This window comes from Bos indicus x Bos taurus, chromosome 28 (genome assembly GCF_003369695.1).
Source record: "Bos indicus x Bos taurus breed Angus x Brahman F1 hybrid chromosome 28, Bos_hybrid_MaternalHap_v2.0, whole genome shotgun sequence".
Classification (NCBI taxonomy): Eukaryota; Metazoa; Chordata; class Mammalia; order Artiodactyla; family Bovidae; genus Bos; species Bos indicus x Bos taurus.
This window is the reverse complement of record NC_040103.1, coordinates 27,302,688-27,424,036: the sequence shown is the minus strand read 5'-3', so window position 1 is coordinate 27,424,036 and position 121,349 is coordinate 27,302,688. Positions and strand designations below refer to the sequence as shown.

The following is a 121,349-nucleotide window of genomic DNA, read 5'->3' as shown; positions in this document are numbered from 1 at the left end:
TGCTGCTGCTAAGTCACTTCAGTCGTGTTCGACTCTTGGCGACCCCATGGACTGCAGCCTACCAGGCTCCTCTGTCCGTGGAATTTTCCAGGCAAGAGTACTGGAGTGGGGTACCATTGCCTAGGTCTGTCTGATTCTAAAACTGTTGAGTCCCCTGACCCCACAGCGGTGGGTCAGCGCTGGGTGCTCTCAGGGCCACGGGGAGGTGGCAGCCTTGTTTCATGGTGAGACCATGTTTCATTAAGCAGACCTACCATGTGCCAGGCTCTGCAGTGGGGCCTGTGATGTGTTAGGATCAGAAATATATTTGATCTGGTCCGTGGTTCCTGATAGGGCTTCCCTGGTGGCTCAGACGGTAAAGCATCTGCCTGCAGTGCGGGAGACCCAGGTTCGATCCCTGGGTTGGGAAGATCCCCTGGAGAAGGAAATGGCAACCCATTCCAGTACTGTTGCCTGGAAAATTCCATGGACTGAGAGGCTCCTCAGAGCCTGGTAGGCTACAGTCCATGGGGTCGCAAAGAGTCAGACACGACTGAGCGACTTCACTTACTGGTTCACTTACTGTTCCTGAGGTGGTGATGGACAGGGAGGCCTGGCGTGCTGCGATTCACGGGGTCGCAGAGTCTGACACGACTGAGCGACTGATCTGATCTGATCTGATAGACTGTTTCTAAAACCCATAGAATTTCCTGAGTGATGGGTGTGATAGGAAGGTTTTTTGTTATTCAAGCCTATTTAAGCCACACCTGAATTTATGCTAATGAGGTGGGTTTGGTGGGCCCCAGATAGCTTCTGGTTGAGGGCTGGTGGAACCCACCCAGGGGATTAGAAGGTTATAACTTTCAGCTCCATGCCCTGCCTCCAGGGAGGGCGGAGGAGCTGGTGATGACCTAACCACCCATGACCAATGAGTTAATTAACCATGCCTACATAATTAACCTCCATAAAACCCCTAAATGATGGGGTTCAGAGAGCATCTGGGTTGACAAACATATCCACCTTCAGGGAGGGTGGCACACCCCAACTCCATGGGGGCAGAAACTTGGGACCTGGTACCTTGGTCATTTTGTACCCTTTATATAAAATAAACCAGTGATAGTAAGTTTTCCCTGAATTCTGTAGGCCGTCCTAGCAAATTATTCAAACTGGAGGGAGTGTGTGGGAACCCCTGATTTTGTCACCAAGTTGGACAAAAGTCTGGGCACCCTGTACTCTATACCTATGACCGGAGTCTGAAGTTGAAGTAGGGGCAGCCTTGTGGGACCCTTCAGTGTGTAGGACCTGTGGCTCCAGAGAGTGTCAGAATTGAATTGTTGGGTCCCCAGCTGGTGTCCAGAGAGTTGGAGAATTTGTTGGAGTATACATGTGAAAAAGAAACCCACTGCATCTGTTGTCAGAAGTGTTGAGAGAGTAAAAACAGTGCGAAGACCCAAAGGTGGAAAGGGCTGGGGTCTTGTTTTAGAGGAGCTTGCACTCTCCCCGGGGGACAGGCCAGAAGGGGCAGAGGACATAAGAAGCCCTGCAATCTACAGCCGACTTGAGAGCAGACCGATTTCAGGACCAAGGAGGGGATGGGAACAAGTGGGCAGGTCATGGTGATTGGTCTGGCTGGATGTTGTGGACTGGCTGTGGAGGCCCCTTTTGATAGGTGGTGCTAGAGGTAAAGAACCTGCCTGCCAATGCAGGAGACTCGGGTTCGATTCCTGGGTCGGGAAGATCCCCTGGAGGAGGGCGTGGCAACTCATTCCAGTATTCTTGCCTAGAGAATTGCATGGACAGAGGAGCCTGGTGGACTACAGTCCATAGGGTCGCAAAGAGTCGGACATGACTGACGTGACTGAGCAGGCATGCACGGGAATGGAAGCAACACTTTCCTGCCTGAGGGCCATCTACTCTGTGTCCGGGGTGGAGATGAATTGAGGCTTTTCAACTGGGCGGAGTTGATGCCTGTTTGCAGGCAGTCAGAGAATGTCAGGGAAATATTTGTAAATGGTACAGTGCTGCACAGCTACCGGGCATCACCATTGTTCTGAAATGCACATGAAGAAGAAAGAGAAGCGAGGAGAGAAAGGAGGAAGAGAGGGAGAATAAGAAAGAGAAGGAGGAGAGCAAGGGAAGAGAAGGGAGAGAGAGAGGAAGAAAGAGGAAAGAACAAATGAAAATTCAAAACATCCCAAGCACTCTTCACTGGGTTGATATTTTGTAATTCTCCGAGTAAAGCATCCTGCCACACCTTGGCTTGGAAATACTCTGAAAGTTCTGACAATTGAACAGAAGCTATCTCAGTATTACAAAGGGACTTGCTCCTGGCCCCGGGGAGCTGCAACGGTAGGACAAGGACTGGCTGGGGAGGCCTCCTGGTGTGGTGGACGAACTGGAGCCTTATGAACCTGGGCTTAGGCTTAGACGCTGTCTAGGTATGCCTAGGAAGTCAAGCCTCGTTTCCCTACTCATATCAGCCCAAGCTAATAGCCTTCTATGAGGCCTGGGGCAGGGGATTGGGGGGTTCAAAAGTAATATTGATAGCTCTCAAGGACGCTCTGGCTGCCTTCCCCCACCCCCAACAACCATCTCCTTTGAGGCTGGTACTCTAGTTAGCTTCTTTTACATATGAGGACCAACTCCAATATTCTTGGGCTTCCTTTGTGGCTCAGCTGGTAAAAGAATCCGCCTGCAATGCAGGAGACCTGGGTTTGATCCCTGGGTTGGGAAGATCCCCTGGAGAAGGGAAAGGCTACCCACTCCAGTATTCTGGCTTGGAGAATTCCATGGACTTATAGTCCATGGGGTTGAAAAGAGTCAGACACGACTGAGTGACTTTCACCTTCAGGTGTGAGGAACCTGGGGTGTTGAGAGAGACCTTTTCAGAGACACATAGCTGATAAACCACAGGGCCAAGATTCAAATTGTCGCCCTTCTGCCTCCTGAGCTCGGTCAGGGGTTCCATCCAAGATGGTTGGGAGTGGGGGCGGGGGAGGCTCACATAAACTCCTCCCTGCTCCAAAGCCTGCAAACCTGTAGGCAATTAAGCAATAAGAGCCTGCCTGCCGGAAGGCGGGCCACCACTGGAGGCGGAAGCCTCATCGGGCTGATGCTGCCATCTTGTGGCCCTTCCCTGTCACGGCTGTTCTCACGAGCTGGGCTGCCTCAGCGCATTTCCTGCTTTCTAGGATTTCCTGGGCCCCCAAGCAGGGCATGTGGCTCCTGGGAGATAAAGAATTATCCATAATTGCTGACCATAACTCTGTGCGCCCACATCACTAGTTCAAGTTCTAACCGTCTCTCTGACTCGAGCCACCCCTCCTTTGCTTTGCCTAACTGCTCCCACTGAGGAATGTTCTGGACCTGCTGGGGACTCCAGCCCTGACCCATCTATCTTCCCTCCATGCATTGGGCATCTTCCTTCCTCTTGGAGCCAGCTTAGATTACATGGCTCATCATCTCAGTAACATCTTGACAATACTCTCAATTCTCACACCCCTCGACTCCCAGTGGCACTCCCTACGCCCAAGTGGATGAGCCTTCCTGCAGAAAGTCCCCAGCAGGCCAGTGGCTCCACTCTGAATTCAAGTTACAATCTGGGCTGGGCATCCAGGATTCTGGTAGTCCCACGGCAGTCCTAGCTCCTCCTGTCCATAGAAACGGCTGCCATCTTCCTTCTCCATTCATCTCAAACATCTGAACACATCCCACCCTGAGACGGCCTTGCCTCCTGCCACCTACCTGGCAGAGAAAACAGAAACCAACAGGGAGGAACTTCCTCATTTCTCAGTACCAAATATGCCCCCCTTCTGCTCCTATTTTTCTTTTTCCAGTTACAACAGGAAAGTTCTCTCTGTCCTAGGTCTGCCCTCTATGGCCCCAGATCCTAAACCCTCCCCTCCCACCAGCTCAGGAGCCTTTCAGGATCCATCAACCCTTCTTTTTCTTACACCTTTAGTCTAACACTCCTTAATGCATTCTTACCACTGCTTAGTTTCCTTGTTTGACGTTTTCTGATGGAAGTATAACCTACAAATTGTAAGTGTAGGGTTTAAGAATGACCACACAATGGATGTATTTATGCCATCAGCACCTGGATCAAGAAATTTCAGAACATTAGTAAGTGACACAGGCTGAAACCTGGGATCCTTTGCTGCAGTGCTTGCACCTGGACAAATGTCTTCTGGTAGCCTCGAGCAACAGAATACCAAGAAACTACAAGGGGCTAAAAAGGTAACTGCATGCATGCACAATTGGGGCAAATTAAGAGCAACAAGACACAAAAAGGCCAAAACCCAACTGCCGCTTCTGAGGTGCCCAGAGCAAAAGCAGGGTACTGAGCATGATCCCTGCACACAGCACCTCCAAGGAGCTGGGCAGAACACCTAAGCCACCCCTCGGGCCCCACATATTGATAAACCCCTGCCCTCATCCCACTGAAGGAACCAGCCTGCCCTCCATGGACAATGAGCAAGGGTGCCTGTTACTTGTTCTCACTCCTTGATGCTCGCATGAGACCCAGTAAAGCCTCACTGGAATTCCTCACCTGGTCTCATCAATTGCTATTGTTTAAAGAGTCTGGCTTCCCTGGTAACTCAGCTGGTAAAGAATCCACCTGCAATGCAGGAGACCCCAGTTCGATTCCTGCATTGGGAAGATCCCCTAGAGAAGGGATAGGCTACCCACTCCATTATTCTTGGGCTTCCCTTGTGGCTCAGCTGGTAAAGAATCTGCCTGCAATGCAGGAGACCTGGGTTTGACCCCTAGGTTGGGAAGATCCCCTGGAGGAGGGCATGGCAACCCACTCCAGTATTCTTCCTTGGAGAATCCCCATGACAGAGGAGCCTGGTGGGCTGCAGCCCATGGGACCGCAAAGAGTCGGACACAACTGAGTGACTAAGCAGCTGTGCACAGAGTCCAAAGGTCTCAAAGAGTAGACACAGCTTAGCGACTAAACACCACCACCAACGAAGAGTCTAAGAACACAGGTCAGGAACACTGGCACCCCAGAAGCTCCTGTGTTCCAGTTACTATGGCTGCAAAATGAATGACCCCAAAATGTAGTTATAAAACAACTATTTATTATATTACAGATTCTGGGGGTCAGGAATTTGGTTTAAGCAATTGGCTCAAGATCACTTGGAAAGCAGATGATGGAGTCTGGTTTCAGACCTAGGACAGGCAGACCCCTGAACTTGTCCCCTTAAAGCCACAGCTGAGATGGGGCTATGGGTAAAATTAACTTCTATTTCCTGAGCCTCCTCAGTGCCACCCCTGATCCTTGGCACCTCCCAGTTGGTGGCTTTTATGCCTCCCACACCCTAGATGCGGGCAGCACTGTCACTCCCTTATGGGAGTCAAAGTAGCAGAGGCAGGTGAGCAGGAACCTAGGGAGCACAGACCACATGGGGACACGGAGCCACATCACGTGAGGGCCTGGGAGCATTTGGTTGGGGAGAAGTGGTTCCAGGGTGGACCATGAGGGCTGTTTTCAAATGTTTGAGAAGTTTTTAGGGACTAGAAGACTTCAGACTTATTCTTCTTAGTTCCTGAGGATAAGATCAGCACCTTACAGTGAAAGTGAGTCAGCACTCAAATGCCAGCCTTTATTACTGTTAGTAAGTGATGAGTTCCCCAACTCTGAAAGTATTCAAGCAGAAACTGGTCAAGCCCATGTGTAGGCCATTGTGAAGGGAATGCTGGCATCGGGTGAGGGTAGATTATCGAATGGTCAAGAACCCCAGCTCTGCCATCCTAGATGTCTGTGAAATGGATCCCAATGCAATGCACCCCTGCAGTCCACAGGGACTGCCTCTGCCCAGTGTAACCCCCTTGGGTAGTCACGGTATTTACTGGTGTGAGTGCAGGGCATCGGTGCCTGAGTTCCTGGTCATGGGGCATTGCTGGGACCTGAGGGCTGGCAGCTTAGCCCTGCCCTTCCTGGGGAGAGGAGCAGCTGAGGCCGCCATCCAGTGGAGGGATGCAGGAGGGGGGCTGGGACAGGGGCCACTGTCCCTCTGACACAACCTGAGGAAAACAGCGCCCAGGCAGGGCCTCTGGCAGTCTGCAGAGAGGACCAGGGGCTCAGGAGCATGTCCTGGGTGCCCCCTCAGCCTGGCTTCTGCCCGGTCCTGGTGTACCCACTATACGAATTTGCTTTTCATTCTGTTGAGCTGTTTGAGGGCTGAGTCCAGGTCTGATTCACCGCTGTGTACTCCCTGTGCTGTGTCAGTCTACGGATCAGATCAATAAACATTGATTGAATTTCCAAATATCCAGACCTTCTCCTTGAGGAGGCTTCTTGGGCTGAAGAACTGGGATGGGCAGATTCAAATCCCCTGCAGTGTGGCCTGGGCTAGGCTGGCCCTTCACCACTGCAGGAATAGCAGACTCGCTGGTTCCCCCTCCCACAGACTCTCCCCTGCCTCCCTCTCCCAGGTTAGGATCCTTAAGGGGACACCAGCCCACCCACACCCCTCACACTCATACACACACACACACACATACAGGGCCCTGAGGCCACCCCAGCACCTCTGGCAGACAGCAGCCTTCACATCTGGCCCATCACCTGCTAAAAGGACATCAGCACCTTCTCTTTGTAAGAAGTTTCATTAAAAAAAAAAAAAAAAGTTGCTGCCGACTTTTGCCTAAAAGCATCTTCCACAAAATGCATAATTGAGAAACTGATTCAGAGACACCAACCCTAGCGTTCTAAAACATAAAGTCTTTGTAGAACCTCCAGGCTGAGTTGGAGCTTCTGTGGTCCCCTTGCCCATCTGTCTCCCCTCGGCATGGCTCTGGGGGCAGTGTGTGCTGCCCGGACCTGGTACCCAGCGGTGATGGCCCCTGTGCCCAGTGAGATGTGCAGCAGCATGGGGCCACTCCCTGCCCCACCACTTGTGTTTTGAAATATCAGGTCCTGGCGGTTCCTAATCTCGAGCGCCTCCTGTCCTTGTAACGATGGTCGAGGGCAGGGATCATGGTTAGAAACGGCAACCTGTCGGGAACGGTCACTAGACCACTCCCGCATCCATTTGGAGAAGGCTGGGGTTTTGGTGTGAGATTCGTGTACCTGGTGCAGGAGGAGGCAACTGGTTTGATGGCAGCTTTTTGGATGAAGTGACAAGGGTGGAGGTTGAGAGGAAAGAAGATATCCGCAAGTCGGAAGCTGGGAGTGGTTGGCAGAGGCAGTAGAGAGGGGAGGGCAAGGGGGAGGTGCAGAGAGCTGGCGGCACAGCCCCCAGTGGCCTGTAGAGGGCGCTCCCAAGGACTTAGTTAAACGTGGTTGGAGTTCCAAGATGGATGGGTTGAGCCTTAGCAATCAAAATGAATATGTCTTAATAACTGCAAGGGAGAGAAAAGTTAGGGACCTCCGTGGAGACATCGTTAAGGGAGTTTGCTATCCAGCGGGAAAGATGGTGTCAACAAAATGAATATCTGAGCAGTTATTGGAAAAATAAAACTAGTTCATGTTTATACCTTGAGGGGTTGAGATTCTTGGATCAAACCCATTATATTTAAATATTTACATGTACAAATATATGTGTGCATATGCATAGATCTTCCTGAGGGGATATATAAGAAAAGTAACAATTGCCTCTATGGGGGGAGGACTGAGAATGGGGAGGGTGGCAGGGGAGGGGTGAGGCAGGAGGAGGTGGGGTATCTACTTTTCACCTATTATTTTGTACCTTAATTTTTAAACCATAGGCATTACAGCGTTTTGAATTAAAATGGGCAAAGTTTCAAAAATTTGCCAAACAGAAATGGATGGAGGCTTCCCGAGTCTGATCTTAAGCTGTCAGCTGGGGTTGGAATGGACTTTCTCTCCTTCTGGCCCCCAGTGAAGGAAGGGGCAACTGGTGAAAGCTGAACCCAGAAACCCTTCCAGGGCAACAGCAGGTGGCCTGAAGATCGTGCCTGTGCCAGGTTGGCTGGCATGTGCCTTGTCACCTTGCCGCTCTGCTCTAGAGCATCTCACTGGGGCCACTCGGTTACTAGGGCAGAACTGGCCCATCTTCTGCCTGCTCCTGGTTTTCCATCATCCCCCCGGGACAGTGATAGAGGAGGGCCCAGGGGGTGGGGCTGTCACCTCTCTTCCCCCAATTATAGAACCACACCAGCCAGAGAAAACTTAGAGAGCAGCAGGTCTAAGGCTGCCATTTCACGGATGGGGAGACTGAGGCTTGGGAAGGAAAAGTGACCCCACAACATCAGGACCAGAATCCAGGTCCCCTGCCTCCCAGGCTGGAACTCTTTGCACCCCACCAAAGGGCAGGTGGCCATCAAGGCCTTCCTGCTTAGGTGATGGGATACACTTAGGGGTTTTAAATGGGTGACTCCTGGGGGGACTGCAGATAACCTACCTGCCTATGGGGGCTACTTCCCACCCTCTCCCTGGGCTGCTACCCACCTCAGGCTATACCCTCTTTCCCCTTGTACACACTCACAGACACACACACAAATATGATGGCTCTAAGTACTCCTGGACGTCAGGAGAGGATGACAGTCTAGTCGTAGGTCTATGCGTGTGTATGTGTATGTGCCTTGTTTATCCCGCCTTCCCTACTAGGCCATAAGCCCCTGGAGGACCCAGCCCACAGGTGCTCCCAACCCCCAGGGGGACAGCCAGGCCATCCTTGGCACACACCTCAGAGCCACAGGTCCCTGCAAGTCAGAGCTGTCAGGACCCTTCAGGGCATGAAAGGTTTAGAAAAGGGTCCCATAATAGATAATAAATAAAGACCTACTGTATAGCACAGGGAACTCCACTCAATACTCTATAAGGGCCTGTACAGGACAAGATTCTGAAAAAGAATGGATATATGTATAACTTATTCACTTTGCTGTATGCCTGAAACTAACACAACATTGTAAATCAACTATGCTGCAATAAAAACTTTAAATATAAACATAAAAAGTATCCCATGGCCAAATACATGTAGTACACCCTATATTATGAGACCAGCATCTTCACACCGGCCTTCTCAGAGCCTTTAATGTGCTATGACTCTCTACCACGAAGCCAGAGGGTGCTCTCATCCCAGAATTCAGAGATCACAGAATTCATCTGCAGAATAGGCAATGAGTGCTGGAAAATGCTGGGACCAGACTCAACTCACACAGGGAGACCTGAAGTCTACAGGGCAGAGGGGTTCAGGGCTGCTGTGGTTGTATGGCACCTTTGTGCAAATTAGAAAAAAAAATCCCTTGAGACATTTTCATCTATGAGTGAGTCAGTGAGTGAAGTTGCTCAGTCGTGTCCGACTCTTTGCGACCCCATGGACTGTAGCCCACAAGGCTCCTCCATCCATGGAATCCTCCAGACAAGAATTCTGGAGTGGACTGCCATTTCCTTCTCCAGGGGATCTTCCCAACCCAGGGATCGAACCCAGGTCTCCCGCATTGCAGGCAGGCGCTTTAACCTCTGAGCCACCAGGGAAGCCCATTTTTTTTTTCATCTATAGGAAAACTAATACCAACATATTGATGTTATTAGAACAATGCCCTTTACTGCCCTCTGCTGGAAATATCTCATAGTATAATAAATACATAAATCTTCAATCTGAGTGGGAAAGGCACCACCTTCCCCCTTAGATATGGCTTTCTTGTTCAGTATGTAAGCTGCCCAACCATCATGGCAGCCATGGGTCCAAAGTCACATAAGCCCAGCCTGCCCATCATTCCCTTTCTGCTGGCAGGATTTTGTCTCAGGTGAGTGCTCTCAACTGACCTCGGCCCAGTTGGAAAACACGCGTCTGAATGCCTCACAGGCAGACAAGGACACTGAGGGCTTCACCTCTGTTATTCCTCCCACTCATCACCTAGCCCACGACAGGCTCACAAGACTGACCCTGAGCACATCCCACAAATGCTTACACACTGAGAGCACTGGCTGGGGAGCAGGGGCTGCGATCAGAGTCAGCATGGCCTCCAGCTTGCTGCGTGACCACGGGGAAGCTCTCAGTCCTCTCTGGGCCGCTTTTCCCTTGTATAAAATTAGGCAGTTGCACTTGATCATTTCCAGGAGCTCAGAGAGCTCTGGCAATGACCCCTTGACCCCAAACTCATGGAATTTTGAGAAAAGCAGGAAGATCATTCCCAACTGCTGACAGAAAGGCAGTCAAAAAGACAGCAGACTACAACCTGAATTTTTTATTAGACTAGGAAATATAATTTATTTCATAAAAATTAATTTTGTTACAATAGGAATGCTAAATGTTATTTACAGGTTGTAGTACAGAATAAACAGAGGTGGGACTGGGGCCAGCCCGGCAGCCCTCGGGCATATAACCATGTCCACTGCCCAGGCGGGTGGTACAGCCCTTGGCCCGCAGGAGAGCTGCTCCCTGCACCCAGGCTCCTGGTCACCTCTCCCCAGAGGGCCTGTTACGGGAACTGGCTCAGCTGCCTGGTTGCTGGGGGAAGGAGACCAGAGGGCCCTGGAGCATCCAGGAGAGGGGAGGGCCCCTCTGGAGCCCAGAACCCTGCGAGAGAAGGCAGAGGAGAGGCACGTAGAAGAGACACCGACTGACCCTGTGTACTCAGAGGGCAACCTCCAGGCGGCCCAGTGGACTCGAGTAGGGCACACACGCACACACGGGTGGGGGCACGTTCCCGGAGAGGCACGCTGATGTGCCCACAGATAGAAGCACATGCATACACGCACAGATGTGCCAGCACACCCCAGAGACAAGAGACGTCAACACAGCACGTAGGCCCTGCAGCGGCACTTAATCTGTGGCTCTCAAGGTACTCGGGCTGCGTGGGGCTGCCTCTCAGGCCTGAATAAGCCGAGAGACCTCCATGCCACCCCGAGGCGGGCAGTCTGCAGACACAGTCACAGTAGCCCAAGCAGATTGATGGTGCCAGCAAATCCTTTCCAGGCTTTTCTTACAAAGCTGGACAGTTTGAGCCCTCCCAGGAGGCTTTAGCCAATTGGTTCTGTGCTCCAGGCCCTGGTACACAATTTCTGGAAATCAGGTCAGAAATGGCACCTGGGTGGCTGGCCTGGCCTCATCCAACAAGAGCTCTGGTCCTGGGGCTAAGGAAGCAGGTTTCTCAGGGTAGGGCAGGGAGGAGGGGCAGGGAGAGAGGAGAGGAAGGGAGGAGAGGAGGGAAGGGAGGGAGGAGGGGCAGGGAGGAGGTACAGGCAAGAGAGGAGGGAAGGGAGGGAAGAGGGGCAGGGAGGAGAGGAGGGAAGGGAGGGAGGAGGGGCAGGGAGGAGGGCCATGGCAGACCACAGTCAACTTCAACCCACCAGGATTCACCTCAGAAGCCTAGAATGATGTATCAGAGACCAAAGGGCCTCAGACAGCAGTTGTGGAGCCTTCTGGGTCTAAAAAGGAAAAGAGGCCTTGAGAAGGCAGTCAGATGCCTTAAGTCACAGAGAGGCCTCATAGCAAAGCTGGAGCTTGAATGCTGGTCCTTGGACTCCAGACTGCCCTCATGTGACCACACAGGCCCACACAGCTCAGACTAGGAGTGGGCAGGGAGACTGAGCCCGAGGTGGACAGCCCCTTCGGCAGGGAAGGCTCGCTGCTTTTGTTGAGGCAACGTCCACACAGGCACTGGGATAAAAGTAAAAGGCTGTGGTCTCAGCCTCAGGGGCTTGAGCCTGATGCAGGCCTGGCCCCTTGAGCAGCCTTGATAAAAAGGAACCTCTCTCAAACCCAGCAGGCCCTCGATGGCCGGCCGGCAGCCTGATCCCCAGGGCGCTGGGGGGTGGTAAAAATCTCACTGTCCCCACATGCCCCCGAGTACATGGCTGGGATGCCAGGCTTAGGACACTGGCTGGGACTACAGCCCCCTAACCTGCTTTTCTCCCAGGAGATCAGACTTTCAAAGGCCAGGATATGCCCAGGCTGGTGCCAGCAGCTGCTCCTGGACCTGCTGGGGCAAGCCCTGGGGTGAGTGCCCAGAGCTGGCACTTGCTTTGGCCTGGGTGCCAAGGAGGAGAGGCCTTTGATGTGGCCTCTGTGCCAGCTCAAGAGTCTGGTTCCACCTATCACCAGACGGCTGGAAAGGGACCTTGATGGCCCCTCGGAACCTCCTGGAACAGGCAGGCTGGAGAGGGGGTGCCACACCCCCCCCACCCCGCTGGTCAAAGCTTCTTTCAGACTCTCCCAGACAGCAGAAGGTGTGAGAAGAGGGTTGCAGGGAAGTGCCTGGGGAGATCAGAGCTGGGAAAATGGCCCTCCACCCCTCCTCCTCCACTCCGGGCAGGTGTGCAAAGTACAGCCAGACCAGCCGCCTCCCTGCCTCCCACGCCACCCACAGGGCTGGCTGCTCACATGTTCCTCAAAGCCACACCAACCCCAGGAGCTCAGGCTTCTGAAGCAGGAGAGCCTGTCCTATCCTCCCCTTCTGTTTTACAGAAGGGGAAATGGAAGGGAATCTGCTAGGGAAGGGCAGATCCTGGATTCCTGGGCATTAAGAGAAGGCCCACCTGCTCCAGCCCACCTGGTCTAGAGGCTGGGGTGTCCCAGCTGGCCCCGCCTTGGGGTAGGGGAAGAGAGGTGTCCACAGGGGATTCTCATCCCTGACTCCTTTCTCTGTGAGGACCCTCTCTGGGCCATGCCCCCTCTCCAGGAGCCCCCAGATCATAGTACTCCCTGGCTGGGCTGGCCCACCCACATTTTCCATCCCAGGTCCTTTTAATCTGGATTCCTGGGAACCTGGAGGAGCCATGGGGGCACCTGCCTGGGGCTGTGAGAGGGAGGCAGGACCCCACCCCACACCAGACCTCAGGCCTCCTTGGCTTTACTGATTCAGCATCTGTTTAAGATTTCAGAAACACGGGACCACGGCTCAGACCTCATCTGACCCTGTAGAAGTACGGAAGCTGAGGGCTTGTTAGAATTTAGTCTAAGATGGAATCATTAGCAGCAAAGGGTTTCCTATTCAGTCTCTCTCTCCCTGATTCTCTCTCTCTCTTACACACATACACACGCACAGGCTGCTGGCCAGAATCAGAAGCACGCCCACACCCACACTCAAGAAAAGCGTTTTCTATTTTTGTGTGTTATTTTTTCATTTTCTTTTTTTTCTTAAAAAGAACTTATCCAAATATCTGGATAATAAATCATTTGCGTTTCCTAAGAAACTGGGTTTTCTTTTCCCTTGTGGTTTTGGTGTTTTTCTTTTTTTTTTTTTTTTGAGCCTTACTAGTGGTTGGAAGCTTTCTTTCTTTCCTTTTCCTTTTCACGTATGGACAGGAGAAAGCAGTTTCTCTGAATTGTACTTGACTCTTCAAAGAGGAAAACGGTGTGAATGGAGATGGAGGAGGGAGAATCAATGACTGAGGAAGAGAATAAAGAACACAACTAAAACAGATGCCCCGAGACTTCCCGGGGCTGAGGCTGGGAGGGCCACCTCCTTGCTCCCCTAGCTGCCTCCAGAGGGCCTGGCCCCTCCCGCTTCCTGCACAGAGGTCTGAGGTCAGGAGAGACAGCATGGGGTGGAGAAGGACCGCTGAGTCCTCCCAACAACGAAGTCCATGGATCTCCTAAGGCTGGTTGTGGTCTGCAGGTGGGGCAAGGAGCGGGGGAGGAGGAGGAGAGGCGACTCTGGCTGTGAGCTCGGGGGCAGAGGAGGCCCAATGGCCCCCCAGGAGGCTTCCCCGGGCCTGCCTGTGCCCGCCTCCTGCTGGTCCCTCCCAGCCCGCAGGTGCAGGTCAGCTCAGCACTCCCCGTCGGTGGCCATGGCCACCAGCATCTCGCTCTTGCCCATCTCCTCCAAGGCACTCGCCAGGCTGTTGAGGTCCCCGTCGTCCTGCTGCAGAGCTTCCCAAAGGTCCAGGATCACACCCGTGGGGCTTGCTTTGGTGGCAAAGTAGTTCAGGTACCTGACGGAGGGAAGGAGAAGAACCCTGGGCTCCCCAGACGCTCAGCCCCTCCCAGGGCCGGTGGGTTGAGGGGCTCCTGGGAGGACCTCCCCAGAGCACCGGGACTGTGGGCTCTGGACCCCGATAATCCTGGGTCTGAGTCCCAGCCCCTCTGCTTGCAGGCTGTATGGCCCCAGGCCATACACTGCTCCTCTTTGAGCCCCAGTGAGGATGATTATTGCCATTATATTTATCCAGCATTTTAAGCTCTCCAGAAGAGTTCTGACACCAGGATGGATTCTGTCACCCAGCAAGCATTTCCAGAACACCTGATGTCCTGGGCACAAGGCTGCTGCTGCTGATCACACCTGGCTGGTATCCTGGCTCCACCTGTTCTCACGGGCTGGCATCTGAGCATGATGCTCTTCAAGGAACTACTATCAGGCTGCCTGCCCCGTGGGGACACCGGGAGGGGGGCGGCTGTGGTCCCAGCCTGGTAGACCATCCCCACACTCACCGGTCCATGGACAGCTTCTGTGCCAATAGCCGCCAGTCATTGCCACGTGAGTTGGGGGCATCTAGGCTGTTGCATATCTTCTGGCGGATGGACAGGGGTATCTTGAAGGCGTAGGGTCCCAGTTGGGTGGTGACCACACTGCTGGGGGCAGAGCAGAGGGCGTCTAGGGAGCCAGCAGGCGTCTGGAAGGACAGGGAGCAAGGGTGAGATGGGCAGAGGGCTCCCTGTGTGCGATGCCACTGGGCATCTGTCCCTCCAGCCTCCCTGCCCAGGGACTGTGAGCTCGGGTAGACTCTGGCATCTCTCTGTGCTCTGGGTGGGTTCCAGCTGCTCAAAGGCCCCTGGAAGGTGAGCTCTCCAGGACCGCGGTGGCACACCCTTCCCCAGCCTCAGGGCACATGTTAATGCATGGCCCCAGCCAATTCTCATGCTGTCTCGTGATTACAAAGCCACGAGGGCCTCAGCCACAGTCTCACCCACGTGGACCCACTTTTACACAAGCAAAAATGAAGTCTAGAAAGGGGAAGTGACTATCCATGGTCACGTGGTGAGTCAGTGACAGGGCTGGGTCTAGACTGCATCCAGCACCCTCTCCACTGCACTGCAGGGAGGCCCGGCACTGTCCCCCGGGTGCCTCGGGTTTTATAAACCTCAGTCTGGGTTATAGTGCTGGAGAACTGCAATCTGGGTTATCATGGAGATACAAGAGCCACGATCCCTGCCCGCCATTAAATCTTTTTTCTCATCTCCCAGGTGGGGATCCTCGTATCTGTCTCCCTGGTGGTTGTGAAGATCTGGTGAGATTTGGTACAGGTCAGGCCCAGGCTTGCACTCAGTAAGTCACAGCTGTTGGCCAAGAGTGAGCACATTCCAGCTCAGACATGGGAGGTGAGGGGTTTCCCAGGTGGTGCCAGTGGTAAAGAACCCACCTGCCAATGCAGGAGACATAAGAGATGCGGGTTCAATCCCTGGGCTGGGAAGATCCCCTGGAGGAGGGCATGACAACCCACTCCAGTATTCTTGCCTGGAGAATCCCATAGACCGAGGAGCCTGGCAGGCTACAGTCCATGGGGTCACAAAGAGTCAGACACGACTGAAGCGACTGAGCACGCACGTTGGCCAAAAATGAGCACGTCCCAGCTCAGACATGGGAGGTGAGGGCACAGTTCTGTGGGAGGTGGCCCTTCCCCCAGATGAGGGGGAGCCTCGGGTCTGCGCCCTGCAGCGCCCAGCCCCACGGGGTGTCCGAGCTCTGGCCCTCACCTCTGCCAGCGTGGTATGCAGCTGGAATATCTGGCCCTCCCCCTCCACCTGCCGCACGCAGATCTTGCAGGTGAGCTCCGTGGAGGCCAGGCTGTGCCTCTCCAGCGTGAAGGTGCAGTGCAGGGCCTTCTGGCTGCCACTCCAAATGTGACAGAAGGGGATCTCCTGGGGGAGGCAGCCAGGGTTAAGGAGGTGAGGCCAGCTGGCCCTGCCCTCAGGGAATGGAGGCGTGGGCAGGGAAGGGGGCCAGCTCAGGGAAGGCTAGGACCTTCCCATCCAGGTAGGCAGAGAAGAGGAGCTGGGCAAGGGCCCTCCAACTGAGAAAGGGAGCATACAGGCAAGAAGGCACGAGTCTGAGTATATGACTCTGTGTGTGTGTGTGTGTGTGTGTGTGTGTGTGTGTGTGTGTGTGTGTGTGTGTGTGTGTGAAGGCACGAGTCTGAGTATATGACTGTGTGTGTGTGTGTGTGTGTGTGTGTGAAGGCACGAGTCTGAGTATATGACTGTGTGTGTGTGTGTGTGTGTGTGTGTGTGTGTGTGTACTTATGTGTGTATGACTCTGTGGGACTGGGAAGCCTTGTGGATTCAATAGTTTCACACAGATGGGCATGGGCAGAGGGATGTGACCATCAGAGATTAGTCTGGACAATCTGGCAGGCATGAATGCTCTTAGAGATGGTACGACCTCTTTAAAGATAATGTATACAGATAGTGTGTGTGGGAGTGTATGACCGGGGTACCAGGGGAGAAAGAGAGAGACACAAGGGTGGGTGTGGGGACCAAGGCTGCGGACAGAGAGGGAAGGTGGGGAGATGGGATAGGTCATCTCTGGGCAGCCCCCGCCCCAGCCCCACCCCTCCCCCTCCTTTGGCCCAGCCCTCACCTGGTACTTGGCCAGCAGCTTGCTCCTCCAGTGGGCATGGGGGATGTCGTGGAGGGAGAGGCGCAGGTTATGGTAACTGTCCTTAAACAGCAAGGGTTTTGGCTCCTCCACTAGGTAGCCACCCAGGGTCCGTTCCAGCTCGAGTACCTCCTGTGGGCCAGGGAGCAATGAGAAAGGGGAGCCCATCACATTGGGCCAACAGGCTCTTTCTCGCTGCAGGTTTGAGACTTGGGGACACATGCGGACAGAGGGAACCAGGCTGTAACATTGAGAGCAGGGTCCATCTGAGGCACAGGACTGGACATTTGGTAAGTGCTCAAAGAAAACTTACTGAGTGGGTGGATGTATGGGTGGATAGACAGAAAAATGGATTAATAAATGGACAGATAGTGGGACAAGTGGATGGATGAATGGATTTATAGGTGACCAAATAGACACATGGATGGCTCAATAGACGGACTGACAAATGGATGGGTGGATAGATACAGACAGACAAAATGATGTTTAGATGAAAACACAAATGGATGGGTGTGTAAACAGAAGGTCAGATGGAAGAAAAGATAAATGGATGGGTGAGTGATGGCTGGATGACTGCATGGATGGACAGAGACTGAATAAACAAAGAATGACATCAAACCAACATGGGCCACTTCCCCCTTGATCTCCATCCTATTCTCTGACCATAACTGGATGTTAGCCAGTGCCCTAGTACCAAGAGATCCAGGCCCTCTAACCCATTATGGGCCTCCTGGAATTTCAGGTCAGCCTGGTCTCAGGAGGACACTCTCTCCCACGAGGCCTTTGCACCTGTGTTGCATCAGTCCGCAACTTGGAGTCTGAGACAAGTCACATGAGACCGGGAAGCTAAGGAGCTGGAAGAGCCCACAGACCAGGGGTGGAAGAAAGCCACAGGAAGGGAGGAGGCTTCACAGAGCCGGGAGACGGAAAGATGGAAAAGGAAGAGGGGTTGAAACAGGGCCAAGCGTCTGTGCTCTCCCACTGTTTGTCAGGATGAGACAGAAGTCCTGGGAGCCGGCGGGAGCGTGAGCAGAGAATGGACAGGGTCTTAGAGGCTCAGGAAACAGGGAGGTACCAACACCTGCTGTTATCAGGTTGCAGGTGCTAAAATCCTTCTCTCTCTACCTGCCCTGAACCCCTCCTCATCTGCCATGGCCCCCCCTCACTCAGGGGCACTATCCACAGTTCTGCACACACTAGGAGCTTGGTTGTCAGTCCTGACCCTTCCTTACTTCCCCTTACTCTTTCCATTGGTCACTGCTTCTGTCCATTCTACTAAAAACTAAACAGAGTTTAGCCCCCTTGCCTGCCTGTTGTCCGGGGTCCAGCTCAAGGTCTGGCTGCAGCCTCCCAGTCGTTTGTCTATCCATCCCCACAGCGTAGCTTTCAAGAGAGCCCCTGTGAATAGGTGTCCACCAGGTCTCTGCCCCCACCCACTGGCTGGCTTCCAAATTCCTTGGCATGACCCCAAGGCTGTCGGGAGGCCGAGCCCTGCCATCTCTCGAGCCCCGCCTCTCACACCCCAGCACGCTTTGGCACACAGACCACCACACTTGCCTCTGCATAAACGTCTCCGTCTCCCGGAATGCCCTTCTCCCTTCTCTGCCTGGAGCTCCCACCTGTCCTTGGGAGCTTAGGGCTAAGGTCAGCTCTGAGAAGGCCCCAACGACCAAGCCCCGCCAGCCCGCATCCCCAGGCTGATGCTCCCGCAGCCCTGCATCAGTGATCCTCAGGTCTGGCTCCACCTCTAGCCCACAGCTTGGTGAGGGCAGAACTGTGCCCGACTCATCTCTGTATCGCCAGGCTCTGATGCCATTTCAATGTTTGAGGAATGAAGGAATGACTGGATGAGGCTGAGGGTGGTGGAGGGTGCCTGGCAGGTGCCATGATCCCGGGGAGGGAGTACTGGAAGGTACCATGCATGGGCTGGCTGTGGGCGAGGCACCCGCAGTGTGTGGGCCTGTGCTGGCGTCCATGGTCTGGCCTTACCTTCAGTGCTACAGGCGTGTCCTCTAGGCAGTAGACTCTGAGGCTGTACTCCAGCGAGGTGCAGAGGGCCGGGGCAAAGATGGCCAGCTGGAGCCGCTTGACTGCCGAGCGGGAGTAAGACTCACCCGTGAACACGTAGGTGCCCAGCTGGTCCAGCAGGATGTGGCAGGACCTGGCCTCCAGCTGGCAGTAGCAAGGGGTATTCAGGGTCTCCTCATCCAGGGTCACCACTTCCTGTAGGGTCACGGAGAGGGGGCGGTGAAGTGGCGGGTCAGCCAAGGCCCTGGAGGGGGTCCATCCAGGTTGGGCCAGGATGAAAGGGGCTTTCAGATCCCAAGGTCCCCCAGCCTTGCCTCCTCACCTCCCAGTGGCCCTGGTGGGCCTGGGTCTTGAGCTGGAAAATCCAGTTGCCGGCACTGACTTCTGCGCAGTGGGGCACCGTGAGGATGACGGGGCGGCATAGCAGGAGGCCCGTGGGCCCGCAGGTCACTGCGGGGCTCAATACTGTCTGGGTCCCTTCTGAAAGCGGGCTGGGGCAAGGTGGAGGGGAGAGGGAGGCAGTGAGGAAGTGGGGCTGGGCTCCCCCCGCCCTGGCTGCTGGGGTGAGAGAAGGCAGTTCTGTACCCCTGGGGCTCCCAGAGTTAAGGAAAAATGGCACAGGCCTTGAAATCGTTTCTATATTTTTGCTATTACATCACAACATTCTCGTAGCCAAATCTTTGCTCCCATTTTCAAAGGTTCTGCACTCTGCAGATGCTGTGCATAGGTACTGCTAAAAAGCCCTCTGGAAAACTGGTACCCATCCACACTCCCACCAACGCGCCATGGGAAGGCTGTGTTCCCACACTCTTGCCAGCATGAAGGTACTATGGCATTTGAAAATATCTTTGCAAATTCATGAGCAGGGAAACTTCCGGTGCCTCATAGCTCTTTCTTTTACTATTTCTTTGATTTCAAATTAAGTCAAACATTTTCTCATAACCTACTGGCCACTGTGTGACTGCGTGCATGGATCTGTATGTATGACAGTGTGTGTGTGAATCACTCGTTCATATCCTTTGCCCATTTTTGTACTGAGATATTCAGTTTTTCTTACTGGTCTCCCAAACCTCTTCATATAGTTAGGATATTAGCTCTCTGTCATATTGTAGCCAGCTGGTCATCTGGCTTTCAGCTTTATGAATTGTTGAGCTGGTTTTGCATGACTTAAATGGGAACAAATATCGAGCAATGTCTTCCTTGGAGAACTGTCTCTGGTCTTGGCACTGGGCTTAGAAGGGGATATACTTGAGCCCAAGGTGGGCAAGCAGCAGGGAGACAGGCCAAGCAGGGGGCAGCCAGGCTGGGGCTGGGTCTGTCTACTCACAGGGTGTTTTCTGCCTTGTTGATGAGGAGGTACATCTCGTAGAACTTGCCCTGGGGGATGGCTCCATTGGGCACCAGCAGGCTGACCCCTAGCGGGAGAGAGAGGTCAGTAGGGAGGGGCTAGGAGTCCAGGAGCTTAGCACAGGGGATGGGGGGTTGGCCTCCCGCTTGGAATAGGGAAAAAAAGACATCTTCTGAGATCCTGGTGGTCACCAGCAGGGCATGGGGAGAGCGGTTGGGTGCCAGGAAAGGCCAGATCACTGGCCACGGCAGGGCTGTCCAGAGGGACCGCACAGGGGAGGCATTGCAATGGGATATAGAGATAGGCCAAAGTCCTGGAGGCTGAAAGGGTGGTTCCAGCCCCAGCCTAGCTCAGGGTATGACACGGGGAAACTCATCTGCTGGCTGTGCAACCTGAGCTGGGCGGCCCTGTCTTTTCAACAGCACCCTTTGGTTTCTTGACTACATGGCAGTATTCTTTCCCACTTACTCGAGAGTGAAATTGAGGTTTAGAGAGTTCCCCTCCCCTAGCGAGGCAGAGGCAGGCCTGGACCCCAGGTCTTCATTTTATCATCACTTTATCCCTTTGGGCCTCACTTCCCATGTCTGTGAAATGGGACCAGGAAGTCCTATTTTCAGCTGGGTGAGTGTTGGACTACCTAGAGGGGAACATGCCGAGGCCAGGCTGACAGGCAAGCAGAGCAGGGACCCACCTGTGCCGGGGATGCTGAGCCTCCCGCCCAGGCAGCCAAAGGTGCCGCTGACACTGCTCCCCGGGTCACGGGGCAGGCCCAGGAGCTGCTGGGAGCCGAGGCTGGCACTGCGCAGGTGCAGGAAGTGGGTGTCCCGGGCAAAGTCACCAGGGTACGTGCCGGGAGGCAGGACTCCCAGCAGGTCAGCCCCGTCTGCCAGGCCTGGCCCAGAGCCAGTGGTGCCGGAGCTGTAGACCTTGATCTTGAGGTTGGGCAGTGGGTCCAGCAGTGGCGAGTTGGTCATGGGGATCTTGTCGGCTGAGTCCTGCAGGGCGTACTTTGGCCCGCGGTAGATGCTGGCGCTGGCAGTGAGGTCAGGAGGCACGGATGGGTGCAGGAGCTGTGGGTTGTCTGCAGGGCGGGGCTGCAGTCAGACTCAGCCTGCGGTGCCTCCCTGGCCCCATCCCACCCTCTGCTACTGTTGGGGGCCCTTCTTTTACAAAATCCCACCCAAATTCCAGCTCTGAAAGGTTCCACTGCCAACTAAGGCAGGAAGCTTAGGGACTTGCCACCTGAGTTATTTCTTCTCTTTCCTGCATCGCTCTCATCCATACTTGTCCAATGTTCCTTATTAAAAAAAACTCTAGAGAAACCTCAGGAGGGAATCAGGCACCTCTGCTCTGGTCTGGCTGCCAAGCCCCCTGGGGACCCTGCCCGCACCCACCACCCCAGGTGTCCCCAGGTCCTTACTGGGCCTTGCAGTCTTGAAGTTGACTGGGTGGAAGCCGCCGGTGAGGGCGGCGGATGAGTCGGTGATGTCGGTGTCAAAGTCCCGGCAGTTGCGGCGGTACACCACCACCGCCACCACTATGAGGACGGCCACCACCACGAAGATGGACACCACGAGGCCCGCATACAGCGCCATGTCCCCCGAGGTCTCCAGGACTGTGGGGACAGGAGGGCTGAGTGAGGGGCAGGGGGCAGAGACCCAGGCCTTGGGGGAGCCAGAGACTCCCTTGGTCCCCGGGGAGAGGCAGGGCCTGGGATAGACTGGCGCTGTCCTGGGTTTAAATCTTAGCTCTGCCAGACAGGCTGGCGACCTCAGGCAAGCCTTGAACCTCTCTGAGCATCAGTCTCTATAAGTTTACCGATCTAAATGCCCCTGTCCCCATGCTCTGCTTCCTTCCCAGTGTAGTAAGGAGAGGCACAGGCACTCTTGAGGTGGACACTTCCAAGAGTGAAGTCACTGCTCTCTGCTCAGGAGGTGACAGGGCCTGTGGCTCAAAATCAGGAGGCCACAGAGTGTCCTGTCCAAGGTGGGAGTAAACCCAGGGCCTCACTTGCAGCCTGCAGCAATCTCCGTAGGACCCAAGGTCCTGGTTCCCAGAAATCTCTGCAAGTAGCCACTCTGAGCTCATTTCCATTCTGGGCTGAGGGCGGGAGGGGGAGGGAAAGCAGGAGGAGGAGAATGAGATGCATGGTAATGGATGGAGAGGAGGGAAGGGAAGGGAGAGCTAGAAGGGAAGGAAGGGGCTCAGGGAGGCAACCCCAGGTTACACTCCCCACCCCAGACAGGCTGCTAGGCTGGAGGACACCCCGCCCTGGACAGTGGGCAGGGCAGGCTGCTGCACAGCTCGAATCAGCTCCACACGGCCAGGCAGAGAGGTGTTCTGTCCAGCAGAACTTTCTAGGAAGATGGTGAATCTCATGTCTATGCTGTTTTCCATGACAGCTGCCAGCCACGTGCGGTTATTAAACAACTAAAATGTGGCTGGCTGGGCTGAGGAAAAGTTTTTGGACATATTTATTTTCAGCTAAGATAAATAGAATTTTCAAGCCACACACGTCTAGCGGCTACTATGCTGGACAGCGCAGTAGAGCCAAGACGGCTGCCCCCACCCCACCCCATTTCCTCTGGGAGCTCGGGGAAGGCCCTGTCTACTCTCCCCCAACCCCCAGGGGCCCTCAGAGAGGGAGGCCAGCTTTCCTGCCTGAACTGGCGGGAGGCCTGAGCTTCAGCAAGGTCAGGCAGGGCCCTCAGCCCTGAGGTTTGGCTGATTCCATCACCTGCTAGACCTCCATCTCTCCTCATTCTTGGGCTCCCATCTCTCTGGGGACTCTGCCTCATCACGTCATCACTATCATGGGGGGTGGTCACTTGCCTGGTGATTTACAATATCTAATCAGTCACCAGTCTGCCCCCGCTGTGAGCTGCATTCAGGGCCTCACTACTGATTTTATAATTCTGGAATTATTTGGAAATTGTGGCTTAATTACCACAGGCCAATCTGCCCAAGCTGCAGCACAGCCCCGGGGGGCTGACGCAGGGCAGCGGGTGTCCCAGGGACCCAGGAGGTGTCCGTTGGCTGCTGGGGGGAACAGTGAGAGGCACTGGGAGGGGTAGGTGTGGGCTTGCCTGCGGGCCCCACCCCGCAGAGGAAAACCGAGGGGTGGGGCTAGGAGCAGAAGCTCTAGCCAAATATTTAGGTTCCAATCCTAACTGGATCCTTGGGTAAGTCCCTTCTCTCTGAGACTCAGTTTCTTCTCCTAAATGGGAAGGCCAAGACAGTCCCTGGGGGCCCTTCTTTCAGCTTAGGGTCTGCCTGTCTGACGGTGATGGAGACCATGCCACATGCAGGGTTGGGTGCCGGGAACCCCACAGAGCTTGTAGGGGGGCACCTTCAACTCTCCCTGCCCCTTGCCCTGCCCTGCACTCCACCCCTTGAAAAAACCGGTCAAGGAAAACCAGGGGTCCCCCCAGAGGAAAGAGGACAGCCATGAAATGGGACTTACGGTGGCTTTTGGGGTCACTTAGAGTTTTCTTATCTGTCGAGGGAAATAAAGGGAAAGAAAGACAATGACACAGATGACGGAGAGGGTGGTAGAGAGGGTGCTGGGGAGATGCGTGGATGAGATGAGAGCCTGGCGGGCGGGCAGGGCCCCAAGGGACTGCTTCACTGCAGGCCAGGCGGTGGGGGCTGGGCGGGGGGCTTCTCTGGCTCCAGAGCCACCACCCTGGGCCCCGCCCTCTGAAGACTCACTTTGTACGCACAGCCCATCAGTGCAGTTCTTGGAGTCGAGCAGGGTCCCGCTGCAGTCCCGGCCTCCGTTCTGGGGTGGGGGTGCCATGCACTCGCGGCTGCGCCAGTGCGCACACTCGGTGCTACAGGCTGACCACTTGCTCCACTCCGTCCACCCGCCGTCGACTGTGGGGACACAGCGTGTGGTCCATGGGGACGTGGGCACGCACGGGCGCCTGCACACACGATTACATGTGCACAACACAGCAGAGCATGCACACACAGAGTACAGCAGGGGAAGAGGAGTCCAAGACATACACAGGCCGTCCGGAGAAATCACACTACGGGCCAGATGAGAGTCAGGGAGCTCAGGTGGGCAACGGTAGCTCCAGACACACACATAAGATCACCGGCGCAGACTTGCACAGGGTTCAGCAGAGGCACAAACCCAGGTGAAAAACACCACACATTCACATAAACACGCCACCAGAGAGAGAGAGCACAGACCCACTGATGGGGATACAGAGCGAGACACAAGGAAAAGAGGACTGCAGCAAGATGGCGGTCAGCGGCCAGGTGTGCCGAGCAGTCAAGGGCAGGAGCACAGGCACTCTGACGCCGGGTGCCTCTGGGACCCTGGCCTGGGGGCTGACACGGAGAACCCCCAGCCCAGAGGGCAGGGAGCCTACCCCCAAGAGCCTCTGCCTCCGTCTCTCCCACAGCACAGGGCGGAACAAGAGGTCAGAGGTCACAGCACCTGGTCCAGCAGGGTCAGCCAGCCGTGGGTCCCAGGACAAGCCCAGAAGGGGAGAAGTCAGTGGTCCTGACTCTGTGACCCCACAGCACAGAAGGCAGGGCTGGGCGCGAGTGCGGTGCCACCTGGCTTGTGGCCTTACCTGGGCACACGGTGGTGCAGGCAGTCTTCTGGAAGGCCTGGCCCTCGCAGAAGGCACCTCCGTTGAGCGGGGCAGGGTTGGTGCAGGTCCGCGTGCGCTTCTGCCAGCCGCGGCCACAGCGGTTAGAGCAGGGCGACCACTCTGCCCAGCTGGACCAGCCACCATTCACTGCGAGGGTAGTAGGTGTCACCCAGCTGGCCTGGCTCTTCACCCTGTGGGGCCCCCAGGCCCCATCCCACAGCCCTGAGGAGGCCCCTCTGCTGGGGACTGGCCCTCTGGAATTGGACCCCCTCTGCCATCAAGGCTGGGGACTCAGACACCGGAGGGCAGACCTGGGTTGCATTCAGCACCAGATGGCAACCAATGACTCCCTGCCTTTCTGTACAATGGCAAGTAGAGGTCCAGAGAGGGCTGGCACCCTGGGTCTCCCCGTGAGGAATAGGGGGAGGTCTATAACTGGAGCTACAACACTCATCTCAGCCATGGCTCCGCCCTCCCACCCACGGGGACAGCAAGGAATTGCTGAGCGGCCCAAGCAGCAGTCCCGAACTCTGCTAGAATAATACGCTTGGGGATGGGGATCCCAAGTGGGCCCTGCCTCAGCCCCGACTCCCAAAGAACTGGGTCTTCTTCAGGGACAAGCAAAGGGCTTGAGAAGGGGCGAGTGCTCCTGGCTGGGGGCCCAGGAGTGCCTGGCCTCACCACTAAATTTGCTGTGTGACCTTGGAGAAGCTACCTCTCCTCTCTTGGGCCTCCTCCTCCCCACCTGTTCACCAGGTGCTGGCTTTTGGGTAGAACAGGGTCAGGTGGGCTATACCGCCCCAGGTCCCCGCCCACCTCCACCACGTGTCCCCTCCCCACCGCCCACTCTGGGCCACACCGTAGACAATGACGGTGGCCGTGGTGCTGCGGCGCTTTGCCACGATGTTCTTGGCCACGCAGGTGTAGTTGGCCGTGTCCGACAGGCGGGCCTGGCGGATGATGAGGTTGTGGTCGATGGTGAGCAGGAAGTTGGTGTCCTGGGTGGGGTCGATGACGTCCTCATTCTTGAGCCATTCCACCTGCAGGGGAGGGGTTGGGGATGTGAGGGCCCAGTGCGTGATCCCTGCACCCCAGAGTGTGGGCCCTCTGCAGGGGGTTGGTGGGGAAGGCCGAGCTAAACAGGACAGTTCTGTCCCTGTCCAAGCTTGGTGGTGACCCAGGATGCAGGGCCTCTACAGGCCAGGCACTGTGCTGGGCACTGCAGAACACAGTGGTTAAGATGACCACCCACCAGCTGGCAGCCTTGGGAAGGGACTTCCACTCAGCCCCAGTTTCATCAACTATAAGTTGATATTCAGTAGCACTATCCAAAGGGCTACTGTGAGGATGAAATGAATCCGTATGTAGAAAGTGTGGAGCACATGCCTGGCTCACAGTAAGTACTAAATAAATGCGTGTCTTCATCATTAACTCTGTAAACCGACTCCCTTAGTCAGGGTAAGAGATCTGGCAGGTGATTAAAAACAGGGTCCCCATTTTAGCAGCTCTGGGTGTGCAAATCCCAGCTCCGCCACTCACTAGCTGGGTGACCCTGGTTGACCGCTTCCCTTGGCCCAGTGCTGTGCTCCCAGCCATAAGATGGGATGACGTGGTTGCCATGAGGACTATTCTGCCAGGTGCTGGGCACATGTGGGAGCCCCACGAGGCTACCTGTCATGAAGGGAGTCTGAGCTCATTTCCAGATGGAGGCCTGGGCTGGGGGCAGTGACTAGAGCCAAGATTCTGATGTCTGATTCTGAGCTGGAAGTCCAGGGGACCATCTTCCCCAACCCTGTGCTACTAAGGTCCCTGGCGGCAAAGCTGAGATGTTTCCCCATGCCCTGCTCTGACTCCAGGACCACCAGTACGGCCAGTGGGAGAGAGGAAGCAGGTCTGGGATACAAGCAGGGCAGTGAGGGGACAGGAGGGCATCACCCAGGGACGCACATGTGGTACCAGAAGGTGTGATGAGCTCAGACACACGCATTGTGAGACTCTTTGGTCTCCATAAAGCTGGGTTCTTGGGTTCTGGGAGACGGTGTGTGCAGCCACTTCCCTTGCAGGAGACCGAGCCTGGGGTCAGCCCAAGGAGTCCTGGGGGTTCCTTCCCCAGTTCTGCCCCATCCATGAGGTTAGATGATGCCTGGGGAGGGCCCAGCTGGGATCTGGGATGTGCCGAGTTCTAAAGAGATGGCAGTTCTTTCCTCTGTAAAATGGGAGGGCTCTGGGAGGCTGAGTTACCGTGGCTGGTGGTAAATACCACACCTGGGTGGCCTCTGCCATGCCCAGTATTCCCCATGTCCTCACTCACCTCAGCCACAGGCACCCCCTCTGGTGGGCGGCACTGCAGGAGAACTTCATGGTCCAGGGGCACTTCCTTGCCCAGAGGCTCCTGATCAAAGTTCTTGCGCAGGTCTGGGAGAAGGGAAAGGGTTCCAAGGCACCGTCAGGCCAGGGCCAGGAGGAGGCCAGTCAGGCAGAGCTGGATCCTGAAGTGTTCCCTTCTAGCCACGAGGTGGCAGTGCACACCAAGGAAATTTTACCAGGACTCCTGGCCTTTACCAGGGGAATCTCTTCTCCAAGACAGGGGCCTTACCAGGTGGACTGAGGGGAACAAAGTTCCCTCCCTAGCTCTGGGATCCTATGCACATGATGACTAGGGCAGCTGATGGGTTTGTTATATAAATAAGTAGGTAAAAAGGGGCCATTAGAAATTCTGGCACCAAAGGTGGCACAGGCTCTGGGTCTTGGAGCCTTGCCCTCATGTCTGTGTGTAGAACTCTCCCTCCAGGATCCATGGGGAAAGGGGAAAGGGCCCAAGGGAATGGGGTTGGGGCGTCCGGGCAGCGTACATGCGATGCGGACGTAGGCCCGGCGACTCTTGGTGGTGCCTGCAGAGCTCCAGGCTACACACTGGCACCAGTAATCCTCCAGCCCGAACAGCTCCTCTACCTGCTGCCGCGACACCTCGATCTGCACCTCTCGCACCTGCAGGCCTGGGAGGAGGAGAGAGATGCCGTTGGTGGGGGGGGCAGGAGACACAGGATATGGGACCATGATATCCTGTGTCCTTTTCACCCCTCCCCACCCTCCAGTCCTGGGGGCTCCTCTCCCACTGCCTCCCGTTTCCCTTTTTCTCATCTCTTCTGCTTCGAGCCTGGCCCAAGCCACCACCACAGCTCACCTGGAAACAATAATGGCTAACCCAAGCCCTCTGCCCTCATTCAATTCACTTGCCACCCTGCAGACAATGTGTGCTCTTTGAAAGGTCCAAGTGGCATCCATCCCCCTGCTATGTCCCTGTCATCCTGGTGTAAAGACCCCGACCCTCCACGTGGCCTCCAGGCCCTGTAAGATCTATCCACTGCAGCCTCACTGGGCGTCTCTGAGGGCCTCATGCTCCCCCAGCCTCTCTAGTCACAGGGCCTTTGCACATGCAGTCCTTTGCCTGGGACTCTTCTTCTGTCCTTTCTGCGTCCAGTGAACTCCCAGTGACCATCCGCTTTGCGCTAGGTCTCGCTTCGGAGGGCAGCCCCTCAATGCTGGCCCACCCCCACCAGCTCTCAGAGAGCCACTCAGCACTCCCATAGGTGCACTGGACACTGGTCTGCAGAGTTATCACTCCCCACCCAGCCCGATTCCCTCATGGCACTACCATGGTCTGAAACTGCATTATTTATTGCCATGTTCATGTAGGAACTGTATCTCCTGCAGGAGAATGAGGTGGGGCTTTGCCCTGTTCACTGCTGTGGCCCAGGGTCTGAGACAGTCAGCGAGCTCAACCAATACGAGGTAAGCGTGTGATCTCTGGCCATTGCTCAGGAGACTGTAGGGCTGAAGCTAAGAGGAGGCCCCTTTTCCTGGGAACCCTCCAACCTCTCAATGGCTCCTTGTTGGGGCCCGAGGGGTTCCCTGGATAACTGGGTGCACTAGCACACACAAAAGGAATCATCTACTCTTTTGCCTTCACTCCCTCAATGACAAAAAGCTCTATGTTCAAGTAAGGGATGAAGCCTCCTGGATGAGGGTGTCCATCTGAAGCTCCTCCCAAAGCCTGTGAAAGAACTGAGACTGCCTCCTCCAGGAAGCCCTCCCTGACTGCCCTGTCTCTCCTCCTTGACATCTGGTATCTCAGTTCATCCTCTCCTGGTTGCACGTGGGTTCTGATAAGCCCCTCGAGGGCAGGAATGTTGAGTGTACACCTCGTGGTACCATGGCATGCTGGTTAGGTGGAGGACTGGACAGGTTCTTGACAGGTTTGAATCCTAGCCCCACCCTCACTCCCCATCTGTGTGACCTTAGTTAAGTTATGGATACTTAGCCTCTCCGAACCTTGGTTCCCTCATCAGAGTAAAACACTCAAGGTAAATTCTAAATGAGTCATGGCAATTACAGCACCCAGACCAGGCTGGACACACATCTACTCTGGCAGCTCATATGGATCTCATTCAATTCTAGGGAGAAATTGAAACGCAGAGATGGTAGGTGGCAGGCCCAAAGTCCCACAGCAAGTTGCCAGCAAAGCTGAGATCAGCTACTAGGCATCTTGCCCCAGTTAGAGCTCTGCCTGGTAATAAATGATACCTCTCTGGACCTCTCCCGGTGAAATCATTGCCTTAACTCTCCTGCATCCTAAGCGAGGGGGGCCCTTACACTGGGAGTTGAGGCAGTAAGGAATCCCCTCCTGATGGCAGGGGATCTAAGTTGGGGGTGGGGGCTGGGAGTTTGCTGGCAGGGAGCACCAGGAGGGAAGAGGCTTCTTGCAGAAAGTTTTGTGGGGGGTGGTGGTGGGGTGCGGTGCCTGGCCCACAAGCAGCAGGGGCTGCCTGGAGTGCTTGCTCCCGAGAGATGCTGCACGGTCTGGGGTAGGACAGTGGGCTCTGCCCTTTACTTGCCAGGCTGTGAGCCTGGAGGAATGGCCTCTCTCAAGGGGGCCATCCATCCAGAAGGTTTCGGGAGCACCACCTTGGCAGTGGTCACCAGCAGGCAGACAGGAGGCTAAGGGCCTTCAGTCTTTCCGGACTTGGGCCCAGATGAGGTGTCCCCCAGCACAACAGGCAGTGCCTGACCAGGACACCCAGGGTTGGGCTGCCTGCCTCGATCTGGAGTGAGCTAATGGGTGGGCTTGCCCTGCCTCTGTCGGCCCCCTCTGTCATCCTCTGTGTTTCCAGGGCTTCAGAGAGGGCCAGGGAGGGCCAGGGGTGGGAGCAGGAGGAACCAGCTGCAGTGCTGCCAAGGGTGTGGCCTGCTGGACCATTGTCCATTCTTTGTAGCTAACGGGGACAACGGTGCCTTGATTTCTAGGATGGGAAGGGCTTGTGTGCCTGGCAGCCGGGGACTAAGAGCCACCCTGTTACCAGCAGTCACAGGGTCTGAGAGGGGCCCCAGCAGGATATGCTGTCTCCTTGCTCTTCAGGGCCAGAGGGGGTCGGGGGACAGAGGAGTAACAACAAGTTTCCAGAGGAAAGAGGCCAACAAAAACCCAGAAGGAAGATGCATTTATTAAGCACCCACTGAGCCCCTGCAGCGTGCTCAATGCTGTGCAGGCACCACCTTGCTCCAGCCTCACTAGGACCTTCTGTTAATATCCCAGTTTATCAGGAGAGGAACTGAGGCACAGAGAGGTTGAATGACTTCCTCACGGTCACACAGCCAGAGCATGGAGGCAGCTGGGACACAGGTTAAAAATTCTTCTTTTAACTTTAAGATTTTGGGTGAGAATGGGATTCCAAATCTAACTTTTTAAATTCTTGAGATTCTTTAAAAAATTTTGGTAAAATATACATAACCTACAACTTACCATTTTAACCAATTTTTAGGATATAGTGTTGAGTGGCATGAAGTACATTCTGGGGTATGATTTTAAGCCTGAATGGTTCTGAAATGTCAGCTTTTCATAGAAAAATAGAAGTTGAAAAAGGAGAGAGAATGAAAGAGTATGTCAGGGGAGAGACACAAGAATGAAAAAAGAGAGAGACACAAAAAAGAGAGAGGCATAAAGAAAAAAGACAATGTGTAAAATATAGAACTAATGAGAATCTGTAGTACAGCTCAGGGAGCTCTACTCAGTGCTCTGTGGTGACCTAAATGGGAAGGAAATCCAAAAAAGAGGGGATATATGTATACATATAACTGATTCACTTTGCTATACAGTAGAAACTAACACATTATAAAGCAACTATACTCCAATAAAAGTTAATTAAAGAAGAAAAGGCAGACACAAAAGGAGACAGGGATGAGAAGGGAGAGGCAGAAGAGACAGAAGGAAGGAGGGAAGGGATGAATAAGGAGGAGAAAGAAAAGGTCAGGGAAGAGAGGTTAAAAATGAAATCAAAGACAAGGCAGGATCTGGGGTGAAGGAACCACCTGGAGGCTGGGGTTGGCTGGGATTGCACAAAGCCGGCTGCCCACAGGTGACCAGAGTGGACGGCCCCCCTTGCTGGCCTGAGTCTGGGAAAGGCTTTCCACCCCCAAGGGTCCTGTACTGTAAACAGAGGCTGTACTCGTGAGATGAGAGGAGCCCGGGGCGCTGCCTCCTGCCTGGAGTTGGGGGTTGCCCGGGGAACCGCACACACCTCACTCTTCCTCCTCGTTTCCCATGCTTCTGTCACCCTCCCTTCCTGCAGGACTCGGGTGAGTCCTAGCACCACCTCTATGGTTCTTTACTTAGTATTATTAACCTGTTTTTTTGTTTGTTTGTTTATTGAAGGATAATTGCTTTACAGAATTTTGTTCTTTTCTGTTGAACCTCAGCATGAATCAGCCATAGGTATACATATACCCCCTCTTTTTTGAAGCTCCCTCCCATCTCCCGCCCCATCCCACCCCTCTAGGTTGATACACAGCCCCCATTTGAGTTTGCTGAGTCATACAGCAAGTTCCCGTGGCCATCTATTTTCCATATGGTAATGCAAGTTTCCATGTTACTCTTTCCATACATCTCACCCTCTCCTCCCCTCTCCACATGACCATAAGTCTATTCTCTACGTCTGCTTCTCCATTGCTGCCCTGTAAATAAGTTCTTCAGTACCATTTTTCTAGATTCCGTTTATATGCATTAGAATACGATATTTATCTTTCTCTTTCTGACTCACTTCACTCTGTATAACAGATTCTAGGTTCATCCACCTCATCAGAACTGACTCAACTGTGTTCCTTTGTATGACTGAGCAATATTCCACCGTGTGTATGTACCACAACTTCTTTATCCACTTATCTGTTGATGAACATCTAGGTTGCTACCATGTTCTGGCTATTGTAACTAGTGCTTCAGTGAACAATGGGATACATGTGTCTTTTTCAATTTTGGTTTCCTCAGGTACATGCCTAGGAGTGGGATTGCTGGGTCATATGGTGGTTTTATTCCTAGTTTTTTAAGGAGTCTCTATACTGTCTTCCATAGTGGCTGTATCGATCTACATTCCCACCAACAGTGCAGGAGCGTTCCCTTTTCTCCAGCATGTATTGTTTGTAGACTTTTTGATGATGGCCATTCTGACCAGTGTGAGGTGATAGCTCATTGTAGTTTTGATTTGCATTTCTCTAATAATGAGGGATGTTGAGCATCTTTTCATGTGTTTGTTAGCCATCTGTATGTCTTCTTTGGAGAAATGTCTGTTTAGGTCTTTTTCCCACTTTTTGATTGGGTTGTTTTGAATGGGCCATATACAATTGCCCCATTGTATATTCTTGCCTCCTTTGTCGAAAATAAGGTACCCATAGGTGCATGGGTTCATTTCTGGGCTTTCTATCTTGTTCCATTGGTCTCTATTTCTGTTTTTGTGCCAGGACCATACTGTCTTGATGACTGTAGTTTTGCCTATTTCCTCATTGAGTTGTACGAGCTGCTTGTATATTTTGGAAATTAATCCTTTGTCAGTAGCTTCATTTGCTCTTATTTTCTCCCATTCGGAGGGTTGTCTTTTCACCTTGCTTACAGTTTCCTTTGCTGTGCAAAAGCTTTTAATCAGGTCCCACTTGTTTACTTTTGTTTTTATTTCCCTTACCCTAGGAGGTGGGTCATAGACGATCTTGCTTTATGTCATCGAGTGTTCTGTCTATGTTTTCCTCTAAGAGTTTTATAGTTTCTGGTCTTCCATTTAGGTCTTTAGTCCATTTTGAGTTTATCTTTGTGTGTGGTGTTTGGAAGTGTTCTAACTTCATTCTTTTACATGTAGCTGTCCAGATTTCCCAGCACCATTTATTGAAGAGGCTGTCTTTGTCCCATTGTATATTCTTGCCTCCTTTGTCGAAAATAAGGTACCCATAGGAGCATGGGTTCATTTCTGGGCTTTCTATCTTGTTCCATTGGTCTCTACTCCTGTTTTTTTGCCAGTACCATGCTGTCTTGATGACTGTAGTTTTGCCTATTTCCTCTTCATTTATTTGGATTCTCTGTTTCTAGTTTGTTCCTTCATTTGTGTAGTATTTCTCTGCCTTTTCATTATTTTTTTTAACTTATTGTGTTTGAGGTCTCCTTTTCCCAGGCTTCAAGGTTGAATTCTTTCTTCCTTTTGGCTTCTGCCCTCCTAAGGTTGGTCCGGTGGTTTGTGTGAGCTTAGGGTGAGATTTGTGCTGAGTGTTTGTTTGTTTTTCCTCTGATGGGCAGGGCTGAGTGAGGTGGTGATCCTGTCTGCTGATGATTGGGTTTGTATTTTTGTTTTGTTTGTGGTTTAGCACCCTGGCATCCTGCACAGGGAGCTACTGGTGGTTGGGTGATGCCTGGTCTTGTATTCAAGTGGTTTCCACTGTGTGAGTTCTCATTATCTGATACTCCCTAGGGTTAGTTCTCCGGAGAAGGCAATGGCACCCCACTCCAGTACTCTCGCCTGGAGAATCCCATGGACGGAGGAGCCTGGTGGGCTGCAGTCCATGGGGTCGATAAGAGTCGGGCACGACTGAGCAACTTCACTTTCACTTTTCATGCATTGGAGAAGGAAATGGCAACCCACTCCAATGTTCTTGCCTGGAGAATCCCAGGGACGGGGAAGCCTGGTGGGCTGCCGTCTATGGGGTCGCACAGAGTCAGACACGACTGAAGCGATTTAGCAGTAGCAGTAGTCTAGGGTCTTGGAGTCAGTGCTCCCACTCTAAAGGCTCAGGGCTTGATCTCCTTAATTTTCCCTTCTCCTCCTCTTTCACTTCCTGCTACCCTTTTACCTAAGGACACCTGCACCACTGCACTTGCCAGGCCTCTCTGCGCCTAACCTGTTTTTTTTTTTTTAAAAAAAACCCTAAACCAATTAATTTCTATGAATGAAGTACTGCATCATTATCATGAAAAGAAAACACTATCACTTCTCACAGACCCAGAGGACCTGGTCGAGAATTTTGGTTGGGGCTGGGGGCAGGGCTGTGAGATAGGACCAGCTCCTCTCTCTCGACAGGGAGCAGAGCAGGTGCCGGGGAGAGGGGGGAAGAACCTGTGCTGGACTGGACCTGCCCTCTGATGCAAGCAGAGGATGGAAAGAAACTGGGAAAGGGAACAAGCACGCAGAAAGCGATGTGGTGCTGTTTCACCCGGTCACCCAAAGTCAGACGGGGCAAGAGGCCAAGTCTTGGGAAGACACTGATCCAGGGTGAACCCGAGGGGAAACTGAGGCCCTGGGGGGACCATGGCTGTGTGAGGGCTCACACAGAGCCAGTGTGGAGCCAGGCCCAGAGCCCTCTGGGCTCGGAGTGACCTGGGGGTGCGGGTGGGGGTGGGGTGGCGTGGGCTCACCGGTGGCCTCGTCCAGGCCCTCTTGGGTGACGTGGTCACTCTGGCTGACCCACTCGCCGTTGCACTTGAAGTAGATCTGTGTGGCAGGGAAGGCACGGCAGCCCAGCTCCACGGGCTTGTTCTTCACGATGTAGGCGTCCTGTGGCTCCTGCAGGAAGTGGGGCAGCGTCTCTGCTGGAGCCGATGGGAAGGAGTCGGGGAGCTCTTCCCTGCCCGAGTCAGTGCCTGTGGAGAGTGGAGGGCTCTGTGAGGCCACGGGTGGGAGGTCCCAGGTCCCTTCCATCCCCTGGGGGCTGTGACAAAGAGAGGAGGTCGGGGGAGGCAGAGGGGTGGGCAGCTGGAGGAGACCTGCCAGGACACTTGCTGTGACCTAGGCAAGGCCTGGCACTTTTGGGGCCTCAGTTTCCCCACTGTGCCCTGCTTTTAGGATTTTGTATTTTGGAGCCAGTCCCAGCTCTATGATGCTATGCGAGTCTACTTCTTTACAGATGGAGGAGGCAGGGGAGCCCAGGGAGGTGAGGCAATCCAGCAGGGCAAGGACACTCCTCTCCAGTCCTCTCCAGGATCCCCTGCACTGGCCTTCCAGGGCCTCCCTCCAGTTTCCCGTGGTGATGCCACAGCATGTGAAGAGCTGGAAATGGGCCTGAGGCTGGAGCACAAACTCGGCCAGCTCTGCCCTGAAGCCACAGTTGCCCTTTGCAGCCCCAGCCTGGCAGGCTGATGGACATGGGAAGACGAGCCAGGTCCCACAGGGGTGAGGTGAGGTGGCAACGCCAGGCTGGGCTCCCCAAAGCTCACTCCCAGAGGGCCTCCTCTTCCCGGAAGTCCAAGGCAGGCAGCAACGTGGAAGGGCAGACCACGTTCGCTGCAGCCTCCCCCCCAGCCCCTCCCCTCCCCTGGTCTGTGGCTCTGATCCACCCACTTCAGCCAAATCCACACCCTTGGCCTATGGATGAGGACACGGGGAGGCTGGGAAGTCAGTGAGGCTGTGCTGGCAGCCATCTCCTCCCCCAAAGGGGCCAAATGGAAACCTGGGCCCTGCCCGCGTCCCTGGAAAGAACAGCACCTCAGGAGGCGAGACAAACAGGAAGAGAGAGGGGCCTGGCCACCACCAGCGTGGGGAGGGAGGGAAACCAGGCCGGGCCAGGCTACTGGTTTACAATCCACTTAGGAAAATTGACTTTCCAGTGCCAAGCGCCAAACAATCAGTTGGCTGGGGACAAGCGGTGGGGGGGCTTGTCCTCCTCTGCTAACTGCTCCCGAGGAAACAGCAAATTAAGCTGCAAGGGTGTGTGTCTGCCTAGCCCCTTGCCAGCCTTCCGCACGCTTGTCCCTGTCCCAGCGCTCCAGTCCCTCAAGTGCAGCTGGGGTCCCAGGAGGCCAAGGGTGGGACACACTCTAGGGAGTCCCCCTATGGGTAGAGGTGCCAAAGGGACACCTAGTTCTTCAAGAGCAGAATGAACAACATATGTCCGCCATGTCATCTCCTGGGGGACCATGAGCTCCTGCAAAGATGTGGGCTCTGAGAAAACGCACAGGTTGTCACTGGCTCTCAGCTCTGGGCCCTGGGCAGGGTGTGTGTGCATGGCCTGGGGGAGCGAAGGGGAAGCCAGCAAGGAGGAGGAGGACTCCAGCTCCATCTGGCATGTTCTGTGTGACCCAAGGAGAGACTGTATTACTCTGTCTCTGAAGTGAACGGACAAATGGACACACTTCCTCTCTCTGGGCTCTTTTGAGGATCACGGGAGATAAATGAGCATGAGAGCCTCGGAGAGGTCTAGCACCATACAAGTTGCTGCATCAAAATAGCAACGAATGCTTCTCTGGAATTAGCTGCTATGTTTTCAGTTACACAGTTAACTTACCGAATTCTTGCAACAACTTTTTAAGGTATGATATATTGGTGCCCAGTTTACTGATGGGGGAAGCTGAGGTTCAGAGCACTTAAGCAACCTGCCCAAGGTCACACAGTTAGTGAGAGGCAGAGCCAAGGTCTGAACCCAGGAAATCAGACTTCAATGTTTGGGATGCTGCCTATCCCAAACAGGGATAGGCAAAACAGGACTCCACACTGCCTATCCCTGGAGTAGCTTCATAACACTGTAAGTGTCCCCACACCTGAGAATCCTAATAGACCCTGACACTGGCCAGGTCTCTACAATTATGGGACTCTCTCACAAAAAGACTGGGCTTCTCCAGCGGCTCAGCGGTAAAGAATCCACCTGCAATGCAGGAGACACAGGTTTGATGTCCGGGTCAGGAAGATCCCCTGGAGGAAGGCATGGCAACCCACTCCAGTATTCTCGCCTGGAGAAATCCATGGACAGAGGAGCCTCGTGGGCTACCGTCCATAACATTGCACAGAGTCGGATGCAACTGGGCATGCACACATGCACACCAAAGGGCTAGTAAGGCTAGGACTTGTTTTTCTTGTTTCAAAGCTGGGGAAATTGAAGTCCATCCAAACTAATGTATGGTCACTTGGTTAGTGGGCATCTAAGCTGTGGATTCCGAAGGCCAGGCCAGGACTCCCCCACACCTGCTTCCCTCTGCCAGACAGGGAGACACCTTCTTTGTAGGTAAACTGGCAGTCTAGGGTCTAGGAGTGTGAACATCTGATGGTGAGATGACACAGTGCCCAGGGAGCTGGACACTGTGGCCCTTCCGCCAGGCCAGGCAGTTTTAGGGAGAGCAGGGTGGAGCCAAGAGGACTCCACACCCACCTCAGGCCACAGCATTCTGCATCAGTCTTGGGACTGAGGAGTGTAGGACAGGGCTCAGGCTTCAGACCCAGACACCCCTTGGTCTCAACCAGTCCTTACTGGCCTCAGGCACCTCATCTGTGAAATGGGGGGAATGGGCCTCCCTTTGGGGATGGTGGCCACAAGGGCAGCTCACGGGTGCAGTTACAGACTTGCCCTACCTTCTAACCAGGCAGCCCCCAGCCTCCAGGTGACAGAGCCCTGACTCTAGGTGGCACTGTGGGGTGCATTTATGACTTTGTTTTATAACCCTAATGCAGCTCATTTATAAAGCAGGTGCAGACTCGACTGAGGAAGTAAACATAAGCGATCCATTAGGGCAGCAGGCCTGAGTCTGGTGGCCCTGGGCCCCTGCCCTGCCTGCCGCCCCCCCCCCCGCCCTCCTGTCAACCCTGGCTCCAAGACTCCGCTCTAGTCTCGGCAGGAGGATGCCTGGGTTTTCTCGTTACTGCCTCCCAGCCATTCAGGGCAGTGCCAGCGACGTAGCCGCTGCCCACTTGTCAAGGTCCCTAGCCCCCAGGCGTCCTGCAGGAGACAAAGAAGAACCAAGGGCAACCTGAGATTCCTACCCCCAGGGCCCCATCAGCAGACTAGGTGCTGGCCGGCACACAGCAGGTGCTCAGTGAACACAAATGAAAGGGGTGTGTGTGGGGGGGTGCTGCCAGCCCCGGGTAGGGGCTGAGTTGGGCCCCAGTCCTGACCAGTGGACACATCACCTCCTCCTTGGCCCTGGCTTGGGCCAAGGGCTTGTTGGCCCTTAGTGGCTGAGGAAGGCTCCTCAGGGGTCCTCGGGAGGGCCACCTAAGCCTGCCCTCTCCAGCTTAGAGGGAAAAGAAGAATAAAGTCTTGGAGCTCCTGGGTGCTTCCTCTACCAGAGGCTTTTAGAAGGTATTTTCAATTAACTTACCGAGCCCCTCAACAATCCTAGACAGAACTTCCCAAACTTTTTTGGGAAGTTCTGTGTTTTGATCATTTTTCAGTGTTTTGGTCATTTTTACCCAGTAATTTTATCCCAAAGCCAAAAGAAATTCCTAATGGTTCTGTTTATTAAGTAGTTAAATCCAACCAGCTTACGTGTCTGTGTGAGGGTGTGATCTCCTAATAACTCAGTAGCATTGGCAGGCAGATTCTTTACCACTAATGCCACCTGGGAAGCCTATTAGAAAAAATAATACTCATAAATTAAAAGCAAAAATAATATTAGTATTCCATTTCTAAATGGCCACACTGACTTATAATGAGGATGTATGTGTGCCTGTTGGACGTGGCACAATACCTCAAATCTTAGAATCACAGCGGACACTGCTACCCTCATAATTTGCCTTGGGGTATTCCCAAATGCCAAAATTCCCAGCTTTGCAAAGGCATGGTGCCATGGAAAGGAAAGAAGTGTGATGTGGTGCTAAAACTGTAAGCTATCTTGAGCGAGTAGTCGTCGCAGTACCTGGCAGCTGTCCAGCATCGCTGTGTTTCTTTGAAGATTAAAAATAGCCCACAGTGCCCCTGTGAATTTGCTGTACCATCCTAAGGTGCCTAAGCACACGATTTGAGACCCACATCCCTATGGTAATTACATCTCTATCAGATAGGTACTATTATTATCCCCATACTACAGATGAGGAAACTGAGACCAAGAGAGTTTATAAGTAACTGGCACAGGGCTGTAAAACTATATAGCTGAGTTGGGAAGCACATTCAGGCAGCTGGATACCTGAATCTGACTTCTACACTGGGAACTGGCATTTATGTCCACTATTTGGGGGATGTTGCAAATAGTTTTGGAGAAGGCAATGGCACCCCACTCCAATACTCTTGCCTGGAAAATCCCATGGATGGAGGAGCCTGGTAGGCTGCAGTCCATGGGGTCTCGAAGAATTGGACATGACTGAGCGACTTCACTTTCACTTTTCACTTTTATGCATTGGAGAAGGAAATGGCAACCCACTCCAATGTTCTTGCCTGGAGAATCCCAGGGATGGGGAAGCCTGGTGGGCTGCTGCCTGTGGGGTTGCACAGAGTCGGACACGACTGAAGCGACTTAACAGCAGCAGCAAATAGTTTGCCTAGGTGAGCATTATCTTCCCGTGTTACAGATGAAGACATGGGGCATCAGGGACTTGCCTGAGTCACCTGGTCAGTGGGAGGAAGCCACTGCTGCAGGCTCAGAGCCGTGGCCTTTGGTCACCATCTCCCTGGCTTCACTACCTCTCTCCCCACTGCCCCATCTTCACAGGGGAGAATAAAACACCTTTAAGAGGAGGCCCCTGAGGAGGAGGCTTTGCCACTGCCAGGCCAGATCTGAATTTCCTCCTGGTGGGAAAACGACTCACATAAAGTGTAGTTTTCCGATAGCAGAACGCATTTGAACCTACAGTTGCAGAAGTGCAACCTGCCTGTACAGCTGCATCCACAAATGGCCCAGCCGATCCAAAACGAAGGTATGAAAGAGGAAGCATCCTTACACAGATGTAACCAGAGACAGCCAGACACAGGACAAGAAAAACCACTGAAGTCAGGAGCCCTGGGTTTGCAGCCCAGCTGGGGACTGGCACTGCCACGTGGTCTTCCTCTCAGGCCTCAGGAGCCCCGCCTGTAAAATCAGGAAGTTGGTTGAGTCCACTTCCTGAGTTGCACTCTGGTTCCCACATTTTGATATTTGAAGATGGCCTGATGGGGAATCTGTTAATGGAGGACACGGCCCTGTTGGGTAAAGTTTTTCTCATGAAGCAAATTTGCTTAAAGTGGGGTCAACTTTCTTGCCGTTGTTATTCCGGCTCAAAGACCCAGCACCTACTGGGGCCCTAAGGCACAATGTTGTGGGGAGGCCAGGGAGGGAGGAGGAGGAACTATTTGTTGGTGGTGGGTACCGTTCAAACCCCCACTTCTCATTTACCTGTTCCTGCCTACATGGGATCTCCTGTCAGTTAGTCTCACTTGGATGTACTGATTCACAGGGATAGAGGTTACTCCAAGGGCTGTCTTGTACAACACCCACCCCACCCCCATCAATTCTGTATCCAACCTTGACTCACATACCTCCAGGGACAGAGACCTCAGCACTGCCTTTCTCAGCCAGGTTCTCCTTTAGACAGATCTAACAGAAAAGTCTTCCTTACTTTCACCTGAAATTTGCTGGTGGAGGTTCCAGCCATCGCTATAATTTCAACCTCTGAGGTCACGCAAAACAGTGCACTTCCTCTTCCCCATGATGGCATCCCAGCCTCTGCCTACTTGCCCTAGCCTTCTTGTCTTTCTCTCAAATATTCACAAGGCACCATTCTGCATGCCCTCGTTACCAATCTGGCTTCCTCGTGGGCAAGTTCCATTTTGCTCACAATCTGCTTAAAACATAGGAAGAGGAGGTGACAAGGATGGGGGTCTGGTGGCACCTTGCTCTGGGCAGCTCGAAAGTTCCTTGGGAGAGGTGGATGGCTGCTTCTAGGAAGCAGGGAGCACGTCACACTGTTCTTGGTGTCCCCCATGATGTTCAGGACAGGGTACCTATGCCCTGGGAGGGGAGTGGAGCTTGCAGGACACAGGAGTCTAAGCTTGGTCTCTGCCTGCCAGCAGGATCCATGCCAGGCTGCATGCTCCTTCCCAGGGCTGGGCTTGGGCAGTGCCCAGTGTGGAGACACACCTGGCAAGTGGGAGGTTTGATGGGGTGGAAGTCAAGGCCCTGGGCTTATTTAAGAGGTATCAGAATCTAAGCCATTAGAATAAACAGAGTCTGGGGGCCTTAAAGATGAAGGAAGGTACTTTAGGACAAAGGTAAATTAAAGACCCTGATGCCGGAAAAGATCGAGGGCAGGAGGAGGAGGAGAAGGTGACAGAGGATGAGATAGTTGGATGGCATCCAACCAATGGACCAACTCAATGGACATGAGTTTGCGCAAACTCCAGGAGATAGTGAAGGACAGGGAGGCCTGGCTGCTGCAGTCCATGGGGTCGCAAAGTGTCAGACATGACTTAGTGACTCAACAATAACAAAGAAACCATATTTACCAGAGCTACACCTGGGAGGAAGGGGGAAGGGACTAAAACTACAGTGTTCAGACATCCCTGGAGGGGAGACTGCCACCAGTTGCTAGGGGAGACCAGAGGGGTTGCGCTTCCCTTATGGTGACCCTGAGCAGGGGGTCCAGCTTGGATGGGCACACGGTGGAATGGCTTGGCCTGACAGCCAGCAAACCAGCTCACTCACCCTGCCACTGAGACCTTGGGAAGGCCTCAGTTTCTCCATCTATGAGAAAGGGACTAACAAGTACTGCCCTGTCAGTTCTGAGGTGTGGTGGTGAAGGTCAGCTGAGCATACAGATGCAAATGTGCTGTAGCAACTGGGAAGAGCTCATGCCAGCCACATGGAGAAGTGCCAGGCAGGAAGGATTCTCCAGCTGAGCCCTGTACGGGGAGTCCTGAAACCTGTTCTACCAGCTCAGAGAAGGGAAGTGACCAATGCCACATCACACAGCAAATTAACAGCCAAGCTGGACCAGAGCCCCATTTCTGATTCAGGGCTGAGGGAGATAGCACAGCATGGCATGGCTATGGGTAGAAGTTTGGGTTCCGTATGGCCCATGCCTGGGGTGGAAACTCACTATGTCCGTCTTAGCCAGGTCCATCCCTGCCCAATAGGACTGAGACCTCAGAGGCTGCAATGATTTAGTATAGGGGGCCCTGATGCCTCCGCCCCCTGGTTTCTGTCCCCATTTGGGTGACAAGGTCTGGCCTGGGTCCTTCAGGCTCAACTGCAGGGGACAGGCATCTGTAGCTGAGCAGGGCTGGCTGGTGCGGGATGGTGCCCACAATGGGGGGCAGGACTGGGAATGGAGAATGGGGGGCAGGCGGGAGGTGAAGGAGAAAGAAACACTCCATGCTGGGCACATTTATCATCAGCAATCACAGTCTTTCTCTAGCCCCTGGACACCGGCTAATTCTCGCCAGACTTGACCTCCCACTGCATGGAAAATCTCTTCCATTCAGTGCGAGGTGGATGTGCTCAGTGGGGTGTGGGGAGAGTTGTTGGGGGAGAGGAGCCCGCTTATTATTATGTTTTAAAACACATAAACCCCATATGCAAGGACCCCTCCCTGGACACAAAGCCCTTTTTCCATCTGGCTCTGGCCTCTGGCGGCTGTGGGGTTCAGGCCGGGGCTCCCCTCAGAGGTGGCTACAATGGCTGTTACTGATGACGGATGGGGGCTGATGGGCTTGGGGGGCGCCAAGTTCTTCCTAACAAAGGAGGCCGCTTGCACAGTTCTTTTCCCATACCCTCTGCAGACCTGCCTGTGCCCATGACATCATTTCCTCTGCTGGCTACAGGAAATAGCCTCACCAAGATGGCCAGCTGGGGCAGGAGCCTGCATCCTAAAGGGGTGTCTGGCTGATCCTGAGAAATCTTTCCCCTGGAAGGACCTGGGGCAAGTAAAGAATCTCATGGGAGGCTGGGGACAAGCCCCAGGGCAGAGTCCTGACATGAAGCCTAGGGTCACACAGCTTCCAAAACAGAGAGAGGACACTTCAACTCCCCGGTCGCTGGTCTGCCCTAGGCTCTCAGTGGTACCGAGGAAGCTGTACTCCACACCCATGGGCCCAGAACACCTCCTCTCCCCCAGACCCTTCCTCTGGCTCCTGGGCTCCCTGGCCTGGGCCTTGGCCCCTCTGGGGCTAATTCTCAGTTCCCCTTCCAAGTACTGGACGTCCCTGGTGGCTCAGACAGTAAATTGTCTGTCTACAATGTGAGAGACCTGGGTTCGATCCCTGGGTTGTGAAGATTCCCTGGAGAAGGAAATGGCAACCCACTCCAGTACTCTTGCCTGGAAAATCCCATGGACAGAGGAGCTTGGTGCAGGCTACTGTCCATGGGGTCGCGAAGAGTCAAGCACAACTGAGCGACTTCACTTTCACTTCCAAGTCCTAGTCACTGTGCCTAGAAGTCTGGGCCTGGAGCAGGGGGCATTCTGCTTCCACTTCCTCTCTTAGACAAGGAACGTAAAACCCTCTCATCCATCACCCTCCAGATAATAACCACTTACCCAGTACACAATGGGATAATAAACATCATCAATATAATAATCCTGTGAAGCAGGCATTCCATTTCACAGAGAAAACTGAGGCTCATCACTTCTCATCACTGAGAAGTGAAAAGGCAAGCTCAGGCTCTCAGCTACCAAGAAACAAAGTTCTTCCCATTAAATCACAGGCCTCCTCTGGCTGACAATACCCGCTGAGGGATCCTTGGGCAGCAGCTGAGTCCACGAGCTTGCTGGAAGGGAAGAGGGCCTCAACTTCCTAACTCCAGCACTTGGCCCCCTTTCCTGTCTGGGCCTGACAAGTTTGGGACTTGTATGGGGTCCCCCAACCAGAGATTTAGCCTAGCCTGGGAAGGGCCCGCTGATAGCCTGCTGCCAGCCCCCAGGATGTCACACTCAGACACATATGCGGCACACCAGCAGAACCGCCCATGCCTCGCCCAGGGTCACAAGCCTCAACCATCTCCCCTGGACACCCAGAGAGCCCCAGCCAGGCTGGGACCGTGGCTCCTTTCTCAGGGCTGCTGACATCTACTTTAAGGCAATGGCAGTGACTTTGGCCTGTGAGGAACCTCCTATTTTATTTGGTCATCTCTCCCCCATCCAGAGTTAGATGGAGTGAGTTTGAGTTGCAATACCAGATTCCATCAAACACCCAATAGCTTGGGTCCCGCATAGGGAGTCCCCTCCTTCTCTGGATTGGATATGTACACACTGCTATATTTTAAATGGGCAACCAACAAGGACCTACTGTACAGCACAGGGAGTTCTGCTCAGTGTTATCCAGCAGCCTGGATGGGAAGGGGGTTTAGGGGAGAATGGATACATGTATATGTATGGCTAAGTCCCTTCACGGCTCACTTGAAACCATCACATTGTTAATCGGCTATATCCCAACACAAAATAAAGTTTGTTTGTTTGTTTGTTTTTAAAAAGAAAAAGATTTGCTTCAAACTGCATGACAAGCCTCCTACAGTCTCCAAGCCCACATCTTCCAGCCCAGATCCCACCTCACTGTGTTCCCCTTTTTCCCCTCTTGCTCCCTCAAATCCACTCTCCTCACAACAGCTAGGGCAATCTTACAAAATGCAAATAGATCACTCCCCAGCTCACACCCTTCAATGGCTTCCATTTGCACCTGGAATGAAGTCTGAACCCCTACTGAACCCCCAGACTTCAAAGGTTCCAGGCTACCCAAGGGTGCTTCCTGCCATTGAACGTGCTTGGTTTACTATCATGTAAGGACCTCCGCTGCTCTCTCCTTCTGAAAACACCCCTCCTCTCCTGTCTCCCGATATTCCTATGGCTGCCTCCTGTCACGGACATCTCAGTTCAAGTGCTACCTGCCACCTCCCCAGTGAGGCCTTCCCTGATCACCCAATGGAAATTCATTCTCTACTCTCCCTGATGCTATCTCCACACCGTCCTGTTTGTTTTTCTTGACAGTATTCATCTCTCTCTGGAATTACCTTCTCTGTGTATTTGATTGTTTGATGTCTGTCTGGACAGGTCTACTCTCTGAAAGGCAAGCTTCTTGAGAGCCTGGAAATCCTGTTTGCTTGTTTAGCTGGGTTCACTGAGGATACAAGATTTTCCCCAGCTATGCTGCCCAGCCTCTCCAGAGATACCTAAGGTGGAAGGTGGGGGTGGGAGGGAGCAGCCAGAGGTGGTGGACACAGGCTGGGCTAACCTGGGCCGTGGGAGCCAGTCCCTCTGGAAACTCCATCCTGTAGGATGCCACCAACTGATAGAACCTCAGAGACCATCTGATTACTGTTCTCTAGGACAGAAACCAGAGGGGGCATGTGCTAGTCTTAGATCACACAGCATCTGAGCAGCTGGTGCTGCTGCTGCTAAGTCGCTTCAGTCGTGTCTGACTCTGTGCGACCCCATGGACGGCAGCCCACCAGGCTTCCCCGTCCCTGGGATTCTCCAGGCAAGAACACTGGAGTGGGTTGCCATTTCCTTCTCCAGTGCATGAAAGTGAAAAGTGAAAGTCAAGTCGCTCAGTCGTGTCCGACTCTTAGCGACCCCATGGACTGCAGCCCACCAGGCTCTTCCATCCATGGGATTTTCCAGGCAAGAGTACTGGAGTGGGGTGCCATTGCCTGAGCAGCAGAATCAGTCAAAGAAACTGGGCTCTAGATTCCTGAGGGAGTAGGACTCTATTTTAAAAATGCTTTTTTTTTTCCTGATGAAAGTACTTTTCTTGGCCTTTTCTGTCTACAATTTAGGAAAAAATGATGATGAAGATAAAATCACCCATTCGCAGCTCCAGCTGAGCAGAATTAACACTGGACATTGGTCTTAACATGTTTTCTTAGATGTGCACATGTTTTGTGACCTGCAAGGTCTCACCATACACAGCCTGTATCCTACACTTTCTTTCAAGGCTGTTAACTGAAGACTTTTAAACCTTTTAACCAAGCAAAGTGCACCAGGCATCCCTCTCTCCCTCTCCCAGTCACACACATCACACGGGGTGCTTGCCAGCTCGGCTGACTGCCCCTGCGAGGCATTCCAGGTAGTTGGAGGAGCTGCAGGATGCAGAGCTGGTGCAGGCAGCCGCTGGACAGCTGACATCAGGATCTCTCTGCATGCTTGGGCGCTGGGGAGAAAGACGCCAGTATCCTGTACCCATGTTCCAGAAAAGTCAAAACGCCCAGGCGTATAGACTCTGGCCCCAGGGCTGCCTGATGGGTTATGTCCACGCTGCCCTTCCAGGCAAAGTGTCCCCATGCCACCCTGGAAAGCTCAGAGTCGGGACTGTTCTTGGAGTGCCCCAAGGCACAAAGTTCCCCTGCCTTCCCAGCATCTTGTTCTAGGCTGCCAAAACATTGCAAAGTGGAAAAACTGTGAACTGTTGCCCGCTGCCGTCAGCACCGTCACCACGCCTGGCCAGACCCCACCCCAGGGCTGGCTGTGGGCACCCAGGCGGTACTAGGAGGTGGCTCAGACCCCTGGGCTGTGGGGCCCTTACAAATTCCAAGGGCTTGGAAGTCCAAGCCCTTCACTTCCAGACGGGGGCCTGAGGCCAGAGGGGAGCTATGGCTTGTCCAGTGCAAAAGGCCAGTCAGTGGCTGTAGCACCATTGGTATCTCGGCATCACACCGGCACAAAGAGAACTGCAACCAGGAGAGACAAAGAGGGTTGCCTGGATTCTGGCCTTTGTCAATCTGTGCGATGGGGTGTTGGATAAGCTGGGCGAGGTGAAGAGAGAGGTAGAGACGGAGTCACAGTGAGAGGGACAGAGAGAGAGAAGTTTGAGAGCACCCAGCAGTTGGGGATGGGGGTAGGAGAGGCTGTGTGGGGGCTTCTTGTACTTTTCTGAACCTGGAATCCACTTGGGCTCCTACTTGGGCCCCAGGGGCAGGGGAGGAAGGTGGCTACCGATCTCCAACCTTCCACCACACTCTGCTCTGCCTCTTCCACAAGGCTGGCACTGAGCTAAGGCTCCACGGGCCCCAGGGAAGGCACCCCTTACACACTTGGCTCCCGGGAATTCCCTGTGGACCAGAGGTGGGGAGCTTCTGGTCTCAGGTCACACAGAGGGTTGAAAGCAAAGTTAGGACTGGAATGTGGGTATCCGGGCACTCAGCCAAAAGCTACTGCCCTGGCCTCCCTCTGGTTCCGACACTCTAGCCCTGAGCTCGGGTGAGCAGCTGAGCTGTCAGGGGTGGAGACATGGGAAGATGGGTGGCACTGGCCCAGAGGAAGGCCTAGATGGCCGGGCAGGTGCACTTTGAGGCAGGCAAGGGAGGGCCTCACCTCCATTCTTCCATTCATTCATCAAATATTTCCTGAGTGCTTCCCCTCCATCATGCCTATAGCAGGGTGTGGAGAGCAATGATCAAGCTTCACCTCCATCAACAGGGAGCTCACAACAAAGGGTCAAAGTTAGGACCCAGACACCCTGACTCTCAGGCTCATGCTCAGTCACTTCCAGCCTAGCCCCACAGTCATGTGACGGTCCTTCTGCCTGCTGACCCACCATCAGTGTAGAAGCAAATCTACAGCTTTGTCTGTAGCTCTCTCCTTCTATAAAGGAGTCAGTCCACCTCCACCAGGAAGTAGGCTTTGACTACTTCTGTCTTGATGACTATAGGGACTTCTCATCCTTCAGGCTCCTAAAATCCTTCGTATTTCTTGGGCTGAAGCACACAGGTGTTTCCACTGGCTCATGAGGTGATATTGGGTAAACCACTTCCCTCTGGACCATAATCTCTCCTTCTGGGAAACGGAGCCACTTTGACTTGCTTTACCTTCAGGGTTGTTGGGAACATCAAGGTCAGAAGTGTGACACTGTTTTGCCAGCTGGGCTGCCTTGTGTGTTTGCTAATTTTTATGATTTCTCTGTGTAGTGAGAAATAACAGGCATACCTTCTCAGGGCTGGCAGGGGCACTGGCTGGCATCTTGAACAACAGCTCCAGGGTCTTCCTTTACCTTCCAGGGCTGGCCAGGTGTCCCACTCCCCACCCCCTACCTGGCTTGCTCTCCCAGCTGCTGCCCAGCCCACTCAGCGATGACACGGAGCTGCAAAAGGCTGATGCAAGCTGGAAGGACGGAATGAAACAGACTTGAGTGGGGCGGATAGAGCTCCACCCCCAGCCCCGTGGGATGCTGGGCCCGGCCCCTGCCTGCTTGTTTGCACCTGCTGATGTAATTGCTGGGCCTCCTTGGCTCACGGCTCAGCCTGCTCACCTCGGCTTTCGGAGCCAGAGAAAGGGTGTGAGGTTACAGCTGCATGCACCACGAAAGGGCCCTTCTCTAGGGAGGGGCGCCTCTGGGTGCCCTCTGTGCCCCAGAGAGGGAAGGAGGAGGAAAAGCTAGAAGAACAGCATGGAAAAGAGCATGGTTCAGAGGTAAACAGGATCTGGGTCAACCCAACTTTGTTACTGTGTCACTTCAAGGGAGGGAGGGGGTCCCGTGTCTCTGAGTCTGGACAGGCACTCAACTTGTCACTGTTTTCCAGGGATGTCTCAAGGGGGATGAAGTAGTCTGAGAGGGGAAAAGAGAAAGGATGGAAGCATGGCTCTGTTGAATGAAAACACTAGGACAGACCAGGGCTGGCCACCAGCTCATTTCCTGGGGCCACACGCTTGTTGATCTGTAAAATGGGCACATCTCTGTGGGCCACCTCACAGAGACAGCTGGGGGCAAAGGTATGAAAGTGTGACATGACACTAAAGTCTGTGGATAGCTCGGGTGGTGGCAGGGGGCTGGGGATAGTCGAGAGAGGTTCTTGCCAGGAGCCTGGGGCTCCCAGAGGCTGGGAGGGAGGTGGGACTGTCAGCTGTGTACTCTGCCTGGCCTGGCCCCAGGAGCCTCCCCTTGGGGAGAAAAGCATGGAGGGCAGCACACGTCACCCCAGAGGCCTCTAAGGAACCATCAAAAGCGCACGGGTGATGAGGACAAGAGCCAGGACCTACGCCTGGAAAATGCAAGGCCACTGGCATGGAGCTGCGGGTGTCCCCGATCTCGGGAGTCCAGGGTCTGAGGATTACCCTGTCTCTAGACTGTAATTCTCCAAGCTGGTTTCCCTGGAGATGACTTTGCTCTTTCCCTGAGAAAGTGGGGGGCAGGGAGGAAGGAAAGAGCCGCACAGAGTTCACGTGTCTTTTTGGTTGACACTGAAGGCAAAAAGACAGGGACCAGCCAGGCGGGGAGGAGACGTCCATCTCAGCCATGCCCACCTCCTCAGTCTGGGAGAGGGCTACCTTTCCTAACTGGGCCCTCAGTTCTGCCTGACTGCGCTGGACAGGGGAGCTGCACTCCAGCTGGAACTCAAGCACTTCCCTGGCCACAGAGACCCACCTTCCCTTTGACCAGCAACAGCTACTGTTTTCAGACTAACCCACTCCCAGGCACTGCACAAATCACTCAGTGTGCGTACATCACCTACCTGAATCCTTCCAAGAACCATCAAGGCAGGTACTCTAAATCTGATCCCCAGATTGCGGGTAAGGAAACTGCGAAAGAGAGGTTAAGTAACTTGCCCAAGGTCACAGAACAGGGTTGTCAGCACTTCAACCTGGATCTCCCTGACCCTAAGACCATACTTGTTAACCTCTGTGCCAGCGGTTCTGAAACTGCAGCATGTCCCAGGATTAGCTGGAGGCTTGGTAAAAACCTCTTAGCAGGTCTTGAGAATGTATCCCGTCTAACGAGTTCCTAGGTGCTGCCGCTGGTCCGCTGCTCGTTGCTCCCGTGCCTCCTGACAGAAACATAAAACACTCAGCACACATAATGGTGCTTAATGCAGGTCAGCTCCTTCCCCTGAGCACGTCTACGATTCAGCTGGAGACCTTTCAAGAGGAATAGTGGAATTACATGGCAGCACGGTGCCGGCTGCTTTTGCTTGAATCAGGCCCCAGCGTGTGGTAATCAAGATTACGATAGCCATCACCTGCACCTCTGTTCTTGCAAATTACTTAGCCTCTCTGGGCCTCAGCTTCTTTATCTGCAAAATGGGAGTAATAACACTTCTAGGAAATACACTATCCATGCAAGTTGCTTAGAGCAGTGCCTGGCACATCCAAAGGGTTTATTGAGTATAAGCTGTATTATAGTTTTTCTTTTTAATTACCATTGTTACTATCTACTTCATCTATGTTATATTTCCAACAACCCTATCCACCTCCACTGTTTACATACAGTCGGTCAGGGGATAAGTAACTGGCCCAACTCACACAGTCACTAAGTGGCAGAGGGAAGATTCTAAGCCAGGTTTGGGACTTCGGTGGTAGAAACCGTCTACCACGAGCAAAGACAGAAGCCTACTCTGGCTGCTTTTCTTCCGGAAAGGATGAAAAGTTATTTTCTTATGTTTCCTGTGCTTTCTTCTAGACCCCTGAGCTTAGCTCAGGGTTCCATCAGGTCATCAGCAGGGAAGCAGAGGCTGTGTCAGCCACCCACACTTGGTGACCATGAATGGCCAGACTCCTGCCCCCTATGTCTGCCCAACTACCCCCTGCCTGCTCCTCCTTACTGGGCACCCTCAAGGTATGAGGGCTGGCCGGGCCTTGGCTAGTCCAGATCCTGGGAGAGGAGACACTTACTGCTTATCCGGAGACTCCCTGCCCCCACACCCCCTGGGATCCCCAGTTCAAAACAATGGAGGCTTCAGGGTTCCCTTGATGTAAAGGTTCAGTAGGTGGCTAATTTTAGCTGAAAAACACTCGGCATTTTCCCAGCCGCCGTCACTGCCGCACTCTGTGCTGGACAAATGGCCTAGGTTTTCCTCCCCAATTGTTCTCGGCTGGGGGGCTAGGGGCTGACTCCAGCTCAGGACAATGCCCTTTGTGTCTGCTTCCGGGTGGCTCTTAATAACTCGTGGGGACAGCCTGGAGCTCTCAGGCCCCCACCCCCACCCAGGCTGCAGGGCCCCTGGCTTCACCATCAGGGCATCTCAAAACAGAGCACTGAAATAGGACTGGCTGCTCAGTCTCCTCACCTCCTCAGGGGTGGAGGCAGAGAGGACTTGTGGTCTGATTCAGGGGCCTCGTGTGGACAGATGGGCAAGCCAAGGCGCAAAGAGGGTGTGACTGGCCTGAGGTCACACGACACTGGCAGATAGAGGCCTGGACTGCAAGTCTAGAGACACAAAGTCCAGCACTCTCGGCACCACATGCAGGGGAAATCCCTGCTCTGTCCAGGCTGCCCCCCAGCATGGGCGCACCTCAGAGGAGGAGGTCCCAGACTGCAGGCCTCCATGCTCCTGGCCTCCAGTGGACACACCTACCCTCTCCTCCACCCCCAATGGCTGAATCCCTCCATCCTCAGGTCTTACATTGAAGGTCACCTCCTCAGAGAGCCCGGCCCTGTCTGCACCCTCCCAACCACAATGGGGCCCTGGCTCTTCGTCTGGTATTTCTTTTCCTTATTACCCTCATCACCTTTTTAAGTTATATACTCATTTTTAAGTTATATTTCCTTATTTAACGCCAGGTCCCCACCAGACTCTGGGGTCTCAGGGGCAGACATATGTAATCACCTTTGTGGGCCCTGGGCCAGGGTCCCAGAGCTCCTGCTGTACTAAGGGAGGCTGGGGGTCCCAGGAGAGTGACTAGGGGCATTCAAGGCTCAGGATAGGTAGTGTATTCAGCTGTTCTCAGCAGCAGGACAGCACTTTCTGCCTGGATGCCATCCCTGGCTGGATGGCACCTGTGCACCCACTGATGACCCCCAGTGCCAGCCTGGCATGCAGCAGATGGTCAATAAATGCTTCTTACATCAATGAATGAACCTTCTGGGCTCCTTTGGTTCCTCTTCTCCCTGAAAGAGGACCCCAGATTCAACCTATGCCCTACCCTTCCCATGGACGGCTCTGGAAGCAAGAGAAATGAGGAGACTTAGGGAAGGCACCTAGGGCCCAGGGTGGCTCCATCCACAAGGGCTGTTTGTTGGTCACGCAGCCCCCAGCTCTGCATAGCCCCCCACCGCCCCAGCCGAGACCCAGCATGCTATAATTAGAGTCCTCCTTCCAGGCTCCAGTAATGAGGGGTGTTGGGTGCCAGCTGTAATTACAGCCTGGTTAAAACGAACAGGAGCCGCCCCCAAGCCAAATTACAAAGTCTGCAGCCGGACTCCCTCCTGCCCCGCTCCCTTTTTATGGGGCTGGTTACAGGGAGGGACTGGGAGTTTACAGAGAAGCCAGCTCAGGCTGGAGCTGCGGTTTCAGAAGAGTGGAGAGCCGAGGAGAGCCGAAAGTCTGGCCTGTGCTGCTTTGAAACTGTCCTCAAACTTCCCCTGGCCCCACCCTCATCAGAAATGCCCGTCCAAAGCCGAGGTCAGGAATGGGCAAAGAAACCAGCTGAGGTTGCTCCTGCAGTCCTTTCATCAGCAACCCCATCTCGGCGCTGAGCTCTCTGCCAGGCCCGGCTAATGGCTGTGCACAGTCGTATTTCATGGGCATAGCCAACATCAACCCTGTGTTACTGAGGTTTGGTGCTCAACTAACTGCCCCAGATCACACAGCCAGTTAAGAGGCAGACCCCAGGCTTGAGCCAGGCCCACACAGGGAGAAGGTTCTGGAGTGTAGGTACATTCCATCTTGTGCCCCTCACTGCACTGGGCACAGGGTGGAGGACAAGGAAGGGCTCAGCGAGTCCCGAGAACAATGTGTTTTTCAGATCAAGGCATGAGAGGTCTAGCTGAGTCCTCTTGTCCCTTTTAGAGATGGAGAAATCAGGATTCTGATTTCCACTGGCATCTCAGGATCCAGAGGCAGAGCCAGGATGTGGGTGGCCTTATTAGTCTCAGAATCTCAGATGTTAGCCGGTGAGACCTCTAAAGAAAATCTCGTTCAGGGGCAATCATACAGCAGCCTGGCCCACCTCAAGGCTGTGCAGACATCACTAACTGATCATCGATCATGGCAGGTCTGGGCGAGGCCTCAGAGTCCTTCTCAGCCCAGGACCACACAGCCATTACCAATCAAGCAATGAAGACGATTCCATCGTCCCTGATCTGATTAATTCCCACTCACTCTCACTTACCCAAGGGGAATATGAAGCCCAGAGAGTTGGGGTGACTTGCCCCAGTAATGGAGTGGCTCTTAATCCTTAATGGCCCAGCCTTTGTGGATGCCAACACACCACTCCCACTGTGCCCTCAGCCCAGCCCTGTTAACTCGGGGCTTCCTGTGTGGAAAAGACTTCCTTAAGGCTCCCTGTAGGCCCTGCAGTATTGACCCAGCTGGCTGATCTGCAGCCCTGACCAGAAGGAGGGTTTCATAAGGGGCTGTGGGGAAGCAGGCTTGCTCACCGGAGGAGGGGCCCCAGCAGCAGCAACCTCCTCACACGACCCCCAGCTGCCCACATGCCCCTTCCTGGGCCTCTTGACTGGGCTCACCTCCCAGCCCAAAAAGCTGGCTCCAGCCACCCGCTGCCCACTCACCACAATTGGCCTGCGGTGACTCAGTCTCCTCATTACCCGCCCCCCCACTTCTCCTCCCCACGTCTTCTGCCCTCGGTGGCCCCGCTCTGACAAGCCTCTTCAATAGCGCCTTTGATCCAGGCTCTCCAGCCTCTTACACAAGGATGGCCCGCAGCCTTCAGCAAGGGGTGTTGGAAAGAGGTGGTTCTGGGAGGACAGGACCATGACAGGACAGGCACCACCCGGAGGTCCTCGCTTTCCACGTGACCCCGCCCCCTAACCCCCATCCCGATCCTCACTAGGATGACCAGAGGCCCTGAGCTCAGAGGCCCTCCAGGGAAGGTGTGAAAGCCGCTGAGCTTTCTGGGAGGTGCCTCTGCCTCACCCAGCAGTTCCAGGCCTGGACCGGAGGGCATTTTCAAAAGGACACTTTAATTAGGGAACAGGGCGGCCAGCCAGCGGGATTACAGGCCACACCCAGAGCCATCCGAGGCCTCTAAACTCCCAGGCCCAGCCTTCAGCTCCAGCCTCCACCTATATATTGCCACCTCCTCCCCAGGACTGTGGGGAGGGGAGAGCCCTGAGAACCCCCGTGTGCTGCCGCCATGGTGGGGCCCTGAGAAAGGAACACTGGCTGTGTCAGGGGTGGCTTCTTGAGCTGAGGTTTGGGTCTCAGGCATGAAAACAAGGGCAATGAAGACTAGCATGACTGGAGAAGCCATCCTCAGGCAGGAAGAGGGAGCAGTGGCCGCCCCTATGCTGGGTCACAAAAAGGACTGGGCTCGGGACAGCCCACCCCTGGCCCTCCGTGCCCTCACCTCTCCCCACAAGTACAGACAGTGACAAAGGTCTGTCTGTCTCCTAGCAGCTCTGGCTTAAACCCAAACCATGCTGTTCCAGGCGTCCTCCCCAGCAGACAGTGTTCTCCCACATCGAAGGTGGGCAGCCTCAGAGGTGCCCAGGGCTGTCTGCCCCTAAAGGTCAGGAGTGGGACAGAGGGCCCAGGCCCACTGCCCTGGCTGAATCAGGCTGTGGCTGAGGCCCTGTGTCCACAGGTTTTTCTATATGCCCTAAGTTCTTTCTCTATAAAATGGGGAGAGCCACAGGAAACTCCTAGGCCCATCGTTCAGGGTAAACAGTCATGAATGTGAAAGAAATCAGCACAGGACCTGGCTGGGCGCTCAGAAAACTCATGCCCAACTTGGTTTATGTTGAAGTCCTGTCCATATACTAAATTCACCTCTCTGGGCCTCGGTTTCTTAGTCTTCAGATGGGGTGAACAGTGCATTCTTCTTAGAGATATGAAAAGTGCTTTATAACCTATAAAAGGCTGTCCACCGCTAAGATTACTCATTATGATTTTTCTAACAAACAGCTATACTTACCCTCCCTCCACCCTGCCCACAAGGTGAGGCTAGCCCGTTTCTAACCCAGCTCGCCTGTGCGAATGTGGTGACATCTGGCTCACCTGGCCCCATGCAGCCACCTGCCCTGAGGCTCGGGCTATTTTTCTTATCTGCCAGGAACCTCTTGGACAGGGAGGTGACTGGGGGGTCCTGGGCAGGGAGGATGGATAGAGGCTTTGGATGCTCGGTTCTCAGGGGAAAAAGTCTTTAACCATCAGGTGAATCCTCTGCCCAGCTGGGCGTCAACTCCGAGAGAAAAGGCAATGTTGGGCCAGGACTGGGGTGGGGACCCTGGGGGCAGACGGGCATGGGTGGGAGCCTGCTGGGCAAAGCCCATGCTTGGTTCCTCCTGCCCTTTCTCTGAGGGAGCTTCAGAAAGATTCCCTGGAATGCCCCTGCTGTGTAACCTTGGACAAGTTCCTCCTCTTTCTGGAAGTACTTCTTCTTCTGAAAGGAGACCTGTCAAGTACACGGCTCGTCCTGCTGCTCTTGGGTTGGCAGGAGTGGGGGGTCCTGGGAAAGGCACGAGGGAAGCCAGCCCTTCCTCACAGCTCAGTGAGGGGCCAGGTGTCCTGGAGGGGCCTGGTCTGGAGGGACATGGGGTGGCCTCTGGACACTCTGGAAGCAAGAGTGGTTGAGACCACGAGGGCTGCACCCCCGCCCTGCTGGTGTTCAGAGACCAGCATGAGGTAGTGCACAGGTTCCTCCAGCCTAGATGGAGAAGTGGGGAGCCCTGGCTGGAGCTGAGGCGTGGGGAAGGTGAGGCCCTTGCTCTGGGTGGGAAGAGCCAGACACACTCAGGAGAGACGCAGCATCAGCAGCCGTGGGATTTTAGGCACGAGACTTGACCTCTCTGGGCCTTGATTTCTTCCCCTGTGTCAGCCCCAGCCTAGAGTATAACTGGGAGGAATGAGTGGGACCACGTGTGGAATACTTAGTACAACAACAGTTCCCCAGTGAAGCAGTGCTGGCCTTGGACGTGTCGCTTCAAGTCCCCGGCCTCTGATTTTTGGTCTGTAAATTGGGTATCAGGATCTCGCCAACCTTCGATGGATCACACGTATGAGAGGCTCTAGCAGAGGCCTGGTGCACAGTAGGCTTGCTAGGTGTCTGGTGAAAGCTGCCATAGGCAGGTGATCTGGCAGACTCTCCCAGACACCTGGCCACAGCCCATCCTAGTTCCAGGGAGGGGACCGAGCCTCATCCCAGCCCTGCAACAGGCGTGGGTTGTTTTCTCAGCCTTGGTTGTCAAGTCCCAGATGGCTGCTGGGCCCCCAGCCAGGGGCAACACCTTCCAAACCCACGCACCCCTCTGTGAAGCACCTGGCATGAGGAGGCAGGAGCTCACCTCTCAGCCGGGGATGCTTTCCTGCCAGGGACTGGAGGGGAGCCGGGAGCCCAGGTAGATGGCTTGATTCTGCCCATTTCACATATTGGACCCATTTCACAGAGTCACTCGCCACTAGGAGACTGGTCTGGGTAAGCCTGGAAGGGGATGGGGTCCAAGGGGGCACTGAGGGTCCTTAGACCCCTGACATGAGGCCAGCACTTCCTTGTCACTTAGACTTCCTCTTAGCCCAAACTGCCCAATTCACTCTCTCCTTGGGCAAAATGGTCCCATTTAACAGATAAGGAAACAGAGGGTCAAGAGAGGTGAATGGTGGGCCTGGCTCACAGGCTGAGCTGGGGCTCAGGTGGCAAAGCTGGGGCTCAACCTCAGGGCTTTTCTCTGCCAACTAGGAGGGCAAGCACATTGGCTGGCAGATTCCAGCAGAAACAAGGCAAGATCTAGAGGTACCATTGCCTCTTGCCCCTCAGTGCTAGGCAAAGAACCTCTGGGACACTTGCTAATTAACAGAGGGGTCCATCAGGGTGTGGCTTTCCAGGGTCCCTCCTAGACTTGCCCCTGCCAGGATGGAGGACACTAGCCCCCCTTCCCCTCCTACTCATGCGGCTGTCCCAGTCATCCTTCTTAGTAAACTTGCTCAATCCACATGTCCCTCCTTCTCCCTGGACCCTGACTGCACCCTACCAACTCCACAATCTCTGCTTCGCCTCACCCTGTCTGCCTTCTTCATGGTCTTCCTTTCTACCCTACTAGGCTCCACACTGGCTGGAGTGTTCTTGTGACATCCCAAGGAGGCAGGGAGCCTGGGTTCTTGTCTCAGCTCAGGAATCGACTGCTGTGTGACCTTGGACAAGTCCCTGACCCTCTCTGGGCCCCTGCTTGTCCCTCTGCCATTGAGAGTTTAGGTGAGAAGTTCTGATGCTCTATGAATATCCAAGCCCACTGAATGTTCAGACTGATGTGCTGGTGGGCATCTGGGACCTTGGGCTCCTGGATCACCTCTTGGCTCCCCCCTTGGGGCCTTGGAGAAGCTGGTCCAGGAACTGGGCTGCCAGACAATACCGCCCTCTGCACCCCCGAGTCCCTGTCTGGCTCCATCTGTTTTCTCCGAGCCTTCCATGTGCCTCTGTCTCTGGCCTCTGCCTGAGTTCCCTCTGTTCCCTGTCCAGTCCTCACCCCATGGCAATGGTGGTTGCCCCTGTCACTGGACTCAGCTCCGGGCAGAATTATTTCCTTCTGGGCTGGGCTTCCATTAGTCAGTCAGTACACCGGCCCGAGCAGGGCACTGGGGGAGGAGGTGGCCATAAATTACCATGGCTCCCTCTCTCCCAGCCTGGCTGCTGACAGCCTGGAAGCTCTGCTGGCTCAGCTGAGTCTCCCTTCCTAGAGGAGCTGGGGCCAGGCCTGGAGGGGCTGTGTGAGGGGCAGTGGTATGGGGCGTGGCCATCACCCAGCCGTTCATGCTGTCACCTCTGAGGTATGACACTGTGAGCAGGAACCACAGGTGCCTGCACAGAGTGTCATCCGGTGATCACTCAAGGAAAGGGACATGGTAGGGACCTTGGCAAGTCACTGTGACCCTGAGCCTCAGTTTCTTGGTCTGTAAAATGGGGTGATAATACACCAACCCCACAGAGTTCATGGGAGGATTACCTGAGACCCATCCACACAGAACGCAAAAATGCCACAGAGTATGACTCAGTAATTAATCACCTGCCTTCCCTCTATGGGGGCTCAGAGTTGGGAGTGCTTGCCCACCTTTAGAGCCAACATCTTTTTTGTTTTAATTAACTTATTTTATAAAGCCAACATCTGTAACACTGTACTCTTCCCTCTTGTAGCTGGACAGGGACAGAGCTTTTGCTTGAAATCTAGTCTGCCAGAGGCAAAACAATGTTCTGCAGAGCTGCTGGAATCAGACCCACTGTTTGGAGAGGGTGAGAACTCAGCCCAGGAGCCTCTGGCATCCGGTGAACAAAGTTTGGTTGAGAAAATTAAATGAGATCACAGGGGTGATATTAAAAGAGCAAATTGCTTTAAAGGGCTTCCGCTTACTGCAGATCTGACTGCAGATGGATGGTGCTAATTACCAAAAAGGAGTGGCCCGCTCTGTAAGACAGGTCCCTGGGGGCCCTGTGTTTCTAAGTTAGGGACTCTGGACGCGGGAGCCCTGAACTTCTTGTGTCTCCGATTCACATTCCCTGCCCCTATAACTAGGAGCACCTGGTGAAGTCTGGGAGTCTGCACTGTCTGGGAAACACCTGTTACCACCTCCTGTGCCCATACACACCTGCCAGGACTTAGGTCAAACTGAGGATAACATTGCTCCACATCTACTGACCAATACAGACAAATTCCACTTCTGGGATGCATAGAGATGTTCACTGCGGTGTTATTTACCAGGCTAAAATATTCAACAGAGGGGGAGGGATGTGAATAAATTAAAGATGGGAGGGGGCGAACAAAGTACATCGGCAGTGTGAATGATTCTCAGGTATCACGGTGCTATGTGTGAAGTCTATTGACGGCACAAGATCCATGAAACCACGTGAAGTAAGGAGGCCAGGGTGTGAAGGGAAGCATTAACTTGTATTATACCATGAAACAAACCTGGACAAACCTGGGCCTGAGCCTAAAAGGAGACATACTAATGTGCAAATAGCAATTGAGTCTGGGTGGCAGTATTATGTCAGATTATCTTTCAGACCTTTGTTTCCCATTATCTGGGGCAATAGGCAACACTATTTGGACTTATAAACAAATAATTGCCTCTCAGAACCACAGGTACTGGAGAGAGGGCCAGAGAGCCCCTGGTGTTCTTTCAAAGGGCCCCAGGGATTCTAGCAAGTGACCTTCAGGCTGCATCCTGGAAGCAGAACTAGGATCCTCAAATGCCTAAAAGCCGAGGGGCTGGGAGCTTGTGGAGGCCAGTGGCCATTCTCCCTACCCTCTGCACCTGTCGCCCCAGGAAGGCCGCTTAGGGATGCCCCATTGTTCCCTGGCCAGGAAGAAGGTGGGGGCAGGGAGAATGGCTGGTTCCAAAGCCAGGAAATAAATCTTCTCCCGCAACCCAGCCTCTCCATTCAGGCTGGCTTATTGATGGGGACCCAGGGGGCCTGGGGAGAACGAGCTCCCTTCCCAGGATGCGTGAGAAAACTTCCCTGTGCTGAGCCCACGGCGTCTTGCAGACTCTGGGGGCCCATCCTGGAGGCTTCCTCTGGCTGTTTCCTGGCGTCGTCGGACTCACAGCCGGAGAACGCCAGGTACTCACAGTCCCAGAGCCAGAGCCGACTTGCACTCCTCTCCTATCACCATAGTCCGCTGGGACCCTGGCCTTGGGGTGGGTAGGATGATCCACTTGCCTTATCAGATCTGACAGTCTATGAAGGGAGAAGATCCCCATCACCCCCTAGGAAGTGCACCCCCCACTCCGGCTCCTAGGTGTAGAGAGCCACATCTATTTACATATAATTTACATTGATTTGCATAACCACCTGCTATAGTGGAAAGAGCATTGAACTGAAGAGTCAGAAACCCTGGAGTCTAGTCCCAACACCACTGCTTACTCAATGTGACCTTGAGCAAATCCTGTCCTCTCTTGGCACCAGTCTCCCATCTGCTGAACGGCAGATGGCACTGTACGGTGGGCAGGAAAGACCCACATGGTGCAGGGAGGAGGTCCCAGGGACCGCCCCCTCCCAGCCAGAGACCCCTACCTAGGACAGGTGCTCCCTGAACACCTCCTGAAAGACATCCCTGAGCCATCACTCTGACCACCTGGGCCGCCCCTGGAGAATCCCCAAGCTGAGATGTCCCTGGGGAGGGAGAGTGCTCATGGCCCTGCCCAGCTCTCCTGCCCCTCCTCCCCTTGGCAGCCTTTGGGAACCCAACAGCTCTGACATCCTAGAAATGCTTTGAGCCAGGTGCCAGGGAGATTGGCAGGGTCCCAGCAAGAAGGAGGCAAGCCCCAGGCTGTCCAGGGAAAGACCCAAACAGTGCCACTCCTGACATGTGCCACCTTGGCCTTCCCCACAAGCCTGCCCACCTGTTGCAGGGAAAATGGAAAAGGAGGTGGTGGAAGGAAAACCTCATTCCTGGGAAGCTCAGCCATTGCTTCTCCTTGCATCAGGATCTCTGGGGCATGGTGTTGGAGAAAGGACAGGCAGCATGCCAAAACTCAGGGAACTGTCTATTCTGCACTTGTGCCTTGCTGATGGGGTGCCTAGGATGGCCGCATTGGGGGTGTGGCCCTTCTGATACTCAATGCTGGGAAGGGCTGGGCCTTTGGGGGGGGTCCCTTGAGGCTGGAGGAGATGTAAGAGCTACAGGTTTGATCCCTGGGTTGGGAAGATCTTCTGGAGGAGGGCATGGCATCCCACTCCAGTATTCTTGCCTGGAGAATCCCATGGACTGAGGAGCCTAAAAGGCTACAGTCCACAGGGTCACACAGAGTCGGACACAACTAAAGTGACATAGCATTTAGCACAAGGCTGGAGTCTACAGTGAGCAAGTGTTGGGGACAGGGGGCACAGGTTCAGAGCCCATAGTTGATGAGAGATTGGGGGCAGCGGGTCAGGAGGAGGAGTTAAAGGTCTGAGCCTCCAAGAGGCAAAGAACTAAGAGGGACAGGGTGGGCTGAGCTTAGACTCTGGGGCCCTGGCGCTTATGCCTTGCTATCCTCCTACTCTTTAACTTCTCCAGGAAAGCCTTCTCTGCTCTCTTGACCTCAACTGCCTTCCCCGCCACTTCCTCCCCCATCTCTGGGTGTTACTTTAATGCCTCAAGCCCCACAGGTGCTGTCTACTGAGGCAAGTCCCATGAAATGGTCTGGCCTTGGGCAAATCACTTCACCACTCTGAACCCATTTCCTCCACTGCAAAATGGGAAAGATGACGCCTACTTCTTGCATTGTTCTGAGGACTAAATGGAGGTAATATAATACAAGCTTAGCACAGTGCCATGCACATAATAAAAGCTGGAAAACTGCTAGTGGCTTTTATTATTAGCAACCTCTTGGAGCCTTGGTTTCCTCTTTACTATAATGTGACACAAGTCCCACCTTCACAGGGTGACCGTGAGATTAGAAAGAGATGAGAGAGGTGAACGGTTATCAGTGCTCTGGGACTGATGCTGGGCCCCTTATAGCAGCAGGTCAAACCCTGTGCTGCCCTGAAACTTGGCCACAGAAGGGAGCTGCCTGCTGTAGCCTGTTCTGTCATTGATGGCCCAAAGTCATCCCATCTGATGGATGAAAAACTGAGGACCAGAGAAGACTCTGGAGAGTCCCTTGGACAACAAGGGGATCAAACCAGTTAATCCTAAAGGAAATCAACCCTAAATACTAATTGGAAGGACTGATGTTGAAGCTGAAGCTCCAATACTCTGGCTACCTGATGTGAACAGCTGACTCACTGGAAAAGACCCTGATGCTGGGAAAGATTGAGGGCAGAAGAGGGTGACAGAGGATGAAATGGCTGGATGGCATCACTGATTCAATGGACATGAACTTGAAACTCTGAACTTGAAACTTTCTCCCATGAAACTCTGGGAGGTGGTAGGGAACAGGGAGGCCTGGTGTGCTGCAGTCCATGGCATCTCAAAGAGTCGGACATGACTCAGCAACAACAGAGAGGGCAACAGAGCAGCCGACAGTCACATAGCACAGCGAGTAAGCAACTCTGAAGGAACTAGACCCAGAGAGATGGAACTCAAGATTCAGACCCGCTGGAGACAGCATTGGACAGAGAGTACAGACACTAGGGAAATATTGTAATATACATGGTAATTATTTTAACCCAGATCTCAAGTCACTTTTTTGTCGTTGAGGGAGAAAAAAAAAAGCACTATATCTCACTTCCTTTACTTATAAAAACTGGCATACCTGATATACCTGAAGATGCAAAGTCCCAGAAAAGTAAGGTCAATACGAGGGCAAATGAAATGACTGGCTTGAAATATCCATTCCCAGCCTATGGATTTTTTTTTTAAAGAAATGAAAAAACTTGAAGAAATATAAATAATCCCCACCTCTTCCCCACCTGTGAACCACTCTGCAACCGTGAGATTCTCCCAGGACAGGAGTTATTCCTTGGTTCGTTCATTCCTTTTTTTGCCCAGGACTGACAGTGGGGCAGGAGGTTCAGAGAGGGATGGAGCTGATGTAAGGACCATGCAACTTCCATCACTTGGTGGGCACAAGCGAAAGGATCTGGAGAGACGGTATTTAAAAGCAAACTTATTGAAGTGCAGGCCACCCTCACTATGCACCAGCACATGCTGGATTCTCCTTTCCCATTGAAGGGCAAATGGAAAATCACTCTTGCACACAAGGAGGGGCTCTGCGGCCTGCGAGTCTGAAGTCCAGGACAGTGGCCAGAAGAAAAATTCAATTCATCTTTAAATGCCATTTACAGAGTGTTTCTATCATACCAACCACCCACAATATCAAAGGGAAAAAGGGAAAAGTGTAAAAACTGCAGGAAGTCTTATGAAGACTGGGGACCAGCCTCAGATAGACACATTGTCGTCAATGTGTCTGTCCTGGCTTCCTTGGGCTGTTGCTGTGTCCTGCTCACCAGCTGAGAAAGGATGAGGTTTGCCAGGTGATAAGGCAGAATGTGTGTGTGTTTGTATGTATTAATGTATATGTGTATGTTATATGTATATGTGTATGTAAGGTATATGTTAATGTATGTGGATACATTTGGGAGTACTGCATACATGAGTATACATGAGTGCATGTGTTTCTGGGACAAGGTGAGTATGTAAGCACAGTGGAAATTTATGAGCATGTGCTGGAAAAGTTCCTTTCCTTACCTTGACTCCCTTAGCAGGAGCCAGGATTCTCTAATCACACAACCAAGCAAAGGGATGACCTCTGACAGGTAACCCCTTCCTGGGTCCTAGTTTCCTCATCAGTCTATTTGGAAGACTGAAATAAAACAGAGACAGCAATGCTGTGGGCTTCCCTGGTAGCTCAGCTGGTAAAGAATCTGCCTGCAATGCAGGAGGCCCCAGTTCGATTCCTGGGTCAGGAGGATCCCCTGGAGAAGGGAGAGGCTGCCCGCTCCAATATTCTTGGGTTCCCTGGTGGCTCAGAAGGTAAAGAATCCACCTGCCATCCAGAAGCCCTGGGTTCAATCCCTGGGCTAGGAAGATCCCCTGGAGGAGGGCATGGCTATCCACTGCAGTATTCTTGCCGGGAGAAGCCTATGGACAGAGGAGCGTGGTGGGCTACAGTCCATGGGGCTGCAAAGAGTCAGACATGACTGAGCGACTAAGCACAGCACAGCAATACTGTAGTACTACTGCCTTCATGGCTGAGCCCGTGGCAGACATCACTAATCAACTGTGACACTTTCTGATGGAGCCTGATCTTAGCCTTGGAACAAGCCCAGCTCCTGAAAATCATTATTGCTTGTTCACAGTTGGTAGGCAAGAGGAAACCTATTTGACATCCCTGAACTCGATCGTCTCTGGAGGTCCTTCTACCTCTAGAATGCTATAGGTATTGCTCTCTTCAATTTCTTCGTATACCTGGACCTATGTTAGAATCTGTGGGAAACAGAGATGTATGCTCTGCACACATGAAAAGTTATCCTCTATATTGGGTCCTGGGAGTCAGGAGGGAGATAGGATGACCCTTCATGAAACCACTAGAGTAATAACGAGACTTTGGGCTTTAGCCCTGATCTGTGATGGCAAACACGTGGCATTAGTACCACCACAGTCCAATCCTGGGCCCACAGCAGACATGACCAACTGATGATGACCTTTACAAATGAGTTTGGATGCGATCCTGGAATTCGCCTCAGCATAACACACCACATAGTCACCCTCAGGTTTTCAAAACAGCCATCTGAGATGCACCATTTTTGGGGGGGCCACTGCTGCCCTAGATTTTGAGAAACGGGCTAAACAGTTTCGGGGAAGCTGGGGTTATCAAGAAAGACTTCTTGGGAGAGGCAGGAATTAAACTGGGACTTGTGGAAGCATCCAGACACCCAAGCAAGACTAGAGGGATGTGTGAGAGGGAGGCTGGGACTGGGGAGGTGCCATGGCAGGGATTCCCAGGAAGACCTGCTGCTGCTGCTGCTAAGTCACTTCAGTCATGTCCGACTCTGTGCGACCCCTGAGACGGCAGCCCACCAGGCTCCCCCATCCCTGGGATTCTCCAGGTAAGAATACTGGAGTGGGTTGCCATTTCCTTCTCCAATGCATGAAAGTGAAAAGTAAAAGTGAAGTCGCTCAGTCGTGTCCGACTCTGAGCAACCCCATAGGCTGCAGCTACCGGGGTCTTCCGTCCATGGGATTTTCCAGGCAAGAGTACTGGAGTGGGGTGCCATTGCCTGCTCTGCAGGAAGACCTGAGGGCATGCCAACCAAGGAAGGGCATCCTGTTTGGATCCAATAGAACCGCTGGAGGGTCCGGATCATTCCTGGGGACCAGGTAAAATGGGCTCTGAAGTCTGCCCCACTGGCACTGCCCCCTGACTAAAGACATTCTGGGGAGTAGGGCCTGGGGTCCCCACAGGGTGAAAGGCCTTCAGCAGCCAGGAAGCCCAGGTCCAGCAGGCCCACAGATTCCCAGTGGCCCTTCCCTGCTCAGAAGTGCCAGGAGCTTATGCCTTGATAGACCTGGAGGGGGGCAAGGAGACGGGCACCTGTGGCCCACACATTTTTCCACCTGGCTCCCCTGGGCTGCTCTCCTGGGCCTGGACAGGTGCTTGGGAAGGAACTACATCCATACCCCATCCCAAGCAGCAGGGCCGCCACAGCCTGAGTACCAGTATGAGGAGAAAGAAACCTGGGCTCCAAAAGGCCCCACTGACACTGGGACATGTGGCCAGAATCCTTTAAAAGGGACCTTTTGAGGGGCCTCTCTAAGTACTCTGTCCTGTGGCATCACCTCCTATAGCCTTGGTTTTTGCCTCTGTATAATGGGTCATCTCATCAATTGTATGTGTGAAATGCCCACTGGGCTACCTGGCTCCTTGCCATCTTGTGCTTTGGGGACCATGGGGGAGGCATGGGGGATGATGTGAGGGAGGGGCGAGGAGCCACACTGGGGGCTTTCCTGAAGTTAGGGATGAGAGCTGGGAAGCCAACCTCAAGGACAGCTCTGAATCCTAAGAGCCTGGCCTGGAGAGCATGGTCTCAGCAGAGGTACAAGGTGCCCTCCCACAGGGCTCAGGGCCCACCTCAGCTGCCACCGAGCTGGGAAACACACACACACACACACACATACATAAAGGATGTTACTCTCTGTCACTGCTGCATTCACTCCCTGAGGAGCCCCCAGCCCTTGCACGCTGGCACTGGGGCAGCCAGACCGGGACTCAAGGGCAGTCGGGAGCTGGCAATCCTGAAAGCACTCCTCTTGGCAGCTTGGCTGTGTCAGGGCAAGAGCTCAGGCTGCCGGAGCCCAGGCTGCAAGGCTCTGCTGCCAAGGCCAGGTGGGCAGCATGCCTCAGATGCCCAGGAGGAGTTTGGAGCTGGTGCCAGCCCATGACATGTGAGCGGGCTGGAGACATGGCTATGCTCATGTTCTCACCTGTGCATCCTGCCCTGGGGTCACTCAAGGAGGGATGGAAAACCAGCACACAGAATGGCCCACCTGAACACCATCTGGGGACCACTGCCGCCCCCCTCCCCCTGCCCCCAGCCTCTTTGCCAGAAGGAGCTATGTTTGGGACCACCTGGCCAACTCAACTGATGGATATCCAGGCCTATGTGTACATCACTGCCTGGAGGAGAAAGTAAGAATGTACAGGTGGAGTGGAGACGGCAGGGCATTGGGTTCTGTGTTTTATTTCTTTGCGTGTGTGTGTGTGGGTGTGTATAAAACCTGCTTCCTCTGCCTCAGTGTGTGTGTGTGTGCAAGAGGGTGTATGTTCATACTGGCTGTGAGTTCAGGCTTCCTCCTGTGTGCACCTGTGAACACGTGCACAGGCCTGTATAAACATGCATGTATAGGAGCGCTTTTAAAACAAAGACCCTGGGCTGCAAAGGAAAATGATGAGATTCTTAAGAACAGCAAGTACAGCAGATACTAGCCGGTCTACTGGGGGCTGTTAGACTAACCGCGTGTCCATTCTGCCTAATACATAAATTACTAATGTAAAGGATAATTGAAGCCCTTTAGGCCCAAATATTTAACAGGCAGTCAGGAATGGGAGGAAAAAGGGAGGAAGAGCCTGAGTTTAACACCCAGAGGAAAAACTGCCAACTCAGTGGGGGAAGGGGAGGGTGGGCCTCCCCACTGGTTCATTTCTCTGGGATGGGGTGAGGATGTGCCGGCTCCCAGTGGAGCCCAGGGAGGGGAGGGCCCCTCCTGCTCCAGGACTCCTCTCCCTGGGCTCTGTCTGTATTGTCTGCCTCCCTCTGTTCCTTCCTCCCCTTTGGCTGTAGCCTCCCAGGGCATTCCTGCTTGGGTAAGCACTGCTGAGGCCAGAGGCAAGGCTGCCCATCCAGGGCGGTGGTTGAGGAAACCTAACGGTCTTCTGCTTCTCAAAGTCTCTGTCACGAGGAGCTGTGAGCTTGTCCAGGGGCCCAGGACCCACAGAGAAGTCCTCCGGGTGGAGCCGGATCTTTATCCCTGAGACATCACACATGCGGCAAGCCAATCCTGGAAGAGGGGTTCAGGGGCCGCTGAGTCCACCTCTCATCTCACAGAGGAGGAAGACAAAGGCATGCAGGAGGAAGGCGATCCCAGCAAGCTAATGGCATGTGTCGTAGTCCCCATCTCTTATCCTATTCTTGGAGGTCTCAAAAGAGGTCTCCCAGAAGCAAGCTGGTCTCCAAATCACTAAGGGCAGCCTTACGTCCTCTGGCATCAGACCCCAGGGCAAACCAAAGGAAGCATGTCTTTCTTCAGGCCCTCTGTCTAACGCCTATGGAACTTGCTGCCTGGCTTCTCATAGACCCCGGTGGCACAAAACTCCCAAGCTTGCACGGGTTCCAGTTTGGGGAATATAGGTACTGCTCACAATTGCCAGGGCAGGGGAGTGGGGGATGCAGAGAGAGGCCTGGACTTGGGTCTCTGAAACACTTATGCTGGACTGGGGAGTCAGTATCACGTTAGACATGCAAAGGTCAGGGATAGGAAGCTCACAGAGGGCAAGGTCCCCAGCTGATAGTATCTGCAAGGTATGGGAGCTCATCCAAGAGTAGAGCCCTCAGTGGGCGCGACAGAAACAAGACAGGCCTGCTGACTGACCTCTTCTCTCTTCTCCGGCACGATACCCAGCCAGGGCGGTGGGGAACTGTTGGCCAGGCTGGCCAGATGGGACAGCACCTTCTCCAGATCCTCCCCAGGCTCAGCTCCAATGGCATCTGCCCCCAAAGCCTTTCCTACGTGCCAGGGACCTTCACGCCACAGCCCAAGCTGCTGTGTGCACACCTCTGTGTGACCTCTCTGTTCCCAGATACCATATGCACCTTTGCCGCAGGAACAGACCTTTACTGTCCTTCCTGTCTCAAGGAACCAGCACCAAACAGCTGGTGCTCAATAAATGTTCAGTGATGAGCTTTCTGGATAGCCCTGCTGGACCCTGACCTGCCTCAGGTGGACAGTCCGGGCCATGGACTTTCTCACTGGGTTTGCGCTGGCATCTGGGGAAAGGCTGGTGTCGGCACACTCCAAGCAGCAGGAACAGGACCAGACAGACGGGTTGTGGATGGCCTGCAGGCTGGGTCCCTGGTCGTACAGGGAACAGGCAAGGGAGCGTGGACGAGTCAGTGCCAAGCCCGCCTTGCAGCGGGGAGCACAAGGAAACTCTTCACGGGGGGCTGCTGCTGGTCAGGTGGCTGCCGGCTTCCCCTTCCTGGGCCTGGGTCTTAGTCTTATTGATCCTGTCTATGGAGAAATACTGTGGCTTTTCCCCCCTCAGAGGGCAAGTATGGGGTCAAAAGGATGGCGGATGTGAAAGGGTTGTGACAAATGCAGAAGGTTGGGATGGCTAACCTTCTCTTCCCTCCCTTCCTTCCTGCCTTCCCCCCCTCCCTCCCACCCATTCGTCCATCCATTCCTCCCTCTCTCCCTCCTGTCACTCACGTACTCATTTATCTTCCAATTATCAATGAAGAAATATTTACTGTGTACCTACTCTGTCATGTGACTTGGTCACCTTCTGTAGTGAAGGATCTCAGAGTGCACACAAGGGCATTCCCTGTCTGGACTCCACTTCTGTCAAGCAAGGACTCCTCTACCATCCTGACCCCCACCCCAAGAGGACCTCACCTTCCTGGGCTTGGAGAACCACAAAGCCATCCCTCTGGAAGAAGCTCTCTGGGATCCTCTCCCTCTGGGGTCTCCACCTTGCCGGGAGCTCACCACATCCCTCGCTCCCCTCAGAATCTCACCCCTCCCAGCTTGCAGCAACCCCTTCCCACCTTATCCATGAAGGAACTCCTGTCAGCTCTATCCTTGCTTGAGGGCGCAGCCTTTGCTCTCTGGGAGTCTCCTGCACTGGGGTTCTGATTTTTCCTTAACCTTCCAAAGGTAAGAGTCTTGTTTCCCTGGTTAAGCTACCAGCTTAACCAGCTGAGGTCAAGCCCAAGCCTGGGTCTCAGGCCTCTCTGAACATCTGTGTCCATCCTGAGCCAGTCATGCCATGGCTCTGCAAACCCTTACTGAAAGATGGAGAGGAGGGGAGACAGAAACACAGGGCAGGTGTCAGGTCTGACAGTTGATGGGGCAGTCACAGACACAAGTTCCTCAGGTCCCCATGAGGCAAGTGGAGTCCACCGTGCATGCTCAGTCACTCAGTCATGTCCAACTCTTTGTGACCCTATGGACTGTAACCTGCCAGGCTCCTCTGTCCATGGAATTTTCTAGGCAAGAATAGGTTGCCATTTCCTCCTCCAGGGCAACCCAGAGATGGAACCTGTGTATCCTGCATCTCTTACATTGGCAGATGCGTTCTTAAACATGCGCCCCCTGGAAAGCTCAGAGCTGACCTTACTCTCTCTGTTTTCACAGGACCACAAACCAGGCCACACAGGGACAGGAGAATACCTGAGATGGGGGAGTGATCCCACAGGTCACTTGGGGACAGAGCAGGGACAAACAGAGCCCAATAAACAGAGGGCAGGGCTGGCCGGAAACCACTCTTCCATGCTGCGTGGCCAGAGAGCACTTAGCCTGCTGCCCTCCTGGCTGCCAGGGCTGGGATGACATTTGGGAGAAGAATCTGCCTGCCTGGCTCCCCCGACCAGGGGCTCCCTGGGCTGCCTCTGCCCTTGGCCCACCCAGGCTCCAACTGCTGGGAGCTCAGAGCCTATTAGTCTATACCACCAGACCCTAAGTGGGTTGTGCTAAGGAAGGTCTGATGTCAGGGCCCTCCACCCCAGAGTCAGCCCCCATTCCTCATCAACAAGGCCTGGGCCCAGATCACCTCTTCTTGAATTTGAAGTAGGTATGAATCAGCTGAGACTTTGTGGAAATGTAGACTCTGATGCAGGAGATCTGGGGTAGGGCTGAGACTTTACTTTTCTAACAAGCTCCCAGGGGATGCGGGTCCAGGGACCACACTTTGAATAGCAGAGCTCTAACAGGTTCCCTCTCTGCTCCAGCTTCCCCCTTCTCTTCACCCAGCCCCAGCTTCCCAGAGAATCAGCATCACAGAGAGGAGATACGTCATGTAGAATAAAAAGAAATCTTTTCAAAAGTGGTCCCAGGGGGTGGGGAGGTGGGGAGGTGGGGAGTAGAGGTCAAAAAGAAGAGAGCCTGGGGACAATAGTGAATAGAGTTGGGATTATTTCCTGAACTCTGACTCCTCGTGGGAACGGGGTTATGAAAAGCTTTTCTTAAAATGGTTATTATTTAGTGGGCTGTCCAAAATAAACACACACATGCACTGCACGGAGCCAGGCAGGAAGTGAGAAACATCTGGGAGACATCTGTCTCCCGGAGCACAGGGAGGAGGGTTGGGGAGGGCAAGAGGGAGGGAGACAGTCTATGTGCCGTGGTCACCCACAGGCACACGCTGCCACGGCAGCAAGCCCCGGGTCGGCTGGCCAACGTGGAGCGTCACACACACGCGCACACGGGGCAGTCCCAGTGACCCGCAGGATCCTGAGTCACAGTGGGACTGAGAACACAGGCTCTCGGAAGCGGACATCCTTGCTCTCAACATCCGGCTGCCCTCCTCCCCACTCTGGGATGTTATTATATTGATGACTTGCCCCTCTGAGTACGTAAGCTGAGTGTTTTCCTTCCACCTGCTCCCTGGTTATCCTAGAAAAGCAGCCGCAGAAGTCAGACAGAGCCTGGAGATGGCGTCAGGAGAGTGGGAGGCCACCCTGCTCTGCTTTGAGCAGGGGTATGAACAGGGGTGACTCTTGAGGCTCCTCCAGGTCTCAGTTTCCTCTGGAAAATGAGAGATGTGATTCTCCCGCCTGGCTCACTGGAGGGAGAACATTAGAGAACATCCATCCAGCTATTTACTTTGAGCCAGAAAACTGCCCGGTGCTGGGTATCATTTTAAGAGATTAAGATTCAAAGTTCAGCATCCAGGTTTAGGGTGTAGCCATAATGCCTGAGTGGTCCCAGGGCAGGAAGCCAGGCTACAGGGACAGACCCGCCACACTCTGTGAAGGCTGGGCTCAGACACTCCTGCTGATGGGGCACTGGGCCCCCCTTTACTGTTTCTGTACAGGGAGTGATGTGTGAAGGAGACTTGGAGGGCAGGGACCTTGCCTGTGCAATTCTTGTCCCCAAAGATGCCTGGCCTAGTGCTGGCCACAGCAGAATAGCAGAGGGTAAACAAACATGGAATTGTGAAAAGAACACAGACTCTGGAGACAGACACACCCAAGGGCAGATCCTGATCACACTAGCTGTGTGACCTTGGGCAAGCTGCTTCACCTCTCTGGGCCTCCGTGTCCTCAACTACAAATTGGGAAGAGCAATGCTTAGCTCCAAGGGCTAAGCAGCATGACATGTCCAGCAATTGACACAGTATCTGGTGCTTGATTTGCACCCAACAAATGTTATTATTACAAGGCACAGGAGAAGTTGCCCCACATGATCAGCATTGCCATGGTTATTATTTCCCTCTCTGTTGCAGAAAGCCCTGAGATAAGCAGGGAGCCTTCCAGTCCACCCCAGACTCTCTGGTCCTCTTGGCTTGGCCATTCAGGTGAGGTGGTCTGGGAGGAGCCCCTTGGGGGAGGACGGAAGGGGACCAGCCCTGACTGAGTGCCTACTGGACAAATGGATCTTCCCAGAACCTTCAGAGCTGTGCTATCCAACACGGCTGCCTCATGTGGCTATTGAATCTTGAATTAATTAAAATGAAAAATCCAGTTCCTAAGTTGCACAGCCATAATTCCAGTGCTCAACAGCCACCTGCAGCTGTGCTACCGTCCTGGAGAGTAGAGAACATTCCCACCCTGCAGGAAGGTCCGCTGGACAGCGCTGCTCTAGAGGAGGGTGTGAGGGTGCCCTGCACAGACAGGGAAACCCAGCCTGAAGCCCAGGCCCTTCCTGCTCGGCCGAGGGCTGTCTCCCCAGGCTCCTCAGTGGAAGGGCTGTATCCTCATGAGGTGCTCCACAGTCCCATCTGCTGCTCTGCTGCTGGTAGGGCCAAGCCCAGGGCAGAGCGGGTAGCACACTTGGCCAGCTCTCCCTCCCCCAGGCCTCCCTGAGGTGCTATGTGTGTGTAAAGGGGGGCGGGGGTTCCAGGAGCCCCTAAGAGCTCAGATCCAGGGGTCTGCAGGGAACAGACGTGGCAGGAGGGGGCCGTGGGCACTCGTGACCTGTAGGCTAAAGCCCCAGCCCTCTTCCCGGGGCAGAGGTCTCATGGGAGGCAATGGATATACAAGGGCCTGAGAGGCATTCTCGCCATGCCCCAGCAGCAAAGCTGGTACCCGCACATTTCATCTGTCACTCTCAGGGGGTGGGCAGGGCAGATAGCAGGCCCTCTGCACTCACCCCTTGCACCCCAGGCAGAAGAGGGGGTGTCCCGACCAGATGATGCAGGAACCAGATGAAGATACTATCGCCCCTCAGAAGCCCAGGGTGGTCTCCCCTCTCCCTCATCAGGCTTCCTCTTGTGGCGGCAGTAACTCGGGGACCTCGCAGCACCTCTGCATCAATTTCACTTGTCTCTGGCCTTGTCACGTGGGGCACCCTGAGCCTCATCGGCACCAAGGTGATCATCTCGCCTGTAGCAGGATCAGATGAACTCCTGTGTGTGAGCACCAAGCACAGGGCCTGGCACATGGTCAGGGAGGCCACATGGGAAGGGAGACAGGGAGGGACAAGACCAAACTGGCCCCCTGAACTGGGCCCTCCCCACTCTATTCTATGGCACTGGCTGTGGTTAGTCCAGGAAGAAGGTGCTTGAGACCTCAGCGAAGCAGATAAGCGTGATGGGCTTCTCTGCAGCCTCCTGGAGCACCAGAGCCCCTGTGAGCATTCCACTAGTGCCAGGGACTCCCGGGCACTCCTCTCTGGGCTGTAACCCAGGCCAGCCCCACATTCTCTCTGGGCTGTAATCTCACTGGAGGTGAGGTACAGGATAACACAGCAGTGGCCTGGGCTCTGATTATGCCCATTGTTAGAAGTTTGCTATTAAGACTAACCTGGCTTTAACCCACTCCAGGAGCACCATGATGATGTTGTGTCCTTGGTCGGCACTTGAAGACTCTGGGCCTGGACTTGGGCAATGGTAATGGGAGGTTCCTTCCAGCTCTGAAAGCCTGTGATTTAAAGATAGAGATCTCCTGGGGAGGTGCCAGGCTAAGAAGAAGATGGGCCTCTGGCTTGGTGCCAGTTACTACTGTTACCATTCAAGTCCAGGCCATGTTCAAGGGACAAAGCCAGATATACCCAATAAGCACACTTCCCCTCTTTCCCGGCCTTCCCCCACTCAGATAATATGGGGTTCCCTGCAAGGTGCTCAGCAGGAGGCGGTCAGGATGGGGAAGGACAGCAAGGCCACCCTCAAGGGCATCTCTAGGGCTCACATGCTCTCTGTGGCCTCTGGCTCATTTCCTGCACAGATCAGGTCACTGGGGCCAGCACGAACCTTGGTCGTGGTTAGCCACCAGGTTCCATGACAGAGCTGGTTCTCTGACTCCAGAGGGCTGAGCTGCAGTACAGATGTGGAATATCTGAGGAAGGCTTTGAGCAAGGCTTCAAAAGCCTTTGCAACGAGCCAAGGCAACGTGGAGGATATGTGGCGGGACCTCTCACTGCTGCCATGCGGTTGGTAAGTCTCTCTAGGGAGTCCCTTGGGCATCTGTGACCCCTCAGGCTTCTTGGGGAGGCCTGGGAAACCTCTCCCCAGAGTTCCAAGACATAGGCTTTGAGAGCTGTAGAAGGCAGCCAGGCAGAGTGGAGGCAACGGCGGGAGTGTGGTGATTATGGGGGTGGGGTCTGCAGGTGTGCTGCCGGAGTATGAGATGCTCTGCTTCTCTGAAGATGGAGACAGAGTTCCCACCTAAGGAGGCCTTCAGAAGCAATGGGGTCATTGTACACAGAGAGCACAGAACTGTTACTGCCACACATGGAAGCTACCAAGATGATGGACTCTTAGAAACATCAAGCCTTGAAGCAAAAAAAAAAAAAAAAAAAAAATCATAGAATCCCAGACTCCCAGGCTGCTAAGTGAAAAGAAGCCAAGCAGGCCATCCTGAACTCCGCTCCCAGCAGGAATTCCCGCCAAAGGCTTCCCTGACCCTTGGGGCCTGGTTCCAAGGAGCTGCTCCTCTTACTTCTAAGGGCTGTCCAAGGACCCTGCTTCCATTTCCTCAGCCACAGGTGTCCTCAGGATGGAAGAGCAGCCAGAAATATCAAATATGCCTTCTGCTTTCTCCTGCCGCTAGAGGGGCACTGGGGGAAGTACGGGGCAGGCAGGGGCACAGAGGGTGGGTCTTTGTCTTGGTCAGAGAGGAGACAGCCGTCCACCAGGCAGGGAGGAAATCATTGCTGCTGGTCTCTGCTTGGCCGTGACCCTAACAGGAAGCGATGGTGTGGGCCCCTCGGAAGGCTGGAGTCTGAGGACACAAAATGCAGGACAAGGAATGGAGGCTGGAAGATCCCTGCTCCCATGTTGGAGCCTAGCAGAGGAGGACCACAGGTATTACCATCACCTCCACGGCTGGCTCTTGTGGGCACTGCCCATGCCCTGAGAGCCTTCATTCCTTTCTAGGGTTATTGGGGTCCTGGGGGAAGGTAAGACTCAGGGACTCAGGAGGTTACATTAGCAGAGGAACTATTGCTTCCTTAGTGGCAAGTGGCTGGCCCAGGGCCAGAGAGTGGAAGCCAAAGGAGGCAGATTTAGGCTTGATATCAACAGCTGTTCAAGCCATCCCCAAACCGTAGGAGGGCACCGGCAGAAGAGTGATGGTGTCACTCGGGGAGAGAAACAGAGGTTGGCACAAAGCTCTGGGGCTCTTTGCAGGGGGTGGGGAGTGGGGTGGGGGCAGAGCCTCTGGCAGGGAGGAGAGATGAAGGGGTAGGGACGCAGGCTCAGAAGGGACAGAATCTCATGTGCCACCCTCTAGCCCTGTCTGAAGTCCCTGGAACCCAGCTGCTCCAAGCAGCTCTCATGGGACAGCTGTTCATTTCTCTAGGAGTCCAAGGTCGGTCTCCCCCCTCGAAGCAGGCAACCCCTGGAGGGCAACTCTATGTACAGGGTGCACCTGTGAAAACAGGGCAGAACCCTGTGAAGCTGACCTGAGAAATCTGGGCTTTGGGCTCACCCAGGAACTGTCTGGTACTCACGACCACCCATAGCCCAGAAGCCTGCTGCCCACCACCTACCTGAGGAGCCCTGCTCTTGTGCTGCTGAACAGAGAATGGGGTGGGATGGGGTGGAATCCAGCTTAGCACCAAATACTAGTATTAGCACCGGGAGAGGCATGGCGTACACTTCTGAGCACTAACAATTAATTTACCAGCCCTGAGCTGGACACTTCTCAGGAATCCTCAGTCACCCTCAGGCTCCGATGTGGTAGCAACAAGGACAGTGGGGGTGCAAGTGTAGTGATCAGGCAGCCTGGTGACTCACAGTGGATGGAGGGAGGAGCTCCTCACTGCTCAGCAGGATGGGGACTCTCAGTCTGCTGTCCCTTGTCCCAATGCCCTGCTGACAAGATGGCTACAGTCAGCCTCATTCAAGCTGCTGTTGCTTCAGCACCCCTCCCCCATGACTAGGCTCAACCGGGGGGGCGGGGTGGGAGGGTCTCTGTTGACCCTACATTATGGAACATGGTTTCCCTTCCCAAGCTGCAGCTAAAACCCACCCTGGTGGTAGTGGTTTAGTTGCTCAGTCATGTATGCCTCTTTGCAACCCCAAGGACTCACCAGTTCCTCTGTCCATGGGGCTTCCAAGGCAAGAATACTGGAGTGGGTTGCCATTCCCTTCTCCAGGGGATCTTCCCAACCCAGGGATCAAACCCAGGTCTCCTGCATTGCAGGCAGATTCTTTACTGACTGAGCCACCAGGGAAGCCCAAAACCTACTCTACTACCCCTGAAGTCATCACTGCCCTGTGAACCCCGGTCTGCTAGGTGTCTGCAAGGTGAGAGGAAGCTCCTCCTGGATTATAGCCACCTTGGGAACAGAGAGTGGGGTTTGGGGTGCCTGGCGGACAGGCCACTCAAATTTGAACCCACCCTCTCCCCTACTAGTGACCATCCAGGGCAGCTCAAGGGCAGGGAAATAAGTTATCAGGTCTCAGTTTCTAAGTCTGAGCTGGAGGAGTCCCAGTTGGAGACTGAAGATGCATGGGGAGGGGAGAGGTGGAGCTGGCAAGGTCAAGGTGGGTAGAGCAGGGGTAGTGAAAGAGTGGAGATGCAAAGCCTGGGGTCACTGGAAGCCCAGGGAAGACAAAAGCAGCTGTGGAAGTGACCCACCGACAGTTTTGCCCCGCTGCTCCCCGGGCAGGGACGAGGAGGGTGTCCGCACCTTTCCGTAGCAGTCAGAACTCTCCACAACAGTCTATCCCTCAGCTTCCTGAGCAGTCCCTTCCCAGGAATCCAAATGGCCCCAAGACTGGGGTTTCCAGCAGGAAGCAGATTTTCCACCGGGGTGGGGGCCCCCAGTGCCGTCTTGTTTTTAATGATCACTCCCCTATTTATTTAGTTTCTGAACAGCCCCTGATTTCTGCCTGAGGGAGTTACAGGGCAGTTGGGCTATTTGTGGTGAAGTTAATGAGGCGACGAAGCAGTGGAAGCCAGGTCTCTCCCAGCCCCCTGTGGGAAAATACAGGAGGCCCCTCCGTCCTCAATTACCTGCCCGACAGGGGCCTCTCCCCACCTTCCCCAGCCTAACCAGCTCAGGTTACCAACCCTCCTCCCCCAGCCCCCTTGCCACAAACCAGGGAAATGGACTGGCTGGCATTTTACAGTTTTCAACTTGCCTTAGGGTAAGCATTAAATGTTTCTTAAGAAAGAAAAAAGGACTTAAGAAGCCCTGGTAAAGATCATTCCTGCTCCCAATAAAGCTGTCCCTTCCTGAACCTATAGGCTGAGTAAGGCTGGAGGCAGGGGCTCCCAACACACTTGACCCTGTGTCTACTCTGCACCAGCTGCTGCGGACACACCGTGCCTGTTAACAGCTAACATCAAATCTTCACTACTCTCACCCCCGTTTCACAAATAGGAGAACTGGGGCCTCGAGAGGGGAACTAACCACCAAGGTGACATGGCTGGTAAGAGGCAGAACTGAGTTTGTGATCCAGTCTACCAGACTCCAAAGACCCCTGGCCACTGAGACAAGATTCCTCTTCTATAAGCTCTCATTTAAACGTTATGACGATGGTTTGGGTCGTCATTATGGAGTGGATCACTCTTAATTCCATTTCAAGGTTGAAGATGCGTCTCAGATAAGCTAACTTGTTCCAGGGCACATGGCTAAGGAGTGGAGAAGGTGGCAGTGGAGCCTAGTCTGTTGCCGGAACCTGTCCACACAGGCACAAGTTGTCAGGGCATCCTCAGCGGATGCGTTCACAAAGCTCCCCGGAGCCCCAAGTCCAGATGTTGGCTCTTTGGCCTCTGCCTCGACTCTGAGCTGTGCTTCACCGCATTTGCCCCCACACACCTGCTTCCTCAAGGAAGCCTTCCTGCATCCCGGCCTTGGAGACACTCTTCCTCTGAGCTACAGAAAATGTGAGCTCTCTCTTTCCAGGCATCCATCTTCTTTCCCTAACTGCAATTTTGAGAGCTCCTTGGGGCAGGTTCTGGGTCCACTTAGGCTAGGCACAGAGAAGGGAATTAGAAATAATGGGGGTTTCCCTGTTCTCAGGAGGAGAAATGCAGACCTCTTGAAATCTCCACTGACCTGCAAAGAGCCCCAGGGACCCCTGAGCCTGGGCCTCGCCATCCATCTCCCCAGACTTCCTGTGCACAGAGGAAAAACCAAGACACAGCTACTGGTGGGAGTGACTGGTGAGTTTAAATGGGGACTTGGGCAGAGGGAGCCCAGCACACTCAGAAGAGGAGACCACTGCCCATCAGGGCGAGGTGGGAGAGACCTGGGCCAGCTCCGAGTAGCTCTGAGAAATGCTTTACGACTTTCTAAGTGGGCAATCCGCTGACAGCTTAACAGCCAGCTCCTCCCAGCCCTGGGCTTCATATTTATGAGCTGAAGGCTCCAAGAGGGGAGGCTCAGGAATCCAGCCCACACCACCCAATCCTCAGCCCTCTGGCTCTGGGGCCAGGAAGCCATAAAAAATGATCTTGCATCGCTTCCCCTCCCCCAGATGGTTTTAGGGGTGTGGGGGAGGGGATGGCAAGTGGAGGCTGGGGGCAGGGAAGGTGTGGGGCCTTTTCCAAAGCCTGCACAAGCAAATACTCATGAAGAGAGAGAGCTGGCCCCTCAGCCTCCTGACACTCCACAGCCCAGGCTCCTGCAGCAGCTGTGCCAGTCCTGGGTTTCCCAGCCTGTGCTACTAACAGCTGGCCATCCTTGTATTTAGGGAGCACCTACTCCAAGCCAGGGTATTACCTCCTACATCTCATTCAGTCTTCACAAGAACCCTTGGAGGTCTGACAAGGCTTAGAGAGGCGATGTCTGTGAACCCAGGCCTCTGCTGTCCTCTCCCGTTCCCACTGAGAGAAGGCTGTGTGTCCTCATTCCACATAGGCTGCCTCCTCGGTTTATAGTGGAAGAATGTTAAGGCCCAGAAAGGGAAAGGAACTTGCCCAAGTTCATACAGTATGTTAGCAGTAAAGTGTAGGCTCCCAAATCCCAGTAAGTGGGGCCCACAATGCAGACTCCTGATGCCTGGAAGATGGAATCGCATCTGACTTGCTAGAGGGTGAGATGAGCCCAATCCCTTCTCTTTCTGAATGGTCTCCTTGTCTGGACACTGCTTGATATAACCGGATGTTCTCCAGGGAAGCCCTGGCCAGAGAAGGCTGGGCTTCTGTGATGGTGCTCAGTCATGTCCAGCTCTTTGCGACCCCATGGTCTATAGCTGGACAGGCTCCTCTGTCCACAGAATCCTCTACGTAAGAATACTGGAGTGGGTTGCCATTTCCAGGGGATCTTCCTGACCCAGGGATCGAACCTGGATCTCCTGCACTGTAGGCAGATTCTTCACCATCTGAGCCACCAGGGAAGCGGGATGCCTCTCCTCTTCAGGCTGAGGCCAGGGGGCCATCTAGCCTGGCTGTTCTCTGACACCAGTCCCCGGAGCTGGAGGCTGGGCTCTGGGAGCCCTCCAGCACCCTCCCTCTCCTGTCCCTAAGTGTCCTCAGACCCTGTCTGGCCTGGGAAGGGCCAGCGTCTCCCACAGGATGTGGCCGTCTGGCTGGCTGCAGCCTCCACCACATCCCCTCTGGGTATTGTCCAGGCCCAATGCTGAGGAACGCTGACCACGGCAGTGACCCCACCCTCGGTCCCCATCCTGGGCCCTAGCTCGCATACCCCTTCTTTCCACTCAAGTGGGTCACTCCACCCAGAAAAAGCAGTCCTCAGCTCTCCGCTGAGCTGGGTGCTCAGGTTGCAGTGGGGGGTTAGTCAATGGCTGCCACGACCCCAGATGGGTGGCTGCGGGCCTCCTGGTTCCCTCGACCCCCATGCCTTTCTCTCTGCTCTGAGCCCCCTCCCAGGTGGCCCCCCTAGTGAGGGGCTGTCTGCAGATAATCAGGGAACAGATTCGGAAAGCAGGAGAAAAAAAGCACTCAGGCGCCAGACAGGATCCTTATCTTCTGGGGCGGAATGTCAGAGGCAGCAGCAGCAGCAGGGCAGGAGTCCTGCAGCAGAGGGGCCCTGAAGCTGCAGCAGGAGGGGAGGGGCGGGCGCCCTGGGCACTGGGGAGGGAAGGGGCCGTGCAGGTCTGGTCTGGGCCAGCAGAGACTGAATCAATGGGAATCTGGCCTTGCCTGGGAGCAGGTCTAGAACCAAGTCTTCCCCCATCTAGCCTGGCTCTTAAGCCCTACTTGTTCAGACTGGCCCTGGGACCTCCCCGAGAGAACAGGAAAGGGGCATTGAGGTGAGTCCCTAGACCCTGCAGCCCAGAACTGGCTGGATCGTAAGACTCCCACCAAGTTCCTGACTGGCTGTGCCTCGGTGCTCTCCCCTGTAGAATGGGGATGAAAAGCCCCACCGCCTCTTGCACGGCACTACTGGCATCCTCCGTAGACATGTCTGTGGAAACCTGCAAGGGCCATGCGAAAGGGGGCTGTGTTCTGTCTGGTCTCTCCACCCAGGAGGCTTCCCTACTGGTTCTCACACAGCTTGGAATCCCAAAGAAACCCCATGCAAGAGGTTTTGCTTCTTAGCACTGGCTCCCCACATGCAGCGGTCCCTCTACTAGAGTGGAAAGCAGGTTTTCTGATGGTGCAATGTTTTCCCAGAGTAGGCCATAAACCAAGTATATAGTACCAAGAAGCCCTGATGGCCTGGCCTGGACTTTCTCCCCTGGGGCTGGGCTAAATCCCAAAGATGAGATGTCATCTTTGTGGGGCCCCAACGAAGGCCCCTGGAGAAGGGCAATCAGTGGGGTTAAGGGCAGAGACCCTAGCTGTGGGTTCAAATCCAGGCTCTATCACGTGTCTGGGTAGGTGTGACCCTGGGTAGGTGTCCTCACCATCCAGTCACTACCTTGAGACCTCAGTTTCCTTCTCTATAAAATGAGGGAGACGCCTTTTTTGCTTTAATATGCCGTAACTTGACACTTGACCCAACAGGTGGGAGTCAGGAAACACTCATACACACATCAGAGAAACATCAAACCAAGTGTGAGCCATCTATCTGGAAACACCCTGGGGCCACCTATGTGCGCTCTGGTCCTAATATCCTGGTGGCCTCAGCCAGAAGTAGTGAGTGGACCAGCCTCCTATCGGGTTCTGGCTAGTCCATCTCCCAGGGTGGGGGCCAGACATGCCAGGGAGTATCCACAAAGAAAGGCTTCTGGCTGGCACTGGGGATTAAAGGCACGCTCCCCTGTGTACTCCTGACCCCAGCCCCAGGAGGGCCTGGCTGGCCTGTCCCCCAGCTGTCATCTTCAGGACCTGGTCCTCATTAGCCGCTGCGGCAGCTGGGGGTGGGGTGGGGTAGGGGGCAGGCCAAGAGCTGAAGCCAGTTTGGGACAATGCCCGCCTTTGGGGCTGGAGTGAGTGATGGACAAGGGAGGGGGAAGGGGAGGCACAAAGGCACAGCCAGTGGGAGGGGCGAAGGTGAGAGCTGGCTGGAGCCCCAGCATTTTCCGGGCTGTTATTCTGGGCAACTTTTTATTTATTCAGAGGCTGGGGATGCGGCTTAGCATCTGTCAACTCAATATTTACTGCCAGCACACTGGCCTTGTACCACGGACCCCATGACAGGGCCACCGCAGGACCTTCTCCCCACATCTCCCCCTGCCAGGGCACATGAACACCTGCAAGGAAAAGCTGAAGGGCAGCACCTTCCCAAGAGACCACCTTTTCCAATTCTTTTGGTTCACTTTTGGGGAAACTGAGGCCCAGAGGGAAAAGCAGCCTTGCTCAAGGGCACAGGGCACTCTGCTACCGGAGCCTTGGTCTGTCAGCTTTCACGCCACCAGAACAAGCAAACACCACTGGATTAAAAACACCACGGACCACTGAGATGCGACAGCACCCTGTCCTGCTCTCCAGCCCCCCTCCAGGTGCAGGCAGAGCAGAGAAGTATCTATGGCACAAGGTCACAGCTTTGCTTTTTTGAGGTACTCAAACTCCCCACCCTCGCCTCAGTTTCTTCCCCTGCGTAAGCAAGGTGATCACACCCACCTCACAGAGCAGCTGGGAAGACTGCATGGAAAAAACCCCGGAAATGTTTAAGTGCTGTGCAACTGGAATTTGTTTATTGATTTAGATGCTGCATAGTCTGGGCTGAGAAGAAGGGAGGCAGGATGGCCATGGGGGAGGGGTGGTATCTGACAGTGGCCACCAAACCCCTTCCTTATCCCAGTCTTTGAGGCAAGAAGGGAGGCAGCTGACACGTCAACAGCAAGAGCAACCAATGGAAGACACATAAATGACCCTGAGCAGACCTGTGGGCACCAGTTGGCAGAGCGGGTGTGGACATGACATTCCCTCCTCACCCCCCAGCAGCCATGAGGTCAGCTTGCAGAGTGGTGGCACCTCCCCCACCCATCGCGTGGAGCCCAGAGGAGCATGGCACTGCCAGGGCTGGGGCGGGCGCCAGCTCGGATTCCCTGGGTTCCTCCTTCCTCCTGCACCCCCTCTGCAGTAGCTTCTCCTCCTCCAGCCCCGCTTGATTGCGTCCCAGAGCATTTCCCCCACGAACACAAGATTGCTGCTTCTCATATAACACATAAGCTGTGGTGTGAACTTCTGGTAAATGAAGATCTTATTTAAAACTGTGTGCTATCAGGGGAGAGGAAGAGACAGGTTCCAACACAGCTCAGCCGAAATCTTGCCAGGAAAAGGAGGTGGGACAGTGCAGAGAGCCACCAGTCGCTCCCGGGAAGTCACTGGAGAGGGGCTGTGGGACCCCCGGCAGTGCTCCCAACTCATCCACGAGGGTCAAGCAGGATTATCACTTTCTTCATCTGTGCAGGAGGGTAGGACAAGGAGCTGACCCCCACTGGAGGTTTGGAAGAAAGTGCGGCTTAACCTTGCAGGGCTTTCCAAGAATCGCGGACCTTTGGCTCCGGGAGGCCTCGGAGAAAATAGGGTTCTGAGACCTTTACGTTACCAATAAAACAGAACAAATGGAATCGCTTTTAAAGCACAAAATGGCCAGGCCAGATTCTAAGTCCAGTTAAGTCAGAATCTCTGGGTGAGAACCAGGCAGCAGTGATCCCACTGATGAGCCAAGGCTAAGAACCAGCAGGTTCTTCTCTTTTTAACAAGAGGTGTGCATCTGAATCACCTGGGGTGCTCTGTCTAAATTCATGTGCCCAGACTTCCTGAGCCAGCGCCGCTAGGGGCAAAGGCCACACGTGTAAATTTTGAAAAAACCTCTAGGCGACTCTTAGGTACAACCCCAGTTATTCATTCACTGGGCACCTGGACATCAAGGGTGCAGTCTGTGCCAGGCACTGTCCCGGATCTGGAGGGCACAGTACCAAGAGAGAGGCACGGCCCTTCCCTCATGGAGTTGACGTGCTGGGGGATGCCAGACGATGAACCAGCAAGCACGTAAGTGCATACACAAAACCTAATTCCCAGTGGTAACAAGCGCTAAGAAAAAGTAAACGAGGCAGAGAGCGGCAGTACGGAGGGACGCTCTGAGCAAGGGACATCCCAGCTGGGACCCAGACGACGGGAAGGAGCACGCCATATGGCTGTCAGTGGCGAGAGCACCCTGTACAAAGGCACGTTTACTGACGTGGGAGCTGCGTCTCCCGTCAGCTGCAGACCCACGCTCTCATCAAAACCCCTGTTTACATGACCTGTTCAGACAGGAAATGCTGAGGGGAGGCTAGCGGTGTCACAACTGCCTTCTTTGGGTCCTCAGGAAATTCAGCAGGTGGCTGGAGTGGACAGATTTTAGAAAACGTACGCCTGAAAGCTGACAGGGTCCTCTGAGTTCCCTGGTCCAGCCCCCTTAGTTGACAGATGGGGAAACTGTGGCTTAGCGAGAGGTAGCAACTGGTGTGGTATCTCAGTTCACAAAGGGTTAAACGGGACCATGACTCCAACATGAGTCACTGTCAGGCTTAGAGTCCACCCTTCCCCCCCAGTTCCCTGCTGCTCTTTTTCTCTGTTATCAACAACCTGTGTGTTCCAGCCACAGTACAAGGTCATGACACACTGTGGGGTCGGGGGGAGAGGGTCAGGTAGGTGGGGTGGGCTTGGGTGGTAGGAAAGTGGACCCCCCCCATTGTCTCTCTGAGGGTAGGGAGGTCCTTCCTCCCACACCAGGAAGCCCATCAAAAGGTCAGAAAGAATGCTGCCAGATAAGGTGGTGGAATTTAGAATTTAGTGGGATCTGGAATTTCCCCTATGTGGAAGGCTGATCTCTGCTGTCCACCCTTGGTGAACATACAAGGGAAGATACAGTATGTCCTGGGCAGTGGGTGGGTAGCCCAGGCACTCAGGATCAGAGGCGGGATGTCAAGGGAAGGGCAATGTGGGCAGAGAGAAGGTGGCTGGCTGTTTCTGGAACATCCCTGCCCTGGAGAGGCAAGCTGGGTCACCGAGTCACTCTGTGGACACAGCACTGAAAGCAGCCACTGCCTGTTCTTGCTCAGGCCTCATTCCCACCTTTGAAAGGCCAGGGCCTGTGTCAGCAGCTTCCCTCCCAGCCCATGCAGTGAGGAGTGAGGAGAGTTCCTGTTTCCTGAACAGCTTGTACCCACTACCCTCTTGGGCCAACTAGAGCTAAAGCACTGATATTGTTATTTAGTTGCTAAGTCATGTCCGACTCTTTGCGACTCCATAGACTGCAATGGTTAGATAGCATCACCGACTCAATGGACATGAGCAAACTCCAGGAGATAGTGAAGGACCAGGGAAGCCTGGCATGCTGCTAAAGCCCTGATAGCTCCTCTTGATCTCCTGCTGAATTTCCTGGGCTAAAACCTGGAGGTAAGACAGGTTTTTGCCCTGGAAGGACAATCTAGAAGAATCTAGAATGCCTGTTAATCTTTCTCAGCCACGTTAAGAGTGGAGAAGGGCTGGTAAGGGTGGAAAATCAGGCAGCAACCAAGCCAGTCCAGAGATGACATGGGCATGTTAACCCCCTCCCTCTGCCTCAGATCCCCCAGCTGTAAGCCAGGAGTGCAAGCACTCAGCCTGATGACATCCTGGGGTTGTTGAGGAGCTCAGCTTCGTTTGTGAAGGTGCTTTTTGCATGCAGTGCTCCACACCTGTGGGCAACGGACACCATATTGACATGTGGTGGGCTGGAGAGCCGAAAATAGCACACGACTGATTCATACCACCAGCTCCTGCTCAAGCTAAGGGGACACTGGGCCCTCATGAGACCCTTTCTAAGGTCTACCAGGGTGTGGTTCCTAAGACTGTACCCTCCCTGAAAGCACTACAATTCCTGTAAAGGAGCCTTGGAAAGGAAGTCCAGGGCAGTGAGATGGAGATGCCCAAGTACCTGGAAACTTTCAGCCAGCTTTCTTCAGCAGTGATCAGGGTGCCTGAGGGCTTGGGCAGCCGCTCTGGTCCAGTGGCTGTGATGAGGAGACGGGAGGATGGTTTAATTCTGGCTCCCAGCAGCCCCTTTCCCTGGAGAGGCCAGACTCTCTGCTGGCCTTGCCCTTCCCTCTGCAAGCACCCAGGGTGGGGCAGAGGAACATGCTGTCAAGGGCATAATAAACGACTTATTGATTGGCAAGCAGAGTTCTCAGGGCTCGGACCATGACCTTCCGGCAATTACGCCCTCCACTGCCTGCCCAAAGCCCCTCCTGCTCTGCAGAGACTGATGTCTGGCTTGGCCCCTTCCCCCCAGACCACTGGACCTGCAGGGGCCTAAGGAGCACAGACAACCCCCTGCAGGCTCCTCCCCATGCTACCATATGAACATATGACTACATGCTGCATGGGGAGGAACATGTAAGAAAAGCCCTTTTAGTGAGGCCAGAATCACATGGCTGGAAGGTTCTGCATTTCACAAAGCAGCTCCAAGTTCTGTCCACTCACCAATCACTCCACAAATTATCATCAAGCAGCCAGCACTCACTGGGACATCCAGGGAAGTACACAGAGGATAAAACCTGGACCCAGCCCTGGAAAGTGGATGCAGAGAGGGATCCTGGAAGAAGCACTAGACTTGGAGTCCAGAGGCTAAGGTTAGATCTAGACTAGGCTCTGACTCCAAAGCTGGGAGATTAGCAGGGATCACTTCACTTCTCCAAGCCCCATTTTGCTCCTTTGCTAGGGTCTTCCTCCCAGAGACGTTCAGTTCAGTTACTCAGTCGTGTCCAACTCTTTGCAACCCCATTGACTGCAGCACACCAGGCTTCCCTGTCCATCACCATCTCCTGGAGCTTGCTCAAACTCAGGTCCATCGAGTCGGTGATGCCATCCAACTATCTCAGCCTCTGTCATCCCCTTTTCCTCCTGCCTTCAATCTTTAAGAACTAAATAGCCCATTGGGTTCAAATTGGCCAATATGGGCACAAGAGCAGGCCCAAGAGCAGGAGGGAGGCCGGGGGCCCAGAGGGCCTGAAACACACGTGATGGGCAGTGGAGAGTATGTGGATGGGACCCTCACAGGTAAAGGAAACAACAAATTAAGCAACCACCTCCGCATCTTCCACAGCTCTGAATGGAGGTGTACAGTACAGAATGGAGTGTGTGTGCGTGCACAGGTATGTCACAAGGGACTGGAAAGGAGGATCTAATACCCACCTGAGCCCCAAGGAGCAAGGTACAGAGCCTTATGTAAGTAGATAATAAATAACATATTCCACATTATGCAAAGCCCTTTGCATACATGAATAATTATGATGTTGGTCCCACCTCCTGCCTGTGTAGCCAATGGTGTAGGATTCATTATCCCCCATTCAGTAGAAGAGGAAAGTGAGTCCCAGGAGGCTGCAGGACCACATGGATCCAGGAGTTACAATTCAGGTGACTTCTGGGTCCTGCCCCTCTCCTCTCTATCTTCCTCGAGAACAGCACAGGAAATCTGTCTCCCCACGCAGGGATCACTGCCCAGACCTTTAAGCAGACCAGAACTGGTCATTTGATGAGCAAACAGAACGTTGTCAAGAAGCCATGAAAAAAGGAGGAGAAAAGAGGTCTGGGGAAAAGAGGTCTGGGTCCAGCCTGGTCTTATACCTACTTCTTTCTTACATGAAAGGTAGCGGCCTTTAGATACTATTTTGTGGTTTGCTTCTTTTACTTGTCAGTATGTCCTAGGAATCTCACCATCTCAGTTCTTAGAGAGTTTTAGGGTCACTTTTCACAGCTGCATAGTACTCCAACGTGTGGTTGTATCATAGTTTATTCAGCTCCTCTACCAGCGTGTTCAGGTTACTTCCAATATTTTGGAATTACAAATAATGTTGTAATCATTCACCACGAGCATAAGTATTTTTATATTGATAAAAGTGTACTTTAACGGTAGATTTCTAGAAGTAGGACTGTTCGGCCAAATAATAAAGCATATATGAAGTTTGTCAAGTATTGCTATATTAGCTCTCCAAAGGACTGTACCAATTTGCATTTCCAACAGCAGTGTCTGAAAGTGCCTGTTCCCCACTGCCTCCCCAGTGGAATGTTTGGTCACAATTTTTAATTTTTTCTAGTCTTGTAAGAAGTGGTATCTCAGAGTTGTTTTAATTTGCTTCTAAATATGAATGAGTTGTAACATCTTTTTTCATGTTTGAGTGTCACTGTTAATATCTTATTTTGTGAATTATTTGTTCATGGCTTTTCCCACTTTTAAAAAAAAAATATTTTTATTTATTTTTATTGCCCCTGGTCTTAATTGTGGGATCTTTAGTTGTAGAATGTGGGATCTAGTTCCCTGACCATGGATCAAACCTGCGCCCCCAATGTTGGGAGTCAGCCACTGCAATACCAGGGAAGTCCCCTTTTCCTACTTTATAATCAAGTTTTTTGGTCCTCAATATTTAAGAGTGTTTTAATGTATTAGGGATATTAGTCTTTTGTCTGTGGCATGTATTATGGACATTTCCTCCTCGTTTGTCAAATATTTGTATTTGACTTTCCTTAGTACTCCTGCCTGGAAAATCCCATGGGCGGAGGAGCCTGGTGGGCTGCAGTCCATGGGGTTGCGAAGAGTCGGACACAACTGAGCGACTTGACTTTCACTTTTCACTTTCATGCATTGGAGAAGGAAATGGCAACCCACTCCAGTGTTCTTGCCTGGAGAATCCCAGGGACGGGAAGCCTGGTGGGCTGCCATCTATGGGGTCACACAGAGTCAGACACGACTGAAGCGACTTAGCAGCAGCAGCAGCAGGGTGCTTTATTGTAAATTTTTTAAAATTTTTATATAATAAAAATTAGCAAGTTTTAATTTTATTGTCTCTGGATTTTGAGTCATAGAAAGCCTTCCCCTACCCCAACACTGGGCTTCCCGGGTGGCTCAGTGGTAAAGAATCTGCCTGCCAACACAGGATATGCAGTTTCAACCCCTGGGTGGGGAAAATCCCTGGAGGAGAGCGTGGCAACCCATTCCAGTATTCTTGCCTGGAGAATCCCCATGGGCAGAGGAGCCTGGCAGGCTACAGTCCATAGGGTCAAAAAGAGTCAGACACAACTGAGCATGCACACATCCATACACCCCAACATTAAAGAGAATTCACCTGAGTTTCCATCTAGTACTACCTGTATGATACCTCTGTTTACATTTAGATTCCTAATCCATTTAAAGTTTGTTTTTCTGTTTGGTGTAAAATATGAATCAAAGATTATCATTTTCTAAATGGCAACTCAGTTGTCCAAGCAGCATTTATTTAAAAGTCTGTCTTTAGCCCAGTGATCTGGGATGTCACCTCTGTATATACTATATTTTCATATGCATACGGGTCTAATTTTGGGCTTTCTCTTATTTTCGACTGGTTTATCTGCCAATTCAGGCAACCAGTTTCACATTATTTTAATTATACAGGGATTATAGTATGTTTTAATATCAGTAGGGATAGTTTTACTTCTTTATCCATTCTTGGGCCTCTAATTGATCTCTCTTGTTTAATTACATTGGCTAATACTTATAGCAGTGTTGGATGTAAGAAAAATGGTGGGTGTCCATGTTTTATACTGATCTTAATCGAAATGGTTTTAGTGTTTTCTCATTAAACAAGATACTGGCTTTAGGATCAGGATATATATATATGGGTCTTCCCTGGTGGCTCAGTGGTAAAGAATCCACCCGCAATGCAGGAGACATGGGTTCGATCCCTGGGTGGGGAAGATCCCCTAGAGAAGGGAATAGCAACCTACTCCAGTATTCTTGCCTGGGAAATCCCATGGACAGAAGCCTGGCAGGCCACAGTACATGAGGCTACAAAAGAGTAGGACACAACTTAGCTAAACAACAGCAACATATCAGTATATATTATACTAAAAACTATTCTTTCTTTCATTCCGATTTTCTTGAATGTTTATATCATGAATAAGTGTCGAATTTTGTCCAAGGCATTTTCAGCATTTATAGATATAATCACATGATTTTGTTTCCTTAGATTCATTAATATGGTATACGATACTAATTTGGCACATGTTATTAATATTAATGGATTAGTCTTGAATCAACTTTGCTCTTCTAGAATAAAAAAGATTTAGTCATTATATATCATTTTCTTCAAAAAGGCTGGAATTGGATACCAATGACGACAGCTACCACTTATTGAACGCTTTCTCTGTCCTCTACATGCATTATTGTCTGATTTGATCCTCAGGATATTGATGTGAACCCATTTATCATTCAGTGATGAGTGAACAAATTGGTTTATCATTCCCATTTCATAGATGAGGAAACTGGGCCAACATTGGTGAAGCTGCCTTACCGACATCACACAGCTAGCAAATAAGAGAGACAGGATTGAATTTTGGGTCTCAGTGATTACAAAGGCCATAGCAATACATGGGTAGCATTATTTAGCTGTTATTTAGATACAATTAAAATGCTTAATATTTGATAAGGTGTTAGAAGAGGAACACCTCTGTAGGAACTGGGGGGAGGGTCTGCCCCTACTTTCCTGAACCCTGAGCTGCCCTCCTCAGTCTATTCTGCCTGAGCTCAGCAGAGGAAAGATGTGAGAGGCTGTGAGGACCGCTCCCGCAGGCTGCCCCCAGGCCAGGCGGCAGCCCTCAAGGACTGCCTCGTCCCCTTCCAATCTCAGCCTGGCTCAGTCCCAGCATTTATGTCTCAGGCTCTGGACAGTGTGGAAACAACTCGGAGAATGAAGACGGGTCCAGGAAGGTGGTGGGCTATGAGGGAACAAAGTGTAGGGAAGAAAACTAACCTCCACTCTCTGCTGGTCCTGCTTGCCCTGTTTTCTAAGAACAGGCAGTCAGCCGAGGGATTATGTAACTTCTGGTGGGCATGGCAGATGGCGTGCTGGCTCGGACACATCAAACCCAGCACTGACACTAACCTTCCCTGACGTGGAACCCCAGCCTCCCCTTCTCTGGGGTGTGGAGCAGAGAGGGATGGGAAGCGACCCAAACTCTTGTCATCCAGCTCAATAGCCAGGGCCAGCCAGGCCACAGGGAGAAGCCAGGGCCCACCCGCAGCGGGAGGTTCCAGCCAGGGAAGTGGAAACACGGGCCCTCTCCTACCTGCCCCACAGTGAGCAGCTCCCGGGACGTACTGCACAGCCCCTGGGGATAGACCTTGCTGTGTGGGCCTCCTTCCTACTCAGATCAGCAACCCCTGGGGTTTGGAGAAGTTTCCAAAGCACCTGTCCAAGCATTTTCTCCCTGAGCCCTGCCTGCATTTTATTCCTTTTGCTGATGGGTAAACTGAGGCTCAGAGTGGGCTAGTGATTTGGTTGTCACACAAAGACAGAGTTGGTCTCAGGGCTGTAGCTTCCAGACTCCTAGTCCAGTGCTCTTTCCAAATGCGTATGACAATGCAGGCTTCCCCTCGATGTAACCCCCAGGCAGATCATCAGGTCATCCTGTGGGCCATCCTGAACCTTAAGTCTAATACTTGGTGTGTCAATAGGGTAATATTGGAAAGAAAGGAGGAGTGTAAATCAGTGGTTTGCAGATTGCTTTCCTCTCAGGTAGAAACAAAAAGGAGCTGACCTTTACTGACCATGCCCCATCTCGTTTCATCCTCCCAACAACAACCAATCAGGCCCCGATTCACAGTGAGGTGATGCAGGCTCGGGGAGTTATAGTTAGTTGTCGGAGCCAGGACTTGAACTCAGTTTACTGATTCTAGGGCAGACCATCTTCCACTGGACAGATGAAGACACTGAGGCCCAGAGAGGGAATGGGATTAGCTCAATGACACACAGCAGATTAGCTGCATGGCTAGGATTAGATCCTGATCCTCAACTGTGAGTTCTTTTTGTATGTATGCGTCTGTACAGAGCCGGGTGCACCAGCAGGAAAAAGTGGGGCCAGATCAGATGTGCAGATCAGCTCTGGCTATCTCGTGCTGCCAGGCAGGAGCTCCAGATCAGTGTTGGGGACTCCTGGCAAGAGCCAGCAGGTGCCCAGCTGTGAGGGTGGCAGTGGGGCTCGGACTACTGCTGCCTCGGCTAAGCGCCTGGGGGTATTTAATCTCCTAGGGATGCTCTCTGAATGTTAACATTGGATGTAGTGCTGGGGGAGCCTGCCTTAGCCAGACTCTGCAGCCAAAACTGCTCCCCTGCATCAAACCCAGCTCTTGCCAAGATGCTGGTGGCAGCTGTTCTGGAGGGCTGAGGTCTTTGGGCAGACCCTGCCAACAAACTTTCAGATATACTGTCTCAGCCCTTGCCTACTCCCAGGTCTCAGGACCAGTGTATCTGGAATGGACATTGTCTTGAGCCGCTAGACAGCAGGGTAGAGGGGACTGATCAATGGGTTTGGGGCTGCAAACTGGAAACAAACATCTTCAAAGGCCCTGGACCAGCCAGATGGGCCTCGTGAAGGCCACCTTGCAGCTAAGTACAGCGTTCACCTGCCAGTCTGCTTCCTCTGAGCACAGGCACAAAGGGCACGTGACTGCAGTCCTTGATCAGTTCTTTGTGGCTCCACTGGATTTCATGAATAAATTCTTTCCTACCTCAGGGTTCTGACCGATGAAGACTTGGCTCTGATTTCCATGGTACCCCATGCACAGTACGTGGTCAAAGATGGAAAGCAGGAGAAAATGAAGGGAGAGAAGCAGGCAAAGCGGGGGTGGGGTGGGGGCTATAAGCCAAGCAGTCAGACTCTTCTAAAACAGGAGCAAGTCCGACGTGTGGCGGGGAGTGAGCCACAGCAACCTCCTGAGCGAGGAAGGCCTGCACGAATTCCTCCTTCATCTGCCCTGCAAGTGTTTATCAAGCTCTCTCTTTGTGCCTGGGATGGTGCTGTGTACCAGGGACATGTGACTGAGCAAAATCAGCCAAATCATACCCAGTCTCCCTAGGCATGGAGTGTCACAGCTGCTGTCCCATCACATCGTTGTTTCAACCTCAGCCTGCCTCCACTCACTGACCCTGCCTCCTCACCCCCAGGCCCCTGGCTTGAATGACAAGGAAAATGAAGGGTGGGAAGCTGCTCCATAAGGCATTCCCCACTCTACCCCATGTCACACCTGAGTCCCGTCTCTGAGTCTCACTCTGTCCTGCAGAGTGTCACAGAATGAGCAAAGGTGGGATGGGGAGGAAGCCAGGAACAGCATTCCTAGAACCCCCGCTCAACTTCTTGTAAGCTCTTCATCCTCCATGGGTGCCCAGGCCCAGGCTGGGCAGGCGGGCGCCTCTGATCGCATTACAGAGCTGCCTGCCTTCAGCTCCGTCTCCTGATGCCAGTAATGCCTCTAGACGCTACTCAAGGCCTCTGGGGGTTGCAGGCTTCTGGTTGATCTCAGCAGAAGACGTTCCTCCCAGACCTTAGGGATATCTCTTGATATCCACCAGGCCTACCTAGGTAGGTCTCAGGGACAGAAAAGGTGGCCTCCTTCTTCTTGCCCCTCTCCCTGACTCTCTGGCCTACCAGGAAGCTGCCACCAGGAACCCTCTGACCCCTGCTTTTCTGCCCAGAGATGTACAGGGAGAGAAGCAGGGCCCAGGCCCAGCCAGGGGGAGACCAGACTGGGGACGGGCGGTGGGGGGAGGCAAGCAGGAGGGAGGCCATGAGAAATCAATGGAACCTGCTCTGTGCCAGGGCCACATGTCTATCTCACATCACATCACCATCCCGGGAAGGCAGGGGGGTCGTCCCCACCCCACAGATGGGGATACTAGGGTACATGGAGGTTCAGCCACACAGCCCTACCACTCAGTAAGAGTCAAATCCTTCTAATTCCAAAGCCTTGGCTCTTTCCACCAGGAAGGGACCCCTGGCTCCCGAAGTCTTGTTTTATCAGATGATCAGATGGCTGAATTCAAAATCCATTTCATGGGTGGATATGTCAGACATTCCCACCCCACGCTTTAATATACACACCCTGTACCAAGAATGCCCTTTTTGTTCACCTGAGCTCTGCTTATCCTTCAAGGCCAGTTAAGTACCACCCTTCCCTCCTCCAGGAAGCCTTCCTTAACCAACCACCTGGGTCCACAAGAGCCTTCTCTCAACACCTGAAGGACTTCCTGTTGTATCACTCGATACTTGGCACCAACAGCAATGAGGAGGAGGAGGACTGAGTGTTACTGAGTGCTTTAGAATGTGCAGAGCACTTGCATACATCATTTCATTCATCCCCACAAGGATCTGATGAGATTGGCACTGTTACCACTTCTCCTTTACAAATGAAGAAACTCAAGCTCAGAGAGGGTAGGTAACTTGCTCCAGGATACACAGCCAAATGCCAGAATAGCCAGGATGTGAACCCAAGGAGTCTGACTGCACAGCCCACCCTCTAAACATCATGCCAGACCCCACTCCAGCACCACAAGCCTGGCACATGACTCACGATTCAGGAAGCAACACAAATCAATCCAAGGGTCAGGCCAGTGCTTTGCCCACCTCTGACCCAGTACCTCCTCATATCAAATGAATGTCCATGTGTACCAAGTTTTAGGGCTGAGTGTATTTGTGTTCCAATGCCTGGTGTGGGGACAGGATTCTTAATCCCCCAATCCTGAGTTCAACGACACTCTACCCCTGGAAATGAAACAGTGAGTGGGATGGCCAGGTCTGGACAGTGTCTGCCTACTGCACCCCACACGGGGCCTCCCTGAGCCTTGGTGGGGGTGGCAGGGTCGGGGGAGCAAGTACCTCTTTGTTCATATGCTCAGGGTGCCTTTGCCAGTGGGGGCCTTCTCTGCCTCCCCAGCCCTGCTTAGCATCTGGTGTTCTCCATCTATGAGGCAGGAGATGCTTATGAAACAGGAAAAAGGGACTGAGGTCCCAGAGGGTGATTTATAGCTTGAGAGAGAGAGAGACCCAGGGCGCATAATGCTCACAAGGGCATTCTGGTCAATATATTGACTTTCGAGAGGGGCCTCTGTAAACACAGTGGTTCTGGGCCTTGGTCACCTCTGTCTCTTGCTGGGGCCTCTTCAGATGAAACCAGATCAAAAATCCTAGAGCCCTTAAGGATGGTTCATCCTTCCACCTTTCCCACATCCTGAATTTACAGAGGGGACCCAGAGAAGGAAATCACTTGCCTAAGGTCACACAGCAGAGAAAGAGTACAAGCCAGAACCTCCCAACTCCCAGGGCAGGAGTTGCCCAGGTTCAGGCCCTGAACCTCCTGGCCTTCTGGAGGGGGTCGTCTCTGGCATTGCAGGGCTGTGCCTGAGTGCTCCCTGAGCTCATTGTGTGCCAGGCCCTGAGCTAAGTGGTTTATCATATATGAGGTCATGTGAGCCCCAAAACAACCCTGTGAGGACAAAACTATCATTACCCCCATTTTACAGGTGAGGAAACTGAGGCAAAGAAGAGTTCCGTGAGCTGCCCAAGGCCATAGGGTTAGTAAGTAGCAATGCTGGCAATATTAATCTACTCAGAACCTCAGTTGGCCACACCACGCACCTGCAGCTGAGGTCCTGAGGGTCCTCTGTGAGGAGAGGGGTTGGAGGGGCTGGGGGTTCCTAGAGGTGTTGACAGTTGAGCTTGTCCTCTCTAGCTAGCTCGTGGCAGTAGCTGGGCTGAGGATTCCGTCCTTCGCTTGTACTCCACTCTGTGTTTTCTGGTGGGGGCCTGGCAGAAGGCAACACAGTATACCTTCCCACACCTCCATCCCCAGCAGAATCCCTATCATTGCTTAAAAAGTGTTTTCTGGGCTCACTCCATCTTCAAGAACCACAGAGAGCGAATCAAAGAATAAGAAATCTTTTCCTCTCAAGTGCCAGCCCCAAGCTGCAACTCCTCAGAGGTAGTTGAGAGAGGCACCACCCCTTCAGCTGAACCTGGGAGGGCCAGGATGGAAATATGGCTGAAAGCTGGCCCACCAAGGACTGGTGTCCACACAGGATGGAGCCCTTGCAGATGCTGGCAGGGCCAACTTCTCAAGATTTGGAGAAGTCTCAGGTGGGCACCCCTGTCCCCATCTTGTCTCCTCTTCAGCAATGCTCTTAGAAAGACCCAAAAAAGAGAGTCAAGGTCTGGCTCACATCACCCTCTCCAGGAAGCCCCAAGGCTCTCTTCCCTGAATAGACAGTTGACTGTTGAACAACTCGGCCTTGAACTGTGTGGGTCCACGTAAAAGTAGATATTTTTTCAATGAACTTTGTACCCATATTTTCATTTTATAGATGTTTAAGCTTGGGGACGAGTTTATGTTTGATTAGAGATTACAATATGGCACCCCACTCCAGTACTCTTGCCTGGAAAATCCCATAGGCTGAGGAGCCTGGTAGGCAGCAATCCATGGGGTCCCGAAGAGTCAGACACGACTGAGCGACTTCACTTTCACTTTTCACTTTCATGTATTGGAGAAGAAAATGGCAACCCACTCTGGTGTTCTTGCCTGGAGAATCCCAGGGACGGGGGAGCCTGGTGGGCTGCAGTCTGTGGGGTCGCACAGAGTCGGACACGACTGAAGCGACTCAGCAGTAGCAGAGATTACAATATGTGGAATCAAAAGAACTGTTTTGAGTCCTGATTCTATCCAAACCATTTCAGCTTCCTGCTCTTGGGTGAGTCATTTGTCAATTTCTTTATTTTTAAGGCTGATGTAGCAAAGATATATTTTCAACTGCTGGGGAGTCAGCGCCCCTGACCCCCACATTATTCAAAGGTCAGCTGCAGTGTCATTGGTCTCATTTGCCACAGAGGCTGTTGGAATGTCACTTACCAATCTTTGGAGTGGACATCAGCATCCCTCACACACGGTAACCACCTTGAGGGCTGGGGCCAGGACTGCTCTGGTTCTGAGCCAGGTCTGAAGTGCGCATCCTAAGTGGCACCCACCTCCCCAGTGGGGTTCTTACAAGGACCAACTGAGGTCTTACATATGAGAGGGTTTTATAATCTGTTAAACAGTAAGTTTATCTGTGGGACTATGATTTTCCTAAAGGTCTCTCTAGTCTACAACAGCACACCTTACCCTAGAGTTAAGGACGGCAGGGGAGCCCTGTGTGACCAAGGAAATGAGGAACAGTGGAGTCCAGGGCTCATGTATGTGTCTCTGTGTCTGCATCCTCTTTTACATCCACGGAGAGTCCCAGGCCCAGCCATGCCTGCCCATGTTGCTCTCCATGGGCGATGCCACTCACCCGAGCTCAGCTTGCTTCTTCCGTGGCAAATTCCCGAGGACCCTACTCCTCCTGGAGGGCTGAAGCAGGAACCTGACCCAGAGCAGAGAGCAGATCTTCAAACCGCAGGACCTGCCACTGTTTTAGGAAAGCAGACTGCAGGGGACCCCAGGACTCGGACTCCTGTCCTCCTGGGGGGAGTCACCCAAGCTCCTGGTCTAGCTAGCTATAGGGCCTGTCTGTGGCCAATCCGTTCCACCTGCCCTCAAGTGAGGGAGCTTCTTGCCCTTCCAACTCCACAACCTGGCATGCAGACCAAATGGATCAAATCTCACTCACCTGGGTGAGTCCCACCTCCTAAGAACACCGGAGCTTCCCTAGTATGGTGGTGACTCACTGTCCCCATGCTACACACACCTGTTTACACACAAACACACCACAGCTGCACCGACTTGCATTACCCACCCCAACCCAAACACATGCACCGCCATCCCCTATGCAAAAGGCACAACTCAAGACACGCCCCCTATCCCTCCTGCACACTTCACCCCACACACACCTAGCACCACACCTACCCTCACCTCCCCTGCACACTCCCACCTCCGCCCACCTCCTTCATACACATTCTCACCCCCACCCCGCCCCGCTCTTCCACGCACACTTTCACACCACAGCCTGCCTTTCTCGAAAAGAGCCGCGCAGCAGCAGGCGGGGAAGCTGTGAGGCGCTGGGGTCAGCCAGTTCTCGGAGGTGAGAAGGCAGCTCCGCGAACTCACTCCTTAACCGTGGCCCGAGAGCTGCCCCGGCTCCTCGGCAGGGGACGGGGTAGAGGGGGCTGGTGAGGGGGCCGAGGAGGACCAGGAGGAAGCAGGAGAGGAAGCGAAGGGGGAGCGGTGGGTGTCGGTGCCGAGATACGTGCGACCCCCAGGTACCCGCGAACTGAATCAGCCCCGCCAGCGCCAGCCTCGGAGATGCTATCCGGGCCGCTTTGTCCGCAAGGGTAAATTCGGGAGCGTCCAGCAACCCAGGGCTTCGGAAGATAAAGAAGAGGGAACAAAGCGGGTAGGGTCGAGGGAGCGGGGAGGTGGCTGATTTATGCCTTCACTTCAGCAAATGTTTTCGCTGCCATTAGCCTCGCCGAAGTGGAGGGTCGGAGAGACAGGGGCGCGGCAAGGACTCGCCTGCCCTGAGGGGGCGCAGTGACTGGAGCTGTTGCTGCTGGCCGCCGGCGTTCGAATCCTGCGCAATCCAGCCGCCCGCCCAACTCCCAGCGGGAAGCCAGGCTTCTCTCAAAAAACACAGAGGAGGGGCTCACCTGGCCCTCGGTCACCTGGTCAGGTTGGGGATAAACTCCCCAAGCTCCAGCGGCACCCGGCTGAGCGCAGGCCCATGGTGGGGCAGGAGGTGGCGCCCCATCCCCAACTTCAGGACCAAATCAAAAGGAGGACACACGTTCCCTCCACCCACCTGAAACTGCCCTTCCTCATATTATTCTAATTACGATATTTTAAGTTTTCCTTAAAAAAAAAAAGGAAAGTAACAGAAAAGCACAGAACACACTTGTTTGGTTTCATTTTGCCTTCACAGTTTTAAACAGATTCCATTTGTGGAAGCTGTTTAGGAAACTGGGGAGGAGGAGGAAGAGGCCAAAAGCGCCAGCCCTGGTCTTAGTGTCTGAATCCTTCTCTCCCTGCCTTGAGAGTAGTTTCTCCCTACAACCAACCCCACAGGCAACCCCTAAATCCCAGCCTATGATCCCTGTTCCTTAACCCTTTCCTCCAGGCCTCAGGGGGCTCCAAGATAGTTCCTTGCTACCCTAATCCCAGCCATAAGGTTCAAATGACCATATGTTTGGCCAGCAGGCCCGGGAGGAGGCTCCAGGATGGGCCATTCAGAAATACCAACCAAGCACTTGGAATGTAAGAAATCCACCTCCCCTTCAGCCTCATCACCAAAGTCCAAACCCTCCTTAGAAGATACTGCAGGTAAGGAAGTGGTAGGCAGACCCGAGCGCCTGCTCTGCCAGCCAGGAACAGGTCACAGGACCTCAGTCCAGGGAAAATTCAACAACAAAACGGGTGCAGGAGATGAGCCCCTAAAGCTTCAAAATAAAAATGTAAACACCTATTTCACCTCCAGCTATACAAATGAGTGTCCAACGCCTTGTGACCCCATGGACTGTAGCCTGCCAGGCTCCTCTGTCCATGGGATTTTCCAGGCAAGGATACTGGAGTAGGTTGCCATTTCCTTCTCCAAGGGATCTTTCCCACCCAGGGATCGAACCCTCTGCTCCTGAATTGCAGACAGATTCTTTACCATTGAGCCATCAGGGAAGCCTCCATACACATCAGTACAGAGCTTTAAAATGCTAACATGTAGTCCTGCAGACCAAGGGAGCCTGGATTGTGATTTTTCTCATGGGGCTCTTACTGAGAGGATCAGTGTTGGAAGACCAGGGATGAAGCTACTTTTGGGCACTTGCTGGTCTCAGGGTCTCACCTTAACCTTTGGCCCAGCCCTGTTCCATCTCTCCCAGCTCCATGCTCCCTGCAAGTTTTGCCCCTGCAAGTCCCAGTCCAACTCAGTTACCAAACCAACTCCATCTTTAGCTGCCTGCCTTAGCCAGGCCTTGATTTTAAAATCTCAATCCCAGACCCATGCGGACAGTCTGCAGCCCAAGTGGAATAAAGGAGCCCTGACAAGAAGGAGGTTTATGAGGCCTGAGTGCAAATCTCAGATCTCTCCCTGAGTCCAAGTGTAGTCCTGGGCAGGTCAGGGCCCGTCCCAAAGCTTCAGCAGTTAAATAAGTGGATTGGAAGAGAGGGGAATTAATTTGTCCTATGGAATTCCCAGTTTGTGGGGTGGGGAGAGAAATTACATACAGAATTCCTCCCCTGCAGTGGTACTCTCACTTTAATGAGAAAAAGAATTAAGACACTCTTGATTTTCCATTTGTTTAAGTGAACTTGGCATTTAGTATAGTGTACAGGAAGACAAGGACAGGCCACCACCAACATACACACACACACACAGAGCAAAAACACTAGGAAAACTCCAATTTTAACCGCACCTTAAAAAGAAGCGTTATCATGACACCTTGGTTCCTTCTCAGCCATCCCAGCCACAGGCCAAGGAAAGGCTCATTAATAGCTCTAGGAAAGGCTGAGGGATAGGTAGGAGGAGATTCCCAGGGCTAACCTCAGCTTTTAAAGTGTCCACTCTGGCCAGTCACTTGCTGACATCTCCTTCTAAGAGTCTGGAGCTTATGGTTCTGGGTTTGATTTCTCCACCATCAAATTTTATGGCTTAAAAAAAATTCTCAGTGCTGTAAAGGGAACTCATTTCCAGATCCACTGGGAATAGGAGTAGGGGAAAGGACAGAGAGGTGCCTGCCCATTCAGGAGAGCTTGGAGACGCCCAAGAAAGACCGTGGATGGGACCGTAAGCAGAAATTCAAAGTGGACTGAATCAGCCTGGCCATTGAACAGGAGCCTTGGATACAATCTGCAATCTGTGGTCAAGAGAAGGTAAGATTTGAGGAAACGCAACATCTTGGCCCTTTTTCCCCCATCTGTGCAGTGGAGCTCATGGGGGATCGCTGGGAAGACCTAATGAATATTCTGAAAGTTGCTCTGTACATTAGAGTACAAGGGCTGTGTAGGAGGAAGGGGCATGTTCTCTGTCTTAAAGGCAGGCTTCTAAGGGCAAAAAGCAGGCTGATCCCACCGGCTGGCCCCTCTCCAGGCTGGTGGGCAGGCAACCCCTGCTGCGCTGAGTAATGAGCACAATTCCAACGCCAGTTCTACTCTGCTAGTGAGAAATCAAAGCCCAGTATTAGAGGCCATTTCTGGCTGGGCACCGATCGTGCCCAAATCCATCAAAGCCCTGGGCCTGGGGTTTCTTTTGGGGAAGGTGGAGGCCGGATGCTTTGTTAAGCAGGCAAGGCGGACCACCCCCAGCCTCCCAAGGGAGCCTACTCTGCAGCTCTGGAGAACTCCAGGCCAATCAGTCTTGTCTTTCTCCTGCCTACCCAGCCCCCCACCCTCAGTAATCTCGGTATTTATTCCTTATATCCTTGCCCTGCTGGTCAAAGACAGCTTCCCAAGACCCAATCCTGCCCGTGTGCCATTTACAGAGACGTCACCAAACCCTTCAATCACGTCCCCTCAGACACCCCAAAACCAGAAACCAACACCCCAGCCCAGCACCTCCCACATCCAACTGCCACTCTTTAAAACAAAGTTGGTCATTCAGCAGCCTGCCCCCTCCCCCATCATTACCTTCCAACTTCAAAACACTGCTTTAAATACCAGAGTCTGCCCAAATCATAATTAACGTGGATCAAATGATTGTGTCGTAACTTTACAACATAGGGCTAGGGGAAAAAAGGAGGCGGGGGGGATGTGCTAAAACCAAGTCCTCACTTGGGCCTGGGCCGTGGGAATCATTAATTCCGGAGTGAAGAATCTTTGACTGCAAGTTGCGGGGGCGGGGAGGCGGGGGTGGGAAGGTCGCGGGGCGGGGGCGGGGGGGGGCAGGAGGACGGCGGACGTCAACACCTCAGCGGAAGGTGGCGGGGGTGGGGGGGGGGGACGGCTGCGTCATCTGTCCACTTTCTGCACCAATTTTCCTGCCCCATTCTCAGCCTCAACTCAGAGGACTCTGCAGGATGCTGCCCTTCCCCACCCTACCTCGAAAGCCCGGTGCTTCGGTTCCGGAGAGAGAGCGAGAGAGGTGGATGGCTCCGGTGCGTCCACCCTGCTCCCCAGGAAGACTCAGCCCAGTCAGCCGCGCCGGACCCAGCTACAGACCAGCGAGACGTGTACACATCCACGGCGGAAGAGGCGGAATAGGAGCTTTAATTTTTAGTAGCCCACCGACTCCCTTAAGGCACCTTGGTGGGTCCAGAGTAGGAGCCTGGCGAGCGCACCCAGCCGACTCCCCAGACGGGGAGAATGTCAGTGATTGATTTAAAAAGAAACCAGGCAGATCGCTACGTACTCCTCTCCTCAACCACCAACACACAGTAAAAAAAAATTCTTCTAGACCCGCGAATCCCAAGATCTCGGGGAAAACTGTACGTGCAAGACTCAGCCCTATTCTCCTCGGTAACCAAACCGCTGCAAGCTGGCCTCATCCAGCTCGTGGAGCGGACCAGTGCTTCCCGTGCTCCCCAGGTTTCTCGCTCCCTCCTTCTAGTCTGCGGATTCCGGTCGGTGCCGCGCTAGGAGCTTGGGCGAGCCGGGACCTGGACTAGGAAGTTGCCAGCGAACCGGGAGCGAGCGCACACCTGGCCTGTGCAGCGACTGGGGGATTTTTTTTTTTTTTACCAGCCGCTGCCAAGCACGCGCGGAACTAGGGGTCCCGTGGAGGCCGGTCCTCCAGGAGGCGCACACCCCGACTCGGATACCATTCCAGGGAAAAGAAGCGACCGACCCCTCCTTTCCAAGTAGGAGCTAGAGGGCCTGCGCACCCCGCGCGAGATGGCTGCACCAATCGCCCACTTTGGTGGGGCAGAGAAATCTACCTTCGAACTTGGGCGCCCTTGCCTCTTTCCCTGCGCGCACTAACAGAGCGATGGACCACCTCAACTTCGGGGCAGAGTGAGGCGCCAGGGTTCCCTTGCCCCCACTCTCCCATGCCCGATAGCTCCCTACCTGCTTGGCTCAGCCTCAGATCCCAGCAGAGCAGCAGCGCCAGCAGCAGCGCGCCCCGCGCTCCGCTCCGGGCCCACATGCTCCCTCGGCCCGGCTCGGGCGCCTCTCCCCCGGGGCTCTCTCCCTGGCCCCAGCCTCGCCGCCGCCGTCTCCGCCGCCGCCGCCTCCTCCTCGCCGTCCTCCCCGGCGCCCGGTCGCGCCAGCTCGTGCCCTCCGTTGGGGCAGAGGCAGCCACGCTTCGCAGAGGGCTGCCGGGCGCTCGGAGCGCGGCGGGTGCCTGGCGTCCGCTCTCCAGTCAGGCTCCGGCGCGCCCCTCTCTGCACTCCCCCGGCTCCGAGACTCGAGCGCTCTCTGGGTTCTCACGTCCTGGCTACGAAGTTGCACGACTGAAGGTTAGAGCGCTCAGCGGCGCTCGCAGCGGCTGACGCCGCGCGGTCCCAACCCCAGTAAGCGCCTTCCTGCGCCCAGTTGCTACCCGCGGCTCCGGCGTCTTCGCCGGCCCCAGCCTCCAGCCACGACGCCGAGCGCTGCCGCTCGCTCACCCTAGTGCGTCTTTGAGCTGAGGAGGACCAAGCATAGCCGGGGCGGGGCGGGGCCTTGGGTGGGCAGGGGCGGAGCCGGCGGCGGGGGGCCTTTCGAGGGGGTGACCGACGGTTCCTTGGGCGCGGCCTCAGCGAAGCTGGGGGCCCTTCAGGGAGGTCCTCGAGAGACGCTGGACCCGGAGCATTGGAAAACTCGGCCTCTGGATCGAAACTGGAAGCGGAGTCTGCCCAGTTTTCCTTTCCAGAAACTAAGGAAGTGTATTTTTGCACTTCCATTTGGCTTGGCTGTGTTAGCTTTCTCCTCTGATTAAACTCAGGACTTTGTCGTTTTTGGTTCCCTGATCTGTACTACTTAAAATCTATGTCCTCTACATGGGAATGGGGTCGGGGTGGGAGTTCTTTCCCAGAAAATGCTCCTTAAATGAGAAAAATCTCAAACTCTCAAGTCCCGGGTTAAGTTGGAACTTACAGCTCTGTGAACTTGACTGTGGATCTGGATCATCCTGGTTAGCCCTACTTGTTGGCATGACCCTGGGCAGAACTGTTTGACCAGACCTGGCTGACCCTCCTGTAGCACCCAGCGCCTAGGATATTACCCCCATCCCAACTGACAATGGGGCACTGGGGAGCCATTGTTGGCTTGGTGTAAATTTGGGCTCTGCCCCTTGCCTGCTGTGTGACCTTGAACAAGTTACTTAACCATTCTGATACTTCATCATCTCCAAAATGGAGAAAAATGATAATACCAATTTTATAAGAGGGTGTAGAACTGTAGGGCTTCCCGGGTAGCCCTAGTGGTAAAGCACCCGCTTGCCAATGCAGGAGACAAAAGAAACATGGGTTTGATCCCTGGGTCAGGAAGATCCCCTGGAGGAGGGCATGACAACCCACTCCAGTATTCTTGCCTGGAGAGTCCCATGGACAGAGGAGCCTGGTGGGCCACAGTCCATAAGGGTCACAAAGAGTCGGACACACTGAAATGACATGGCACAGCACGGCAGAATTGAATTTTTAAAATATGTATGGAGGGAATTTCCTGGTAGTTCAGTGGTTAGGATTCTGTGCTTCCACTGCAGGGACGTGGGTTCAATCCCTGGTCTGGATAAGACCCTACAAGCAGTGCAGCGTGCCTCCCAGGCCAAAGTACAGAAACTGCAGTACAAATGTCAATAATCTCTCCATCTTTCTTTCCAAGATCTCGCCTCTCAGTCAATCTGATTCCTGGTGGAAAATCCTGACCACCCAAGAGTGAGCTTTGGGGCATGAGGAGCCAGGTGGAGTTTGGGGGTTAGGCAGTATCTTGAGATTGAAACCCAGTGACACTAGAAGGGGTGGATCAGCTAATGCCCACAAGGTCCTTCTATGGCCAGGCACCAGGTTAAGCTCTTCATATGCATCGCTTCAGTTAATGCTCACAAGTCTGGGAGGTCAGTACCATTTGTAATCTCATTTTACCTATGAAGAAATGGAGGCACAGAGACATGAAGGCATTTGCCCGAGATCACACAACTTTGAGTGAATGAGTGGATGAGTCAAAGGGCAAGAGAGATAGGACTGGAAAGAAATGCTGAGCTGGGGATCCTCCACCCTCCTACCTCTTCTGGGGCTGGTGGGTGAGAAAGGACTGGCAGCCAGCAGGAATGCCCCTTCCTCTAGTCCTGGTCTGTTCACTACTTGGGGTTTTTCCAGAGCTGGGATCTGGAATCACTCCTCCAATACAGAGGCAGTGGCTGCTTCAAGAAGGGGTAAAGGAAGGCAGAGGGAGGTCCAGCCAGGCCAGTAGGGGGTAGGCTGGAATATGGTCAGTGCTCCCAGGATCAATTCCTAGATTAGCAGTGAAAGAACTTGGAGGCCAGAACTACAGGTTGGAAAGGGATTTTTTTGGGTGGGGGCAGGTAGAGAAGAAACAAGGGCCTGCCTCAGCTGTTTCCCCAGAGAACAGAGAAGGGCAGGACTGCCCAGGACTCCTGTCCATACAGACTGCCTCCACAGCTTGGGTCTGGAACATGTAAGGAAGGGGGTCGGTGGATCAGTTCACCTCCCCAGCCCTTCTTGGCCAGGCCCCCAGGATCAGAAGGGTGGGTATGGGGAAGTAGGACTCCCTGGGAAGAACTTAGGCCAACTAAGAAAGGCCCCCATGTGCAAAGACAGGTTGGTTATTTTTAGCTTGGCCCAGGCAAGGGCAGTAGGTGAGGGAGTCAATAGCTCTTCACACCCAGCCAGCCCCACCTAACCACAGAAGTACAAGCACACATACACACACCCACCCCTAGACAGTTACAGGCACACCTACAAAGATACACACACAAGCAAACATACAATGAAAATAATCAAGTGCAAAATGACCCAGAAACATCACAAAGGCACCCACCTGCAGAGAGGCCCACATACTTAAAACATAAGATTTTAAAAAGTACACGCATTCACCTTGTCACAGACACACACACAGGCGTGCAAATCCAAAAGTACAAATACATTCTTAGGCAGATGACACTAAAGACAGATAGATAGTTAGATACTTAACTTCCACCAGGCAACACATATAGGTACATGTACTGAGGCTCAGCATCTGACTGTCAACCCCTGGCACAGGCACAAGGTCAAGTACATTTTGCTAGATAACTCAGCGGGAACCTCAGTAGAGCCTTGGCAGGCACGGACCACAGGACAGGCATGCTCTCTCTTAAGCAGAAGACCAATATGATATTGGACATTTTTCAAAAAAGTTCCAGTGCACAGGACTCCGCTGTTTAGACAGTAATTGCACCAGGCAGGCCCTTCTAGTCCTGGTGTCAAATTTCATGACTTTAATTCCTAACTGGAGGGAAGGGGTCTTGGAGATGGGGGTTGGGCAAGCAAAAGGAGAGCAGTCCATTCCTCTTATTCTGTTGATCCTCATCCCATTTCCCCTGATCCTAGAAATATGCCCATTGGAGGTCCTGGACCCTTCTTTGCTTCCAGGACTCCTGCATGGGGGTAGGAGACTTACCACATTGGGATTCCTCCATAACTCCTCTGTACCCGCTCCCCTGCCGTTCCAGTGTCTGGGAGAATGTCCCTTCCCCAGACACCTGCAGTTAAATAACCCCTGGGGGTGTGGCTTCCCCCCCCCACCCCGCCTGGGCATCTTCAAGTGCCAGCCCTCAACTGGGGGGCAGCAAAAAGACTTCAGAGGGAGTCACACTACCCTGAGCTCACACCTTTCCCCAGAATGGGTGAAGAATGGGTAAGGTCCTGGCCCTGGGATGACACATTGGAATATCTGGATTAACACCAGGGTGTTCCCAAACCCAGTTCCGTCAGACTCACAGTGAAGAGGTCTTGTTGTGAGTTAAGAAAGAGGGTGAGGAACTTCCCTGGTGGTCCAGTGGTTAAGACTCTATGCTTTCAATGCATGGGGCCCGGGTTGGACCCCTGGTTGGGGAAATAAAATCCCACATGGCATGGCCAATAAATAAGTAAATAAATAAAAGAGGCTTGGAGGCCAGAGCCCCCTTTTCTTGCTCACCATGATATATCCAGCACCTCAGACTCCTGCATGTATATAAACATGCATAAATATTGGTTGAGTGGATGCATCAGTGAGGCTGGGGAAGGGTTACTGGTTAAAGGGCCCACAGCTTTGCCAGATGAGCCCTGGAAGGAGCCTCCCACCGCCCCTCCATTTCCTAGGGGGTTCTACAGGGCCTAAGGTTGGAGGTGGGGCAGACATTGGGCAATGCAGTTGCTTTGAAATCGGTCTCAGAGCTAGTTTTGACCCTCAGCGGGGTCTGTAGTGCTTCCTTGGGTTACCCTCATTTATCCCAAATCAGGAGAGAGCATCAGAGACAGTTCTGGAATCTGGAGCTGAGCTGATGGATGAACACCAGACAGGGGGCTGCTCTTTTTACCTGCTGGGAGAACTGGGGTTGGCTGCTGAGCCTTTCCAAGCATCAGTTCCATCAGTTTTAAAATGGGAACAATAACTAGCTCGTGGGATTAAAAAGAATATACAGAAAGCCCCTAATCTGGCTGAATACATGCCACCTATTTTATAATAAGGAGCAGCTGTCCGGGGTTCCCTGCAGGCGTGGCTAGTGGCTTTGGTTGGCGGCTTCCCCAGGCGGCCGGTACCGCTGTGCTCCAAGGCGCCACTAGGCGGCGCGCTGCAGCTCACACCGCCTCCGTAGCTGCTTTGGCTTGCTTCCTAAAGCGATGGGTCTGGAATGGAGATGCGCTCTGGCTTCCACCTTGGGGCCGCCCAAGAGTGGGTTTCCATTCCAGGGTGTCTGGGGAGGGGGCTCTCAGACCACTCTGTTTGCAAAATTTTAGGTGGGAAGTCTTGGGGATGAGTTCATAATCCCTCCCCTGACCCTTCAAGGCCGGGATGGACTCCAAACGCCTGGATCTTGCTGACAACAACCTTATGAGCTAGGGACTGTTCCTACCTCATTTATCAGATGAGGGAAATGAGGCACAGAGAGGTAATTTGCCCGAGGTAGCAGACAGCTAGTAAACGGGACCCTGGAGATTCAAATCCAGGCAGACTGGATCTCAAGCTTGTACTATATTTTTTTTAAATCAAGGTAACATAACATTTACGATTTTAACTATTTAAAGTGTACAATGTAGTATCTTTTATATCTTCACATTGTTAGGCAGTGATCACCACCATTTCATCACCCCAAAAAGAAACCACATACCATTAAGCAGTCACTCCCTATGCTCCCCTCCCTTTCCCCTGCCCCTGGCAACCGGACAACCAGACTTTCTGGCAACCAGACTTTCTGTCTCTATGGATTTTCCTGTTCTGGGAATTTGATATAAATGCAATCACACGCTATACAGGACTTCCCTGTAGTTCAGATGGTAATGAATCTGCCTGCAATGCAGGAGATCTGGGTTCAATCCCTGGGTCAGGAAGATCCCCTGGAGAAATGGCAACCCACTCCAGTATTCTTGCCTGGAAAATCCCATGGATAGAGGAGCCTGGTGGGCTACAGTCCGTGGGGTTGCAAAGAGTCAGACACGACTGAGCGACTAACGCACGCACACACTATTTGGCCTGATTCATCAAGACTGGGCTCTTAACCTCTCTACTGAATACCGTGACAACCCTCCACCTCCTCCCCCACTCCATATGCATCTTTTCTCTTACCTCTAGGAGAGAGCCTTCTCCCTGGAATTCAAGCAGTGTAAGCAGTCATGCACAAAAGCTTTAGGGTCAGACAGATTCGGATTCAAATCCTGGCTCTGTCTTGCACAATTTTCTCCACTATTGCCTTCTCAAAATTCTTTGTTATTGTTACTTAAAAAAAAAAAATCAAAATTTTAGAACAGTTTTAGATTTATGAAAAATTACATAGCACAGAAAGTTCCCATAGTCCTTCATCCCTCTTTCCCCTAATATTAATAACTTACGTTAGTGTGGTGGATTTGCTATAATTAATGAACCAATATTGAAATACTATTATGAACTAAGATTCATTTAGATTTCCTTAGCGTTTACCTAATGTCCATTTTCTGTCCTAGGATCCCACATTACACATAGTAGTCAGGACTCGAAGGGATCCTCTAAGAGTTTCTTAGGTTTTCTTTGTTTTTGATGATCTTGACAGTTTTGAGTATTATTCATCAGGTATTTTGCAGAATATCCCTCAGTTGGGATTTGTCTGTCTTGAAGTTCTTAATAATTTTTGAATGAGGACCCCTGTTCCAAATAACTCTGCATTGGGTCCAGTAAATTGTGCAGTATGTCCTGCTTGTGGGTTATGGGGCATAGAAAAAGCAGGTGAAGACAGAGCTGGAACAGGCTGCTGACTGAGACTACCATGCCTGGGGTCTGCCTGCAGTGGTGGAGGGGGTTTCCTTAGTGTTCTGAAGGGGTCGTGTTGGGGATTAGACCCGGGGGTGAGAAGGAAAAGGTAAACATGAAAGACGAATGCCTTCTAGGCAGAGGGAGCATGGTGAGCGAGGCCTAGGATCAGGAATGTGGACGGTGTGTTTGGGAGTAGCTGGGTCCAGGTGCTGATGTGGTGAGTCAGAGGTGCCTGTGGAGTTCCCAGTACATAGCTGTGACCGCAGCACCAACCAGTCCTTACAGGAGGGGTTGCCGTCTTGAAAAGTAAAAAGGCCAGCTAATGAAATTGCAGCAAGCCAGACACCGTGCCAAGGGTACTGCGTGAATTGGTTCCTTCAATCTCCATGATAACCAGTGAGTTGATGCAATGATTATCCCCACTTTAACAGGAAAAGTGTGACAGGTTTTCCTGCTTAGCTAGAGATGGAGGCCAGATTCAAACCCAGGAAGCCTGGTGCCAGAGCCTGCATGCCCAACACATCTCCTGGATGTAGTTTTTTGTTTGTTTTTAAATCTTAACAACATAATTTTTCATTGTTCATTTCTATTTTTCTTGGAGGTAGGTGTTAAACATGGGCCCATTAAATGGAAACTGGGGCTCTGAAAGGGAAAGGGACATGCCTAAGGTCAGCTGGTAAGTACTGACTCTGAGCTTTAAACCCACATTATTATGACCAGGCCATGCTACCAGCCTCTTCCAGTTCTTCTCTGGAATTTCAGTAGGAAATTATCCATACAGAGGGAAGAGGGTACAGTCTAACAGGGTATAGACTAAAATAGCAAGATAGACCTTTTAAACTTTCTCATACTCTTTTTTTTTTTAATAAACATTCCAATTTAAATGTATTCAGGTAAGCACCAAGGTACTTTGCCTAAGAAAAACATCAAGGCACTTCATATTTGTTTTAAAACTATGGAATACAGCCCTTGGCATATAAAAATGCCTTTTGCTATTTCAAAGATGTCTAATTTCCCATACAGATGGCCAATAGGCACATGAAAAGATGCCTAACATCGCTGATTACCAGGGAAATGCCAATCAAAACTGCAATGAGGTACTGTCTCACACTGGTCAGGATGGCCGTCATCAAAAAGTCTACAAATAACAAATGCTGCAGAGGGTGTGGAGAAAAGGGAACCCTCCCACACTGTTGGTAGCCATGTAAACTGCTGCAGCCGCTATGGAAAACAGTATGGAGGTTCTTCAAAACACAAAAATAGAGCTACCATATGATCCAGCAATCCTAATCCTGGACATATATCCTGACAAAACTATAATTTAAAAAGATACATGCACTCCTCTGTTCATAGCAGCACGATTTACAATAGCCAAGACAAGGAAACAACATAAAGATCCAACAACAGATGAATGGATAGAGAGGATATGGAATACATATACAATGGGATATTATGCAGCCATAGAAAGAATGAAATAATGCCATTTGCAGCAACACGGATGGACCTAGAGATTACAATACTAAGTGATGTAAGTCAGAAAGAGAAAGATAAACACCATGTAATATCACTTATATGCAGAATCTAAAATACGACACAAATGAACACGTCTATGAAACAGAAACTCACAGACATAGAGAGCAGACTTGTGGGTGCCAAGGGGGAGAGGGCCGGGAGAGGGGAGGACTGGGAGTCTGGATTAGCGGCAGCAAACTCTTACATACAGGATGGATAAGCAGCTAGGTGCTACTGTATAGCACAGGAAACGATATCCAATAGCTGTGATAAGCCATAATGGAAAAGAATATGGAAAAGAATGTATATGTGTATAACTGAATCACTTTGCTGTATAGCAGAAATGAACACATTATAAATCAACTATATTTCACTAAAAATTAAAAAAATAAGAAACCCCAAATAGTCTAATTTCAGAATTGCTCATATAATAAGGACAGTTAACCAAATTAAACACAATATTTAAACTATCTAGAAATTACAATATAACGTAAATAATTCACTCACTGAGATTAATATTCTAGAGAATAGCAAGGAGAGATAAGAAGGCCTTCTTAACTGAACAAGGCAAAGAAATAGAAGAAAACAATAGAATGGGAAAGACTAGAGATCTCTTCAGGGAAATTGGAGATATTGAGGGAATATTTCATGAAAGGATGGGCATGATAAAGGATAGAAGTGGTAAGGACCTAAGAGGAGCAGAAGAGATTAAGCAGAGGTGGCACGAAAACACAGAAGAACTGTACCAAAAAGGTCTAAATGACCAAGATACCCACGATGGTGTGATCACTCACCTAGAGCCAGACATCCTGGAATGCAAAGTCAAGTGGGCCTTAAGAAGCATTACTACGGACAAAGCTAGTGGAGGTGATAGCATTCCAGTGGAGCTATTTCAAATCCTAAAAGATGATGCTGTGAAAGTGCTACACTCAATATGCCAGCAAGTTTGGAAAACTCAGCAATGGCCACAGGACTGGAAAAGGTCAGTTTTTATTCCAATCCCAAAGAAAAGCAATGCCAAAGAATGTTCCAACTACTGTACAATTGTGCTCATTTCATACAAAAATCCTTCAAGTTAGGCTTCAGCAGTACATGAACTGGGAAATTCCAGATATACAAGCTGGATTTAGAAAAGGCAGAGGAACCAGAGGTCAAATTGCCAACATTCATTGGATCATAGAGAAAGCAAGGGAATTCCAGGAAAAAAAACTAGTTCTGCTTCATTGACTATGCTAAAACCTTTGACTGTGTGAATCGCAATGAACTGTGGAAAATCCTTAGAGATGGGAATACCAGACCACCTGACCTGGCTCCTGAGAAACCTGTATGCTGGTCAAGAAGCAACAATTAGAACTGGACATGGAACAATGGACTGGTTCAATACTGGGAAAGGAGTACGACAGAGCTGTATATTGTCATCCTGCTTATTTAACTTCCATGCAGAGTACATCATGCAAAATGCTGGGCTGGATGAATCACAAACTGGAATCAAGATTGCCGGGAGAAATATCAACAACCTCAGATATGCAGATGATACCACACTAATGGCAGAAAATGAAGAGGAACTAAAGAGCCTCTTGATGAAAGTGAAAGAGGGGAGTGAAAAAGCTGGCTTTAAGCTCAACATTCAAACACCTAAGATCATGACATCCTGTTCCCTCACTTCATGGCAAATAGATGGAGAAAAAACAGAAACAGTGACAGATTTTATTTTCTTGGGTTCCAAAATCACTGTGGAAGGTGACTGCAGCCATGAAATTTAAAGATACTTGCTCTTTGGAAGAAAAGCTATGACAAACCTAAACAGTGTATCAAAAAGCAGAGACATCACTTTGTCTACAAAGGTCGGTATAGTCAAAGCTATGGTTTTCCCAGTAGTCTGGTACACATGTGAGAGTTGCAACATAAAGAAGGCTGAGCACTGGAGAACTGATGCTTTCAAATTATGGTGCTGGAGAAGTCCTTTGGGCAGCAAGGAGATCAAACCAGTCAATCCTAAAGGAAATCAACCCTGAATATTCATTGGAAGGACTGTTGCTAAAGCTTTAATATTAATACTTTGGCCACCTGATGTGAAGAGCTGACTAACTGGAAAAGACCCTAATGCAGGGAAGGATTGAAGGCAAAAGGAGAAGGGAGTGGCAGAGGATGAGGTCAGATAGCATCACCGACTCAACAGACATGAGTTTGAGCAAACTCTGGGAGATAATGAAGGATAGGGAAGCCTAGCATGCTGCAGTCCATGGGGTCACAAAGAGCTGGACATGACTTAGTGACTGAATGACAACAACTTTATTTACAACACACCATCTTGATACTTGTAATTCTGTAAAGCTTTCATTTGGGCAAAAGTAAGACCACTTAAGTTATAGCAGTTTCTTAAACTAAGACTGAGGGAGAATTCAAAATGAACTTGGAAGAGAGACAAAAATCCCTGTTTCTTGCTGTGGTTTTGAATTTTTAGGAGCAGTTTCCTTTGAAGCCTGAAGATAACTCACTATTGTTTTCGGGACATACACCAAAGAAACTCTTCAGTGGAAAGGATTCTTGAGGTTTAGTATACAAGCTTCCCCAGGAGCGGGAAGAAGAGGTACCTGAGTTGTGAACTCTGTCCCCTGGGATGTATTGACAAGAAAGATCTTAATTGGAGGGGGAAGCAAAGAAAGGAAAGCCCATAGGAAAGGAGAGGGTGTATAAAAGGGAAGGGGTAGTGAAAATCTTTCCTTATGAGGAGCATTCCTTGTCAGATCCTCTAATCCTCTGCTCTTCCTGCAATATCAGCCATCAACTCTTCTGGTCCCCTCTGTTCTGCATTTTTGCTATAAAATCGATTTCACTCTGAACTATGAAGTTGGACCTATTAGCTTTTCATTGTTTGCTTCTAGAGTTGCTGTTCCTGATTTTTTTTAATTTAAATGTATTTATTTTAATTGGAGGCTAATTACTTTACAATATTGCATTGGTTTTGCCATACATCCACATGGTTCCTGATGATTCTTCATCATTGCTGACATCTTTTAGCAGGACTTGAGGCTGTCAGTGGGAAGGCCTACACATATTCTATCTCAACATGGCTAAGCTTTTTGAGAATTTTACCTTTTCTTTCTCACAGCATAATAACCGAGATTCATTCCAGGGTGCTGTGGTGCTGTGGTAATGGAAGTTCATTCCCTGTGATGGTTGAAGAGGATTAATTATTTGAACACTCTCTAATTTGTTTGTCCATTCACTTATGATGTACATTTGGATTGTTTCCCATTTTAGTCTAGTATGAATAATGCTGCTAAAAATACTCTTCAGCAGTTATTTCATGGACATATATTTTTATTTTTCAGCAGGAAATGTATAGGAGTGAAATTGTTGGATCATCAGGTAAGTATATGTATAGTTGTATACAAAACTGCCAAAGCAGTTTTCCAAAATTACTGTAACATTTTATATTCCTACTTTCAATGGATGAGAGTTCCAGCTGTCCTTCACCAGCATTTGATACTGTCTGGCTTTCTAGCGTTAGCCAGTGGGTGTGAAGTGGCATTTCAGGTTGGTTTTAATTGGCACTTTCCTGAGGATTAGTGATGCTAATCACTTTTTTATGTGCTTACTAACTCTTTGTATATTTTCTTTCATGAAGGATCTGTTCAAACTGATTGCTCAAGTTTTATTGAGATGTCTGTCTTTTTATTACTGATTTGTAGGAGTTCTTTAAACATTCTCCGTACACATCTTTTGTCAGGCATATGTGTTCTGAGTACTTTTTCCCAGCCTATAGCTGCTTTCTCATTTTGTAAAATGTGTTTCAGAGAGCCAATGTTTTAAATTCATAAAGATCAATTCTATACTTTTTGTTTTCTTTTATGGTTACTACCTTTTGTGGCATAAAGATATTCTGTTTCCTTTCAGAAGTTTTATAGTAATTAGCCTTTTTGTTTAAGTCTGTCCATATCCAATTTTTAAAAATGTATACTGTGAGGTTGCGGTTGAGCTTCACTTTTTTTTTCTTGTATGATTCTCCAGTTGTGCCAGCACCATCCTTTTGAAAAGACTTTCCTTTTCCCATTGAATTGCTTTGCCCCTTTTATCAAAATCAAGGGACTGTATAAATGTGAATCTATTTCTAGATCCTTTATTCTGTTTCATTAATCCATTTGCCTATCCTTACCCTAATATCACACCATCTTTAGCACTATAAGCTTATAGTTAATCTTTAAGCCCTCTAGCCCTGTTCACCGGAGAAGGCAATGGCACCCCACTCCAGTACTCCTGCCTGGAAAAATCCCATGGACGGAGGACCTGGAAGGCTGCAGTCCATGGGGTCGCTGAGGGTCGGACACGACTGAGCGACTTCACTTTCACTTTTCACTTTCATGCATTGGAGAAGGGAATGGCAACCCACTCCAGTGCTCTTGCCTGGAGAATCCCAGGGATGGGGGAGCCTGGTGGGCTTCCGTCTATGAGGTCACAGAGTCGGACACAACTGAAGTGACTTAGCAGCAGCAGCAGCAGCAGCAGCAGCCCTGTTCACATTTTCCAATATGATTTTGGTCTTCTAGATCTTTAGCATTTCATTTAGAGTCACCTTGCTAATTTCTGTACCAAAGCCATTGGGATTTTTGAATATATAGATCAATTTAAAGGGAACTGACATCTTGATACTGAGTTTTCCAATCCACAAACAGGCATATCTCTCTATTTTCTTAATTTCTTTCAGCATTGTTTTATAGTTTTCAGTGTAGAGGCTTTGTACATTTTTATTAAATATCTTTCTATATATTTTATGGATTTTTGGCTATTAAAATATTTTAAATCTCATTTTTATTTCATTTTCTAATTGTTTGGTTAAAAATACGATTGACTGGATAACCACAATTGTGTGACCATTCACCTAGAGCCAGACATCCTGGAGTATGAAGTCAAATGGGAGAAGCATTACTATGAATAAAACTAATGGAGGTGATGGAATTCCAGCTGAACTATTTCACATCCTAAAAAATTATGCTGTTAAAATGCTGCACACAATATGCCAGCAAGTTTGGAAAATTCAGCAATGACCACGGGACTGGAAAAGGTCTGTTTTCATTCCAATCCCAAAGAAAGGCAATGCCGAAGAATGCTCAAACTACTGAACAATTGTACTCATTTCACATGCTAGCAAGATAATGCTCAAAATCCTTCAAGCTGGGTTTCAGCAGTACATGAACTGAGGGTTTCCAGATGTACAAGCTGGATTTAGGAAAGGCAGAGGAAGCAGAGATCAAATTGCCAATATCTGTAGGATCAGAGAAAAAGCAAGGGGATTCCAGAAAAACATCTACTTCTGCTTCATTGACTACGCTAAAGCCTTTGACTGGGTGGATCTGAACAAACTGTGGAAAATTCTTAAAGAGATGGAAATACCAGACCACCTTACCTGTCTCTTGAGAAACCTGTATGCAGGACAAGAAGCAACAGTTAGAACTGGACATGGAACAAAGGACTGGTTCAAAATTGGGAAAGAAATACATCAAGGCTTTATATTGTCACCATGCTTATTTAACTTCTATGCAGAATGCATCATGTGAAATGCCAGAATGGATGAATCACAGGCTGGAATCAAGATTTCTGGGAGAAATATCAGTAACCTCAGATACGCAGGTGACACCACTCTAATAGCAGAAAGCGAAGGTAACTAAAGAGCTTCTTGATGAAGGTGAAAAGAGGAGAGTGAAAAGGCTGGCTTAAAACTCAACATTCAAAAAATTAAGATCACGGCATCCAGTCCCATCACTTCATGGCAAAAAGATGGGGGGAAAAAAGGAAACAGTGACAGACTTTATTTTCTTGGGCTCCAAAATCATTGAGGATGGTGACTGCAGCCATGAATTAAAAGATACTTGCTCCTTGGAAGAAAAACTATGACACACCTAGACAGTGTATTAAAAAGCACAGATATCACTTTGCCAACCAAAGTCCATATAGTCAAAGCTATGGTTTTCCCAATAGTCTTTCTTGTACAGATGTGAGAATTGGACCATAAAGAAAGCTGATCCCTGAAGAATTGATGCTTTCAAACTGTGGTCTAGAGAAGACCCTTGAGAGTCCCTTGGACAGCAAGGAAATCAAACCAGTCAATCCTAAAGGAAATCAACCCTGAATATTCACTGGGAGGATGGATGCTGAAGCTGAAGCTCCAATATTTTGGCTACCTATGTGGAGAGCCAACTCATTGGAAAAGACCCTGATGCTGGGAAAGACTGAAGGCAGGAGGAGAAGAGTATGGCAGAGGATGAGATGGTTGGATGGCATCACTGATTCAATGGACATGAGTTTGAGCAAACTCAGGGTGATCGTGAAGCACAGGGAAGCCTGGCGTGCTGCAGTCCATGGGGTTGCACAGAGTCGGACATGACTGAGCATCTGAACAATAGCAACCACTGACTTCGTATGTTGATTTGTGACTTACTAAATTGACTCATTTGAACTCATTGTTCTCTTCTCAATTCCTCTGTATTCTGTACATACACATACTGCATGTGTGCTAAGTCGCTTTAGTCATGTCCAACTCTTTGCAACTCTATGGACTGTAGCCCACCAGGCTCCTCTGTTCATGGGTTTCTCCAGGCAAGAATACTGTAGTGGGTTGCCATACGCTTCTCCGGGGGATCTTCCGAACCCAGGGATCGAACCCGTGTCTCTTATGTCTCCTGCATTGGAAGGTGGGGTCTTTACCTCTACCGCCACCTGGGAAGCCCACAGAAACATATTTATTATCTATGAATAAAAAGCATTTTATTCATTCCTTTCCAGTATTTATGAGTTGTATTTATTTCTCTTGTCTTATTGTACTGGCTAAAATCTACAGTACAATGTTAAGCAGAAGCGGTGTGATGGACAAGTTTACAGAGGAACTGAGCAATGCATCAGCCAATAGGATCTGATCGATATTGTAAAATAGTAGCATATTATATAGGTAGATGGTAAAACACTCCATCTCAAACAGTAAAATACACATTCTTTGAAGTGTTCATGGAAAATTCACAAAAATATACCATATCCTAGACTATAAAATTAATCTCAATGAAAAGAATTGAAATCATAAAGAGTCTGAAATCTGACCACAATGGAATCGAACTGGAAATCAATAACAAGAAAAAAAAAAACAGGAAAATCTCCTAACACTTGCAAATTAAATAATTACATAATATGTGGTTCAGTCAGGAAGTTTCAAAATAAATTTTAAAAGGACTTAGAACTGTGATAAGGAAAGTACACAATATCAAAATTTCTGAAATGCATCTTAGTGTTGAGAAGGAAATTCATCATACTGAACGCTTACATTGGTAGAAAGAAAAGGTTCTCAAATCAATTTCATTTAGTTCAAAACATTGTCTAATTTCCCATGGGATTATTCTTTGACCCATGAATTATTTATGTGTGCTGTTTAATTTCCAAATATGCAGTGTTTTCCAGATACCTTTTGTCATTAATGTTTAATTTACTCAAATGTGGTCACAGAGCAAACTTTTCATGGTTTCAATCCTTTAAAATTTATTAGAATTTGTTTTCTGGATGATCTATCATGATGAATATGCTATATGCATTTGTAAATAATGTGCATTCTGTGATTGTTAACTGTAATATTCTAAAAATGTCAATTAGGTAGTGTTAGTTGAAAACAACTAACAAATTGATAATTTTGTTTGAATCTATATCCTTACAAAAATTTTAATCTCATTATTCCATCAAATGGTGAAAGAATAGTGTTAAAATATTCTTATATAATTTCTCTACTTCTTCCTTTAATTTTGTGAATATTTGCTTCATGTCTCTTGAAGCTCTATTATTAAGAACCTAGACATTTAGTAGTATCATGTCTTCTTGATGACTGACCATTTATCTTAATGTAATATCTCTCTTTATTGCTGATAATAGTTTTTGTTTTGAAGGCTATTTATCTGATATGAATATCAGTTCAGTTCAGTCGCTCAGTCGTGTCCAACTCTTTATGACCCCATGAATTGCAGCACGCCAGTCCTCCCTGTCCATCATCAACTCCCGGAGTTCACCTTAACTCATGTCTGTCAAGCTGGTGATGCCATCCAGTCATCTCATCCTCTGTCGTCCCCTTCTCCTCCTGCCCCCAATCCCTCCCAGCATCAGAGTCTTTTCCAATGAGTCAACTCTTCGCATGAGGTGGCTAAAGTACTGGAGTTTCAGCTGTAGCATCATTCCTTCCAATGTACACCCAGGACTGGTCTCCTTTAGGATGGACTGGTTGGATCTCCTTGCAATCCAAGGGACTCTCAAGAGTCTTCTCCAACACCACAGTTCAAAAGCATCAATTCTTTGGCGCTCAGCTTTCTTCACAGTCCAACTCTCACATCTATACATGACCACTGGAAAAACCATAGCCTTGACTAGACGGACCTTTGTTGGCAAAGTAATGTCTCTGCTCTTGAAAATACTATCTAGGCTGGTCATAACTTTTCTTCCAAGGAGTAAGCGTCTTTTAATTTCATGGCTGCAATCACCATCTACAGTGATTTTGGAGCCCCCCAAAATAAAGTCTGACACTGTTTCCACTGTTTCCCCATCTATTTGCCATGAAGTGATGGGACCAGATGCCATGATCTTAGTTTTCTGAATGTTGAGCTTTAAGCCAACTTTTTCACTCTCCTCTTTCACTTTCATCAAGAGGCTTTTTAGTTCCTCTTCACTTTCTGCCATAAGGGTGGTGTCATCTGCATAGCAACAATAATTTTTCTTACATGTTAAGAAAACTTGTTTTATATGGTAGAGTACAAAATTGATAATAAAAAAGTTACATTTGAGCAATAAGAGAAAAGGCAAATAAATCAATGTGAATTTAGATTCATTGTACATATGGATCATAGCATATAGTTAAAAAATTTAGATGGCTTTACTGAAATATGATTGATATATAATAAACTTCATTTTTAAAAACTACATCTAGTTGACATATAAAAATGTATTCATTCTGGAGAGATATATGTGAAGCCCACATTATAATCAGGATTGTAACTCTATCCATCACTCCTGAAAGTGTCCTCATGTGACTTTGTAATCTTCTCCGCCCACCCTACTCTGTCCTCTCTATCACTGCCAAGCAAACACCAATTTGTTTTCTGTCACTGCAAGTTAGTGTGAAGTTTCTACAGTTTTATAAACATGGAATCATACAATATATACTCTTCTTTTGTCTGGTTTCTTTCATTTGCATACTTATTTTGAGATTCATCCATGTGTTGAATATATCAATCGCGTATTCCTTTTTATTTCTGAGTAGTATTATGTTGTACGGATTTACCACAATTTATTTATCCAACCACCTGCTGATGGGCACTTGGGTTGTTTCCAATTTGGGGCTTTTACAAATAAAATTTCCATGAACATTTGTGTCCAAGTCTTCATATTTAATATATGCTTTTATTTTCTCTTGGGTAAATATTTTGGAATGGAATACCTGGATTATACTATTGGTGAATATTAAACTTTTAAGATATCGACAAACTGTTAGTTTTCCAAAGTGGTTGCACCATTTTACATTCCCATCAGCAGTGCATGAGTGTTCCAGTTCCTTCACATTCTTGCCAATGTTTGGTATGGTCAGCCTCTTGAAGTTTAGCCATTTTAACAGGTATGTAGTAATATGTCATTGTGCGATTAATTTTTATTTCTCTAATGACTAATGATATTGAGCATCTTTTCATGTACTTTTTGTATCATCTTTGATGAAAGATCTGTTTAAATCTTTCATCCATTTTTCAGTTGGTTATTTCTTTTTTTTATTGTTGAGATTTGATATTCTGGGTATTAAGTCCTTTATCAAGTATAAACTTGAAAATTTTATTATCAGAATTTTATTATTAACAAAACTGCCTTTTGTTTCTTCTTGCCTGATTTTACTGGAAAGAATCTGTATAATATTTTTCTCCTCCAAGCTTTATCGAGATACCATTGATATAAAGCATTGTGTACGTTTAAGGTGTATAACATATTAATTGATACCTTTATGCATTACAAAATGATAACCACCTCCATCATGTCACACAGTTACCATTTCTTTTTGTAGTGGAACATTTAAGAGCTATTGAGCAATTTTTAAGTATATAATACTGTATTAGGAACTATAATCACCATGTTAGACATTAGATCTCCAGAACTTATTTGTCTTATAACTGGAAGGTTGCACCCTTTGACCAACATCTCTCCATTCCCTCCGCCCCATGTCCCCTGGCAACCACCACTCTTCTTTGTTTCTATGAGTTTGGCTTAATTAGTTTCCACATATAAGTGAGGTCATAAAACATCTGTCTGACTGGCTTATTTCACTTAGCATAATAGCCTTAAGATTCATCCACATTGTCACAAATGGCAGGATTTCCTTTTTCTCGTGACTGAATAACATTCCATCATATATACATATAAGGGTTCCCTTTTCTCCACATCATTGTCAGTACTTGTTATCTTGTCTTTTTGACAATAGCCATTCTAACAGGTGTGGGGTGATAGCTCACTGTGATTTTGATTTGCATTTCTTTCATAATTAGTAATGTTGAACACCTTTTTATGTACTGATTGACTATAGTCTTCTTTAGGGGCTCCCCTGGTGGATCAATCATAAAGAATCCTCCTGCAATGCCAGAGACTGTAATGCAGGAGATCCAGGTTCGATTCGTGGGTCGGGAAGGTCCCCTAGAGAAAGACATGACAACCCACTCCAATATTCTTGCTAGGGAAATACCATGGGCAGAGGAGCTTGGTGGGCTACAGTCCATGGGGTTGCAAGAGTCGGACACAATTTAACAATAAAACCATCACTACCCCCACCACCATGTCTTCTTTAGAAAACTGTCTATTTGGTTTCTCTGCCCGTTTTTAAATTGTGGTTTTTTGGTTTTTTTTTTGCTATTGAGTTATATGAGTTCTTTTTATATTTTAGCTACTAACCTCTTCTCAGATATATGATTTTCAAATATTTTCTCACATTTCATAAGTTGTCTTTTCATTTTGTTGATTTCTTTCTTTTGCTGTGCAGAAGCTTTTTAGTTTGATGTACTTAATGTAGTCACACTTATTTTTGCTTTTGTGGCTTGTGCTTTTGGTCTCACACCATAAAAATCATTGCCTGGCCTGTGTCGAGGAGCTCTTCCCCTGAGTTTCCTTCTAGGAGTTTCAGTTTGGGTTCTTATATTCAAGTCTTAATGCATTTTGAGTTAATTTTTGCGAGTGGTATAAGAGAGGGGTCCAATTTCATTCTTCTGCATGCAGTTACCTAGTTTTCCTAACACCATTTATTTATTACTCACAACTCTATTTCTTTTACAGATGAATTTCTCATACAATTGTCTTTCCTTCTACCATCATTCCTATTAGTCTGAAGAGTATCCTCTTACTATTTCTCTTAATGTGCATAAAATGACTATGAAAAATGCTTTATTTTGTTGTAATTTTTGAAGACTGCTTTTGCCGAATAGTGACTTGTAGGTTGACAGGATTGTTTTCCCCCAACCACTGTAAAAATCTTGTTCCATTATCCTCTAGCTTTCATTGTTTCTTTTTAGAAGTCAGTGTTCCTTTTGTTCCTCTGAATATAATGTGTCATTTTTCTCTATCTGCTCTAAGACTTTCTTTTTGCATTCATTATTTATTGCTATGTAACAAATTACCCCCAAACTTAGTGTTTTACAACAGTGAACATTAATTTTTTCATAATTTCTGTGGGCCGGGAATTTGGGAGCAAGTTCATTCATGTTTTTTGCTTCATATCTTTCACGAGATTGCTGTCAGGATGTTGCCCAGAACTACAGTTTATCTTTAGATGCACATGTCATGAGCAGGAGCGATTATACCGCTATTTGGCAGAAGGCCCCAGTTTCTCACCATGTGGACCTCTCCATGGGTCTGCTGCAGTCTCCTCAGACCGTGGCATCTGACTTCCCCCGGAGTGAGTGATCCAATAGTGAGCATCACCTCCCATGACCTAGTCTTGACAGACACACTCTCCTTCTGCCATATTGTTTGTTAGAAGGGAGGCACTAAGCCAGTCAGTTTTTCTTTCTTTCTTTCTTTTGCCTGATTGCTCTGGCTAGGTCTTCCACGACTATGCTGAATGAGAGTGGTGAGAGTGGGCACCCTCATCTTGTTCCTGATCTCAGCCCTGTGTGACATTTAGGCACCGTTCCTTCAAATCATGTTGGTTGGTTCCTACCCTGGCCTCAGGTAGTTTCCTCAGATGAATTTGCTGATCAGTGCTCTGCTGAATACTCAAAGGGCAATATCTGCAGATAACTCTCTTCCTGTATCATCTTCCTCTCTCTAGTGCTAGTGCTCTGTCTTGTGAATTCTAGATGACTTAATCTCTCCAGACTCACAACTCTGTGCCCTCAACTTAGGATATCTTCCAGGCTTTACCTGAAATACCCCTCCTTGCACTGTAGCCTAGAAGTATTTTCAAGACAGTAAGCTGAGGAAATCATCAGATATACCTCATTTATTTCCCATATCTCAAGAATCACTGTCCATCTTCTTTTAATTATTTTTATTATTTTTTATTTGGCTGC

General features: G+C 51.8%; 1 protein-coding gene across 2 annotated transcripts; it reads right to left on the bottom strand.

Annotated features, from left to right (window-relative positions):
• Positions 1 to 10,122: 10,122 nt before the first annotated feature.
• Positions 10,123 to 101,494, bottom strand: UNC5B (unc-5 netrin receptor B). Of its 2 annotated transcripts, XM_027530412.1 has the most exons (17): positions 100,939 to 101,494; positions 34,193 to 34,417; positions 27,324 to 27,467; positions 26,783 to 26,886; positions 25,331 to 25,511; positions 24,451 to 24,618; positions 23,576 to 23,740; positions 23,328 to 23,360; positions 21,285 to 21,479; positions 20,556 to 20,945; positions 19,844 to 19,931; positions 18,839 to 19,007; positions 18,478 to 18,711; positions 16,471 to 16,620; positions 15,588 to 15,752; positions 14,325 to 14,506; positions 10,123 to 13,828 (listed from the first exon to the last, which is right to left on the bottom strand). In XM_027530412.1, the coding sequence occupies exons 1-17, from the start codon at positions 101,015 to 101,017 to the stop codon at positions 13,663 to 13,665; spliced, it is 2,838 nt and encodes a 945-aa protein (XP_027386213.1). In that variant the 5' UTR covers positions 101,018 to 101,494; the 3' UTR covers positions 10,123 to 13,662. The 2 variants fall into 2 exon arrangements, with proteins under 2 accessions (XP_027386213.1, XP_027386214.1); XM_027530413.1 differs by lacking the exon at positions 23,328 to 23,360.
• Between the last annotated feature and the right edge of the window lie 19,855 nt (positions 101,495 to 121,349).

Excerpts from the sequence above, each read along its gene's own strand:
- UNC5B (XM_027530412.1), bottom strand. The coding sequence starts at position 101,017 with ATGTGGGCCCGGAGCGGAGCGCGGGGCGCGCTGCTGCTGGCGCTGCTG. Across the intron at positions 34,418-100,938 it reads TCTGAGGCTGAGCCAAGCAG|GCACTGACTCGGGCAGGGAA; the intron begins GTAGGGAGCTAT and ends CACTCTCCACAG. Across the intron at positions 15,753-16,470 it reads AGCTGCTGGCCAAGTACCAG|GAGATCCCCTTCTGTCACAT; the intron begins GTGAGGGCTGGG and ends TGCCTCCCCCAG.